We start from the raw sequence: 144,179 nt of genomic DNA, 5'->3' as shown, positions 1-144,179 counted from the left end.
TCCTCGGAAACCCTAGGCAGTTCTACTCTGTCCTATACAGTCGCTATGAGTTGGAATTGACTTGACGGCAACAGGTTTGGTTTTTTGGTTTACCAGAGCACTCAGGAGGGGACACCTAAGCCAGACATAGCAGTCAGGGAAGACTTCCTAGAGGCAGTGCCATCCATGCTGGGACCTGAAGGTTGAGTAGAAGTTCCCTAAGTAAAGGCAGGGAGGAGCGAAGATGGTATTCTTGGCAGAGAGAATAGTATGCACAAAATCCAGGCATCAAGAGAACACAGTCAGCTCATGCTGGGCCTTTAAAATTTGTTAAGAACTTTAAACTTCATTCTTTGTGCAGTAAGAACCATTTCTTTTCTGGAAAAATGAAGAAAGCCTATAGAATTTGAATTTCTCCCTATCCCTGGCTCACAGAGTCCTCTTACCTCATACAGTACATACAAGAATAAAGCAACCTACTCTTCAGAGAGTGAAACAATGTTATTTTTTAATTTTTTGTTTTCTTCACAGGCAAGAGTTGCCTGCTCCACATGTCCCTGATCTCCCTTTTTCTTCTGTGAGTGAAGAAATTTATTGCATTGTAATTACTCCTAAGCTGGGCCTTTGGGCAGAGCTTTGCCACCTGCAGGAGTGGGTCTAGGAATGCCAAACCTCTTTCTAGGGCCGAAGTCCTTGAAGGAAGAGACAGTGGCCACTCTCAGGGTGGGTTCTAGGGGCCTCATGCATCAGCATCCCCTGGGGCACTTGTTAATGATGCAGGTCCCCAAACCCACTCCATCCGCATCCGGTAGGCGGACAGCCTGGAATGAGCACCAACACCCCAGGTGACCTATGCACTCACTCAGGTTAGAGACAATGGGTGCAGTGGTCAAGGGCACAGGTCTGGGGTCAGTCTCCTCCTATGGCACCACGAATGAGCGTCGCTGTGTGCTAATACAACTGTATTTATAGACATTGGAATTTCGTGTCACTTTCACATATCATAAAATATATTCTTTTTTTGCGACAGAGAACCCCTGAGGGAGAAGGAGAGCAGTGGGATGCAGACCCCAAAATCTCATAAAAAGACCAGACTGAATGGTCTGACTGAGACTAGTAGGATCCCGGAGGTCATGGCCCCCAGACCTTCTGTTAGCCCAAGACAGGAACTATTCTCAAAGCCAACTCTTCAGACAGGGATTGGACTGGACGGACGATGGGATAGAAAATGATACTGGGGAAGAATGAGCTTCTTGGATCAAGTAGACACATCAGACAATGTTGGCATCTCCTGTCTGAAGGGGAGATGAGGGGGCAGAGGAGGTCAGAAGCTGGCCAAATGGACAAGAAAAGAGAGAATAGAGGGAAGGAGAGTGCTGTCTCATTAGGGAGAGAGCAATTAGGAGTATATAGCAAGGTGTTTATAACTTTTTGTACGAGAGTCTGACTTAATTTGTAAACTTTCACTTAAAGCACAATTAAAATAAAAAAAATTATTTTTTTAAATTGTTTTTTCAGCTATTAAAAAAATCTACACACCATTCTTAGCTCACTGGCTGTACCAAAACTGGCGGTGGGCAGATTTGTCCTGTGGGCTGCAGTTTTCTGACCCCTGGTCTACGCATATAAAAAAACGAGTATGCAGTACGTTCTTTTTTACATGAATGGAAACATGCTCTATGCATTATTCTGTACCTTGATTTCCTCATTTTGTGGTATGTCTTCGAGATAGCGCTATATCAGTCCATACCGAACGTCCTTGTTATTTTTACCTGAGACGTAGTATTATACTTTATTCCACACAAGTACATTTTACTGTCATTTGTTTAACCAGCACTTATTGACAGGTATTTAAGTTATTTCTAACTTTTTTTTATTATAAACAATATTTCATTTAATCTTATATATTGTGTTTATGCTTAACCAAATACGTTGTTCTGAAACTTGCTTTTTTCATTTATATATCTTGGTGTTTTTTTCCATGGTATTATATATTTGTTGTTGTTAGGTGCTGTTGAGTTTATTTTGATTCGTAGTGACCCCATGTGAAAGAGTAGAGCTGCCCCATAGGGTCTTCTAGGCTGTAAAACAAGAGGAGATCAACAGGTCTTTCTCCCACAAAGCGGCTGATGCATACAAACCACCAACCTTTTGGTTAGCAGCCAAGCGCTTAACCTTTGTGCCGCCAGGGTTACCTTCATTACACGTAGATCTCTATTCTTGTTAAATGTTGTGATAGTTAAGGTTGTTTGTCACCTTGGCTGGCCCATGATTCTCAGTGCTTTGGCAGTTATGTAATGACATAGCTTGGCAGTTACATAATGATGTAGTTTGGCATTCATGTAATGATGTAATTTGGCAGTTATGTAATGATGTAGTCATCCTCCATGATGTAATCTGATGTGATCAACAAATCAGTTATAAGGGGAGTTTCCTCAGGGGTGTGGCCTGCATCCAATATAATATGAATATCTGGCAAAACTCGTTTGCTTACTCTGCATACTCCCTCTGGCTCATCATCATCTGACCTTCGGTTCTTGGGACTTTAACCAGCAGCCTGCCATCTTACCTGCCAACCTCGGGATTCATCAGCCTCCAAATATATATATATATATATATATACATATATAAATATATATAATTTTTATATACACACACTGGTTTTGCTTCTCTAGAGAACCCAGCCTATGATATTTGGTACCAAAAGTGGTTCTAGAGAAACAAAATTGTAAGGATGCATTTTCTAAATTGGTTCCCAATTCTGACTAGTCTTAAAGACACTGATGATTCTGCCTCTAGTAGTAAAGAGGGTGCTGCTAATCCATGGCATGAGTTGGCAATATTAATACACAAAATATCACACCAATAGGTCATGTATTGATAAGAAGCAGGGATCTAGGTGATTGCATGTTTCATACTGTTCTACAAATTCATCATAATGAGAAGTGTAAGGAAGCTTGTTGGTTGGTCCTACTTTCGCTATACAAAGTAGTGAAAGAAAGAGATGAACTCAGGGCTTCAGATTCACGGTTCAAGCACCACATGAAAGACCTCAAAGTGGCCACCTGTGGCCTGAAAGAAAGCCTAATTTCTTGTAGTAACAGAGCTTATATTGCTGAAAACCAAGCCCAGAGTCTTATTGTAAGAGTGGCTTAATTAAAACACCAGTTGAATTCCCAACTTCAAATGAAGTCTGAAGTTAAAGTGAGGTCATTGATTTGGAAGAAATGGGATGCTGAAACTTGGGATGGGGACATATGGGCAGATAATCAGGAGTCTGAGACACTGAGCCTCTAAATTTTGTTGAATCACTCATGCCAACAGAACTAGCCCCTTTATTCCCATCTGAAGAGATCACTCCATCTTTGTCTACTAAGCCACTCTTCCCAGTAAAACCGTTATCCTTTCCACCCCTATCTGATGATATTAACTCAGCTGTGCCTGAAGAGTCTTTGTGTGAAATATCTTTCATCTGAGGGAGATGCCTTATAAGACATTGCTGAATATTCCCAGGACCCACCCCCATCACCAACTTTTGCTTCTAGACCTATAACTAGACTTAAGTTCCAGCAAACCTCAAAAGGCAAAGTACAAAGTGTAACCCAGAGGAGGTATGCTACCCTACAAAAGAACGGCTTGAACTTCTCTACTATGTACAAAGAGAAACCTGGGGAATATTTGTGGGAACAGCTATGGTGCAAGGAACATAAACTTGGATCAGTCTGAGTTTATTGATATGGCACCAGTAAGCATAGATTCTTCATTCAATGCTTGAGCGGTTAGGAAAGGATCTAATAGTTTATTTGCTTGGTTTCCTGAAATATGGATTACATGTTGGCCTACACTAAATCAAGTTGAAGTACCAGACCTGCCTTGGTATACTGTAGAAGGAGGTATACGAAAGGCTTAGGGAAATTGACATGTGGATTGATCAGGATAGAACCACAGACCCACACATGGAGTACCGAAAGAACACACCTTTTACCAAAATGATGAGGAACATATTTGTTAAGGGAGCCCCAGCATCCTTGAAGACGTCTGTGATTGTTTTATGTAAGTCAGTTTGAGAGTGGGAACTGCCCTAACTGAATTAAGACACCTAACTACAATGGAACTGATTAGATCCAATAGTGGTAGGGGCCGAGTGGCAGCACTCAATCAACAAAAACAAGGTGGGCATGGTTACTGTAATGGACAGCAGACTCAAAGCAATAAGCAGAATAGAATAGTCTGACTCCTACGGACTTATGGTGTTGGCTACTTAGTCATGGGGTTCCTAGGAGTGAAAAAGTTGGAAAATCTACTAAATATTTACTTGATTTCTACAAGTGGAAGAATACTAGATCAAGAGAACAGCAGTCTAACTCCAATCTCCAGAACAGAGAGTCACAGCCTCTCAATCAATTCCCATACTTGAGCCAGTTTACAAACACACGACCCCTTGAATGAGGGCTGGGTCCCCTTGAGGAGGGACCCCACTACACTGCCAAAAATTTACACTGTGAATTTTTCTCCCAGCCTTCCCCAAAAGGATCTATGGCCTTTTACAAGAGTGAGTGTTCATTGGGGAAAAGGAAATGATCAGACTTTTGAGGGATTCCTGGATACTGGCTCTGAACTGACATTAATTCCAAACCCAACCCCCAGTGCCATCGAGTCGATTCTGACTCAACGACCCCAAAATGTCACTGTGGCTCACCAGTCAGGGTATGGGCGTATAGAGGTCAGGTTATTAATTGAGTCTTACCTCAGATTAGGCTTACAGTGGGTCCAGGGATCCTCAAATCCATTCTGTAGTGACTTCCCCTGTTCTAGAACGCATAATTGGGATGGATATACTCAAAAATTGGAAGAAAGCCCCCACATTGGATTCCTGACAAGTGGACTAAGTGCTATTATGGTAGGATAAGCCAAGTAGAATCCATTAGAATTTCCCCTCCCAGGAAAATAGCAAAACAAAAGCAATACCACAATCCTGGAGGAATTGCAGAGATTACTGCCACCATCAAGGACTTGAAGGATGCAGGGGTGGTGATTCCCACCACATTACTATTCAATTTACCTATTTAGCCTGCGCAAAAAACAGATGGATCTTAGAGAATGACAGTGGATTATTGTAAACTTAACCAGGAGGTGATTCCAATTGCAGCTGCTGTTTCAGATGTGGTTTTACTGCTCGAGAAAATTAACACATCTCCTGGTACCTGGTAGGCAGGTATTGATCTTGCCCATGCCTTTATCTTGATTCTGGTTTCAAAGTAACACAAAAGCAGTTTGCCTTCAGCTGGCAAGGCCAGCAATACACTTTCACTGTCCTATGACAGAGGTATATCAACATTCCAGCCCTACGTCATAATTTAGTCCACAGGGAGCTTGATTGCCTTTGCTGTCCACAAGACATCACACTGGTCCATTACATTGATGGCATAAGGCTGATTGGCCCTAGTAAGGAATAAGTATCAATATCTCTATACTTATTGGTAAGACATTTGCATGCTATCAAACTCATTGCTGTCAAGTCAATTCTAACCCATAGTGACCTATAGGACAGAGTAGAACTGCCCCGTAGGGTTTCCGAGGAGTGGCTGGTGGATTCAAACTGCAGACTTTCTGGTTAGCAGCTGAACACTTAACCACTGTGCCAACAGGGCTCCCAATTTGCTTGCTAGAGGGTAGGACATTAATCCAGCAAAAATTCAGGCACCTGCTACCTCAATAAAATTTCTAGGGCTCCAATTGTTGGGACAGGTGGAGATATTCCTTCTGAAGTAAAGGATAATTTGTTACATCTGGTCCCTCCTACAACTGAAATGGAGGTTCAATGCTTGCTGGGCCTATTTGGACTTTGGAGACAACATATCCCTCATTTGGGTGTGCTACTCTGCACTATTAAGTGACTCAAAAAGCTGCTAGTTTTGAGTGAGGCCTAGAAGAAGAGAAGGCTCTGCAACAGGCTCAGGCTACTGTGCAAGCCATTCTGCCACTTATGTCATATGATCTGGCTAATCCAATGGTCCTTGAGTTGTCAGTGACAAATAGAGATGCTGTATGGAGTCTTTGGCAGGCCCCTATAGTTAATCACGGCTCAGACCCTTAGTATTTTGGAGTAAAGCCCTACCATCCTCTGCAGATAACTACTCTCCTTTTGAGAAACAGTTTTTGGCTTATTACTGGGCCTTAGTAGAGACTGAACACTTAACCATGGTTCACCATGTCACCATGAAGCCTGAGCTGCCTATCATGAAGTGGGTATTGTTTGACACAGAGTCATAAAGCAGGACATGCACAGCAGCACTTGATCATACATGAGTTCAGGCATGAGCAGAACCTGAAGGCACAAGTAAGTTTCATGAAGAAGTGTCCCAAATGCCCATGGCCTCTACTCTTGTCACATTACCTGCCCTCTCCCGGTTTGTACCTATGGCCTCATGGGGAGTTCCTTATGATCAGTTGACTAAGGAAAAGTCATGCCTGGTTTACAGATGGTTCTGCCCGATATGCAATCACCACTTGAAAGTGGGCAGTGGCAGCACTACAGCCCCATTCTTTGATCTCCCTGAAGGACAGTGGTGAAGGGAAATCCTCCCAATGGGCAGAAATTTGAGTAGTGCACCTGGATATTCACTTTGCTTGGAAGAACAAATGGCCAGATGTGCAATTGTATACCACTTCTTGGGCTCTGGCCAATGGTTCAGCTAAATGGAACATGATTGGAAAATTGGTGACAAGGAGGTATAGGGAAGAGGTATGTGGATAGACCTCTCTGAATGGGACAAAGAAGTGAAAATATTTGTGTCTCATGTGAATGCTCATCAAAGGGTTACCTTGGCAGAGGAGGATTTTAGCAATCAAGTGGATAGCATGATGCGTTCTGTGGAAACCAGTCATCCTCTTTCCCAGCCACTCCCATCATTGTGCAATGGGCTCATGAACAAAGTGGCCACGGTATCAACATGAACTTCCACTCACAAAGGCCAATTTGGCTACAGCCACTGCTGAATGCCTAACCTTCCAGCAGCAGAGAACAACACTGAGTCCCCAGTACGGCACCATTCCACGAGGTGATCAGCCAGCATCCTGGTGGCAGGTAGATTACATTGGACCGCTTCCATCAAGGAAAGGACAATGTTTCATTCTTAGTGAATTAGATGCTTACTCTGGATATGGATTTGCCTTTCCTGCATTCAGTGCCTCTGCTAAATCTACTGTCCATGGACTGAAAAAATGCCTTATTCACTGTCATGGTATCCCACACTGTCCCTTAGATTAGGGGACTCACTTCACACCAAATGAAGTGCGGCAATGGGCCCATGCTCGTGGAATTCACTGAAGCAGCTGGCTTGATAGAATGAGGGGATGGCCTTCTAAAGACACAATTATGGCCCCATGTAAGTGGCAAGACTTTGCAGGGCTGGAGCAATGTTTTCCAGGAGGCTGTATATGTTCTAAACCAGTGCCTAATATATGGTTCTGTTTCTCCCATAGCCAGGATTCACAATTCCAGGTATCAAGGGATGGAGATGGAAGTGGCACCACTCACTGTTGCTCCTAGTGACCCACTCACAAAAGGTTTGCTTCCTGTTCCCACAACCGTATGCTCTATGGACCTAGAGATCTTAGTTCCAAGGGAAGGAATGCTTCCACCTGGAGACACATGGATTCCATTAAGCTGGGAGTCAAGAATGTCACCCATCCACTTTGGGCTCCTCATGCCTTTGAATCAACAGGTAAAAAAAGGGAGTTACCATATTAGCTGGTGTGATTGACTCTGACTTCCAAGGGGAAATTGGGATGTGTTGCATAATAGAGGTAAAAAAAAGAGAATGTTTGAAATACAGGAGATCCCTTGAGGCATCTCTTAGTAGTACCGTGCCCTGTGATTAAAGTGGATGGAAAACTACAGCAATCCAATTCCAACTTAACTACTGATGGCCCAAGCCCTTCAGGAATGAAGGTTTGTTCACCCCACCAGGCAAAGAAACATGACCAGCTGAGGTGTCTTGCTGATGGTAAAGGAAATACAAAATGGGTGGTGGAAGAAAGTAGTTCTAAATACCAGCTACAATAACGTGATCAGTTGCAGAAAGGAGGAGTGTAATTGTTAGGAGCATTTCTTCCTTGTATGTGTGCTTCAAATACTTTTGTTTTCTTTACTTACAAACTATGAGATGTAAATGGGCCTAATGTGTTTTTACATAAGTCAGTTATATCATGTTAGGCACAAGTATGACTTTGCATTTGTCTTTATTTAGAGATTGTGTGTATGGTTTAAGACGTGTACAGGTGCCAAGTTGACAAGGGGTGGTCCATGGTGGTTAAGGTTGTGTGTCAACTTGGCTGGCCCGTGATTCTCAGTGGTTTGACAGTTATGTAAGGATGTAATTTGGCAATTATATAATGATGTAGTTTGGCATTTATGTAATGATGTAATTTGGCAGTTATGTAATGATGTAGTCATCCTCCTTGATGTGATCAGCCAATCAGTTGTAAGGGGAGTTTCCTCAGGGGTGTGGCCTGCACCCTATATATATATATATATATATATATATATATATATATATATATATATATATATATATATATATATATATATATATATATATATATATATATATATATATATATATATATATATATGGATGTTCTGGCAAAGCTTGCTTGCTCTGGATCTTGCATCTGGTTCATCACTACCCAATCTCTGGTTCTTGGGACTTGAGCCAGAGGCCTGCTGTCTGACTTGACAATCCTGAGTTTGTCAGCCCCTACAGCAATGTGAGTGAGGAGAAACCACCAGCCTGACTCCTGACCCACAGACTTGGGAACTGCCAGCCTCTGCAAATACATGAGCCATTTCCTTGAGATTAATCTCTCTGTGTGTGTGTGTGTGTGTGTGTGTGTATACTTCACTGTTTTTGCTTCCCTACAGAGCCCAGCCTAAGACAAATGATGTGTAATATACCAGGGCATGAATATACCCAGTTTGGCCATTCCCTAATTATGGCTATCTTGGCTGTTCCCAACTTTTTACCAGTACAAACAATATACCCATGAATGTTCTTTTCTGTGCTTTCTTGTGCAAGAAAAAGCATTTTTTTTTAAGTTGTGCTGACTTCCTCTATATCGTGTGTCTTCTTTCCCTTCACCAAAGTTGACGCTTGTTCGCTGTCTAGATAGTGATTTCCTCTCCTCCTCCCTCCCCACCCTCACAGCCATCAATGAATGTTTTCTTCTGTGTGTAAACCTTTTCTTGAATTCTTAAAATAGTGGTCTCATACAATATTTGTCCTTTTGTGACTGACTTATTTCACTCAGCGTAATGCCCTCCGGATTCATCCAAGAAAGGGTTTCTTGGACATAGTCTTTTGGAATTTCTGTATTAAAAAAATATGCACATTCAGAAATTTTTTAAATAGTACAAAGTTTCACCCTCTGGAAAAAACGATACCGATTTACACTCTGTCAGATCTGAGAGTGGTCATTTCACTGCAACCTGGCCATCTCTGGTTGTTAACCTTTTCATTGGTGCCAAAAAGCATCTCATTTTAATTTGCCTGTCTCTGATCACTGTGAGGTTGAGTACAGTCTATATCCCGATCTGTGGCTCTCCTTGGCACTAGGGTGCTGCCCCTTCATCCCTCTGTTTTCCGGCACAGAGCTGAGTGCATTGCCAAAACCAAACCAAAGCTGTTGCCATCAAGTCTGTTCTGACTCATGGCAGCCCCACATGTTACAGTGTATAACTGCTCCATAGGATTTTCTTGGCTGTAACCTTTACAGAAACAGATTGCCAGGCCTTTCTTCTGTGGCATCACTGGTGGATTTGAACTATCAACTTGCAGGTAGTAGCTGAGTACAAACCACTTGTACCACCCAGGGACCTTGAATGCGTTGCAGGTACTAATAAATGTTGATAGAATCAGGGTACAGTGATTTTTGCTGTCCTACATGATAAAAATACGTTGTGAGGCCCTGTAAAATTCTAATGTCTTCCTTGTCCTTCAAGATCTAATTGTGAATGCTAGAGCTTCTGTCTGAACTGTTCCTGGTTAGGCTGAAACACGGAAGTGTTTCAAAACAGGTCCTAGGATCCTGGGAAGCAGGTTCTGCTGGGAACTTCCAGATACCATCATACAAACTGAATTGAACAAAAGACCTTAGGGGTCAGTCAAAGCTATCCCATTGTACAGGTGGGAAGGCTGAGGCCCTAGCCAGGGAAATGACTTGCTCCAGGTCACACAGCTAATTAGGAGTGAAGCTGTGAGTGTGGCTCAGGTGCTGATTCCCAGCCAGTGCTCTTTCCTCAAAATGTGGAATCAGAAGATTTTCCTCCAAACCCCTCCCTCAGCCCCTCCACCTCTAACTAGAGACCACGATCTTTCCCAGAAAGCAGGGGTTAAGTGCCCTGCTTCATGAACCAGACACTCCCAGATTCAAAGCCCAGCTCTGCCACTGAGGTCTCATTGCTTAACTCTTTGTTCCTCAGAGTCTTCCGAAATATCCTTAACATTTAATATTCCTACCTCACAGGATCATATTCATATTTCATATTACCTACTTTACAGAGATATGTCAGGTTTAAATGAACTAAACACATTGCCTGACGTGTAGTAAGCATTCAATAAATCCTCGCTATTATTTTTGCTCTTCAGTTTTTCTCTTCTTGGGTGAATCAGCTGTGAGGATGTAAAGATTAATTTATCACAGGATAGGAAATTCCAGGTTCAGACTCCATGCAGTTGGGTGAATTACATATCCGCAGCTTCATTACTTAATTTGGCTTGGCTTGAGTTGCTGTCTTCCAAGTTACTCACTTAATAAACAGCCATTCTCAGCAGAGGGACTGTTTACCTCCTTGTTTATCTCCACTTCAGCTGAGAACAAGAGTACTTTTGAGCTCAGTGGTTCTTTCAACCTTGGCTGCCCGTAAGAATCACTTGAGGAATATTTCAAAAAAACAAGTCAGCAACTAGCCCCATTCCCAGCCTCTTATCCTGGTAAAATTGGTAGGGAGTGAGGCCTAGGCGTCTTAAACGCTCCCCGAACTGGTTGCCTTTGAGTCCATCATGACTAATGGCAACCCCAAGCGTCTCTAGGGTATGGCAGGTATGACACGTGCCCCAGGTGCCATTTGAGGGGGGGGCGCAAATTAGCAGTTTCTATTCACCATCACCATCGCAGTTTCCATCACTAGCTGTGAGACATCATTCAGCTATTTGAAACTAAATGCCACAGGCGCTATTTTTCGTAGCTAAACCTCTGATATCTGTGTCAGAGTAGACCCGTGCTCTGTCAGGTTTTCAATGGCTGATTTTTCAGTAGTAGATCACCAGGCCTTTCTTCCAAGGCACCTCTGGGTGAACTCAAACTGCCAACCTTTGAGTTAGCAGCCAAGCGCTTTAACTGTGTGCACCACCCAGTGACTTCAAAAGCTCCCCAAGTGATTCTAGTTGAAGTTAAGGGCAAGAACCACTGGTTTGCATCAGTGGTTTTCAAACTTGAATGTGTATCAGAATAAACTGGAGTGCTGGGCTCCTTTGATTCAGGTCTGGAGCGGAGCCTAAGAATTTGCGTTTCTAACAAGCTCCCAGGTGATGCTGATGCCACAGGGAACACACTTTGATAACCACTGATCTAGATGAATCTGAGTGTTTTCCTCCCCAACCCCTTTCCCGCTCTGGTAACAGCTCCTGACTTACCTTCGGGAAACCACTCTTCCTCAACTCTCAAGCCGTAAGGTTTGAATGATACTCTCCTTACTTCCTAGCTTCAGGGGCGGGAGTCTGACCCAAGTCTGGCCAATCAACAGAATATATACCCTGGCTACAGTGAGTGATTAGTCCAGCAAAGGTCATGTCACTCAATACAGACCAATGAACATCAGCCCTGAGACTTTTGCTGGAATGAGGTGCTAAGCTGGTAGGATGTAAGCCTGGAGCTACTAGTGACCATCTTGCCTTTGCATGAGAAGAACCTACCTGCCTGAGAATAAAGCAGGTTAAGGAAAGCAGAAAAGAGACTGAGAGAGACCACATCTTGATGACAGCCCTTTAGCCCCTGGATCCAGCCAAACCTGAATCTAGCACCAAGTTTTTCAGTTACATGAGCCATTAAAATCCCTTTTGTTCCTAAGCCAGTTTGAGGAGGTGTTTTTTGTCATGAGCATCCCAAAGAGTGCAGACTAAATGGGATATCTAAAGTCCCTTCTCACCCAGAAAGCATGATTCCAGCTTCTCTCCTGGTTGCTAATTCCATCAGGCAATCAAGCAGCGGAACTCTTAGAGGTCACTTATTCCCTTTGCCACTTTGTTCATGTGAGAAGATTAGGTGTCAAAAAGAGGTGAGGACTTGCCTTGAGTCATGCATACAACAAAGCCAACCAGGATATCAGCCTTTGGCTCTGTGAATAAGTACACCCAGACCTGTGGGGTGATAACAGCCAGCAGTGCAGTACCAAAGCTGACCAGGTCTCCTTCTCAAGGGCACCCACTGCACAGAGAGGAGATCATTTCTTCAGTATGAAAAAGGGCTTTATTGCTCTTTTCTCAATGTCTCAAGTTTTATATATATATATGTAATTTTACTGTGGTAAAATGTATATAACAAAAAATTTGCCGTTTTAACCATTTTTAAGTGTGCCATTATTATTAAATGCTACATAGTGTGCCAGAGCTTGGATAGAGCTATTCCCTAACAATGGCTATCTCAGCAGTTCTCAACGTTTCACCAGTACAAACAATACACCAATGAATGAGACCTTAATTACATTCCCAATATTGTACAACCATTGTTGTTTTTAGGTGCTGTCAAGTGGATTTTGACTCATAGCAATGCCATGCGACAAAGTAGAACTGCTCCATAGGGTTTTCTTGGCTGGAATCTTTAGGGGAGCAGATCACCAGGTCTTTCTCCCACAGAACCACTGATGGGTTCCAACCACCAACCTTCCAGTTAGCAGCTGAGCACTTAAGTGTTGCATCATCAAATTGCCTTGTGCAACCATTATCACTATTTCCAAAAATAGTTCAACACCCCAAACAGAAACTTAGTACCCTTAAGCAGTAACTCCTCATTTCCTCTTTCCCCAGCTCCTGATAATCACTATAAACTTTTATGCCCTTGTATTTGCCTATTCTAGATATTTCATATAAGTGGGATTATGCAATATTTATATTTTTGGGTCTGATTTATTTCACTTTGCATAGTGTTTTCAAGGTGAACCCATGTCATAGTAGATGTCAGAACTTCGTTTCTCTATACGGCTGAGTGATATTCCATTGTATTCTAATTTCGATAAAGCCCAATTTTTCTGTTTTTTGTTGTTGCTAGTGCTTTTGGTGTCTTATCTAAGAATCCATTATCAAAAATAAGATCTTGTAGTTTCACCCTTATGTTTTCTGCTAAGAGTTTTTGGATTTTAGTTCTTATATTTAGATCATTGTTACATTTTAAGTTAATTTTCTTATATGGTGTAAGGTATGGTTTCAAACTTCATTCTTTTGAACATGGAGATCCACTGGTCCCAGCACCATTTGTTGAAGAGACTTCTTTCTCCATTGAATGGTCTTGGCACCCTTGTTAAAAATCAGTTGTTCATAGATTATGGGTTTGTTTCTGAACTTTCAACTCTATTCCACTGGTTTATATTCTATCCTTATACTAAAAAAAAAAAAAAAAAAAAAATACCACACTATTTTGATTACTGTAGCTTTATAGTATGTTTTGAACTCAGGATGTGGGATGTCGCAGTTTTTTAAATTGTACTTAATTAAACACACACACAAACATTTTTGCTCTTTTCAATCATAAATGGAATATACAGACAAGGCAAAAAAGAGAAATTGTTTTTTTCCCCAGGGAACAGGGATGACCAAAAAGAAGAAAATAATACCCTCTGGTAATTTTACTATCCTGAACTAACACTGCCAATGTTTTGGGAGCATGTTCTTTTTGTTTGTTTGTTTTATGAAGATTTATATCAGGGAAGGTGGAGATTTACCCTGGAGGACCCAAACTATCCTCCTGGGGAACAAATTAAAGAAAGTCTTGGAATTGAGAATAGAGAGAGATCTTCCATTCTTGGGAGTTGTATCAGTCAGAAACCTTGATGAAAGCATCAGAAACTAAAGAGAAGGAGAATTTTTGGAAGGGCAACTGAAGCTTATACAATTGGTGAAAGACTGGAAGACCTGGCTGGGTCAGCAGGAACTAAGGAAGCTCTGAAGGGCCAAGAAGCAGCGAACGAGAAATGCAGCCATTGCTTTTAACAGGTACAAAAGTCAGCATACTAGCACTGGCCCGTACATAACTGCTGCTGCCACAAAGAGAATGGCCAGAACATAAGCACTTGTCCTTGCCAGAGTCAAAGTCCTGGGAAGGAGCGTTTTAGATCATGTGTGCATCCATCCCCCCCGACCAGGAGGTGAGAAGAGGAAGGATCTGACGCCTTTGACTTCAGTTGGAGGAGGCCAGCGGTAGGAGGCAAGAGCCAAGAATTATCCTTGCCCCCAGAGAGCAAGAGGCAATTTCCCATTTTGAAATTGGGATGCTTTTAGGAGGGGTGCTTTTAGAATATTGTAGCATCTCAAGCCAAGAGTTATTCACTACTGCAGTCCAGAGAGAGCAAGAGTTTGGGGACTACTATGTCTAGGGACAGTTTGTAGCTGAGTCTGGAATCTGGTCTCAACCCAGATACCGTAGAGCTCTGTCTTAGTTATCTAGTGCTGCTGTAACAGAAATACCACAAGTAGATGCCCTTAACAGAAATTTATTCTGTCACAGTTTAGGAGGCTAGAAGTCTGAATTCAGAGCATCAGCAGCTCTGGGGGAATGCTTTCTCTCTCTGTCGGTTCTGGGGAAAGGTCTTTGTCACCAATCTTCTACTTGTCTAGGACCTTCATAGTGCAGGGACCCTGGGTCCAAAGGATGTGCTCCACTCCCAGTGCTTCTTTCTTGGTGGCATGAGGTCCCTCTCCTCACTGCTCACTTCTCTCTTTTGTGTCTCAAAAGAGATTGACTGAAGACACAACCTAATCCTGTAGATTGTGCCCTTCCTCATTAGCATAACTGCCTCTAATCCTAACTCTAACATGACAGAGAATTTACAACACATAGGATAAATAGATCACAAAATGGAGGACAACCGCACAATACTGGGAATCATGGCCTACCCAAGTTAACACACAGTTTTGGAGGACACAGTTCAATCCATAATACACTATTATGCCTAGAGAAAGAAAGCAATTTTGCGTGTGTGTGTTTATGTGTGTGTATGTGAATGTATTTAGATCTGGCAATCCCTATATGATACAAACAGTTAATGCACTTGGCTCCTAAGCAAAAGGTTGGTAGTTTGAGTCTACCCAGAGGTGCCTTGGAAGAAAGCCCTGGTGATCTATTTCTGAAAAATTAGCCATGGAAAACCCTGTGGATCACCATGAATCAGTTGACTTGAGAGCAATTGGTTTTATATATATATTTGTGTGTCTGTATTTATACATATATAAAAACCCATTGCCATTGAGATGATTCCAACCCATAGTGACCCTATAGGATAGAGTACAACTGCCCCATAGTTTCCAAGGGGCGCCAAGTGGATTTGAGCTGCTGTCCTTCTGGTTAGCAGCTGTAGCGCTTAACCACTATGCCGCCAGGGTTTATATATATATATACACCAAACCTACTGCTGTGTAGTCAATCCCGACTCATAGTGACCCTACAGGGTTTCCAAGGCTGTAAATCTCTATGGAAGCAGACTGCCATATCTTTGCCCTGCAGAGCTGCTGGTGGTTTTGAACCACCAACCTTTCGGTTAGCAGTCAATTGCTTTAACCACTGCCTCACCAGGGCTCATATATATTTAAAACCAAACCCACTGCCGTCGAGTTGATTCCAACTCATAGCGACCCTATAGAACAGAGTAGAACTGCCCCATAGAGTTTCCAAGGAGCGCCTGGCAGATCTGAACTGCCAACCTCTTGGTTTGCAGTCGTAGCACTTAACCACTATGCCGCCAGGGTTTCATATATATATATACACATATATATATGCACACATATATACATACACATATATATATACACATATATATATACACATATATATACACATATATATACACACACACATATATATATATATATACACACATACATATGAAACCCTCATGGCGCAGCGGTTAGGAGCTTGGCTGCTAACCAAAAGTTTGGCAGTTTGAATCCACCAGGTGCTCCTTGGAAACTATGGGGCAGTTCTACTCTGTCCTATAGGGTTGCTATGAGTTGGAATCTACTCAATGGCAGTGGGTTTGGTTTTCTTTTTTGATATATATACTTATATATACACACATACACATACATATACATACCTATATACATGTATATACATATATATACACACACACACACACACATATATATATATATCTCTGTAACACTGGGAGTCCAGGCCCATGCTTTATGGAGTGGTCATAGCTGTGTGAGAGACATCTTTTTCCTTCCCCAAGCCCTCCTGAGAAACAGCTGCAGAAGAAGCCAAAGGGAATGGGCCTTGATCAATAAAGTGGTTTCTTCAGGGAGTAGGGACTACACCTGGGGCTGGGCCTGCAGTTATTGCAGACAGTGTGTTTCCAGCTCCTGGAATTGTGGCAGTAGAGGAGGACTGCGTACAGGCAACCAGGTTGCCTGGTTTCAACAGTGCCCTTTGTGGCAGCCCCAGAAACTGCAGGATATCTAAGTGGTCAAGTTTCCTAGATATTTCAGGCAGTGGGAACTAGAACTGCCCCTTTGGCCTAAGTCACTGCCCTGAGAGTTACCCTGGGAGGGAGGACCCTAAGTAAAAAAGATAGTGATTCTCAGGAGAGGTGGAATGGGAACTCAAGTTGTCAAATTTTAGTAATAAAAATCATGTGGCATATCCCAAAGGGTACTGATGCTGGCTACACTCCACCTATATGTCCTTGTATCCATCTCACAGTTTTCCATCATGTTTGACCATGAGGCTATCAGGTACCTGTTTGTCCATTGCCTTGCTCAAATTCAGACATACTATTCCCTTCCCGAGGAGGGTGCGATTGTTAAGATTTTGTGTCAACTTGGTTGGACCATGATTCTCAGTCGTTTCACAGTTATGTTGTAGTTTGGCAGCTATGTAATGATGTAATCACGTCCATAATGAGATCTGATATAATGTAATTACCTCCATGGTGAGATCTGCTATGAGCATCAAATCAGTTGAAAGGGATTTTCTGTGGGGGTGTGGCCTACATCCAGTATATGTGGAATTACTGGCAAAGCTCTCGGGCTTTTGTTCACTCTGGATCCTGCATCTGACTATCCTGCCATCTGACCTTGGTTCTTGGACTTGAGCTAGCAGCTTACCTGCTGATCTTAGGATTTGTCAGCCTCCGCAGCCTGTGACCTAGTGGCCTGCCACCCTACCTGCCAATTTTGGGTTCATCAGCCCTGTGGCTACATCAGTCAGGAGAAGCCTCCTGACCCATGGACTTGGGACTTTCCAGCCTTTACAATGTGTGAGCCATTTCCTTGATATAAGTCTCTCTCTCTCCTCTCTCTTTCTCTCTCTATGTATGCATTTCACTGGTTTTGCTTCTCTAGAGAACCCAGCCTAAGACATCTGGACATCTGGTACTGAAAGTGATTCTAGAGAAAATTGTAAGGATGAATTTGCTGAATTGGTTCCCAAGTCTGGTTAGTTGTAAAGGATGTTGATGACTCTGCTTCCAGTAGTCAAGAGAGCACTGCTAATCCATGGGGTGAGGAGGCAATAGAAACACACAAAATATCATCACCAATACCTCAGGTATTGGTAAGAGGCAACACTCTAGATGATTGCATGTTTGATACCTTTCTACAATTTCTTCATAATGAGAAGTATAAGGAAGCTGGTTGGTTGGTCCTACTTTCACTAGACAAAGTGGTGAAAAAGAGATGAGCTCAAGGCTTCAGAGTCACAGCTCAAGTGCTGCTTAAATGACCTCAAAGTTGCCACTTGCAACTTGAAAGAAAGACATTTCTTGTAGTAACAGCTGATATTGCCAAAAACCAAACCCAGAATCTTATTGTAAGAGTGGCTGAATTACAATGCCAGTTGAATTCCCAACCTCAAATTGTGTCTGAAGTTAAAGTGAGAGCATTGATTGGGATGAAATGAGATCCTGAAACTTGGGATGGGGACATATGGCAGAAAATCAGGAAGCTGGGTACACTGAGTGCCTAAATTCCATTGAAACACCAACAGAACCAGCCCCCCTCAACTCCCTTCTGAAGAGATTATCCCATTTTTGTCTGCTAAGCTATCTTCCCCAGTAAAACCATTAGCCCTTCCAACCTCATCTGACGATATTAACCCAGCTGTGTCTGAAGAGCCTTTCTCTGAGTCATCCCCTGGGGAAGCATCTGAGTCATTCCTGGGGTATCACCTGAGGCATGTGCCTTACAAGTTGTTGTTGAATGTTCTCAGCACACATTCCCGTCATCCATTTTTGTTTCTAGACCTATAACTAGACTCAAGTCCCAGCAAGCTCCAAAAAGGTAAAACAAAAAGCATGACCCAGCAGGAGGTACACTACACTCCAAAAGAACTGCTTGAGTTTTCTAATATGTACAAACTGAAACCTGGGGAATGTGTGTGGAAACGGCTATTAAGGGTGTGGATAATGACGCAAGGAACATAAAGTTGGACCAATTTGAATTTATTGATATGAGCCTACAGTGAACAAATACTTCATTCAGTGTTTCAGCTCAATAGGTTAAGGAAGGATCTAACAGCTTATTTGCTTGGCTTGCTGAAGCATGGATTATGACGTGGCCTACACTAAATCAAGTTGAAGCACAGACCTGCCTTGGTATACTGTAGAAGAAGGTATCCAAAGACTTAGGGACATTGGCATGTTAGAGTGGAATTATCAGGTTAGACCACAGACCCACACATGGAGTACCCAGAGGACACACATATTACCACAAATGTGAGGAACAAATTTGTGAAGGGAGCCCCAGCATCCTAGAAGACTGCTGTGATTGCTATTTTACGTAAATCAGATTTGAGAGTAGGAACTGCCCTAACTGAGTTAAGACAACTGAGTACAATGAGGCTGACTTGACCCTGTGGTGGTAGGGGCCAAATGACAGCACTCAGTCAACAAAGACAAGGCATGAGTACTGTAATGGACAGCACAGTCAAAGCAGTAATTGGCATAGTCTGACCCTGTGAATTTATGGCATTGGCTACATAGTCATGGTATCGCTGGGAGTGAAACAGATGAGAAATCTACTAAATATTTACTTGATCTGTACAAGCAGAAAAATTCTAGGTCTAACATGAATTTCCAGAATAGAGATCTCCTCAGTCAATTCCCAGGCTTGAGCTAGTTTACAGACACACAACCCCTTGAATGAAGGGGAGGGTGGGTTCCCTTGAGGAAGGACCCCACTGCACTGCCAAGAATTTACACTATGAGTCTTTCTCCCAGCCATCCCCAAAAAGACCTACAGCCTTTTACAAAAGCTACTGTTCATAGGGAAAAGGAAATCATCAGACTTGGCATTTCAGGGATTACTGGATACTGGCTCTGAACAGACACTAATTTGAAAGACTCAAAATGCCACTGTGGCTCACCAGTAAGAGAAGGAGCATATGGAGGTCAGGTTATTAATCAAGTCTTACCTCAGTTTCAGCTCACAGTGGGTCCAGTGGCTCCCAGAACCCATTCTATAGTGATTTCCCCAGTTCCAGAATGCATGACTGTTTTAGGTATACTCTGAACTGGCAGAAACCCCACACTGGATCCTTTACAAGTGTAGTAAGGGCTATTATGATACAAAAAGACAAGTAGAAGCCATTAGAATTGCCCCTACCTAGGAAAATAGTAAACCAAAAGTAATACTGCATTCTTGGAGGGATTGCAGAGATTACTGTCACCATCAAAGACTTAAAGGATGCAGGCGTGCTGATTCCCACCATGGCCCCATTCAACTCACCTATTTGGCCTGCGTAAAAAAAAAAAAACAGATGGATCTTGGAGAATGACAGTGGATTATCAAAACCTTAACCAGGTGGTGACTCCAATTGCAGCTGCTGTTCCAGATGTGGTTTTATTGCTTGAGAAAATTAATACATCTCCTGGTACCTGGTATGCAGCTATTGATCTTGCCTGTTCCTTTTTCCTATACCTGTTTTGAAGGACCACCAGAAACAGTTTGCCTTCAGCTGGCAAGGACAGCAATACACCTCCACTGTCCTACTTCAGCGGGATATTGTCTCGCCAGCCGTATGACATAATTTAGTTCCAAGGGACTTTGATCACCTTTCCCTTCCACAAGGCATCACACTGGTCCATCACATTGATGACATTATGCTGATTTGACCTAGCAAAGAAGAAGTGTCAATGACTCTGGACTTATTGGTAAAAGATTTGAAGCTAGAGGATGGGAAATTAACCTGACAAAAATTCAGGCGCCTTTCACATCAGTGAAATTTCTAGGGGTCCATTAGTGTGGGATGTGTTGAAATATTTCTTCTAAAGTGAAGGATAAGTTATTGCACCTGGCCACTCCCACAACTAAAAAAGGAAGAATAATGCCTGGTGGACCACTTTGGAGTTTGGAGGCAACATCTTCCTCATTTAGGTGTGCTACTACAGACTATTTATCAAGTAACTTGAAAAACTGCTAGTTTTGAGTGGGGCCCAGAACAAGAGAAGGCTCTGCAATAGGTTCAGGCTGCTCTGCCACTTGGGCCATATGATCTGGCTGATCCAATGGTGTTTGAAGTGGCAGTGGCAGATAGAGATGCTGTTCGGAGTCTTTGGTGGACTCCTATGGTTAATCACAGCATAGAACCTTAGTATTTTGGAGTAAAACCATGCCATCTTCTTCAGATAACTATTCTGCTTTCGAGAAACAGCTTTTGGCTTATTAGTGGGCCTTAGTAGAGACTGAACACTTAGCTATGGACCAAAAAGTCACCACGCAGCCTGAACTGCCCATCATGAAGTGGGTGTTGTCTGACCCACAGAGTCATAAAGTAGGACATGCACCGCAGCACTCGATCATTAAACGGGGTAGTATACACGAGATTGGGTCTGAGCAGGACCTGAAGGCACAAGTAAGTTGCATGAGGAAGTGGCCCAAATGCCCATAGTCTCCACTCCTGTCACATTATCTGTCCTCTCCCAGTCTGTGCCTATGGCCACATGGGGGAGTTTCTTACGATCAGTGGACTGAAGAATAGAAAGCTCGTGCCTGGTTTACATATGGTTCTGTGCAATATGCAGGCACCACTTGAAAGTGGACAGCAGCAAAACTATAGCCATTTGCTGGGACTTCCCTGAAGGACAGTGTGAAGGGAAATCTTCCCAATGTGTGGAACTTTGAGCAGTGCCCCTAGCAGTTCACTTTGCTTGGAAGGAGAAATGACCAGATGTGCAATTGTATACTGATTCATGGTCTGTAGCCAATGATTTAGCTGGATAGTCAGGGACTTGGAAGGAACACGATTGGCAAATTGGTGATGAGGAAATATGGGGAAAAGGTATATGGATAGACCTCTCTGAATGGGACAAAGAAGTGAAGATATTTGTGTCTCATGTGAATGCTTACCAAAGGGTGATCTTGGCAGAGGAGGGTTTTAGCAATCAAGTGGATAGGATGACATGTTCTGTTGAAACAAGTCATCCTCTTTCCCAGCCACTCTTATCATTGCCCCATGGGCTCAAGAACAAAGTGGCCATGGTGACAGGGATGGAGATTATGCATGGGTTCAGCAACATGGACTTCCACTTGCCAAGGCCAACTTTGCTACAGCCACTACTGAATGCCTAATCTGCCAGCAGCAGAGACACCACTGAGTCCCCAACATGGCACCATTCCACAAAGTGATCAGCCAGCAACATGGTGACAGGAAGATTACACTGGACAACTTCCATCAACTAAAGGGCAATGTTTCATTCTTATTGGGTTAGACACTCTGGATACGTATTTGCCTTCCCTGCAGGTAATTCTTCTTTTAAAACTACTATCCGTGAACTTATAGAATGCCTTATCCACTGTCATGGTATCCCAAACAGCATAGCCTCGGATCAAGGGACTCGCTTCACAGCAAATGAAGTGTGGCGAGGGCCCATGCTTGTGGAATTCACTGGTCTTATCATGTACCCCTTCATCCTGAGGCAGTTGGCTTAATCGAATGATGGAATGGCCTTCTAAAGACACAATTACTGCAACAGCTAGGTGGCAATACTTTGCAGGGTTGGGGCAATGTTCTCCAGGAGGCTGTATATACTCTAAACCAGCATCTAATACATGGTGCTGTTTCTCCCATAGCCAAGATTCATGGTCCAGCAATCAAAGTGTGGAAATGGAAGTGGCATCACTTACTATTACCCCTGATGACCCATCACAAAATGTTTGCTTCCTGTCCCTACAACCCTATTCTCTGTAGGTCTAGAGGTCTTAGTTCCAAAGGGAGGAATGCCCCCACCAGGAGACACAACACTGATTCCACTGAACTGGAAGTTAATGAATGCCACTTGGTCACTTTGGGCTTCTCGTGCCTCTAGAGCAACAGGCAAAGAAGGGAGTTACTGTATGGGCAGGTGTGATTAATCCTGATTGCCAAGCAGAAATTGGATTGCTATTGCATAATGGAGGTAAAGAAGAGTATGTCTGGAATACAGGATCTCCCTTAGGACCTCTCTTAATACTACCATGTCCTGTGATCAAAGTCAATGGAAAACTACAGCAACCCAATTCTGACATGACTACTAATGACCCAGATCCTTCAGGAATGAAGGTTTGGGTCACCACCCCAGGCAAAGTACCATAACCAGCTGAGGCACTTGCTGAGGGTAAGGGGAATATGGAAAGTGTGGTGGAAAAAGGTAGTTCTAAACACCAGCTATGACCCTGAGACCAGTTGCAGAAATGAGGATTTTGTTATGAGTGGTACTTCCTTGTATGTGTGCATCAAATATTTTTGTTTTCTTCACTTATAAGATGTAAACCGTGCTAATGCATTTTTGGTTGTTCACGTGTTAGTTGTTATCCTGTTAGGTGCAAGAATGACTCTATAATTGTCTTTATGTAGAGACTATTTATGGTTTAAGGAGATGTGTACAGAGGCCAAGTTGACAAGGGGTTGACTGTGATGGTAAAGGTTGTGTGTCTACTTGACTGGGGCATGATTCTCAGTGGTTTGGCAGTTATGTAATGATGTAGTTTGGCAGCTATGTAATGATGTAATCACCACCATGATGAGATCTGCTATGAGCGGCCAATCCATTGAAAGGGTGTGGCCTGCATCCAATATATGTGGACTTTCTGGCAATCTCGTGGGCTTTTGTTCACTCTGGATCCTGCAACTGGCTTGCTCACCATCTGACCTCCACTTCCTAGGACTTGAGCTAGCAGTTTACCTGCCAATCTTGGTATTCGTCAGCCTCTGTAGCCCTTGAGCCAGCCGCCATGTTACCTGCCGATCTTCAGTTCATTAGCCCTGAAGCTACATCAGTCAGGAGAAGCCTCTAGCTTGACCCACAGACTTGGGACTTTCCAGCCTCTATAACTGCGAGAGCCATTTTCTTGACATTAATCTCTCTCTTTCTCTTTCTCTCTCTCTCTCTATGGAAACCCTGGTGGTATAGTGGTTAAGAGCTACAGCTGCTAACCAAAAGGTTGGCAGTTCAAATCCACCAGGCACTCCTTGGAAATCCTATGGGGCAGTTCTACTCTGTCCTTTAGGGTCACTATGAGTCAGAATTGACTTGATGGCAATGGATTTGGTTTGGTTTTGGTTTATGTATATACATACATATATATTCTTCACTGGTTTGCTTCTCTAGAGAACCCAGCCTAAGGCAGAGGGAATCAAGGGGCTCATTTATTGAAGGGTAGAGAGAAAACGAAACCCTGGTCTTCAGTGTCCCCTTTGTTTCCAGTGATGGTTTGTAGGAGACATGTTGCACTGAGAGTCAAGAGTCTTGATCCTTGGTCCCAGCTTGGCCATGACTTTCTGTGCAATCTGGAACCAGTTCCTGGATCTCTCTGAGCCCCACAACCCTCCTGATGCAAATAGCCTCTGCCCTGACCATCTCAGGGAACCATTTATTAGTTTGAATTAAGTTATGATTGTGAAAATTTAGAAAAGACAGAATAAACAAATAATGATTAATAATGAGTAACTTGGGGAGATTTTCTGGTGCAATCTTGGCATTTCTGTGTCTGCAGAGTTGGGGAATGAGGTAATGGGGCTCTAGTTCAGAAAAACAGCTGATACGGAATCTCTTTCTCTGTGTGCATATACGCTTGTGTGTCTGCATCTCTCTCTGACTCCATGTTTCTTTTCGTCTCCTTCTGTCTGTCTGTCGTTCTGTCTCTTCTCCTACCAATCTGCTCTCTCTCTGTTTCTCCTCTTCCTCATCCCTCCCCCCGCCCCACACACACCTCCAGAGTTAGCCAGGCCACAGCTGATGTGTTTTCACATGTGGCAGCTCAGGGCCCTTTTAGATGAGGTCTGCCCTTCACTAATGACTGTGGTTGGCAAGATCAGACCTAGTGAAGACAGCCTCTGGGTTTTCTGGGCCTCTGGCTCCAGGCACTAATGCAGAGCATTTCAGTCCCTCTCAAGTTCCAGGAGGGTGTAAAAATGGGACCACAGTCACAGATCAGGGCAGAGAGGCCCCAGGCTGCTGCACGGAGATCCTGAGAGCATGGTGGGTTTCTGCCAGGGCTCAGTGACTGATGGCTTCAGGCCAGGTTAGACAGCTCTGATGTCCCAGCTCAGCCCAGCTTCCTGCCTAGCCACCGGCCTCCTCCAGCTGTCCTGCTGCTGCAGCTTCTGGGGTGGAGACAAACCTGGGTGCAAATCCTGACTCCCCCACCTACTCACTGTGCAAGTCATTAACCTCTTCAAATCTGTTTCTTCATCTGGAAAACAGAGAAGGTCAGAGGCTGAGTTATAAAGATCAAGTTGAGCAGCAGTGTAGCGTACAGCAGTGGTCAGCAAACGGAGGCCTTCGGGCCAAATATGGCTCACCATATTTTTGTACAACCTGCATGCTGAAAAATAGTTTTTCCATTTTTAAAAGCAAAAGAACAATATTTCACGGCATCAAAAATAATATGGAATTCAAGTTTCACTGTTCATAAATAAAGTTTTATTGGCACACCGTCATGTCCATTCATTTATACAATTGTGGCTGTTTTTGCACTCTAGCAGCAGGGTTGAGTTGTGACGAAGACTGTATGTGGCCCTCAATATCTAAAATAGGTACTACCTGGCCCTTTATAGAAAAAAAGTTTGGCTGACCCCTGGCGTAGAGGTTTAAGAATGCAAACTACCTGAGTTTAAATCTCTATTCTATCACTTACTTGTTTTGTAACCTTGAGAAAGTCATTTATTCTATAGGTGCCTCACTTCCCTCTTCTGTAAAACAGGGATGACAGTGGTTGTTATGGGTTGTTTTGCAGACTAAGTGAATTAATATTTATAAAGGAGTGGGACCGATACAGGCACACAGTGAGGTTACATAAAACAATAAGTAGGACCATGCCTGTGAATTTGGTTTGGCCACTGGAGCAAAGTCAGAAGAAACGGTAGTTTTGTTTCTGGCATCTTCCTGGGCAACGTTATTTTTGTTACACACTCGAATGAAGACCTAAAACGTAAGCTAGTGGAATGTGCTGAGGGTGTGCAGGTGGTAGGAAAGTAAGTGTAGAACAACGGAATCGGATGCCCAGAGACTCTGTCAGGAGCAGCGCACCGACTATACCAGATGACAATTCATAAACCCAAGTATGGCTGGTTACTCTACTGAGATGTTAATATGTGTTTTGCTGCTTCTTCTGCAATCAAAGAAGCAAAAAGAATGAGAGCTAGTTTCTCCTCTCCTCCTTGACTACCCCACCTCCCCAAGAGGAACAGCAGATTTTTGATTCATGGAGTCTTGAAAAGAAGTGGAAGATGGGTGGTTCTCCCCAGGTGGAAGAGAAGTTGGAAGCTTTGTGATGCCCAGGGAGACTTGACTCAGTGACAGCATGTGTGAGGTCCATTCAAATGCAAAGCATAATGTGCTGCCGCCCAAGTGAGTGCAATCTCAGACTGCATTAATAGAGATATGTTGTGTACAAAGAGGGAGATGTTGTCCTTCCTTCTACTCTGGCTGGGAGGGATGTGGGCACACTTTGTATAATCCCTTGACTTTATCCTCAGTTGCATTGGGTCCTTCCCCACCGTCATCAGCACTGGCCCTCAGGAGCAGTTGATAAATGCCAGCAGCTCCTGTTTTCCAACAGTCACAATTAGACAGAAATCACCAGATTCTCCACTGGCCAAAGTGTGCCTGGGGGGTGAGCCCTGCAGCAGGTCAAGAATTCTACTTTATCAGCAGCTACAAAAACATGAACCTGACCCCTGGGGGCAAAGTTTAGCCTCTTTGTCAACTCCTGGAATCATCTGACCTCAGTAGGCCCTGTGTCCCCCAGTGGTCTCAGAGACTGGATGGCCCATCTCAGAGTTATCAAGGCCCCCTGCCGCATGACTCCAGCCTAATTTCCCAATCTCATCTCCCATTATTCCCCTTTACACATATACATCCCAGCCAAAGAATAGCACAGTTCAGCTTTTTCAAAAATACATGCTATATTGGCTGTCTTTTGGGTGCAAGGAGCAGAACGCCAACTCAGACTGGCTTGAACAAGAAAGGGAAGCTTATTGGCTCATGTGACTGAAAAGTACAATGTTGTCTGGCATCAGACCCAGTTTAGGGTCTCTCTGTCTCCATCTCTTGGCTCTGTGTGTTAGCTTAATTCTCAGACCTGCTTTCCCCCTGGAAGCTGCAAAACGGTTGCTGAAGGCTCCAGACTCTAACCTTGCAGCTCAGCAAAATCCACTGCCATTAAGTCGGTTCCAACTCATAGCTACCCTATAGGACAGAGTAGAACTGCCTCATAGAGTTTCCAAGGAGCGCCTGGTAGATTTGTCCAAGAGTTTGAGGCCAAGGCCTAGGAATTGACTCTCATTGAACAGGCTGGGGCTAGTGTCCATCCCAAAGCAAGCCCTATGGCCAGAGACATTGAACATAGTGACTGACTTGACCTAAGTCACATGCCCCAGGATGGAGGGGAGGAGATCCCATAAAAGTTGGGGGGGGGGTGTCACGAGGGTCAGTGTTGCTTACACCACATGGCTTAAGAGTAGAGGAGGGTGAGTCCTACAAGGATTCCGTAATTAGAAGTAGGAGAAAAAAGTGTTGGGCAAGCAACGACACATGCCCACTTCCATACCTCTGGAGCCTGGGCCCAGAATCAGGGAGGGAGACCTAGGTTGTTGGAAACATCATGTGGCAGACACTACACAACAACTTTCATTCCTCTCCTTCCTTCTTGGAGAGCCCTGTACTGTTCAGGTGTCCACTCAGCCCCAGCCTGAAAGGTGAATCATGATTGGTCCAAGGCCATCATGATGCTCCCACTCCCCTGGCCAACGATCAGACTAAGTATGGACATGTGATGCAGTTCTGACCAATGATTTGCTGGGGGCTTTTGGGTATCTTCACCAATACCAGGGAACACATAAGAAGAAACAGACCATCCCCTATGCTGGAAATTATCATGTCTATAGCCATCTCGTAACCAAGAAGACAGCCATCTAAGGACCAGTTGACATGCTGAGGAGGGTGGAGCAGGGAAATGGAAAGAGCCTGAGCCCTTGTTTATGACACTGAGTCACTGAATTAACCAATCCCTGTAGTCATCCTCCTCCAGGGCTTCTTGTAATGTTGTTTTGTTAGGTGCCATCAAGTCAGTTCCGACTCACAGTGGCCCTATGTACAACAGAATGAAACGCTGCCCGGTCCTGCACCATCCTCACAATCCTTATGCTTGAGCCCATTGTTGCAGCCCCTGCGTTAATCCATCTCATTGAGGGTCTTCCTCTTTTTCGCTGACTCTACACTTTACCAAGCATGATGTCCTTCTCCAGGGACTGGTCTCTCCTGATAAAATGTCCAAAGTACATGAGATGAAGTCTCACCATCCTCTCTTCTAAGGAGCATTCCGGCTGTACTTCTTCCAAGACAGATTTGTTTGTTGTTTTGGCAGTCTTGTACTGTGGTATAATAAATTTTTCTTATTGTTTAGGCCAATTACATTGGAATTTTCTCTTACTTGTAGCCATAAGCACACTGACTGATTCAAACAGGCTTTGCTTATTGAGAGAAACTCTGAGGAGAGAAGACATCTTCAGAGCCAGCTGTTGAGGCTCCAGGCTCCATTTTGGGCTTTAATTAGTGAGGAAGTGTGGACTGGTAGAAAGAGAATGAGCTTCACAGCCTGATAGCCTGAATTCATCACTTACTAGATATGTGCTTTTGAATAAATTCCTTTACTTCTCTAAGCCTCAGTTTCCTCATCTGTAAAATGGGAAGAATAACCTATACTTCACTGGGTTGTTGTGAGGATTGAGACCATGTGTAGAGTGCCTGACAGCAATAATGGCCACTTACAGGATTTTATCTGTACATCACTGGACCAGGATCTCAGTGATGTAAAATACAGATTCCCTGGCCCCATCCATGGAGATCATGATCCAATAGGTCTGAGGCAGGGTCTGTAGATTAGGGCTCTCTCAGTTGCAAGCAACTCCAACGGGCTGAAGCAAAAAATGGAATTTAACATGCAGAAATTGTTGAATTGGAGCATGTTCTACTGTGTATATTTTCCACAAGAACAAAAAATAAAATAATTTTTTTTTTTTTTTTTAAATGGAAGGTATTGGCTCTTGTATCTGAATGGCCCAGGGGGATAAACTTCAGGCGTGGCAGGGTCCAGGTGCTTACATGTATCACTAAGTATATCGGTTTGTCTGTCTCTCTCTCACTCTTTGTCATGACTTGCTTCTGTGCTGGCTTCATTCTTAACCAGCAACTTCAACCCAGTTGCTAATAGCCACCAGCCTAGGGCCTCCCAGAAAAGAGTGTATCCTTACAGCTCTGACAAACATCCCGGGGCCGCCTCTTCAGCCCAGCTTTGGCCCTCTGACTGATCACTCTGTCTGTGATTGACTAGGTCTGGGGAACATGTTTGCCCCTGGAGTTTCACCCCACAAACCACATGGGTTGGGTATAGAGCAGGGAGGGCTCTTTAAAGGAACATGGGAAGCTATCTTCAGCGGAAAAGGAAATGGGTACTAAGCAGGCAAAAACGCTACAGAGTTCAGCATCGTGCTTCTTACCAAGTCACCCAGTTAATTCTGATTTACAGGCTGGTTTGGGAATGGCTGCTAGATGTTAAGTGCCATCGAGTCGATTCTGACTCATAGCAACTCCATGTGACAGAGTAGAACTGCTCCACAGGGTTTTCTAGGCTGTGATCTTCACAGAAGTAGATCGCAAAGTCTTTTTTCCACGGAGTTACTGGGTGGGTTCAAACCACCAGCCACTCAATTAGCAGCTGAGCACAAGACCACTGGTTTTAGAACTTATTGGAGCCACAAAATTCCTTTCTTCGTAGGAAATTTTAAACAGAAGCAAATAAAAAAGGCCAAAAAAAAAAAAAAAAAATGGGCCTGTGCTATTGGGAGGAAGGATTTGGGGGCCTCCCATCACCGCCCCCCCTCCCAAGTGCCTGATTCCATTGCTCTCCAAGGTCCTTTCGGCTCTGGTTCTCCAACTGTGCACTTGGTGAGGTGGGGGGTGGAGGTCTCAAATAGCTCACTGACTGCTGCCCCCCCAGGTCCCAGCCTCCACCCCCTTCAAAGGAGTAAACAGGAATAAGAGGGGCTGACGGCTAGCTTAGAAGGTGCGTCAGACATGCCACATTGGATACTTCTGGCTCTGAAAGCCCATCCTGGCCGAAGGCCAAATGCAGCATGGGCTCTGCAAAGCCGCTGGGCCCCGGGGCTGCGTGGGTGTTGATGACCCGCTTGTCTGCCAGTGACGAAGGGGATGGCAGCAGCTCTGCCTCCGTTGTAGTGCAGGGAGATGCTACAGGGACGCACTGGCTGGGGAGATGTGGCAGAGGATGAAGTCAATTTCACACTTTATTAGTCAGTTCGGGGCCAATTGAGGCCATCCTGAAACTGGGCTGAGGCCTCCACTCTCCCTCCTCCCTTCACCAGCCTTTCTCACCTAAACATCTTCCTGTTGAAGGAGCAGGTTTTTTATTTTTTTCACTGCTCAAAGCCCCATGGCATTCAAAGAAGGAGTTGGGATCCCTTTTATTCTGCAAGAGAATGCTGCAGTCTGAGAGGCCTGCTGACAGAACGAGAAGTGAGCAAATTGGGTGGGCCTGTGACAATGCTGTTCACTTGTTCATTTTTTCATGCATCCATCATCCATCCAACAGATAGGTATTGGAAGCCTATTATGTGCCAGCAAACTGATCTTGGTGTTAAATCTTAAAAAAACATAATGTCCTCATGGAACCCTCACTCTTTCACTTGTTTAGCATCTACCGTGTACCAGACAGGCTCTGGGAATGCAGTGTGAACATGCCAGATGTGGTCCCACCCCTCCTGGAGCTGGCTCGATGAGAGAGATCCTCAAGTAAAAAAGCAATTTCATCAGAGAAGGAGAAGGATCTGAGTAGAGATACACTCAGGAAGAGCAGCTGAACTAAGCAAGGAAGGCTTCCTGGAGGAAGTGACATGCCATTAAGACTTGAAGGATGACTTACCGGGTGTGGGGGAGCAAAGTGGGGAAGAGTGTTTCACACATATGGAAGAGCATGTGCAGAGGTCAGAGAGGGCAATGCGAAGATTCAACTCAGTCAAAGCACAGAGTTCAAGGAGGGGAAGGGATAAGCAAGTGATCATGAAGCCAGGTGACCTCGAAGTCACAGATGCCACGGAAAGAGTGACATGGTCAGATCTGTGTTTCTGAAAGCTGCCCTGGCATTGCCCATATAAAGGGGGATGGGAGGAGGAACAGAAGGCAGGAGGCCCGTTAGGACATTGTTGTGGGATCTCAGGTGATGGCTCATGGAGCTCCATATGGGGGTGTTTGTTGGCAGTGGGAATGGCAAAAAGTCAGTGTCTTTGGGAGTTCTGATGATGTCATGCTCTGTGGGAGCTCTCTGAAGGCCAGGCATTTGGGTACAGTGGGTAGAGACTGAACTGGGAATCAGAGGAAGGTGGGTCCAGGATCTGCTCTGTTCTTGATAGCTGAGTGGCTATCAAAGGGGGAAGGTGGTACAGGATGCAGTGGGAAGGGAGGCAGGGGCCAGATCACATGAGACTTTTTAGGTTACAATAAAGCATTTGGATTTTGTTCAGTTTTAATGAGAAGAGTGACTTCCTCTAATTTACTCCTCTGAAGCATTAGTCTGACTGCTCTCTGGAGAGTGGACTGGGGGTGAAGGACAAGGGCGGGAACAAAGCGACCAGCCAGGCGCTACTGCAGTAGTCCAGGTGAGTGATGATGGAGGCTTCATCTAGAGTGGAGGCAGGAGAGATGGAGAGAGTGGACTGATTTTGGACAGGTTTTGGCAGTAAAGTTGACTGGCCTTGCTGAAGGATTGAGTGTGAAGCACTGAGAGAAAGAGAGGAATCAGGAATGAATCCCAAGTTTTTTCATGAACAATTGAGTGGATGGTGGTATCATTTACAAAGAAAGAAAGATGAGGAGTAATGCCTTGGGGTTGCAGCAGCGATGGAAGGAATAGAAAAATCAAGAGTTCTCTTTGGCCTTAACATGAGCAAATGGATATCAAGCACTTATCATGGAGTCTAGCAAAAAGAAGAATCTTCATATGAAAGTCTTCTCTTACCAGATCTCACTAAAAACTCCTCACCTGATGCTGACCTGCTTCTACCGTGGGGCCCTTCCTAATGCTTATGACTGTTCTGGACAAGGGCCCAGAGCTCAGGGCAGGAAATAGTCTGTCTCTAGAAGCAAGGCCAGACCTGTCCAGATGTGAGTAGAGAAGACCTCCTGAAGGGAAGGACCCAACTCTTTCCTCTGAGATTCACCTTCTGCTTCTCTCCTACTCATGTGGCCTCCTCTACCCGACTCCATGGTCATCAGGGACTACTAAGACAGGCTGAATTTCCAAAAGAACTTTATTCCCTATTGAGGAGCCAGAACAAGCTAGCAGCCATGGAGCCTCTAAGCAGCACAAGTCTAGACGTGTTTTCAATGTCCAGGTTCTGACTCTGAAATCCCAACACTCTGGCCCCAGACTCTTCACCAGGCTTCCCTGCCCCTGGGCTCCCTACCTGTCTCTCCAGTCACCATTTTGTCTTCCCAAAATCCATCCCCACAAGAATCAATTTAATGGCCCCTCTTGCCCAGAACCAAGATGACAAAATGTTTCATTTCTTTAAAAAAAGAAAAAGTTGAATTTCTTGTGCCAACCTCAGTCAGTTGTTGAGCCTGCCTGGAGGACTGTGTTGAGAAGGATCATTGATGGCACTTTAGACACTTCATTCAGGAGTGGTGATCAGCCATCAAAGCTCTGGGCACAGAGAGGGGTTCTGGTTTCACTTTGGGTATTTCCTGACTCTCTACCTTACAGGGGGATGAAGAAGTGAGGCAGAATCTTGGGGGAGGAATTGAGATGATTAAATATTCAGTTTTATTTAAAATAATATATTACATGCATGTTGTAATACATTGAGAAAATTAAAAAGTATATTATGTTCACAATACAAACTGCAGAAAATAAATCTGGACACAGTATTTTGGACTGGTATCTGTGGGGGATACATGACTCCTAAGGGGAAGTATTATACTTTAGAATCTCTGGCCTAGGAAGTGGGGATGAGGGGACATGAAGGGGATGGATGTTGAGATTTTTCCAATTGTCAAAGGGGGTGAGTACATGTGAACATCCTGTGTATGCGTGTGTGAGAGAGACTGTGCTTGTATTTTTATTTTATAGTTGCTGTTCTGACCCATAGCTTTTTTATGGGGGGGGGGGGCTGGATAAAAAAGAATTGAAAATGAAAACATTTAGAAATTTAGGGGGAAAAAGTAGGGGGAAGGTGTGCTCACAAAACACCAACCACATCAGCAAGGCTATCTACAACTGCACTGTCAGCAGATTGTGAAAGCTTTGTGAGAGACTGAAGTAATTCAGGATGGCCGATTCTAATCACTAGAGAGTATTTGAGGACATGGTAACAGTGATGTTCACAGAGGAACAACCTTTAGCCTCTTAAGACATACACTTGCTTTCAGTTTTGAAAGAGTTCACGCAGTGAGGGGGTGTTTTTCTGAGCGTTTCAGTTGGTGAAGAGTCAAGAACACAGTCATAAGGAGAAAAGCTGAAAGCACGGGGAGTGTTAGCCCAGAGAGGCAAGGACTCAGGCACAGCGTTGCTGCCTGTAAAGTTTGGAAGGGATACTGGGGAAAGAGGGAGCAAAAGTGGCTTGAGTGACCAAGGATCTATCATTTATTAGTCACTTACAGGTACCAGGTACAGTGCTAAATGCTTGCTCATTTTATCCTGTTTACATATCCCAACAACCTTTTGAAGCAGGACTATTTCCTGGTTTCCCACAAAGAGGAAAGCGAGGTTTTAGAGAGATTAAGTAACTTGTTTAAAGGAGGTCACATAGTAAGTGTTGAGACTGGATTTGAACCCATGTGTTTGCATGTGAAGTCTGGACTTCTAACAACTGAAGCCGCTGCTGAGGCTTCCGCCTCTCGACCAGAGATCCCCCACCCCCGCCCACAGCCCGCCAAGCCAGCCTCCTTCTCCCCCACCCCCTTGCAGCCCACCAAGCCTTGGTTTCTCACTGCAGCTTGGCCTGACCGCGCCACAGGCCCTAACCGCGGTTTGAATTTGGCGCAGATATCCCACACATGCGCAAAGCAATATCTAGGCGCATGTGCACAACCTTCAAGAACCGAGGCTCCCAACTTGGCCCCTGACCTGAACTTCACTGGAAGGAAGATGTTCTCTGGCACACAGCTGCATCGGAGCCCATTTGTAAAGCGAAAGTTCCCTTCCTTTTTAAATGACTCAGCACCTGGATCTCCAAATATGGACATGGGAGGGATCAGGGTGTTGGATATTGGCCGCCAATACTGCCCCCTAGGAACTGGAGGGCATAAAATCTCCAAGCTCCCCTGGGGCTGAGAGCACATGGTCTTTTGGCTGCTAGGCTCCAATTGCTCCTTGTTTGCGCAAGCAATAAATTTGCATTTTCTGTTTCCCTTGCAACTGTGGCATGACATCCATCTTATTTCGATCGGCTAATAGGACAAGTTAAGAAACCTCATTCCATTACACAACCACCCTGCCAGTTCCAACTCCCTCTTTATCCCACAGGTCCCCTCCCAAGTCAAACCTCACCTTGGCCCATAGGACCAATTCTTTCCTCGAATGGGAGGGTTTTAAGCAGCTCTAGGAGCCTGGGTGACACAAGCAGTTTGCAATTCACAGCTAACAAAGGCTAGAGACTCAAACCCATCCAGAGGCTTCATGGAAGAGAAAGTCCTGATGATCTACCTCCATAAAGATTACAGCCAAGAAAAACCTATGGAGCAGTTCTACTCTGTAACACATGGGTTCGCCATGAATTCGGGGCTGACTTGATGGCAGCTAACAATATCAGGCCAGCCCCCAGGGCTCAGCATGAAATCCCCTGAACTGCTGACTGGGCTGGAACCTCGTGCCCAATCCTCAATCCTGCCTCCTGCCATGTTCTCCAGCTCCTTAATGTGCCTGATCCCTAAGATCCCACAGTTTTATACTAGGACTCTGACCCAAAGACCAAGATCTTCTTGCTGCTCTCTGACCTGGATTTGATCCCTGTCCTGTCTGGACACTGGGAGCTGCTGCCCTCAAGTGCCCCCGCAGGGCTCCAGTTGCCTTCTGGATATGGCTACCTTCCCCACATCCCTGGGGAGTGGGCCCCAGGGCCACCACACCCTCCCAACTTTACAACTCCTTCACCTGACTCAGCCTCCTCCTAACTTGGCAGCTGGACTGTGTCTTCAGCCCTGGATCTGCCCCAAGAGAGAGGTCTGGGATTCCATCCCAATGGCTCCAACAGCTTGTCTTATGATATGCCTGTAGGATGAAACCCACAGTGGCTGGCTGCTGTTGAGATAAGCGGGATTTTTTTTTTGTTTGGTTGGTTGGTTTGGTTTGGTTTTAGCTTGCTGTTCTGAAAGCCTCCTATGTGCCAAGCTCTGTGTTAAGCATGTACAGTGAATTCCCTCATATAACCCTCAAACAGCCCTGTGAGTTTTCAATAGCAGCTGAGGTTATTGCTATTAATCTGCTGATCTAGTCCCAGGCCAGAGGCTCTGCTGACGTCCCCAGAAGCCCTGATACCCCAGATTCAAGACAAGCAGCCACTTCCCTGGCCAGGAACTTTACCCCCACTTCCTGTCCCCCTGACCCAGGCCTCACTGCCCCTTCTGAGCCAGGGTCAGACTCAGGTGCTTGCCAAGGCACTGCAGATGGAAGATGGTGCCTGGTCCCCCGCCCCCAGGGTTACAGGGTCTGGTCCTTATCCAAGGCCTGGCTCTGCTCTCACAGTGGCTAGTGGCTCTCCTCCTGGCCGTCTACTCTGGGGCCTGCAGGAACAGCCTCAGCTGGCCAAGACTGCGGGAAGCTCAGCAGACTCCCATAGCTACTGACCCTGGAGCCTGACTCACTCACTGTCTGGGGATGAAGACGCTTCCAAGAGCTCCATGTTGAGAAGGCTGGACAGTCCCCTGACCCTGGGAAGTGCAGAGAGACCTGGTGAGAATCCCTAATCTTCCAAGAGGTCTGGGCAGCCTGAGACGCAGAGGTACCTGGGTCCCATCGTGCCACTAGCCAACCCTTTCTGCACCCCTGGCTGCTATTGGTTTATTAGTCAGGAAATGGAAACCACTCTCTGCATTTTGAGCAGAAGGAATTTAATATAGGGAGGAGGTTACACCAGTGAAAGAAGATCTAAGAAACACCACAGAGATTAGCAACAGCAAAAAGACACTACAACCCCAAGAGAGGAGGAACTCAGGGGAGAGACAGTGTAACTGGCATCCAGGATCTGGGCCATCTGACAGAAATGGAAACATAGCCAGTCCTGTCCAACAGGACCTGGGAGCATAAGGGCTGGGGAGCTGTCCAGTGAGAGCTGGAACCAAGCTTGAGACCTAGCCACTGACAGAGATGCTCCCTGAATCAGTGAGAGGGAGGCAAATACCTTGGCTTTTCCCTTCCTCCCACCTGCCAGTGCCTTCCATTGGCCGAACCTACCAAGAAACCAGAGAGCAAAGAAGCCTGGGAAATAGAGTCCCCAGCAATACAGAGCAGAGCAGGACAGGGAATGAATGTGAGAACAAACAAGCAAATAACCAATCTCTGGAGATTCGAGCTGCTCAGGAGGGGTAGCTCTGACTCCAGTCTGCCCAGGGTCCAGGGCTCTGCCAAACCTGCCACCATTGTTTAGAGCTCTGTTCCCATTCACGGCCCCATGGATGCCCAGACCCTGATGGGGCAGGCAGGCCCGAGATGGGGATCCCAGAAGTACCCTGAGAAGTTCTGGAAACATGGGGGCTGCCTGAGACCATATATACCTTACTGAACAGTAGTAGTTGATGCTCCTAGGCCAGCCATAAGTCAAAGTCCAGGAGGACAAACTGCAAGGGACCCTAAGCCTATGTCCAGAGAAACTGCTCCAGTAGTATCAAGAGTGCCTGATGAAAGCCTGATTATCTGCCCACCTTGTCTGAGTGCAGTGGACCGTGGAAAGCCCTATAGCTGGAGGGAGGCAAGAGAGGATCTAGGGCGCTGTGTCCGTGAGCATTGCCCTGGATGGGAAACCTGCCCACCCTGACCTGACTGGCAGCACATAGGATGGCAGATGAGGGAGAGGCACCGGAATACCTTTGGGGCGTGACAAGAGGGCAGCAGCCTCTGAGGAAAGAGCTGTGCCCAAACCCAGCCAGTTCCTAAGGAGCCTGGACCTCTACCTAGGGAACTGGGCTAGGCTTTGTCACCACTCCACGCACAGGGAGACAGACAGGCCCTGCAAACCTTCCTCCAAACTTCATGCCATCTCTCCTGAAGTCCCTGTAATAATGATAACTATGTTTATTGAGCACTAAGTATGAGCAAGAGTCTCCAGGTGGTGCAAATGGTTAACGCACTCGGCTGCTAACTGAAAGGTGAGAGGTTGAGTCCACTCAGAGATGTCCACGAAGAAAGGCCTGGTGATCACTTCCAAAATATCAGCCATTGAAAACCCTGTGGAGCACCGTTCTGCACTGACATAGGGCCACCGTGGTAGGAATTGATGGGACGGCAACTGATTTTTGTTCTCTTTTTAGAGTATGAACCAGGTTCTGTGCTAGGTGATTTATACCAGGATTTTATTTAATCCTCAGAAGAAACCTTGTGACATAGATACTACAGGGACCCTCACTGGTGGGCCAGAAAAATATGGCCAACGATAATGAAATCTGAAAACAGTAATAATAACATAAAAGGAAACAATATTCCCCTTAGATATAAAGACAGAAAACTAACACCCAGTGGAGTGCTGAGTAAACTGGGGACACGTAAAGGCATTTCACAGGAAGTATAAAGATTGGAAACTGATTCTCCAGAGGAAATGCCCAGCTGGAGCAGTCAACCCACACTGAAGCAGAAGATGCAAAGACGGGGCCTGTTTTGAACCACAGTCTCTACACAGGAGATTTCACATAAAAAAATAAAATAAAAAACCCTAGTTTCTGGTTTCTCTTGAAAAATCAGAATATCTGGCACTACTAAGTTCGTACTCTGATGTGTCTACAATTGGTTGGAGCCAAGAAGCTGTGGTTCCTTTAGACGGAGTGTGCATGCTCTGGGCCACCACAGTCCTCACCACTCCCTAGTGTCTCTCGCCTGGACTTTTCTCTCATTTGCGTTACTTGCGTAGCACCATGGGCATTTCTGTTTGATCCCAATGGTACCTCCCACCCCAACTCTCAGGTGTTTGGTGCCCTCTGCTGCCACCTGGTAGTCACAGTTCACACGTCTTATAATTGCACGTTGGTGATGCTACCATATGATCTATCACCATTTGCACTGGTTATCTCATTTAATCCTCTCACCCACCCTGTGCGAACAGGAATTGCCATACCTATTTTACAGATGATCAAATAGGAAAGAAAGTTGGGCTCAGAAATTACCAATAAAAAGATGCATGGAATCCAGCTCTTTCCTGACTCCCAGCTTGTGACATTTTAGGTTCTGCCCTACCACAACAGGCCCTAAAATGACATCATGCTTGCAGTTACATCCTGGTGGTGTGAGCTCAGGGACCCCTTGAGACAAGCTAGAGTTCTACAGTGAGTACTTTGGGGGCTAAGTGGGGCCCTCATCAAACTTCTTCACATAAGGAATCCATAAGTAAGTTTGCTTCTTGCTTATGGTCAAGTAGGCCTTGAACTTAGGTTTTCTAAGGCCAATCACTGGCTACTTTTCACACCACTATGGAAAAAAGTCCTGGTGATCTACTGTCAAAAACCCAGCCTCTGAAAACCCTATGGATCACAGTTCTATGCTAACACACACAGGGTCACCATGAGTTGGAGGTGATTCGCAGAAACTGCTTTTATATATACATATGTGTGTGTGTGTGTACACACACATATATATGTATATCATGTTGTTGTGTACTGTTGAGTCAATTTTGACTCATAGTAACCTCATATGACAGAATAGAACCGCCCCATAGGGTTTCCTAGGATGTAATCTTTATGGAAGCAGATCACCAGGTCTTCTCTCCATTGAGCAGCTGGTGGATTTGAACCACTGACTTTTTGGTTAATAGCTGAGCCACCCGGGCTCTCTCTCTCTCTCTACATATATGCATATATTAAGGAATTGGCTCATACAATTGTGGGGGGCTGGCAAGTCCAATATCCATAGGCCAGGTGACAGGCTGGAGACTCTTGCCGCTCGTGTCCCAAAATCCATACGTCAGGTGTTGGGAAGAGTGAAAAGTTCTAGCAACATGTCCATTTATAATAGTCCTGAGACAGAATACACCCTAGGGAAAACTCCCTTTTTGCTTGTAGAGCTTCAAATGATTGGTTGAGGCTCATCCACATTATGGACGGTAATCTGCTTTTGTTGTTATTGTTGATTGTCATGGAGTTGATTCTGACTTATGGTGACACCATGTGTTACAGGGTAGAACTGCTCCATAGGGTTTTCTTGGCTGTAACCTGTACAGAAGCAGATCAAAATGTTCAGTAATGGTAGCTGGAGAACATCCAGTTCTTCTGGTCTCATGGCAAGGGAGGCAGTTGTTCATGGAGGCATTAGCCACACATTCCATATCCTCCTTCTATTCCTCACTCTCCTTCCTTTGTTGCTCCAGGAGACTAGAGACCAATTGTCATGCCTTGGATGGTCGCTTGCAAGCTTTTAAGACTCCAAGCACTATGCAATGAACTAGGAGGTAGAACAGAAGCACTAAACACGTTATTAGGTCAATTAACTGGGATGTCCTGTGAAACCATGACCTTAAACCTCCAAACCAAGGAATCGAATCCCATGAGGTTTTTGGTTGTACATAAGTTGTCTCAGCAGCTACTCTTTTTTTTTTTTTTTTGTCGTTGTAAATATATCTATCACATAACTTTTGCCAATTCAACTTATTTTAAGTGTACGACTTATTGACACCAATTGAAATAATTGGCTGTGCAACCCTACCCTTAATCAATGCAATTTTTCCATCACCATTTTCCACTCTCTCTTCCACCCTCCTTCCTGCCCCTCGTACAAAACCAAAAAACCAAACCAGTGCCGTCGAGTCGATTCCGACCCATAGCAAACCTTTAGGACAGAGTAGAACTTCCCCAAAGAGTTTCCAAGGAGTGCCTGGCGGATTTGAACTGCCGACACTTTGGTTAGCAGCCATAGCACTTGCCCACTATGCTACCAGGTAATAAACTTTGGTCTCTATACATTTATCTTTTCTTGTCTTTTCATATAAGTGAGGTCATACAATGTTTGTCCTTTTGTGATTGACTTAGTTCACTCGCATAATGTCCTCCGGCTCCATCCATATTGTGGCGTGTATCAAGACTGCATTTCTCCTACTGGCTGAGTAGTGCTCCGTTATATGCATGGACCACATTCTGTTTATCCATTCATTTGTAGACAGACATTTGAGCTGTTTCCACATTTGGGCTATTGTGAATAGTGCTGCAACGAACATTGGCGTACAAGTCTCTGGGTCTCTGCTTTCAAGTCTTCTGGGTATATACTTGATAGTTCCATTTTTAGTTTTTTGAGGAACTGCCACACAGTTTTCCACAATGGCTGTACAATTTTGCATTCCCACCAGCAATGGGTAAGAGTTCCAATTTCCCCACATCCTTGCCAACATTCGTTATTTATTTTTTATCTTAGCCATCCTAGCGGGAGTGAAATGGTATCTCATTGTGGTTTTGATTTGCATTTCTCTAATGACTAATGATGCTGAGCATTTTTTCATATGTTTGGTGGCCATTTGAATGTCCATTTTGGTGAAATGTCTAGTTAAGTATTTTTTCCATTTTATGATTTGATTATTTGTCTTTTTGTTGTTAAGTTGTCAAAGCTTTAAAACATATACAGCTACAGTAATCAAAACAGTCTGGTACTGGTATAGCAATAGACACACAGACCAAGGAAATAGAATTGGGAGTCTGGAAATAAACCCACACATCTATGGTCAACTGATTTTTGACAAGGGTGCTAAGTTCAGTTGATGGGGAAAGAAAAATCTCTTCAATAAATGATGTTGGGAAAACTGGATTTCCACATGCAAAAAAATGAAATAGGATCCATGCCTCACACCATACACAAAAACAAATTCAAAATGGATGAAGGCCCTAAATGTGCAAACTAAAACTATAAAACTCTTAGAAGAAAACACCGGGGCAATGCTGTAGGGCCTAGCTTTTAACAACAGATTATCTAACAACAAAAACACAAACAGCAAAAGACTAAATAAATACATGAGACCTCAGAAAAATTAAAAACTTTTGTTCATCAAAAGTCTTGACCAAAAAAGTGAAAAGGCAAGCTACCGACTGGGAGAGTATCCTTGGAAACCAAATGTTATAAATTGAATTGTGTCCCCCGCAAAATGTGCGTCAACTTGACTAGGCCACCATTCCCAGTATTCTGTGATTGTCCACTATTTTGTCATCTGATGTGATTTTCTTATGTGTTGTAAATCCTACCTCTATGATGTTAAGGAGGCAGGATTCAATCTGTCAGATTAGGTTGTATCATGAGCCAATCTCTTTTGAGATATGGAAGAGACAGGAGAGCAGAGAGACTGAAGGACCTCCTACCACAAAGAAACTAGTGCCAGGTGCAGAGGGCATCCTTTGGACCCAGGGTCCCTGCGCTGAGGAGCTCCTAGACCAGGGGAAGATTGATGAAAAGGAATTTCCTCCAGAGCCAACAGAGAGCAAAAGCCTTCCCCTCGAGCTGGTGCCCTGAATTCAGGTTTCCAGCCTCCCAGACTGTGAGAGTATAAACTTCTGTTTGTTAATGCCATCCACTTGTGGTATTTCTATTACAACGGCAATAGATAATTAAGATACCATACATCTGATAAGAATCTAATAACCAAAATATATATAAAACTTGGATAACTTAACAAAAAGACAAACAGCACATAGAGTTTTCTTTGGCTGATATTTTCAGAAGTAGATTGCTGGGCCTTTCTTCCTAGTCTGTCTCGGTCTGGAAGCTCCACTGAAACCTGTTCAGCATCACAGAACACTCAAGCCTCCACCAACAGACGAGTGATAGCTACACTCGAGGCACATTGGCAGGGAATGGAAGCCGGGTCTCCCACATGGAAGGTGAGAATTCTACCACTGAACTGCCACTGCGCCTATCCTAACACTTACACTATGGGAAACTGATTGTTGCCTTGTCTGTCTCCCCCTGAAAGAACAGGGACCCGATCTGTCTCATTTCTCACTGTTCCCCAGCAGGAAAGGCCCGCTCCTGGAGGCATCAAGGGTATGCAGTAGACACTTGTTAAGTGAAAGCATGAATGAACAAGGTGCCATTTATATACATAGCAAGTGTTCAGTGAGTAAATGGAACACCGAGGCATCCAACTATCCAACTGTTAGAGCCATACAAATTCCAGAAACATTTTCATCTTTGAAGTTCTTTATTCCTAGCAGTTCACATCAGTTACTCACTGAGCAAGTGCTCATCATATTAACCAAGGATTCATTCATCTTTCCTTTGATGTTATAATCTTGTCTTCACATCCAAAACTGCATTGGGGCCCAAAGGGTTAAAGAGGTCTCACTCCATTGCAAAGAGCAAGGGACACCCTTGTGAATCAGTCTTCAACTTCTGGAAGTCCTGTTTGGTTCATAGGCAAATACCTTCACAAGTTTAGCGTGTGGCAGCCCAACAGTGAAATAAATAAGACACAGTACAGTGGTTCTAGGCATCTGGGGGAAAAAGGGCACATTACACAGAGTTCCCTGGAGAAAATTCTGGCCATTCTCCATCTTCTCAATACGCATTTTCTCACCCTTCAGTGACTTTTAATCTCATCCCCTAGCCTATGAGAAACCATAGCCCATGTGTTACTGAGTACATTTTTATTTTCCGTTCATGAGATAGACTTGGTTCCAAGTATATTTCTGTTCTCTTTCTTATACGTACAAGAACATCCAATTTTCACTCTGGTCCCTTTTAATGGCACTTAATAAATATACATTCTGGGACCTGACAGAATAGGCTGTCCCAATTCAAACTGCCTCTAAAGCTGCCTGTCCAGAAAAGGCCTTTCGAAACATCTAGTACAAAGCTCAAATGGGGCACACGCGAGCTTATGGCTCATGGCTGTCTCTGAGCTCGGGACTATCTCTTCTGCCCCTGCGTCTCTAGGGCAGAGGTTCATACCCCTGACCACACATTGGAAACCCCTGGGGACCCTTCTGAATTCCTACAGCTTGGGCCACACCCCAGACCATTACATCAGGATCTCTGGGGGGGCAGGGGGATCCTGGCCCAGTCACCTGCTCCCCTGGTGAGCAGCCCAGTTGAGGACCACAGAGATAGAGGCCATCACCATGCCAGCACACAGTAGGCTCTTGGTATTTGTGGACCCACAAATGGGTCTCCTATTTTATTATCTGCTCCACTACACTTCCTATTTTTATAAGAAATCTGAGCAGGAAAGAGAAAGGAAAATGAAACAAGAGCGTCTTGTAAAGCGAGTTTGGAGCTGGGGAAGGGATTGTGGGACTGGGTTTCTCTTGCATTATGCTGAGTCTTCATGCTTTAACAAGCCCAGAGGAGGAACGTTATTGTCTGTCTGACACAGACATGTATATAATTCCTGAGAGCCCTTCAAAAGCCAGAGCTAACAGCTTTAGGCACTGCAGTTATAATAACACAGAGAAAGCCTTGGAAACAAATCTAAACTGCCACCTGTTTTTACATACGCTGTAACGTGGGTTGGTTTCAAACTTTGTAATTTGTATTAAGATCACATGGGATCACCTTTTCTCCCTTCTGTGGATCTTGCCATGACTCTGAGCCCAAAGCAACAACCTAGAGATGAGGACCCACCAGTGGCTACACCTGAAAGTGCCCCAATGAGTTGTTCTTCCTTGAACAGGAACTGTTTTGAGGGGCTTCAATTTCCAGGTTCAAAAAAGAGATGGACAACAGGTTTGATCTCACCGAGTTCAGGAGATGGGCTACGTGGAATAACGTATTGAGAAGGATCCTGAGGTAGAACCAGGGTTTATGGGAAAGGACGCCATATTGATTAATAACGTCTGCTGTGGGCATGGGAATACGGGTGACAGCATAAATGCTTCTGTTTGCCAGCCTGGGCCAGCTGGTGGCTGGGGCCATCCTGAGACCACTGCTGGTGCCACCTGCTACCAATAGTAATTGACAGTGATATCACATTTCACAATTTACAAGGGGCCTCACATCCTTAGCCTCAAGCCATTCTCACCGCAGCCCTGGGAGTTAGGACTTTATGGATGGTAAAACTGAGGTTGTGTCATATGTCTAAGGCCCCACAGCCAAGGCTATCATGTTCACTGCTGTCTCCAGGCCCTCATTGGCCTCCTGGAACCATCCAGGATTCCCCCTGACTCCCCTTCTACCTGGAATCAGGAAACCAAGGCATTACTTAACCTCCCCCACCCACTACACCTTTAATTACCTGCTTCTCAGAGCTTCCTTTATGATTTGCATGCTGCTTGGTCCCCTAGTCCAGAGAACACAGCTACAGTGTTTATAACTGCTGCCAACAGCCTCACACACGCCACCTAACACACCCTGAAAATCCCTTCTTCCCTGGAACAGCCTCTGCATTTGCCCACACACATTCCAGAACTGTGACTTGAACATACTCCCTCCCAAGGTCCAGCCAAGAGTCTCCTGGGAGCCCTGCCACTGCATTGACAAATCCCTGGAGAGGGCCCTGGGGTTCATGACCGAGACAACTCAGCTCCCAGCATGCAGGAATCATAGGTGGCTGCTCAGCTATGGTGTCTCCTGACACCACATCTAGGAGGTAGTTCTCTACTTCTCCTGCAGCCACACAGCAGACAGGTAACATTCACCTGGGTGACCCACTCGCATGGACAGGCCTGAATGGGGCTCAGGTAAGACTGGCCAGAAGTTGTAGGCACATCTGGCCAATCAGCTGTGACCTGCCGTCCAGGGTATGGTGATCCCAAGTTGCAACCACTTCTTTTTGCAGACATGAGTGGTCCTGGCTGGAGCCCTGGGAATGCCATAAAGCCTTTCATGCCCATCCATGCCAGGCATTCTGGAAGGCCCACCCACCTCCTGTGGCGGCCTTCTGGGTGCCCTTCACCCCACCCTAGCCCGATCTCCTCTTCCACCCCTGCCTTTTCTTTGCTTCCTTTCCCTCCCGGGTCACAGCCTCTGAGCCTCCTCATCCCTGTGGCAATGTGGGCTCCAAGGCAGCATCTAAGAGGGTAGTCTCCAGCCCCACAGAGCGGGGCTTGGGGCCCGGGCCAGGAAGCTGGAGGGCACGTAGCCTCTCTGTCCATTCACATCCACAAGACTCCATTCCGGGTTCCCCTTCTTGTCCTGGGCCTCCAGGACAGTCACCGGCTGGCCTGGCAGCAGACTTACTTCATGGCTGCTTCTGGCCACAAAGGGGTACACTGCCACCACCTGAAACACACGGGCAACAAATGAGACAGAGCGAGCAGACGGACAAACCCAACCCAGAGAGGCTGTTTGTCCTGTTCCCCTTCCCTGACTGTGGTCCCCCCACTGCTGGCCATCCATCACCTCCCAAGTTCATCCTTTGTGCTGAAGACAAGGACTACTTATGCTACCACTGTGGCTAATACTAACTATGTGGCAGGATTGTTCTAGTGCTTTACCTGGTTTGGATTTTCACAACAATGCTGTAATTCTATTTGCCCCATTTTTCAGATAAGGGAATTGAGACTCAGAGAAATCAAGGAACTGATCCAAAATCACACAACAGAACTAGAACATGGACCTAGGCCTATCTGACCTCAGGATGGGTGCCCTCAATCCATTGCTGCCATCTCAGTGGCAGAGGACTCACACTGTTTCCCTCCCCAGATAAGGGTTCCACCTGCCCAGGCCAGTTTCTCAGCTTGGGGAGAGGTAGGGGTTGGGTGACTTGGTTACTGTTTAGGGAAAGGCATTGAACTGAAGAAATAATTGGAGCAGTGGTCATATATTAGGCTAATATAGAATGTCTCTGGGCCTCAGTTTCATCATCTGCAAAATGGAAGTAATGCTATTCTCCACCCGGGTAGTCGTACGAATTGAATGAATAAAAGCATGTGAAAGGCTTCACATAGTGCCTGGTACATAGCAAGGGCTCAGTAAACGCAGGCTGCTTTTATTATTTTTATCATTTACTGTTACTACTACTAGCATAAGCCTCAGGAACAATAAGGAACTAGGAGGGGTTAAGATGGCGCTATGAACAAAGAAGAGGCAGCTGTTGTGTTTGGGTAGATGGACAGCTGTGCCAAGCTGAGAGGTGAAGGCACAGGAGCTTCTGCCGCACCCCTGGGTGATGCTGCAGCTCACGGGACCCCAGGGCACTGCACCCTGGTCTGAAGGTGGGCCCCGACTCTCCCCCTTGGCTCTGCATTTTCCCTGTTCCACTGACGGGCAAAGGCAGGACAGAGCAGCACGCACTCCAGCACCCACAGCACCCAGAGCAGGCAGCCGAGAGGTGACCTGGGTCTTACTTCCCAGGGACACCCCCCCACTGGCTGGAGCTGGATGGCAGGGGCAACCTAATTCCCCTCCCTGGAGAGGTGGCCATGACCTCTGGTGGGATATCGTGTGTCTCTGCTAAAAGGTTGGGAATGCCCAGCAGGATACAGCTCAGAGAACCTTCCAGGGGGTGTGGCACACACTGGCCAGGGCTTCTGTGGGCATCCACGCAGACCCCAACAGCAGGCACTCCAGGCTTCTCAGCCACCTGGCCTGAAGCATCCCATAGCAGCCAGTCCTCGCTGCCTCCGGCTCCAGTCTGAGTCATTTCTGCTGCTCCTCCGTCACCTCTGAAGCGCCTCACTTACTGAAGGCTGTGGTCTTTGATCTTTATTAGTAAGTGCTTCAAGTCCTCTTCATTTTCAGCAAGCCAGGTTGTTTCATCTGCATAATGCAGGTTGTTAACGAGTCTTCCTCCAATCCTGATGCCCCGTTCTTCTTCATATAGTCCAGCTTCTCGGATTATTTGTTCAGCATACAGATTAAACAGGTATGGTGAAAGAATACAACCCTGACACACACCTTTCCTAACTTTAAACCAATCAGTATCCCCTTGTTCTGTCCAAACAACTGCCTCTTGATCTATGTAAAGGTTCCTCATGAGCACAATTAAGTGTTCTCTCACTTAGCATCATGTTTTCAAGTTTCATCCACGTTGTGGTATTTATCAGTACTTCATCCCTTTTAATGGCCAAATAATATGACATCAGAGTCCCTGGGTGGTGCAAAAAAGGTTAATGCGCTCAGCTGTTAACAGAAGGGTTGGAGGTTCACGTTCACCCAGAGGTTCCTTGGAAGAAAGGCCTGGCCATCTACTTCAAAAAAATCAGCTATTGAAAATCCTACGGAGCACGGTTCTGCTCTGACACACATGGGGTCGCCATGAATTGGGATCGCCTTGATGGCAACTGGTTTTTCAATACTCCATTGTGTGGCTATACCACATTCTGTTTATCCATTCACCAGTTGATGGACATTTGGGTTGCTTCCACTTTTTGGCTATGGTGCATAGTGCTGCTATGAACAACCACGTACAAGTTTCTCATTGTTTTTAAGGTGAAGATGAATATCCTGGCCATGGCCACGAGGCCTTGTCAGCCTGGCCCTTCCCCTCTCCAGCAGCATCTTGCTCCATGCTGCCCCTTGCCCTTCCCCAGCCACACTGGCTTCCGTCTGTTCCTCACACAGCCCTTGTCCTTCCTGCCACTGGGCCTTTACATGTGCTGTGCACACTCTCCAGAAAGCTCTTCCCATCTTCATCCCAGTACGGCCCTTTATCAAATTAATTCCTATGCACGCGTATCTGAGAAGCAGCATCATTCTGAGAAAAACTCATGAGCCTCTCCTACTGGGGCTGTAGCACTTATTGTTGCTATGACTTGGCAATTATTCATGTGATTATTTTATTAATCACTGTGTTCCCCGGAACCAGAATTATAAATTTGAGGAAGGCAAGGACCATGAGTTATTTTTTCTCATCATTATATGGAGTCCTGGTGGCACAGTGGTTAAGAGCTACTAACCATCATTATGTTACTCATCTAGTACAGTGCCTGGCCAATATTAAATGGATGAATGAATGAATGAACACATGAATGAATAAATAAAGGAATCCCACTTGCCCTGCTGGTTAGGGGAGGAAGTGTGAGGGGTTAGCTCTTTATTGTTGGTGCACCAAGGGAAACCACATTGAAACCTGCACCAGGACTCATTTCTCATGGTCCCACCCTGGTCAAGAAGCCCTGCTAGTGTAAAGGCTAAGCACTCAGCTGCTAACTGAAAAGTCAGTGGTTTGAACCTACCAGCCACTCTACAGAAGAAAAGACCTGGCAACCTGCTCCGGTAAAGATTACATCCTTGGAAACCCTACAGGGCAGTTCTACTCTGTCCTGTAGGGTCCCTGTGAGTCACAATCAACTCGATGGCACACAACACCACCACCACCACCCCTGGTCAGGACACTGGTCCTCCAGATAGGAAGACTGTATACCTGACAGAGGAGGAAAATCAAAGCCCCGGTACAAGGGGCCATGGGAGTCACACCCCACCCCTCCCAGACTCACCTGGGTCATGCTTAGGACAGAAGCAACTGGGACCGGGGTGGGCTCTGGTGTTAGATGTCGGGAACCCTCTTGTGGCCCTGCCTGCCCCTTGAGCTCCTCCTCACTGGGGGCGACGTGGTACAGCTCCAGTTTCCCAGCTGGCACGTACCCTCGATGTCCTAAGGGACATGCAGAACGTTATTCTGCTGTGAGTTGTCTTCCCCATCCCTTTCAGTGGCAGAGGCAGTCAACGGATGCCAATACTGCCAACACAGCTTCTCAGCACCAAAGAGGACCTGGAAAGGGCATCTAGGAACCTCTCAAACTATCCACCTTCCCTGCACCTACCGTTTCTAGTTTCTGCTTGCACACCCCCAGTGACAGGGGGCTCATTTCCTGTGAAGGCAGCCCGCTCCGCTCTGAACAGCTCTGACAGAGATGGAATGCTCCCCCTTGGACTAGTGTGAAAGTGGCTTTCCTGGTGCTGGTGCCACTGGCGCCCATTCTCCTCTAGTGGTCACTCAGAGTAAAGCCCTTCCCCTCCCTGGGACAAACTTTCCCTCTCCAAGCGTCCTCAGATTCTAATGTAGCAACTACTAGTGTTGTTCTGGTTGCTGTCCTTAGCAATGGTTATCTGAGAGCTCGTTAGGAGGTGCTCTGATTTAAGTATCTAGTCTTCATATCAACTCTTAAGGGTAGTATTGTCATCACCATTTCATGGATGAACCAAGAGGTGAGAGAGGCCCCGTAACTTCCCCAAGAGCGTGCAGTTAGTAGAGTGATAGGACTGGGATTTAAACCCAGTCCCTTGACCCCAGAGGCCTTGCCTTGAATGCCCCATTTCATTATTTCCCCAACTTGACTCATGAGAGTTCCCTTTTGTGATTTCTGCCTGATTTATCCTGTTTAATTAATTTTTAATGGATCCACTTTTTAAAACTTAGTCATGTACTATTTAATAATATGAATAAAATTATTGGTTTGTGGGCTGGTTATGTATTTTTTTCTAATACACGTTAAAATACCTAAGTAACGATTATAATAAAAACTGTCTATAGAGGGGAAATGAGTCCCTGAGTTGTACAAAGGAGCCCCTGAGTGGCACAGGTAGGCACTGGGCTACCACTGAAAGGTTGATGGTTCAAACCCACCCAGAGACACCTTGGATGAGAGGTCTGTTAATCTGCTTCTGAAAGGTCACAGGCATGAAAACCCTATGGAAGGCAGTTCTACTCTGAAACACGTGGAGTCCCCATGAGTCAGAAATGACTTGATGACAACTGGTTTGGTTTTTGGTTTGGGTGGTGCAAATGGTTAACATGCTTGCTGCTAACCGAAAAGTTGGAGGCTGGAGTCCACCCAGAGGGACCTTGGAAGAAAGGTCTAGTGATCTACTTCCAAAAAATTGAAAACCCTATGGAGCACAGCTCTACTCTGACTCACATGGGGTCACCCCAAGCTGGAGTTGAAGACAGCAGCTCGTTTGGTTTTTGGTTTATAGGAGGGAAAACTGTCCACGGATCCTGTAACAATAATTCTGGGTAAACCTCATTTCATGGGTCACATGCTCCACTTTGAAAGACATTCCGCTAGGCCTCACAAGCATCCTCTCCCGGGTTCAGGGTGCCACCATGCCTCCAGGCCTGCCACATTGGTGCACCTGAGCAACAGCGCACCCCAAGGGCATGGCCAGCACACAATGGCAGGGTAATCACCTCCCTCATTCTGAACATCAGACTTCTACTAATATAGCCATGACTCAAGTATCCCTTCTCTGTGCATATCTCCTCCGTCTTTCAGGGTAATGCTGAATTTCTCTCCTATGTCTCTTCATTTTTTTTTTTTTTTTATATGTCTCTTCATAATAGTCTGTGCGGTCTCCAAAGCAGGGTCCTCGTCTTATTTGCACAGAGCCCAACACCCAGAAGGTGCTTGATAATGAATGCTGCAGTGAAAGACTGAGTTTCTCTTTTTGAAATTTCATGCACCGCTGAATCATGCTAAGCCCCATGCCGTGCCCCAAGCCCTGAGTCTGTCACGTGGGCTCATCTACATCCTGGACTTGCACAGCCAGATTCTGGCCCACAAGAGTACCCATGTCCCCCCACTGGCTGCTGCTGAGTAGTTTCCCAGAGGGAACGGAAGGGTCCACCAAGTCCCACACATACCCCCAGTGTCCACCAGCCAGCGGCCACTGTTGCCTTTGGTGTCCTTGTTTTGAAGGAGGGCCACAATTTGGCCCCGAGGCAGTGTCAGGTCCAAAGTCCCAGTCCCACTGATGCTGCTGGTGACCTGGAACAGCTTCCCGGGGCCATATTTGCTCAGGAGGGCCTGCACCTGGTGTTCAGCCCCCGGGAGGAGTGGCTGGGGAGGGGAAGGACAGAAATAGACACAAGTGCTCAGGTTATCATGCCAAAGACAGTGCCGATGTTTGTTCATGTACTGAGAACTAGGAGTCCTGGGCCTGGTCCTACCTCTGCAGTTGATGGGCTGTGTGACCCTGAGCAAGGGCCCATCCTGATCCGGGCAACACTAGTAGATGGTTGGATCAGATGAGAAATACATGCTCTTAGTATCTGTTATAGGGGGGCCTTGGTGGTACAATGGTTAAGTGCTCAGCTGTTAACTGAAAGGTTGGGAGTTTGAACCCACCTGCCACTCCAAAGGAGAAAAGACCCGGCAATAAAAATTACAGCCTAGGAAACCCTATGGGGCAGTTCTATTCTGTCCTATAGGGTTGCTCTGAGTTGGAATCGACTCAACAGCACACATGGAAAGGTGTGCATCAGGGTTGTATCCTTTCACTATACTCACTCAAACTGTATGCTTAGCAAATAATCTGAGGAGCTGGACTACGTGAAGAAGAACGTGGCATCAGGATTAGAGGGCTCATTAACAACCTGTGATATGCAGATGATACAACCTTGCATGCTGAAAGCGAAGAGGATTTGAAGCACTTACTGATGAAGATCAAAGACCACAGCCTTCAGTATGGATTATACCTCAACATAAAGAAAACAAAAATTCTCACAACTGAACCAATAAACTGAAGTTGTCAAGGATTTTATTTTACTTCAATCCACAGTCAACACCCATGGAAGCAGTAGTCAAGAAATCAAATGACGTATCACGTTGAGCAAATCTGCTGCAAAAGATCTCTTTAAAGTGTTAAAAAGCAAAGATGTCACTTCAAGGACTAAGGTGCATTTGACTGAAGCCATGGTATTTTCAATCTCTTCATATGCATGCAAAAGCTAGACAATGAATAAGGAAGACCAAAGGAGAATCGATGCCTTTAAACTATGGTGCTGGCAAAGAATATTGAATATACCATGGATTGCTAAAAGAACAAATAAATTTGTCTTGGAAGAAATACAGCCAGAATGCGTCTTAGAAGTGAGGGTGGCAAGACTTCATTACGCATTCTTTGGACATGTTATCAGGAAGGACCAGTCCCTGGAGAAGGACAGACATCATGCTTGGTGTCATGGATTGAATCGTGTCCCCCCAAAGTATGTGTCAACTTGGTTAGGCCATGATTCCCAATATTGTGTGGTTGTCCTCCATTTTGTGACTGAAATCATTTTCCTATGTGTTGTAAATCCTAATATCTGCCTGTAGTTAGTGAGGCAAAATTACATTATGTTAAAGAGGATTAGGGTGTGATGTAACACCCTTACCCAGATCACATCCCTGATCCAATGTAAAAGGAGTTTCCCTGGGGTATGGCCTGCACAGCCTTTTATCTCTCAAGAGATAAAAGGAAAGGGAAGTGAGCTGAGAGTGGGAGACCTCATACCGCCAAGAAAGTAGTACTGGGAGCAGAGCGCATCTTTGAACCCAGGGTTCCTGCGAGAGAAGCTCCTAGACCTGGGGAAAATTGATGATAAGGACCGTCCTCCAGAGCAGACGGAGAGAGAAAGCTTTCCCCCCGGAGCTAATGCCCTAAATTTGGACTTGTAGCCTACTAGACTACTAGGCTGTGAGAGAAACATTTCTCTTTGTTAAAGCCATCAACTTGTGGTATTTCTGTCTTAGATAAATAAGACACTTGGTAGAGGGTCAGTGAAAAGAGGAAGACCCTCAATGAGATGGACTGACACAGTGGCCACAGCAATGGACTCAAACATTGCAACAATTGTGAGGATGGTGCAGGACTGGGCAGTGTTTCGTTCTGTTGTACATGAGGTCGCTGCGGGTTGGAACCGACTTGACAGCACCTAACAACAACAATACCATAATATATGTTGCTCTATATGGTTATCTCTGAGTAAGTAAATGTTGGGTGTGGGGTGTTAGGCAGAGGTGCCCTTCAGGGACATCCGGGCAGGGACTCTGACATTTCCCCTAACCCAACGTGAACACCAAGTCAGTATCAAGAACCAGGAGAACTTAATGTCTCTAAAGAGGCCCTTAAACAGAATTGCAGAGGCTGTTGGGGAGGGTTTTTTCCAGAACTTAAGTATTCCCTGAATATAAAGTCCAGTGGAGAGCAAACATTCGCATTTTCTCTCAAGTCTGGCAGGCCCCTACCTGTGCAGAGAACAGCAGTGCCCTCTGGAGGAACCCCAGAGGAAGGCATGTAAAGATATCAGGGCTGCTCCTGTCCCTCACTTCTGCTGGGTTCTGTGTTGTTGTTGTTGTTAGGTGCCACCGAGTCAATTTCAACTGGTAGTGACTCCATTTGGCATAGTAGAACTGTCCCATAGGGCTTCCTTGGCTGTAATCTTTCACAAGAGCAGATTGCCAGGTCTTTCTCTCACGAAGCCACTGGGTGGGTTCGAACTGCCAATCTTTCGGTTAATAGCCAAGAGCTTAACCATTAGCGCCACCAGGGTTCTGTACCCGTAGCTGGACAGGTCAGGAATTTACAGGAGGTGTCTGGTGTGGGGGAGGGGGCAGCAGCAGTGTGGTGTGTGTCTCTTCTCACAAATTCTCAACCCACCTGCAACACACACTGGCATTATGGATGTTGCCATTTGTTTCTTCTTTTTGTTTTTCTGTTTTCTAATTTTCTATAATAAGCATAGATTCCTTTTAAAATAAGATCGCCATGGATTGAATTGTGTCCCACCAAAATATGTGTCAACTTGGTTAGGCCATGATTTGCCATATTGTGTGATTGTCTACCATTTTGTCATTTGATGAGATTTCCCTATGTGTTGTAAATCCTGTCACTATGATGTAATGAGATGGATTAGTGGCAGTTATACTGATGAGACTTACAAGATTAGATAGTGTCTTAAGCCAACCTCTTGAGCTATAAAAGCGAGAAGCAAGCAGAAAGACAATGGGGCCCTCATGCCACCACAAAAGCAGAGCCAGGTGTAGAACATGTCCTTGGACTGGGAGTCCCTGTGCTGAGAAGCTCCTTGGCCAGGGGAAGATTGATGACAAGGGCCTTCCTCCAGAGCCAACAGAAAGAGAAAGCCTTCCCCTGGAGCTGATGCCCTGAATTTGGACTTGAAGCCTACTAGACTGTGAGAGAATAAATTTCTGTTATGGCAGCACTAGATGACTAAGACAAAGATGAATGTTACTTCGGTTGTTTAAGAAAGAGAGAGAAGGTTTTCATGCTGTATCTGGGTGGCTGTGCTATTCTTCATTTTCTGCACCCTTCTCCTTCCCCAAGTCACAGGGCACATGACACACCCCTGACGAGACCTCTGCTAGGCAATAGTTCTCAGTGTGGGCTGGGAGGCGGGTACCATTGTGGACCAAAATGGAGTCAGCCTCTTCTGCGTGGAGTGGACATTGGTCCCTGATTGTCTTTACATTCTCTGCACTCTGGCCAGGTGCAAAGGCCACCTTTCTCTGGACAGCTCTGCTGGGCTCCTCTCCTTGTATGTCTTGTCTCTCCTTCCCCTTCACCCTTCTGGGGAATCTTGGGCTCTCTCCTGGCCCTTCACTTCACGCATGTGTATCTCACCTCCCAGCTTCCTCAAATCCAGATTTTGGCGGATTCTGGAAATGCTTTCTCTCTATAGCTACTTCAGTTACTTTTAAAATATATACTACCTTGGTGCACCCTACAAGTGGACTAAGGTACTTTTTTCTCACATTTTAGAGAAAAATACTTAAAAAAAAAAAAAGAACATTTGGCCAGCCAAAGCTTTTTAAACCATTGAAGAGTTGAAATACTGTCCTTTGCAATTTAAAAATGCCATACCAAAAAAAAAAAAAAACTTAATGACTTCTTTTTCAAATTTCTTATTTTTCTGGTATTTGAAGCAGGCTCAGTTAAAAGATGGTGAGGAAACAGGATAAATTCTGATGAAAAATAGAGGATGTTCTAGGTTTTGGGATGTAAATGTCACTTGACCTTTATTATAAAGTTACTTGATATAAAAATGTTTGGCTTTTCTTATTCATGGCCCAAGAGTTCTGTTCTGTTCCTATACTTATTGGCTATGAAGGGTATATATGTACGAGAGTGTGCATCCCCAACTGCCCCTCCTTACTCCCAGCTCACAGTGAGAAATGAGAGGAGGAAAGAGAAAAAAAAAATTTCCATGGTGTTATGGACTGAATTGTGTCCCCCCACGATATGTGTTAGAATCCTAACCCCTGTACTTGAGGGTGTAATTCCATTTGGGAAGGGGGTTTTCTTTGTTACATTAATGAGGCCACATCAGTGTAGGTTGTGTGCTAAGCCAATCGCTTTTGAGATATAAAAGAGCAGATTAGGCACAGAAGCAAGGAAGCACAGATGGGGGAAGATAGATGCCACACCACATGAAGGTCACCAAGGAACCCAGGAACAAAAGCTGAAAAGAGACAAGACCTTCCCCCAGAGCCCACAGAGAAAGACAGCTGCCTTCTACGGCTGGTGCCCTGAATCCAGACTTCTAGCCTACTGAACTGTGAGAAAATAAATTTCTGTTCCTTACAGCCACTTGTGGTATTTCCCTTATAGGAGCACTGGGAAGCTAAGACACAAGGCTAACAGGAAACCCTGGAAAAAGAAAAGGGAAAGGAAAGAGGGGATTGAACCTCACCCCAGTGGCAGTAAAGGATTAAGCAGTCTTTCGGGGGCAGACACTTACTTGTATGGTGGGAGGTGGCAGCACTTTCTCGAAGCTCTTTCGGAAGGAGTGAAGCTGGTTACTGGCCTGGCCTAGCATGTCTTCCATTAGCTTCCTGAAGTCAGGCTCAGAGACATGGTGGTGGGGCAGCTGGGATGGGGACAGACACTGTCAACAGAGCATTCTTCAGAAGGAAGGGGACAAAAACCCTGGAAGCACACATACTAGCCCCAGGAGTGTTAAAACACCCTTTGTTCTCACAGTCACCTGTTGTTTTTGCCTGCCTACTGCCCCACTTGCCTTCAAGAAAGTGTCCCTTGACTCAGACAGATACTTGTACGGGAATGTTCATTGCAGCATCATTCACAACAGCTAAAAAAATGCAAACAACTTAAATGCCCATCGACAGATGAGTGGATAAATAAAGTGTGGTATACATGTACAATGGGCCATTACTCAGCACTAAAGAGGAGAAATGAAGGCCTGATAACATGCTATGACCTAGATGAACCTTGAAAACATTATGCTGAGTGAAATAAGTCAGTCACAAAAGTACAATATTGTATGATCCTACTTATATGAAATATCTAGAATAGATAAGTGTTGTTACGGATTGAATTCTATCCCCCCAAAACGTGTGCCAACTTGGCTAAGCCATGGTTGCCAGTATTGTGTGGTTGTCCATCGTTTTGTGACCTGAAGTAATTTTCCTATGTGTTGTAAATCCTAATCTCTGCCTGTGGTTAATTAGGCCATACTAGGTTATGTTTAAGAGGATTAGGTTAGGATGCAACACCCTTACTAAGGTCACAGCCCTGATCTGATGTAAGGGGAGTTTCCTGGAGTGTGGCCTGCATCACCTTTTATCTTGTGAGAGATAAAAGGAGAGAGAAGTAAGCAGAGGGATAGGGACCTCCTACCACCAAGAATGAAGAGCTGAGAGTGCAGCACGTCCTTTGGACTTAGGGTCCTTGTGCTGAGAAGCTCTTAAAAAAAAATTAGACCAGAGGAAAATTGATGACAAGGACCTTCCCCAGAGCAGACAGAGAGAGAAAGCCTTCCCCTGGAGCTGGTGCCCTGAATTTGGACTTCTAGCCTCCTAGGCTGTGAGAGAATAAACTTCTGTTCGTTAAAGCCATCTACTTGTGGTATTTCTGTTATTGCAGCACTAGATAACTAAGACAAGAGTATAGGGATCAAAGCTGATCAGTGGTTACCAGAGGCAGGAGGAAGGGAGAAAGGAGGAGTCATTGTTTGGAAAGCAGTATCTATTAATGGTGATGGAAAACCTGGCAATGGGTATGGGTAATGGTTGCCCATCATGACTAATATAATCACTGAATTGTACATGTAAAAAATATTGAATTGGCAAATTTTAAGCTATATATATTTCTACCACTACAATTAAAAAAAAAAAGTGCCCTCTATGGGGACCTGTGGGGGTCCTCTATGGTGGTATCCTGCAGGTGCTCCAGCCACAGGACAGGGGTCATGGCATCCCTTCCTCCTGTCCGCAGTGGTTGGGCCAAGGATAGACAAAGGACCCAAGGCTTGTCCAGAGCCTCCCATCAGATTTAGTACGTGAAGGCTGCGAGTGAGAGGGTCACTCTTCCTTTGGATGATGAGTCATGAAGGAGCTGTCAGTAGCCATCTCTCCCATCACGCGGAAAAAAGCCTGCCTGCGAATAAAGCAAACCCAGAGAGGCAAACAGAGCCAGGAGATGGAGTGGAAGTCCAAGCCCTGACAACATGTACTAAATGTAGCTGTGCCGCAGGTTTGATTTCCTCTGGGTCTCCCAGTCAATAAATTCTCCTTTATGCTTAAGCTCGTGTGCTTTCGGTTTCTGTTATGTGTGACTCATGGAGTTCTGAATAAGGCTCGGTCCTGAGACCCTGACTCTGTGAAGAAGCTCCTGCATTCTCATCAGACAACCTAGGCCCGAGTGAGACCCCACAGCTAACAGAGACGAGCCCTCTCTGCTTGTCACCAGACTCATTAGTTTGTCACCAAACTCAAACGCTGCTGGATGTGACATCAAGCCTTCCTATCCCCAGGATACAGACAGATTGGGGTTTCTACCACAGAGGCTTTTCCCAGGCTCTACAGGGACTGGCCCAGGTGAATGGGCATGGGGCACAGACGAGGCAGGCTGGCATCAATCCCTGACAGGCCCCAACATCCTATATTACAGGATCAAACAGGAAATGGGGTCTGAATTCCCTCATTTTCTGCTTTTGTAAAGCTGACCTCTCCCTCCTGGCATCCTATAACACTTCCCAGCCCTGCACATCCCAGCCTAAGTATAACAGGTCTTGTAGCCCTGGAGAGAAAACTAGAGGGCCGGAAGAGGGTGAAAAGATCGCCTAATTAGATTTTCCCTTCTGCCTTCCCGAAAGATGTTGTTAGCTGCTGTCACATCGATTCTAACTCACGGCAATCTCACGTGTGCGGAGTAGAACTGCTCCATAGCGTTTTCAAGGCTGTGACCTTTTGGAAGCAGATCACCAGGTCTGTCTTCCGAGGCACCTCACTTTGGGTTCAAATCACCAAACCTTTAGCTAGTAGTCGAGTGCTTAACTATTTGTACCACTCAGGGGCTCCTTGGCAAAGGTAAATGCTTCTCTTTTCAGGATGGTTCAGGTCTAATTCAATTCAAAATGCGTCTGAGACAGAACTCTGTACTAAGTGCTGTTGAAGGCCAAGAGGAAAAGTCACAGTGCCAGCCCTCCTCAAGGAGCAGAAACTCCTTCATCAGTCAGCCAAGCAGGAGGCAGGCTCTGGGAATTGCTCAAGAGAAGGATATCATAAGGGCTGCTGTATTGAAGACAGGGAGACGGACTCGTCCTTCAGGGAGGGGAATTCTGAGGGCCTCAAGGAGACTCAGTCATCTATCATATACTTGGAGGACTCCTACTCTGTGCCAGACACTGTGAAAGGCGGTTGGGGGTGGGGTGGACGATGGAAAGGGACATTCCAAGCAGAAGGAGGACCTGTGTGAAGGGAACATGGGCACACTCAGACTGGTTACCCTGGAGGGAAGGGGCTGCAGGCTAGAGTGGGGCTCCAGGGTGGGAAGATGGGGGTGAATTTTAGAGAAATATTCATGCAAAGAACTGGATGGGGAAAGCTAAGACAGTTAAGAGGCAGCATGAAGGACAGGAAATAGATAGAGGTGCCCTCTAGGGTGCGGTATGAAGAGTATTTAAATTGCTCCTGAGGTCAGACCTATAGGTCACTCAGGGCTGATGGTGGCATCAGAGAAAGAGAGGGAGAGAGAAAGATCTGGAAGCAGTCGGGTAGTCTTTCTTAGCTCAACCTCCATCTTCAGAATTCCAAAATCAACGTTTGTACTTGAAGGTTTGTCCAAACCTCTTTGCAGTCTGCCTATGCTTTCAGTCAACAGTGCCCCTAGAGCAGCAGCTGTGAGCACTGTGGTTCAGAGGCCACGCCTTGGAGTTGAACCACTGGGGCTCAGATCCTACAATTAGCTGTGTAGCCTGTGGCAAGCTACTTAACCTCCCTGTGCCTTGGCTCTTATATTGTTGAAATGAGGATAATAATAATAATGTCTACTTTGCAAGCCTGCAGTGAGGATTAAATGAGATAATGCATGGATGGTGCTCTAAACAGGTAAAGATGAAGCACTCAGGAGGAGCTGGCTGCTAGGAGTAGTAACAGTAGGAGTAACATCAGGTTGAGACATTTATTCCTGACTGTGTATAAGGGACCTTCTGTCTCTGTTACCAACTTCTATATACTCCAGGGATTGGCCCCAGGTCTGCTGTTGTCCCACATTCTCTGCTTCTGAGTCCCAGAGTCTAGGAAGAGTCTGGAGCTCCAGTGCTATCCTTGCTTCATGGTCTGTCTCCATTTAGGAGAGGAGAATAGGCGTGAGGCAGATCCAGAAGGCCCCTGCTGCCTCCTTCTTGGCACCTGACGGCCTGTTTGGAAAGCCCAATCTCGCTCCATTGCAGCCTCTGCAAACAGCCAGCAGAAGAGGCCGCAAGGCCTTGACTGACCATTATCCGGAGGCACCCCAGGACCAGAGGCCTTACCTGGGCCAAGGTGCCCTCTGCCTTCTGCAGCACTTGCTTTGCAAGGTCCTGCTGTAGAGCCACGAACGTGCGCAGGATCTGGCCCAGCCACTGCATGGTCAGCTGGTTAAACTGCGGGAGCTCAGCCACTAGCAGAGAGTTGAGAGCCTGGTACGTGTGCCGGGCCGCCTCCTCCTCATAGGTCACACTGCCCACCTCCAGCAGCTTCTCTTCCACTCGCTCAAAGTCCAGCAGTTTATCCAGACGTTTCTTGATCAGGTTCTGAGGGCCAGCAAGTGCTTTGGCCAGGCTGCACAACGGCCGCCATACCAGGCCTTCCAGCCGCTGCTTCTGTGGGGAGAGGTGAGGTTGGGAACCTCAAAAGAAGGAGGCAGCAGGTGGGGGCTAGGAGAAATGGCTACGGAGGCAGGCAGGCCTGGGTTCCAGTCCCACCCCCACGAACTAGCTGTGACCTTTAGCATGTTATCTAACCTCTCTATGCCTCAATCTTCCCATCTGAAAAATGGGAACAATGCATGTAAAATGAGCTTAGTAGAGTGCCTGGCAGAGTGTGCATTCAATACGTGCCAATTCTTAGTGTCATTATTGTGCAAAGAGTATAGAATGGTGGTCAAGAGCATAGTCTTTGGGGCTCAGATCCCAGCCTGCCATTGACCATCAATATAATCCGGGAGGTTACCCTCTCTGAGCCTCAAGCCCTTATCTGAAGAATGGGCTATTAATAGTTTCTACCCCATAAGCCTTGTTGTGAGGACTAAATGAGCTAAAGAATATGAAGGGCTTAGCACAGTGTCTGGCAGATAGTGAGGCTCAATAAAAGTTAAAACCAGTTGCCGTCGAGTTGATTCTGACTCATGGTGACCCTGTACATGTCAGAGAAGAACTGTGCTCCATAGGGTTTTCGATGGCTGATTTTTCAGAAGTAGATTGCCAGGCCTTTCTTCCAAGGCACCTCTGGGTAGACTCAAACCTCTATCCTGTGTTTAGTAACCAAGCTCATTAACAATTTGTGCCAACCAGGGACTTTCGATAAACATTAGCTGGGGTTATTTTGATCAGTAAAATGCACTAGTAATGATCTCTGCCCTGACAACTACCGAGGGCAGCTGTGGATATGACAATCATGTAAGGTACATGCCTTCTAAATATTATTCTTGTAGGCTCTGCCACCTGCCTAACAAAGAAAGGGAAACAGACGTCCCACTTACAAACTCCAGGAAGGCCGTGAGCTGAAGCTCTTTTGCCAAGTGGCAGTACTGTGCCACAGGGCCCTCGGGGATGTCCAGATTGTATTCGTGTGGCTTGAAGCGGAGGAAAGCCTGGTCCCGGGCAAATGAGAGACATTCAGTCACAGCCTGTCATTACCCATGAATCCCCCCTCACCATTCTATCCAGTGGTTGTCCAGTCTCTCTGCACACCTACAGGGACGCATACAGCCGATTCTATCCTTGAACAATTTAGATTAGAAAGCTCTGCCTTGGACTAAGCCAAAATCTTTCTCCCTATTCCAGTGCTTCCCAAACCTCACACACTTGCCTACCACCTTTGTGGTTTTTGACATACCCATATCCATATCCCATGTGTTTTATTAATATTTAAGTTCCTATTTAAGTTAAAAAAAATTATTTATATGTACGTGTGTGTGTATTGTTTTTGTTCTTGCCATTCATTGAGTCAATTCAGACTTATAGCAACCCTATATGACAGAGCAGAACTGCCCCATAGAATTTCCTAGGCTTACGGGAACAGATCACCAGGTCTCTTCTCCTGCAGAGCTGCTGTGTGGGTTCAAACTAATGACCTCTCTCTCTCCCCCTCCATCCCTACCCTCCCTCTCTTTATATATTATTCAGCCATAAAAAGGAATGAAGTTCTAATGCCATGCTACGATGTATAAACCTTGAAAACATATGCTAAGTGAAAGGAAAGCAAAAACAAACTCACTGTTGTCCAAGTAGATTTTGACTCATAGTGACCATATAGGACAGAGTAGAACTGCCTCATAGGGTTTCAAGGCTGTAAAATTTATGGAAGCAGACTGGCACATCTTTCTCCTTCAAACCACCGACTTTTTGGTTAGCAGTTGAGAGCTTTAACCACTGTGCCACCAGGGCTCCTTAAGTGAAAGAAGCCAGACACAAAAGGACAAATGTTGTATAATCCCACTTATATGGAAAATCTAGACTAGGCAAGTGCATAGAGGCAAGTTTTTTCGTGGTTACCATGGGTAGCAGAGGGGCGGGGAATGGATGCAGAGTTTCTGTATGGGGCCATGAAGAAGTTTTGGAAACAAATAGTGATGATGGCCGCACAACGTTGTGAATTTAATTAGTGCTTAGAAATGGTTAAAATGGCAAATTTTATGTTATATACATTTTACCACAATAAAAAATAAAAGGAAATAAAGAATGGGAGTTCTAACTGGGGAGAGGGGAGGGAAACACCCTTACGATGACACCACAAAAGGAAAGCCAATAGTAATTGCCATAAAGACAAAACAGTGTTATTAAATTCTGCCTGGATATCTTGCCTGCTGAAGACTCCTAGCCTCAGGCAAGACATAGCAGCAAAAGAGGCTATTCCTTGACTCCAGCTAAGAATTAAAAGAGGAAATCATTTTCTCACTGTGTGACTCCATGTTGTTGAACACTGTGCCTCTGAACGGTCATGTAAGTCCTGCCTCTAGGGAAGCAGAGCCCTAATGCTTCTAAATATTTGTCCTATTCTGCAAAGCCAGACTTACCACTCGGGCCCTTCGGGTTTATCTCTCAAAGCCCAATACCTGCAGGCCCTGCCATTTTTTTTCATGACCTGGTTCTGAGTGTTCCCCTCTTGGTCAGGAGCCATAATGGGATCTCAGCTGCCCGGGTCCTTCCTCTGGGGGCCCAGGGAGGAGCATGATCAAGCAGCGGGATCTGACCCATACAGGGGAGGGTGGAACAACGACCTCCTTCCTATACACTCCCATGAATGCCACCCAAGATCCCACTTCCCAAAGATGCCATTGTCATCTCTGAGCTGGTTTGCACAAACGTACATGGCTGAGAACAAAACCACAGAAAGGGGACAGAGTGTATGGAATAAGTCAGCATCAATGACAGGAATGAGGGGGAGATTTTGGCATAAATGATGTGCAGGACAGACGTGCCAGCTGAGGGCCTGTGGGCTGACCTCAGTTTATACAGGTATATTTTCTTGGGCCTGTAGAACATTTACATTTTCATTTAATTAGTTGCTCATATTTACAAATTAGGACGTTTCACTTAAAGTCTGAATTTCCAGGTTGTATTTTTTTTCCTTAAATTTAGAAGAGCTGGCCATACTAGGCCCACATTTCCACAGAGCGACAATCCACCAGAACAGAGCAGTGTCTGCCACTTTAGATTTACTCATTTGTTCATTCATCCAAATTTCAAATATTATTATATGGTTAACGCTACTGGAAAAGTCTCATCGACGGCCTACTGCCTTGTGTACCTGCATCCTTGACTCAATCATATCACCTGCCTGGCACCCGAATTTGTGACCTGTGCTCTAGGTGCTGTCTTGCAGCGCCCTCTGGAGGGCGCTGACCCCAGTGAATTTCAGCACTCCCCAGTTGGAACTCTGCCCCGAGAGCTCAGTGATCTAATGTCTTAGGGTCCAAGGAGGAGTTGCCAGCCGATGACCTCATCTTACTGAAGGGCCTCATCTATTTGGTTCCTGTAGCTGGCGTCTTTGTCAGTTTGTCTGATGGGCCCCACATGCCTCCTGTCCAGAGAACCCAGACCCCAGACCCCGCCCATCATTACCTCTGCAGATCCTCACCTCCAGGTTATCCAGGTAGGCAGCCACGTTGTTCTTCAGCTCGGTCACACACAGCGACACCCAGTGGAACCTCTCTTCCAAGTCATCAAATTCCTTGTCTTCCGTCTGAAAGTGGGTAGTTATACATGTGAGGGCAGAGAAGATCCACAAGGGGGCAGTGTCGTTCCACAGACACGCCCATCAGAGCCCCCTCCTCCAGTCTCAAAGCTGAGTGGGAGAGTTAAGAGGCAGGATTTAAAAAAAAAAAAACCCATTGCCACTGAGTTGATTCCAACTCACAGTGACCCTGTAGCAGCCCTGTAGTCTTGGGAACCCTATGCGGCAGTTCTACCCCGTCCTTTAGGGTTGTTATGAGTCATAATCGACTCCATGGCAATGGATTTTTGCCTCCCCCTACCACCACCGCCCCGTTTAGGGCCCCACGCCTATGCTCACTCTGGGCACGAGCCCTGCCTCCTGCTTCAGCAGCTGGCTCAGCCGGGTGGTTTTCTTGGAGAAGCTGTGTGTGTTGATGCGGGCCAGTCGCTCTCGCAGGGTCAGCTGCTCCACCCTTGTGTACTTGGAAGCTGTGCAACAGAGAAGGAGGAGAGCATGGTGGCCAAAGCCCACCCAGGACAGCAAGCATCCCTGACACAGCTGCCTATGTACCTGCTCCGGCCCTCTGCCCTACCATGATAACATCCAATTAGAATGGGGAGTCTCATAGTAAAAGCACAGGGTTAGGAGTCCACACACCGAGTTTGAGTCCCAGCTGACATGCTTCCCATCTGCTTCACTTTGGCAAGCCACCACAGCCTGGGGCTCAGTTTCCTCATCTGTAAAATGAGGCTAGCCACCTTGCAGGGTTGCTGGGAGGATCCCATAAGATGATGGGTCTGAATGTACTTTCTAAAAGACAGGGACCCAGGTAAAGAGTGATTTGCCTGAAGCCCCTCAGCCAGTGTTAGCCGGACCAGGCTGGGAACTTCACTTTCCAACTCCTAGTTCAGTGCTTTCTACTCATCTGTCAACCTGGATGGAGCAGCAAGTGGAGGAAATTCAAAGCCACCACATGTACGGTGTGGTGGTGAAGAAAGACTACAGGCCTGAGTTTGAAACCTGGCTGTCACTTAGCAGCTCCATGACATGGAGCAAACGACTTGAGCTCTTATTTTACCTGGCTTCAAAATGGGGCTACAGTGCCAACCTCAGAGGGCTGTTACAAGGATCAAACAAGATAATGAAAGAAAAAATATGGCATAATTAAACCCCGTTAATTAGCCTTTAATAAATGTGAGCTAAATTATCATTATTATATTGTCTCAGTTGTGCAAGTGAGGCTCTCTATACTTGGGACTGCTTCATTTTCCAAACCGTTCTGTTTCTCCCCCTCCCCAGCATTCATTTCATTTCTCCTCTATAGTATGGCAGCCTTGTGGTTTGGATGGACTTGATCTCACTTGGCTCAAGGGGTGGGTGCTGACTGATACAATCCAATCCATATAATCCCATCCCCCTGACCACAATGATTGGTTAAAAGAAGGACACATAACCCAGGCCTAAGCCAATCAACACATGCATGACATTTTCCTAACCATGGTGACTGGTGAGGGTGAACATATGACTCAAGCATACAGTCCTATCAGAGTGAAGCTCAGATTTAATTTTGATGACTAAGGGGAGAGTGTGTGGCGTGTAGATGTGTCTTGGAACAGAAATAGCTATTATGATGAGGGAAGTCAGCCTGAAGATGAAGCTGACACATAGAAAGAACCAGAGCCTAGGGAATTATAGGGAAATGGAGTCGGCACTCTGATCAACCCCTACCTAAGGCCCACGTTACCTGTGGACTTGTGGTTATACAAGCCACCACATTCCCTCTATGGGGGAAGCCAGTTTGAGATGAGTTTCTGTAATTGGAATTATCACTTGGACGTCCTGAAACGTCCAAGTCCTTACCTACTTCCTTGCGCATCTTGTACTCATTGATGTTGGCGTTCACGTCCTGGAGGGCAGAGGTAGCCCTCTGAAGGACAGGGTAGGCGCTGGCATCAGGGGCTGTGTTCTCCAGGATTTTCTGCAGCAGCAAGGGGTATTTGGTAATCCTCTGCAGAGGGGTTACCAGTAAGAAACCGAGGCCTGAAGCTCGAGCTTGTGGCCTGAGGGAGAAGGCTGGTGTTAGTAGGTAAAGCCCATTCTTTGAGGCACAAGGGGCCTGGGTTTTACTCCCAGCTCAACCATATAACTCACTGTGTGATCTCAGGCAAGTCACCCTCCCTCTGTGGTCATTAGTTTTCTCATCTGTAATTTGAGAGGTCTAAATGTTATATGGAGCCCTGGTGGTGCTAGTGGCTAAGAATTCAGGTTGCTAATGAAAAGGTCAGCAGTTCAAATCCACCAGCCATTTCCTGGAAACCCTATGGGGCATTTCTACTCTGTCCTATTGGGTCACTATGAGTTGGAATCAACTCGATGGCAATTTTTTTTTTTTTTTTTTTAACATTAGATGGCTACCTGGGTGGTATAAACATTAAGTGCTCAACTACTAACTGAAAGGTTGGAGGTTCGAGTCTACTCAGAGATGCCTTGGAAGAAAGGTCTGGCTGTCTAGAAAGGCTACAGCCATTGAAAACCCTATGGAGCACAGTGCTACTCTGACACACATGGGGTCACTGTGAGTTGGAATCAACTTAATGGCAAAAACTTGATGGTTTTGGTTTGTGTGTTTAGATATCAGATGGGGGGACACTGGTAGGTCAGTGTAGAATTCTCTCTTTCCATGAAGATTTAGGTTCGATTCCTGGCCAGCGCACCTCATGTCCAGCCACCACCTGTCTGTCAGTGGAGGCTTGTGTGTTGCTATGATGCTGAACAGGTTTCAGTGCAGCTTCCAGACTAAGACCGACTAGGAAGAAAAGCCAGGCAATATACTTCCGATAATCAGCCAATGAAAGCCCTAGGGACCAACCACAACGGTCAACCGTTACACTGTGCATGGGGTCACCCTGAGTCAGAGGCTGACTAGATAGCAGCAGCAACAGATGTTAGATGCGCACTGTCAGTACACACCTTACCCCTTTTCTGGGCCTTGGTTCCTTCTCTGTACCAAATCCAAGGGTCTGTTCTCTGCCCTCAGCTTATTCAACATTTCAACAGCAGACACAGCTGACCACTCCTCTTTCTTAAAACACTTCTCCTTTTGGTCCCTGAGATGCCCTCCAGCCCGCTTCCCCTCACACTCCCCAGACCGCTCCCTCGGCTTTCTCTGCTGGCCTCTCTCCAAGGCCCCGGAGCGCCTGAGGCCTCGTCTCCTTCCCCTCTCCACTCACTCTCTTAGTGACTTCACTCAGTCTCAGGCTTTAAACACATCCCAAACCCAGACTCCACCTTTAGCTTCTGGTCAGAGCTCCAGGCTCAAATATTCAACTAGGTATTGGCATCTCCACTTGGATACATCCCACACACAACTCTACATGTTGTGCATCCATACAACATTTCATTTAAAGAGGTAGCTCTGATGCTTTAAAGAAAAAAAAAAGTTTAAAAAATCACAGAAACTTTCTTTTTAGAGATGCATTTAAAGGATTTACAGGCAAAATGTCATAATATTGGTAATTTCTTTAAATAAACCAAACCAAACCCAGTGCCATCAAGACAATTCCGATTCATAGCAACCATACAGGACAGAGTAGAATTGCCCCATAGAGTTTCCAAGGAGCACCTGGCAGATTCGAACTGCCTACCCTTTGGTTAGCAGCTGTAGCACTTAACCACTACGCCACCAGGGTTTCCTTCCTTTAAATAGTTTAGCTTAAAAACAGATGAAGCTAGCATAACAAAATGCCAACACTTGTTAATTTTAGGTGATGAGTGTGTGAGTGTTCGTTACGTTATTCTATCTTTCTATAGGCTTAATATTTTTCATTAAAATAAGCTAAAAAAAAAAAAAAAAAGCCAATGGTGGTGAGGTCCCTTCCAGGTACACCATTTGAAGCACTGATAACTATTTCTAGTCCCCTTTTTGATGATGCCTGGAATTTGCAGAGAGTCCCCCAGGTCAATGGCATCAGGAAAAAGGCTCCGCTAGTCTGTCCTTGGTGACGACTTGTAACCCTCAGGTCGGCCTTCCAAGAATCCCACGAGGGTCTGTTGAATGTCTAGGTATGCCTTCTCCAAGAAGACTCACAAACACTGCTCCAGATATTCTCTGGCCCTTCTTCTTTATCCTCTTATTCTTCTTCCGAAGGAAAAATCTCCAGACCAAATGTCCCGGGAAGATCAGCCATGAGGCCAAGAATAGACAGAGCAGGTGTAGCCCCCTCAGAGCTGCAGGAGGTGGGGACGAAAGGCGGCAGTGAGCATCAGGATTTCCTGGCAGGGTTTCCTGGCAGGATTACCTGGCAGGATTACCTGGCAGGACATGCCTATGCTGACGCCAACTCATGATGACCCCATGCATGTCAGAGTAGAGCCATGCCCCACTGGGTTTTCAGTGGCTGATTTTTCAGAAGTCGATTGCCAGGTGGTTCCTTCAAGTGCCTCAGAATGGACTCAAATCTCTAACCTTTCAGTTAGCAGCCGAGTGCTTGAACCATTTACACCAGCCAGGGGCTCCCCTTAAAAAACGAACGCTCAAGATCGTGTGCTCACACTTTGTCTGTCTGTAAATACATAGAAGAACATTTGGAAGGAAAATGTTAACTACTGAAGGAAGGGTGGGGAAATGGGAAATTGAGGGGGTAGGCTTACTTTTTACTTTATACACTTGTGTATTGTTTGAATTTTCTTTTTTTTTTTTCCTTCAGTGAGCATGTATTACTTTTATATTTAAAACAAACAAAAATAGCCAATAAACTGTAAACTTTCACCTAAAGCACAATTAAAAAAAAAAAAAAATAGCCAACAGGGAAAAACAGGTTATTTGCCTTCTCCAAACGCTGCTGCTTCAGCCGCCATTCTGGAATTGCAGGTGCTTTGCACAGAATTGATCCTTCTCTGCAGGCGGCCTCTTCCACCCCTTATACCATTGGGACAGTCCTTCCTAAGGCAGAGTTCCTGCTGGGTGGGGTGCCAGGGCCAAGCCTTTGATCCTTGGCCCTCTGGTCAGATGCACTACCTAAGGGACAAGATAAACACCCCACCCACTCACCACCCAAATAAAGGGTGGGAGCAGCATGCACTTTGGAATCACAAAGAAATCTAATTGAACGTTGTCTTTTCTCCTAAGCTTCCAGTCAGCCAAGCTCTGACAGAACCCCAGGATCATAAACACAAGAAAGCCAGGATGACAGTCGCAAGAGGGCGGAGCTCAAAAGCCATGCTGACGGGAAGTGTGTCCTTTCTGGAGCAGAGGTAGACCAGGTTCTCACCGGGGCATTCTGGAAACAGATAGACTAGGAGGTGCTACAGGCATCCAGAGGGCAGGAGCCAGGGTGATCCTGTGAGGACAGTCCTGCACTGCGGAGAACTGTTCCCCGGCTCAGGAACCTCTCTGAACACTCAGAGACGGAATGAATGCCTTAAAATATGCTGCAATTTCAAGCACGGAGAGGGGTTTTTCAGACACTTGAACTCCATCCAGTTGCATGTTGTAACATTGGGAATTATTAAGACACCACACTTACAAATAAGACCCAGGCCATTTGCAAGAATATCATACTTCCTCGCGGTATGTAATGTTATCACTACTTCAATTATGTTACTTCCTTCTTTCTCTTATCACATACAGTGAAGTCAGGTTTGTTATCATTTACTAAAAAAAAAAAAAATTGTCAGTCAAGTCAGTTTCTACTCATAGTAACCCTATAGGACAGAGTAGAGCTGCCCCATAGAGTTTCCAAGGAGCGCCTGGTGGATTCAAACTGCTGACTTTTTGGTTAGCAGCTGTGCTCTTAACCACTGTGCCACCAGGGCTCTTTGTTACCATCACTAGTTGTCATTCTAGGTTCCACACATTCTCTGCTTTTTCATTGTTCCGTACTTCTTGTATAGAATGGCTTCTGACTCTTCTTTCCTTGAATCCAAACTTATTTATTATAAGTACTGCAAGCATCTTACTGCTTCATGTCTCCTAGTACAGTTGTGCCCAAGCATGCACACACTAAATATATACCATTTATTATAAACTACTCTTCTTTTATTTTTCCTTTATATAGGAATTGGACCATTATATTGATTTTTTCAGTTAGGTATATAAGGTTTTATACATATACACACATATGTACATAAGTATCATGTACATATTTGTACACACACATACGTAGGTATATAGATTGGGGTCTATCTCAGAATAATACATATATTTAATATTTGTTATAAAAGGGGGACACTGGGACAAATAAAGAGTCACTGGGTGGTGCAAATGGTTAACACACTTGGCTGCTAACAGAAAGGTTAGTGGTTCGAGTCCACCATGAGGCAACTCAGAAGAAAGATCTAGTGATCTAGGAGAGGGGGGCTCAGGCATTGAAAAAGCTATGGGGTACAGTTCTACTCTGACACACATGGAGTAGTCATGAGTCAGGATGGACTCAAAGGCAATTGGTTTGAGTTTGGATTTCAGAGCTCAGAACTGACAAGGTTGAATTTTACCTCTGCTTTCGTTAAAAAATCCCTGGTGGCACAGTGACTAAGAGCTGGGCTGCTAATCAAAAGGTCGGCAGTTTGAATCCACTAGCTGCTCCTTGGAAGCCCTGTGGGGCAGTTCTGTCCTATAGTGTTGCTATGAGTTAGAATCAACTCAAAAGCAACGAGTTTGGTTTTTTAAAGAGGGAGCCACGGTGGCTGCTAAGCAAAAGATTGGCAGTTTGAATTCACCAGCTGCTCCTTGGAAACCCTATGGGGCAGTTCTACTCAGTTCTTCTACTCAACAGGTTTTTGTTGTTGGTGTTGGTTAAAGAAAATTCCTCACTCTTGTGTGTTCTGGAGAAGGTTTACTGTAAACAAATGATCAAGACTACTTAATGATCTACTCTGTTTAAATAACTTTAGAAAAGATGTTTCCCTTCCTGATCTCCCTGTAACCTTCCTTACTCAGTCCAACCCTTGTCTCTCTTCCACCCCCACCCCCCCACCCCACAGCACCCAACCCTAGTCTCCACCCACCCTCAGGATTCCAGTGGCCTAAGAAAGGAAACATTCTGAACAGAACAGCCCTGATCACAACCTTAGTGGATCACTTGCCCATCCCAGTGTTAATCCCCCTAACTTTCTTTTAAAAACTCTCCCACCTGTTTTGGTGGAGCTGGAGCTCGAACTTAGTTCTGTTGTCCCCTTCCCCCAACACAGTGCTCCTTCCCCCTTCCCTTCCCACTTCTTTTTGAATAAAGGTCATTTTGGGGGGAGCCTGTTCTAACATTATCTGGTGTAATGTTTTGTTTTTGACAGAACCACCGTGTCTCGGAAAATGTAATCCCTGTCTAGCCAAGATAACTCCAATCACGAGGATTTATTGTTACTTTGTGCAATGAGGTTATGTCCCCACGAGGTGCTATCATTGCTCCCACTTTACATATAAGGAAAGTAGGTGCTAAGACGTGAAATGGCTCTCCCAAGGTGAGTGAGAGGCGAGCCAGATCCACAGCCCACGGGAAAGCCTAGGCTAGCTGGGAAAGACCAGAGTGCAGAGGACATGGCAAAGGGCAGCCTCTGTGCCAGGCAGGGTTCTCAGACATAGTGCTTCTAAAAGTCTGAACTAGATGCCAGCACATACAAGTTTTCTGGCTACTCTTGAAAAATCAGAGGATCTGGCTGCGCAGACCAACCATCCTACATGGCAACTGAGGCAGACGGCTTGCAAAAAATGGCTCTGATTATTCCCCTCCCTATATCCACATCCCTTTGAATGTGACTTTGGAGCTCCTCCCACCAAGAGGTGAACTCTATTTCTTCACTTGAGTATGGGCTGGAGCCCTAGTGGCACCGTAGTTAAGAGCTACAGCTGCTCATCAAAAGGTTGGCAGTTTGAATCCACCAGCCACTCCTTGGTAACCCTATGGGGCACTTCTGCTCTGTCCTATAAGGTCGCTATGAGTCGGAATTGACTCGACAGCAATGGGTTTGGGGTCTGGGCTAGCTTTATGACTTGATTTGAGTGACAGCATGCCAGTTCCCAGCTGGGGTCCCCAAAGGTCTTGGCATGCTTCCTCTCTCTCAACACTGTGACCACCATGTGAACAAGCTATCCTGATGGAAAATGAGCGACCATGTCACCAGAGTTGCGTCAGTTTGTGTCCCAGATACATGAGAATCTAGCCAAGATCAGTAAAACTGATCTGCAGTTGATCTCAGTCACGTGAGGGATCTCAGCCAGGGCCAGAAGAATTATTTGGTAGACTCCGGCTAAATTACTAACATGTAGAAGTATAAGCAAAATAAATGCTTGTTTTAAACCACTATGTTTTGAAGTGGTCTGTTATGTAGCAAAACTACTTTATATAGCAACAATCAGCTGCGGCTGGACTGTATCTACGCTCTTTAAACAGGATATGTGCTCTCTAGTTTGCCACAGTCTCCACCATTCCCTACTGACCCACATTTGGCAGCATGCTTCCCTCATTTCTGTTACTTGTCTGACTCCTGTGGAAATGGGTTTAGTGACCCGTGCAAAAGCTTAATATAGTAAGATCTATTAAGGGATTTTTTTTTTTTTTTTTATTAAGGGATGAACCAAAAAGGGAAATGAGTGTATTTTCTTTGGAGACAGGATGGGGCACTGGGTTAGTACATGGGTACTTGAAAAAGAGGATTGAGAGATAAATGAAAGCTAAAGAAGAGAAAGATGGGAATTAGCAGGAGGTACCACATGGTACAATCTCATTTTCAAAGACCTAATTTTTTTTAAGTCTACACTGTTTTTCTCTTGGGTGTAAAGTAAGATACAAGTAACAACCTCTGATCTTCCTACATTACTGTGATTTCTAAAAAATGATCATCTATCTCCCTTTAGTGGGCTTGTTCTGGGGAAAATATAAGTCCTTTGGAACAGAAGAGCAGCAAAACTAGTCACAGAAAATGAGACACAAATGACCCTTACACATACAAAAAGATGCTCAACTTCAATCATAATAAGATAAATGTGAAATTAAACCATTTGGAGACACAATTTTCAACTATCACAGTGACAAATACCCTAAAGTCTGATAACCTACTCTGTTGGTGAGGCTGTGGGGAAAGGGACACTGTCAAACATTGCTAGTGGGGATATAAACTGTCATAACCTTTACAGAGGGAAAGTTTTCAGTGTTCATCAGAATTACCACCAATGCATATTTCCTTTGGCCTAGCAATTCCATTTTTGGAAACTTACCTTACAGATACACTTGTACATGGGTGAAATGATACATGCTCGTGAACAGTCATTGTAGCACTATATGTATTACCAAAAGAACAGAAACAAACCAAATGCCCATCAGTGGGAGCTGGTTAAATAATCTGTGGAACAGCTACATGGTGGCAGAGCATGCAGCTGTTAAAAGGCTCATGTAGAGCAAAGTGGGAGGCCTCACACTACCTGATTTTGGAACCTATTACGCTGCCACAGTAGTCAAAACAGCCTGGTACTGGCACAACAACAGATACATTGACCAATGGAACAGAATTGAGAATCCAGACATAAATCCATCCATGTATGAGCAGCTGGTATTTGACAAAGGCCCAAAGTTAGTTAAATGGGGAAAAGACAGTCTCTTTAACAAATGGTGCTGACATAACTGGATATCCATTTGCAAAAAAATGAAACAAGACCCATACCTTACTCCATGCACAAAAAAGAGCTCAAAATGGATCAAAGACCTGAATATAAAATCTAAAACGATAAAGATCATGGAAGAAAAAATAGGGACAATGCTAGGAGCCCTAATACATGGCATAAACAGTATACAAAACATTATAAAAAATGTAGAAGAAAAACTAGATAACTGGGAGCTCCTAAAAATCAAACACCTATGCTCATCCAGAGACTTCACCAAAAGAGTAAAAAGATTATCTATGGACTGGGAAAAAGTTTTTAGCTATTACATTTCCCATCAGCATCCGATCTCTAAAATCTACATGATACTGCAAACACTCAAGAACAAAAAGACAAATAACCCAATTAAAAGATGGGCAAAGGACATGTACAGACACTTCACTAAAGAAGACATTCAGGTAGCTAAAGATACATGAGGAAATGTTCACGATCATTAGCCATTAAAGAAGTGCAAATCAAAACTACAATGAGATTCTATCTCACTCCAACAAGGCTGGCATTAATTAAAAAAAACACAAAATAATAAATGTTGGAGAGGTTGTGGAGAGACTGGAACACTTATACACAGCTAGTGGGAAAGTAAAATGGTACAACCACTTTGGAAATCAATTTGGCAATTCCTTTAAAAGCTAGAAATAGAGCTGCCATACAATCCAGGATTCCCACTCCTTGGAATATATCCTAGAGAAATAAGAGCCTTTACACAAACAGATATATGCACGCCCATGTTCATTGCAGCACTGTTTACAATAACAAAAAGATGGAAGCAACCAAGGTACCCATCAATGGAAAAATGGATAAATAAATTATGGTATATTTACACAATGGAATACTACGCATCGATAAAGAACAGTGATGAATCTGTGAACCATTTCATAACATGGAGGAATCTGGAAGGTATTATGGTGAGTGAAAGTAGTCTGTTGCAAAAGGACAAATACTGTATACGAAGTTCCACTATCGCAAGAACTTGAGAAAGAGTTTAAGCAGAGAAGAAAATATTCTTTGATGGTTATGAAGAGTGGGAAGGGAGGGAGGGTAAGGGGTATTCACTAATTAGGTAGTAGACAAGAACTATTTTAGGTGAAAGGAAAGACAACACACAATACAGGAGAGGTCAGCACAACTGGACTAAACCAAAAGCAAAGAAGCTTCCTGAATAAACTGAATGGTTCCAAGTCCAGCATAGCAGGGGCGGGGGTTTGGGGACCATTGTTTCAGGGGACATCTAGGTCAATTGTCATAATAAAATCTATTAACATTCTGCATTCCACTTTGGAGAGTGGCGTCTGGGGTCTTAAACTCTAGCAAGTGGCCATCTAAGATGCAACCATTGGTATCAATCCACCTGGAGCAAAGGAGAATGAAGAACACCAAAGACACAAGGTAATTATGAGCCCAAGAGACAGAAAGGGCCACATAAACCAGAGACTACATCAGCCTGAGACTGGAAGAACTAGATGGTGCCTGGCTATATCCGAAGACTGCCCTGACAGGGAACATAACAGAGAACCCCTGAGGGAGCAGGAGAGCGGTGGGATGCAGACCTCAAATTCTTGTAAAAAACCAGACTTAATGGTCTGACTGAGACTAGAAGGACCCTGGAGGCCATGGTCCCCAGACCTTCTGTTAGCCCAAGACAGGAACCATTCCCAAAGCCAACTCTTCAGACACGGATTGGACTGGAGAGATGAGATAGAAAATATGGGCAGCTCCTGTCTGGAGGGGAGATGAGATGGCAGAGGGGGTCAGAAGCTGGCCAAATGGATGCGAAAATAGAGAGTGGAGAGGAGTGTGCTATCTCATTAGGGGGAGAGCAAATAGGAGTATATAGCAACATGTATATAAATTTTAGTATGAGAGACTGACTTGATTTGTAAACTTTCACTTAAAGCACAAGAAAAAAAAATTTTTTAAAAGGATCACGTATGTATAAGAAGCTCTAGTGGCACAGTGGTTAAGCACTTGGCTGCTAACCAAAAGGTTGATGGTCCTAACTGACTAGACGCTCTGCAAGAGAGAGATGTGGCAGTCTGCTTCCGTAAAGATTACAGCCTTGGAAACCCTATGGGGCAGTTCTACTCTGTCCTATAGGGTCACTATGAGTCAGAATGGGCTTGATGGCAGCAGGCTTGGTTTGCTTCTTTTGGCTGTATGTACATATATATTGAAATGGAAAGACCTCCAAGATGTATTGTAAGTGAAAAAAGAAACAAAGAAAAAACAAGATACAAACTTTCACTAAAAAGGCAAGAAAATAGGAGTATATGTATTTGCTTATATATACACAAAGAAATCCTGCAAAGATACATAAGAAGTTCAAAAGTTGTTCCCTTACCTTTAGGGATATGAAGGTAGTAATTGGGTGAATGAAGGGACAGGGCAGGGAAGATTTTTTTATAGTATAATTTTTTATATTTTTAAGTTTTTGAACCATGTGATGTTACCCACTCAAAAATTTAAATTAAAAAATACTTTTTTTCCCTACATCTGCCTCCCTGAAGCTTCTACCCTCTGGTGCCGGCTCTGGGCTGTCTGATCATTTTCCACATGGCAGGACTTCAACCATCTGGAGAGAAGGCTCCCCAGGTGATACATACCTGTTTCCCTCCACTGTTGCTTGCAACACATGGTTCCCACCAGCTCTTTGCACTTCCCTGTGATAATCATAAGCTGGTCACCAAATGTTTCTGCTTTCCCACCTTCTGAACACATGGGAGAAGAGCACTCCCTCACCTTCTGGTGGTTGGATGAAGCCATGTGATTAGTCTTGTCTAACAAAGTAGTGATGGATATCATTTCTGGGCTGAAGTACGTTAATTACAAGCCTAAGACTTTCTAGAGCTCTTTTCCCTTTCCACAGTGACTGGCAATATTCCAGATAGTAGTTGGAAAGCAGAGCCCCAAGTCAACCTGCAGTGAGCATAGAGAATAAGGAAGATAGAAACCTTTGTTGTTTTAAGCTATTGAGAGTTAGGAGTTGTTTGTCTCTGCAGCATAACCTGACTGATACAGGTATTAGTATTGACACACTCTTAGAGCAATGTGAGCAGCACTAAGTAGGGGTTAGACTTGAGGTCAATGGTGGTCATTCTACTCACACCACTGCCTCAATGATGCCCTGGATCTCCCGCTGCAGTTCTGGGTCCTTCCGGTACGTTTCCACCAGCAGCAAGGCCTGGTCACAGCTGGCACAGTAGACCTTATAGACTCGCTCCAACTCCTCTTGGAATTCCAAGAATACGTTACCTGGCAGTGAAAAAATAAGTTACCTATTAAGGGTGAGGAGGGCCCCCATTTTCCTTGGGGCATACCCATATGTACCCCTGCTTAAAACAGGGAAGCAATAAGTACAGCAGGTAAGCACTCCAGCTCTGGAGTCAGACTACCTGGCTTAACCCGTTGTGTGACCCTGGGCAAGTGACCTCACCTTTCTGAGCCTCAGTTTTCTCATCTGAGTTCCAGAAAGTTGCTGTAAGGACTAAGTAGCAGGAGATGTAAAGCTCTGGCTGGCACACTGTAAGTGCTTTAATAAATTATACCTACAATTACAGTATTAATACTGATAATACTCACAGTTACACAGTGCTTTAGAGTTTACAAAACATGCTCGCTACCACTGGCCTATTTTACCTTTAAAATTACTGTATGTGGCAAGTACAGCTACAGAGCCTCAGTTTACCAAGACACACTGCACCATAGTACAGGTGGTTAAAGAGTGGGGACTTTGCAACTGGAGAGAGCTAGGGTCAGACCTCCAGTCCACCCTTTCCCAGGGGTGTAACCTGGGGATGAGTATTTGACCCCTCTGATTTTCCATTTTCTCATCTACAGAATGGGAATAACAACAGCGTTGTTTGTGAGGATTAAATAAAATTATGCATGTAAAGCACCTGACACAAAATTCATTCATTCATTCACCAAATATCTACAGAGAGTTTACTTTCTGACTACGTAACGGGCACTATTCTAAACTCTGTGAACAAAATCAAGCCGCTGCCTCATGGGGCTTATATTCTGGGGGCGGGGGAACATCAATAAATAAACAATAGATAGATGGATGGATGGATTGGAACTGAGATACCAGTACGAATTCATAGTTTTAAATACACATACTGATGGATAGAAAGAAATATAGATATGTACGTGCACATGTTCGTATACATGCATATACTTCCTAGCTCTGTCAGCTGACAGGGCCTAGGGGCAATGACACCCCAGTAACAATGAGCACATCTAGCACCTAAAAGTTGGTTTCTAAATACATACTATTCTCCAAAAATAGGGACAAGAAATGGCTGATTCCGGTGTCAGGACAGAAAAAATATAAGATGAGCCTGGACCATCTGGCACTGCCAAAAAGCAAAGAGGTGCTCAAAAATTGATGGGGGCATATTGAAAGGACACAGGACCTAACCTGAAGGAGCTCCCAATGGCAAACGCAAGAAAATGATGAGAGTACTAGATCAGAACTCATAGAATAAAGTAAATATCCACAAGTCCATATTGATATAAATAAATAATTGAATAAAGAAATAAATGGCGGACAAAGGGCAGCTGACCCTTTTAGAAGAATTCCAATTAACAAACATAGACGAAATTAAGAGAAACAGAAAACCACCATGAGAACACCTGTAATAGTTGTTGCAGGCAAGAACCATTGATGGATGCTAAAATTAGTGGATGAAAGTTTGAGAAGAAATAGGACATATGTATATCAAAGTTTCCCTCCACAAGATAGTTGGTAATTACAAAGGGAAAAATAATAAATTTACAGTGGAAAACCTAGCAGATATTACCTTGGCTACGTGTTCAAAGATGACATTACCAAAAAAACCAAACCTGTTGTCATCATGTAGATTCCAGCTCATAGCTACTCTATAGGGTAGAGTAGAATTGCCCCATAGGGTTTCCATGGAGCACCTGGTAGATTCCAACTGCCAACCTTTTGGTTTGCAGCTGAGGTCTTAACCACTGTGCCACCAGGGCTCCAAGATAACATTACTGTAAGTAAAAAGACATAGAGGCACCATGTGCCCCCGATGTGAGGTGCTGTGAAGGACACAACACTGATTCTTTCTAAAAATGCATAACCTTAATTTAAAAATGAGAGAAAATCAGAAGAACACAAATGGAGGGATCACCTACAAAATAACTGGCCTGGACTCTTCAGAGCATCACGGTCATGAAGGACAAAGACTGAAGAACTGTCACAGATTCAAGAAGAGTAAGCTCACGTGAAGCAACAGCTAAGTGCTCAACTGCTAGCCAAAAGGTTGGCGGTTTGAACCTTCCCAACAGCTCTGTGGGAGAAAGACCTGGCAATCTGCTCCCATAAAGATTACAGCCTAGGCATCTTCCCAGGGCTTCTCAGAGTCCCCTCCACATGCTGGAAAGCTGCTCTTAAAGACAGGCCTTGATTCGCGGAATTGCATAGCTGGAGGTTGGGAAAGTGCCTGATTAATTCATCTTATCCATCCCCCTGTCTCCTGCTTTACAGACTTCCTCCTCCTGCTTTTACAGTCCCTCTCACTAGCCTATTTAAGGGTCTAGTGCATCCTAGGTGGAAGTTCTTCCTCTGGTCTCACTGCCTTTCATTTCTGCAATGTAAGCCAACTTGGACCTGTCATGGATTGAACTGCGTCCCCCAAATACATGTGTGTTAATTTGGCTGGGCCATGGTTCCCAGTACTGTGTGGTTGTCCACCATTTTGTTAATTGATGTGATTTTCCTATGTGTTGTAAATCCTATCACTATGATGTTAATGAGATAGATTAGCAGCAGTTATGTTAATGAGATCTACAAGATTAGATTGTGTCTTAAACCAATCTTTTTTGAGATATAAAAGATGAAGTAAGCAGACAGACAGGGGGGCGTCATATCCCCAAGAAAGCAGTGCCATGAGCAGAGCACACCCTTTGGACCCAGGGTTCCTGCACAGAGAAGCTCCTAGTCCAGGGGAAGGTTGATGACAAGGACTTTCCTCCAGAGCCTACAGAGAAAGTCTTCCCCTGGAGCTGATGCCCTGAATTTGGACTTCTAGCCTACCAGACCGTAAAAGAATAAACTTCTATTGTTAAAGCTAAAAAAAAAAGATTACCGCCTAGGAAACCCTATGGGGCAGTTCTACTCTCTCCCGTAGGGTCACTATGAGTCAAAATCGACTCAAGAGCGTATAACAACAACAACAACAAGGTCACATGATAACAAAATGAAATGTGGAATCCTGGATTGGACCCTAGATGGAAAAAGGATAGTAAAAGGAAAACTGGCAAAATTTGCATAAAGTCAGTAGAGTAGTTAACAGTATCGCATTAATGTTAATTTCCCGGATTCGACCATTATACCATGGGTATGTAAGATGCTAAAATTGGAGAAACTGGGTAAAGGGTATATGGGAACTTGTGTTATTTTTGCAAATTTTCAGTAAGTCTAAAATTATCTTAAAATAAAGTTCTAAAAAATCAGCACTATATTATTGAATTAGATAAACTAAGGAGGGAAAAGTGGAAACGGAAGGAGTATTACAAGGCTATTACAAATACTGAGGCAAGATCTTCTACCATCTAGGGAGGAAGGCATGGGGGGAAGAGAAAGGCATTAAGCACAGCTGGACAAGTGAGGAGCCATGGGCCAAAGGAAGTCCAGATGACCCTATTGCCTGCTTAAGCCAGGAGCTGGACCTCTGACCTGAACCAGACACCCTCGTGATACATCAGATTGTGCCTTGATGTGGTTCAGCTCTCAGAAAAGAAGACCCCCCACTACAAGATTACCACCCCAGGACCGAACCCAGTTCAGCCAGTCCTCAAAGATAACTCAAGGAAGAGGAGTGCCCCAGAACAAGGGAGAGCACGATCAGGAAAGATCAACCTTAAAATGCAGCTAAGGAGAACCTGTATGATAGGGAAGAGATCAGCCAACTGCAGAGAAGACCTTCCCTAGGAGATGGCGTAGGAGTGGCCATGAAATGTAGGGTGGTTCCCACATTCTCCTCAAAATGAGTGAGTCCTCAGGAATGTAACTGATGTGAAAGAAACTGTATCATAACCAGTCTGGCCTGGGGCACTGGTGTTTTCGGTAACAGAAGGGTGGAGGAAAGCAAACTCCCCAAGAGCAGAGTTGCCCAAAGAGATAAATGCCTGGGGCACCAAAAGAAAGGCTCTAGTCCTTCTAGAAGGAGCCTTGAGGGCACAGTGGTTGAAGGGCTTGCCTTCAATCAAAAGGTCTGTGGTTCGAACTCACTAGCTGATCCGAGAAAGAAAGATGTGACAATCTGCTTCCATAAAGATGTACAGCCTTGGAAACCCTATGGGGCAGTTCTACTCTGTCCTATAGGTCACTATGAGTCAGAATTGGCTCAACAGCAGTGGGTTCAGTTTCTTGGTTAGTCCTTGTAGAGTCACAGATTAGTAAAGAAGGTACTGCCAACATCAAAAGGACATTCTACCTCTAGCCGGAATTAGTCAGAAAAGAGAGAAAGAGAAGCAAGATGGTTAAGAGCTAGGGCTCTAGGGCCCAAAGAACTGTATTCAAATTCTAGCTCTGCCTAGTCAAGCTGTGTGACCTTGGGCAAGTTACTTAACTGATCTGATTCTCGGGTTTTTTTTAAATAAATGAAAATAATCATAATAATAACAAGTAATGGCCCTGGAGCCCTGGTGGCACAGTGGTTAGGAGTTTGGCTGCTAACCAAAAGGTTGACATTTCAAATCCACCAGCGACTCCTTGGAAACCCTATGGGGCAGTTCTACTTGTCCTATAGGGTTGCTATGAGTGATGTGGTGAGAAAGAAAAGGGCTACTCCATGCCAGGTACTCGGCGCCATGACTAGCCCAGAGGATGGGTATTATTATCATGCTCGTTTATATATATATATATATATAGTGCTTTTTAGGTGAAAGTTTACTGCTCAAGTTAGTTTCTCATATAAAAATTTATACACACATTGTTATGTGACCCTAGTTGCTATCCCTATAATATGATCGAACATCCCTCCTCTCCACCACAGATTTTCCATGTCCATTCAGCCAGCTCCTATCCCTTTCTGCCTTCTCATCTCGCCTCCGGACAGGAATTTCCCATTTAGTCTCGTTTATCTATTTGAACTAAGAAGCACACTCTTCAGGAGTATCATTTCATGTCTTATAGTCCAGGCTATTCTTTGTCTGAAGAGTTAGCTTCAGGGATGGCTTTAGTTCTGGTTTAACAGACAGTCCAGGGGCCATGTCTTCTGGGGTTCCTCCAGTCTCAGTCAGACCATTAAGTCTTATCTTCTTACTAGAATTTGAGTTCTGCACCCCACTTTTCTCCTGCTCCATCAGGGACTCTCTGCTGAGTTTCCTGTCAGGGCAGTTATTGGTGGTAGCTGGGCACCATCTAGTTCTTCTGGCCTCAGACTGATGGAGTCTCTGGTTTATATCATGCTCATTTTAAAGAGGTAGAAACTGAGGCTCAGAGATGTGAAGTAACTTGTGGGTGGTGGAGCCTTGTCCGTTGTACTCCAAAGCCCCTGCTCTAATCACTAGACTCTACTGCCCAAGTATAGTAGTCACCAGCCACATGTGACTACTGAGCACTTGAAATATGGCATGTTTAAATTGAGAGGTGCATGGAAACCGTGGTGGTATAGTGGTTAAGAGCTATGGCTGCTAATAAAAAGGCTAGCAGTTTGAATCCACCTGGTGCTCCTTGGAAACTCTATGGGGCAGTTCTGCTCTGTCCTACAGGGTCACTATAAGTCAGAATTGCCTCAACGGCAATGGGATAGGTTTTGTTTTCGGTAAATGTAAAAGACACAGCGGATTTCAAAGACTTAGTACAAGAAAAAGTAAAATATCTCATAATTAATCATTTTTATATTGATTACATGTTGAACTATTATTTGGAATATATTGGGTTAAATAAAATATATCATTAAAATTTCACCTCCTTTAATTTGTTTACTGTGGCTACTTAAAATTTTTAAATTACATTTGTGGCTCACATAATTTATAGGTATATATTTTTTTCTTATGACTTTTTTTTTTCCTTAATTGTGCTTTAGGTGAAAGTTTACAAAGCAAATTAGTTTCTCATCAAACAATTAATACACATATTGTTTTGTGACATTGGTTGCCAAACCCGCAACCTGTCAACACTCTCCCCTTCTTGACCGTGGGCTCCTCATTTCCATTCATCCAGCTTTTCTGCCCCTTCCTGCCTTGTCGTCCTTGCCCCTGGGCTGGTGTGTCCATTTAGTCTCAGATACATGGTTGAGCTATGTGTATTACTGTTTGTTTTATGGGCCTGTCTAATCTTTGGCTGAAAGGTGAACCTCAGGAGGTGACTTTAGTACTGAGTTAAAAGGGTATCCGGGGGCCATACTCTTGGGGTTTCTCCAGTCTCCGTCAGACTAGTAAGTTTGGTCTTTTTTTGTGAGTTAGAATTTTGTTTTACATTTTTGTCCAGCTCTGTCTGGGATCCTCTATTTTGATCCCTGTCAGATCAGTCACGGTGGTAGCTGGGCACCATCTAGTTGTGCTGGACTCAGTCTGGTGAAGGCTGTGGTAGCTGTGTTCCATCAGACCTTTGGACTAATTTTTCCCTTGTGTCTTTGGTTTTCTTCATTCTCCCTTGCTCCAGACGGAGTAGGACCAGGAGACATAGCTTAGATGGCACCTCACAAGCTTTTAAGACCCCAGATGCTACTCACAAAAGTAGGATGTAAAACATTTTCCTTATAAACTATGTTATGCCAATTGAGCTAAATGTGCTCTGAGACATGGCCCCCAGCCCTCAGCCCCGTCACATGATATTTCTATTGGACCGTCCTGCCCTAGACCATGGTGTCTTCTGGGGATGTGAGCCGGTGCAGGGACTCCTGTGTACATCCAAGTTGTGTTTGGAATCAATCATAAGGAAAGGGAACCCAACTTGTTTGGGAGAGAATAGTTTGTGAAACACTGTCTTGCCCGTGTTCCAAAATTGTTTTATTTATCTATTTCTTTTAACTTTTTGTTGTGCTTTAGATGAAAGTTTACAGAGCAAAATTGTTTCCCATTCAAAAATTTACACACAAATTGTTCTGTGACATCAAAATTGTCTTAAAATTCTGTGGCCACCAGATTAGGAAAGGGGCCTTCATTTTCTAGCAAGGCCTGAGCGGCTGGGAGAGTGCAAGTGGCATGGAGAGAGAGCTGGCAGGAGCCAGAGTAGCCCCGACTCCCGCACATAGTTGCCCCAAGGAGAAGAAAAGCCATTTGGTTTCTTGTGCCTCTTTTCTGGCTAAACGCAAGGGGCAGAGGATGAGGAGGCTATTTTCTGGACTCTCCAAAGGCCAGGGAATAATAGGGTTGCCAGGTTTAGGGGAAAAAAATACAGGACACCCAGTTAAATCTGAATTTCAGATAAACGATGAATCATTTTTTGGTATTAAGTATGCCCCAAATGTTGCATGGATATACTTACACTAAAAAATGTTCATTGTTTATCTGAAATTCAATTTTAATTGGGCCTCTTGTATTTTTTCTGGCAACCCTACCAGGGAAGCAATGAAGGCAGTGACTGCAGATGTTACCAGGTATGCTCAGGAGACAAAGTGGCATCGTGACTCTTTTCAGGTCAAGGAGGAAGGCAGAGAGACAAGCAAGGACTCTTAACAAGGAGCCATGTCAAATATTGAACCCACAGCAAATGAAGAGCCTGACTTCTGTTAAATGAAATAAAAATGGAGTCCTGTGGTTGATAAAATGGCATCAATGCCTCTAAGACTTGCTTTTACAGCAACTGAAGCCTGGCTTTCCCATGAATCAGGCCACCGTTGTTAACCAACTCTTTGGTTTTCACTCTGGCAACATCGCTTACACCCTCGCTGACCGAAGGAATCCTGACAGCCAATCAGATATAAGCTTATTTTGCGTCTGAGTTTTGTCAGTATAAGCCAATCTCAGCTGATACTCAGTGGGGTACCTTTCCCCATGTGGTTTGGTGCTACCCAATTCTCAAATCTTCTGCCTGAATAAACCTCACCTAATAGATTTTTCTTTTTTTTTTTTTTATAGATTAATTTTACTATTGACTCAGTTTTTTTGACATTTCAAAGTCCTCTGACCCTTAGAAAGCCTTCAGCCTGAGGTCATCTGAATTTCCACTCAAATAAGTGGTAATTATTAACACAAACAAGAAAAAAAATGATCAAAGGTATGAACATCTCCTCAGGCATATTTTAAAAATTTTATTCTTTAATTTTGTATTCACCTATCATTTACAAGGGACGGTATCTCATTTGTATTGCTATTTTAATAAAGAACTGTGTTTTCAAAGGAAAAATAATACATAATACACGGGCTTTAATCTCACTATTCTACTATGTAGAAGCAATTCAGTGTGACAGGACAGAGCACCGGCCGGCTGCCTGAGTTCAAATCCTGGCTCTGCCACTAGCGGTGTGACCTTGAGCAAGTTACTTCCTCTGTCTGAGCCTCAGTCTCCCCAGTTGTAAATGAGAGAACAGTATCTACCTTCAGGGTTGTTGTGAGAACTAAATGAATACATGTAGATTAGAGCAGTGTCTAGTATTTAGTGAACACTCAGAAAGTGGGTTTTTTGTTTGTATATCGTTTTTTTTAATTCCCATCATCGTTCATGTTCAGGAAAGGATGGAAGATTAGTCATGTAAAGGCCAGAGGACTGGCCACTGCACTGGATACCCGGACCCCCTACTCCTCTCTGCCATTGCATTGGGCTAAATAAGATATACCATTAAAATTAATTAAAACTTAACGTTACAACACCAGTCGTAGTTGTTGCAGGTAAGAACCTGATACCCCTTACCCTCATCCTCTGACTCCAGTGAAAACCCTTGACCCTGGACATTTTGTCAAGTGGCCCCAGGCAGCGTATTGGAAGTGACTAAAAGAGACAGGTATGAGGTTTACCCTCCCTCCCTTCTTCTTATGCCCCACCCACCCACCCTCTGCTGATCCTAACCATTCCAGGATAAGGAAACTACCTGTATCCCTCACCTGGGCAACGTAAAGCGCCCAATGGGTCTCTCTGCTTCCACTCTCTCCATCGCTCACAATCCATTCTCCATGATAGCCAAAGAGATCTTTTAAAAACATAAGTCAGAACGTATCACTCCCCTGCTCAAAACTATCCAATACTTCTTATCACACCTGGAATAAAATCCAAACTCCTTACCATGGCCTGTAAGTCTGCAACGTCTGGTCTGCCTCTTCTATCTTATCCTCTATCACTCACTCTGCTTGATCCACATCAACCTGCTTTCTATCTTTCAAACCTTCTAGACTCATCCCTGCCTCGGGGCCTTTGCACAGCTATTCTCTCTACTCTTTCTCCAGATCTCCTCATGGCTGGCTCTTCCCTAATATTCAGGTCTCAGCTCAAATGTCCCGTCCTCAAGAAGTTACTACAACTGTTTTTGTTTTCTTCAAATTACAAGTTACTACCTAAAATTCTCATTTATCTGTTTATTTTCCATCTCTCTTGCTAACATGTCACCCCAGCACACAGCACAGTGACTGGCACACTCATGAATGAAAGAATGAATGTAAGAGAAACTCAGACTAAAGACTCAACTGTGCCACTAACCAATTGTGTGACCATGAGGATATCTTTCTGGGCCTCAGTCTCTTCATCTATGAAGTGATAGGGTTGGACTAGATATATTTGAGAGCCCTGCTGGCTCTGACATGCTGTGTTTCAAGGATTCTGAAAACAGACTCCCATTGAGCTGCATTTCTCTGGAATCCTGGAGACAGTTCAGCAGTGGCCACATGCTGAGGACAATCCTTGGGAATCTAGGCTGCACTCCCTAGGTCTTTTGCTTACCAATTAGGCGCACTTGTTCCTCTTCTGTAGAGGCCGTCTCCTGCAGGTCGTGAAGAAATCTGCTGTTCACCTGGATGATATCATCGATGTTTGAGAACAGGACATCCAGATCTCCCTGAGGCAGCTGGAAGGAACAAAGAGGCCATGGGAGGTGGTTGGGAGTTCTGTGGAGTAACTTAATCTGCAGGCACTAGAGACTAGTCCAGATCTCTCACACTATCAGGGCCCCACGCTTGGGAAGACTTACTGTCCCAATGCAAAGTTTGCAAGAGATTTTCAAATTTTATGAATTAGACATGGTCATTACTCTACAAGAAGAAAGGAAGAGATTGACTACACGGCATGGAAGGAAAGCTGGATTGGGGTTTTATCCTAGGTCGGCTGCCAATGAGCATTTTTCTTCTCTCAGTTTCCCCATCTGTCAAGTAGGGGTAGGAAGTCGGACTTCTTTCCAGCTCTGAATACTTGGCACCTACTGGCTTTACAATGAGATGCATACTAAGCTCCAGTACTATTTACTAGGCTATACAACTGTTAAAAGGTTGCAGGACATCTATATGCAAGGGCTTGGAAGGATGTCTTGGGTGTACCTTCAAGTGGAAAAAGCTAGCTATAGAACAATATTTACAGTTTGCTCTTATTTTTTTTTCTTATTTTTGCTAAAATAAATAACATTTTTTTTAATGTCTAGAGAGAGAAATCTTAATCTCTTGAGAGTGAGATAAGAGAAGATTTTCACCTTTCATGTTAACTACTTTAGTATCTCATTAATTCAAGAAACATTCACTAAATGCCATTATTTATGAGTCAGGAACTGGGAGATATTGAACTACATGTAGTCCTTGTCTTTGTGAAGCTTATATGCTAGAGGATGCTTGAAATCTTCTATGGGGAGCCTTTATTATTTCTGAAATCAGGAAAAACTATACATATAAGATAAATAGAAAAAGAGAACCCCGTCATAGTGACAATTTCTCTGTCACCATCCCCCATTTGAGACAATTAAAATGTGGGTCAGTTTAAGCAGTCTTTTCTAAACTTGATAAAGGGCTTTTACCCATTATCTCACTTAATTCTCTGAGGTGATTATTCCTCTCCTCATTTAGCAGATGTATAAACTCCAAGGCATCAAAGGTGTTGTTGAAGGTTGTATGGCCAAAAAATGGAATTAGAGGTAGTCCCTGACTTACGACATATTCCAGTGACAACGAGCCGCACTTATGGCTGTCCCTTTTTTGTTTGTTTGTTTGTTTTACATCTTATCATTAGTAATATGTACTACATACAACGTTGCAGTTCATAATTTGCTGATGTTATCATTCTCAGATGTTCACTCATCGACCAATAAAGATGGGACATAAAGATACTGATAATAAAAGGTAATAATAATGAAAACTAAAAAAAAAAAAAGAGATATTGGACTTACGTCAGAGCCAATTACAATGGAGTAGTCAGGAACTGAATCTCATAGTAAATCAGGGACTACCTGTACTGGGGTTTAATCCAGGTCTATCAGGCTTCACACCCACCGTGCCTTCTCCTCCATCAAGCCTAGCCCTAGAACTGCCATGAAATCTCAGAAGCCAGGACCACGCTGACCCCTGTAAAGACCTCTGTGTGTGGCACCACTCAAGTACCTGCTGGAGGCGGTTCCTGATGTCGTAGGCATAGAGCTGGAGCATGTGCAAGTAGGAGACCTCAGTGTCCACAAGCTCCTGGATGGCCAGCCTCTGATGGAGCAGCAATCTGTCCTCAGACACCCGACCTTCCCCATCTGGACTCCCTGTCCTGGAGGACGGCTCATCAGCAACTCTATCAGCCATGTCAGCAGGTTCTAGGACAGTCAAAAACATCCCAACTCATTTCCGGGAGCTCTGTTGGGGCATGTTGTCTCTAAAAAGACAATGATTCATCAAACGCCCTAAAAACATCCTTAGCTGCATACAGAGTCAAGATGAACTGTTGACGAGCGTCTGCGGGCAACAGTCGAACAATATTAAACTGTAAAAAACAGCTCAGATAACTGTTGACATTTTAAATTCATTTCCCAGAATTCAGACAATGTGCTTGCCTGGCTTTTCTGCTATTTTCCCCCAGCTCTTGGCCCAGATTTCTTTACCTGCTCAGCTGAGTGTCTCTCCCAGTGATTCCCTTCTCTCTACTCCCACAGCCACTGCCTCCATTCAGGCTGTATTACCCATCACCTGGGCTATTTCAACAGCCTCCTGGGTCATCTTTCCAAATCCAAACCCCTCTCCCTCCTGCCACGACTTGCTCTCATTGTCCTGGACATTCTTCCAGCTTAAATTTCCTGAAACAAGGCTTATGAACATGTTACTCCCTGCTGTGAGACATTTAAGAGCTCCCTGTTCCAACCTCATTTTCCCCTTCACAGACACTGTACTCCAGTGACAGTTAGAAGCTTTTCTCCATAAATGCATCCTCATTGCCTGCCTCCCTGCTTTTGCGATCTGCTGCTCCCCCTCCTGTGTCCCTATCCCTCAACATTCAGCTTCTCTAAGGCCTTTCTCCTGATCCTCCCAGACAGGTGTACTTTTCTTCTCTGAAGCTCCCACAATCCCTTCATCTCTAAATGTAAAAAGTATACAGGGTGGTGTTATGGATAGGATGACCTGAAAAACCTTCCTACTACAAAACACCTAGAAATGCTAGATCAGCTATTAACTTTAACTGCATGGCAGAGCTTGCAAGAGAGTAAAGGAAATCGCCAGGGTCCAAAAATAAAGACAGAACTGAAAGCCAGAGCAAGGAGCAGCTGAGCTGACATGGCAAAGGCCCAAAGTAGAGAGTGCAGGTGGAGAAGAGGGCATTGCCAATCTCAGCAAACCAGGGACTTGGGCATCAGTGCCCATGTAGGAACAAGAGACAGGCTCCATCATAGAACTGGGACCCACAAGGACTTCAGTGAAACGGCAGATCAGGAAAAAAATATCCACCCACCCATCCACACAGAAGGTGACATCCATCTTGCCTAGGGTCTCAGGTAAGGAAAAAAGTCTCCTCTGAAAATTCATAACACCAGGCCTGCATTCACTAGGTTTTAGGTTCAAGTTTATATTACATATAAAGTCTAAGTAGTCAAAGCTAAGAAATTAACACAAAAAGGAGTACTGAACTAATGCATGCTGGGTACCCACAGAACAAATGAAATGTCTCCAGAGGGACACATTCTTAACCTAAGTCACATGGTATTCCAACAATAACCTTCTTCTGAAGATGAGTTTAAAATCCAAAATTATAAAATACATGAAAAGAATTCCATTGTAAGTGAATATTATGGATTGAATTGTGTTCCCTAAAATATGTGTTGGAATCCTACTCCCTATACCTGCAGATGTTATCTAATCTAATGTAATGTAATCACCTCCCATAATGCAATCTAATGTAATGTAATCAATCAGCTGAGGTCATACCAGTGCTGGGTGATCTTAAACCTAATCACTTCTGAGTTACAGGAACAGCACCAAAGACTCAGAGAAGCAAGCAAACACAGGGGAAGACAGATGCCATGTTAGGATAGCCAAGGATGAAGGAAGACCTGGGATTACCAACAAAGAACATAGTCAAAACTCTGATTTGGACTTTTAGCCTTCAGAACTGTAAGGAAATAAATGTCTGTTCTTTAAAGCCACACACTTGTATTCGTTACAGCAGCACGAAGTAACTAAGACAGTGAGCATCAGTTGAAACAAAGGGCAGGATTAGGCCCCAAGAACATCACATAATCAAACCATGCTCTGTTTCTTTAAATTGATGGACTTTAAAATATTGTTTGAGATATTGTTTCAGAAATACAATTGATTTTTGAATACCGATCCCCAGCAAAATTGAGGAACTCTCACATTTTCTTACATTTAGTGTTTAATTTATATCAAAACTAAAAAATACCCAAAAACAAACCCACTGCTATCCAGTCAATTTCAACTCATAGCGACCCTATAGGACAGAGCAGAACTGCCCTATAGCGTTTCCAAGGCTATAATCCTTACAGAAGTGGGCTGCCACATCTTTCTCCAGAACAGCAGATGGGTTCAAACAGGTGACCCTTCGGTTAGCAGTCAAATGCTTAACCACCATGCCCCTGGGGCGCCATCAAAGCTATACAAACATATAATTTAAAATGATAGATAGTTCTACATCTGTTATGAAAAACACAGATAATTATACAATGTTTGTTATGAAAAACAGCCTGTCCTTTTTCCTTTTCTTCCTGCCATGGCCACTACCAGGTAATTCCTTCGGTCATTTTTAGCTGATTATTTTAGTATTTACCCCCATGTCTTTAAATAGCATGGATGTGTCGCTACTTCTTGAGTTTTCAATTTAAGCATTTTCTTTGATTTTTCACTGTAGAAGATGAGGATTTAGCTCTTTTTTATTCCACTTCCGCCACACATGTATACCCTGCCCATTATCCTATGCTATAAAGCCCTTGCTGCTCAGTCATTTTCAACTCACAGCAAACCTACAGGACAGAGTAGAACTGCCCCATAGGGTTTCCGTGGAGCATCTGGTGGATTCGAACTGCCAACCTTGTGGTTAGGAGCCGAACACTTAACCGTTGTGCCACCAGGGAACCTCAATATAGCTATATAAAAAAAAATACGTAATGCTAATTAGATCATTTACACTATTATGTCTGTGTAAATTTTATTTATAACTGAATCATGTAGAAAACTATGATTACATTTATCTTTTCTGCACAATTTTTAATGAAAATTATTATAACAGTGGCTTTGTTTTTTTTGTTTGTTGTTTTCAATGTGTTATGTATGTAATTATCCCTAATTAAATACCAGATTCTCTACCAATTGAATAAATGCTCTCTTGACATTCTGAAGTGCTTAAGCCCAGACGTGTGCCGTCTGCCTGGAGCCAGTAGTCAATCACAGGATTTTCCTTCACCTCTTCCAGGGATTCTCTTGGACCCTGTCCCATGTTAGATCTCCAGTTTCCTATATCCCGTGTCTTCCTCTTTCTTGAATTACTACTTTGTTTTGATGGAGCACATTCTCCAATAATTTCCTGACAATAGGAACATATGAGGTAAACTTCAAGGTCTACAATTTCTCCTCAACGTGGTTAAGTATAGGTTTCTTTTCTATTTGTCCTGCTTGGGACTTCTTGGATCTATGAATTCATAACTTTTATAAATTCTGGACAATTCTTAGTCTCATCTCTTCAAATATTGTCTCTCCCTTACTCTATTATTGCCTCCTCAAGCTTGTATTCGATACACGGACCTTCTTATTTCCAGAAAATCTTGGATGGCTCTTGATGGAATTATGTTGAGTGGAGGGAAAAAGCCATTCCCAGAAGGTTATATACTGTATGATTCCATTTACATAACATTCTTGAAATAACAAAATTATAGAGATGGAGAGGAAACCCTGGTTGGAATTGACTTGACGGCACTGGGTCTGGGTAGAGATAGAGAACAGATCAGTGGCTTCCAGGGGCTAGGGAATGTTATTTTTGGCCAAGGGGGGTGGGGGTGTTGTGGCTTTAAGAGGCAGCACAAGAGAGATCTTTGTGGTAAAGGGATAGTTCTCTAAATTCAGTGAGGTGGTGGTTACACAAAACTACACATGTGATAGAACAATCATACACTTTAGGCCATTGTCAGTTTTCTCGTTTTGACATTGTGCTGTATTTAAATAGGATGTAACCACTAGAGAAAATGGAGATTGACTAAGGGTGACAGTTACACAGCTTGACTAAAGTAGCTGTTATCACTAAGCTGTACACCAGGAAAAAAATGGGGAGGAGTGAGAATGGCAAATAAAGTATTTGATATAATTTTACAATTACAACAGCAACCAAAAAATAATAAATAAATAAGGCTGTGCCTGTTGATACTACTTTAGGTACAACTAAACACTTAGCTTTCTTGGTTTGAAAGTTTAAAGTTGCGGCTTCATGGGTCTACAAGTCAGTTGGTCTAAAGTTATTTTTTATAGTTTCTGTTCCACCTCTGAATTTGATGAGCAGCGCCTGGGATCTTAAAAGTTTGTGAGTGGCCACCCAAGATACAACAATTGATCTCTATTTGCCTGGAACAGCAGAGGAAGAAGGAGACTCAGGAATCGAAGGAGATGGACTATAGGTTTAATTGCCTCCATGAACTACTATCTCCTCTGCCATGAGACCAGAAGAAATGGATGGTTCCTGGCTACCGTTACTGAATGTGTTCATCAATGACCCAATAGATGGATCCTGATCAAAAGGAGGAAAATTGGAGAACAGAACTTGAAATTCATGTGGAAACCAGACTTCCTGAATCCATTGAGAATAGGGGAACCCCTCAACCTTTTGCCCAGGGATAATCTTTAAACCTTGATCTGAAAGTATCCTCTGAAGCCATCATTAAACTAAACAGTATTAAAAAAAAAAAAAAAAGTATAGGTGAGTTAAAAAAGAATGTTTGCCTTGAATATCACATGCTTATAAAGATCTATATGACCTCAAAATGACAATAGTTCAACTAAAGCATAGCTCAGAACTTCAAGGGGCAGAGCAGAGAGTCTATATTAATGGTGATGTAACAATATGGGTAGAGACAGTGAGAAATGTGACACTTGTGAAGTATATAACCAATGTCATTGAACCGCACAGGCAGGAATTGTAAATGGATGTATGTTTAGTTGTGTATATTGTCACCTAAAACAAAAGCAAAAGAAAAAGATCTAGTCACTGGAGGAACTGCATGACGAGTACACAGGCCCTTTCTGCACTATCCTTGCTACTTCCCTGGATCTATAATTATTTCAAATCAAAAAATTAAAAAACAAACAAAAAAATGTTAAATAGCTTACATGAACAACGGAACATACAGAGCCCACCTATATTTTCCACCTCTTGGGTGTATCGGTAACATACCACGGGCAGTATATGTTGCTGGCAGGCAGGGACCTGTATAACTGCTTGAAGCTGAAGAAATGAGTGTGTGTCGCCAATTACTGATTTTACAGGGTATTGTATGAGGTGGTGCTGAATCGATTTTTTTTTTAGGTAAAATATGGATCTTGAAAAATTTTGGGTGTGACCCATATGTCTCTCTGTACTCTGGGGGTACAATTAGTGAGACACATATGTCCCTCTGGACTCTGAGGGGAGGATTTTGGGGATGGGGCCAGAAAAAAAATCTGTATTACCCACCAAAAATTCAGACACACTTCAACGATTCGGCATGCACTCCATTAATGAAAAAACATTATATAAACAAAAAATAAAAAGAAAAAATTAATTCATTCATGAAAGGGTTAAGTTATTGACTATCTTTGCAACACTCCCAGAGAGATGCAGATTAAAAGCCTGGGAGAGCAGTCTGAGTCACTTGGCTCCATTTCCTGGCCTGGAACGGTAAGGAGGCTTGTCTCAGAAAACACCCTCAGGGATAATTGGCTGTAGGTAAGGTCAATCAGGCACTGCGCAACACTGGAAAAAGGATTTACACCATCCAGTCCATGCTCAGCTCTAAGAACTCTTTGATGCCATGTGGCAGGCAAATGACAACTAGAATCTGTCTAGCACATAGTTGTTGTTAAGTGCCATTGGGTCGGTTTCGACTCATAGAGACCCTATGTTCAACAGAACAAAACACTGCCCAGTCCTGCCCATCCTCACAATCCTTGGTAAGTTTGAACCCATTGTTGCAGCCACGGTGTCAATCCATCTCACTGAGGGTCTTCCTTTTTCACTGACCCTCTACTAAACCTGCTGTCCTTCTCCAGGGACTGGTCCCTCCTGATAACATGTCCAAAGTGAGAGGAAGTCTCGCCATCCTCACTTCCTAGGAGCACTCTGTCTGTACTTCTTCCAAGACAGGCTTGTTTGTTCTTCTAGCAGTCCATGGTATATTCAACATTCTTTGCCAACACCAGAATTCAAAGGCATCAATTCTTCCTCAGTCTTCCTTATTCACTGTCCAACTTTCGCATGCACATGAGGCAATTGAATATATCATGGCTTAGGTCAGGGGCACCTTAGTCCTCAAAGCGACATCTTCACCTTTTAACACTTTGTTGCTGTTGTTAGGTGCCAACAAGCCGTTTCCGGCTCGTAGAAACCCTGTATATGAAACACTGCCCAGTCCTGCGCTATTCTCACAGTCGTTGCTATAATGCTTTAAAGAGCCTTTTGGCAGCAGTTTTGCCCTACGCAATATGTCATTTGATTTCTTGACTGCTGCTTCCATGGGACTTGATTGTGGATCCAAGTAAAATTAAATCCTTGACAACTTCAATATTTTCTTCATTTATCATGATGTTGCTTATTGCTCCAGTTGTAAGAATTTTTGTTTTCTTTATGTTGAGGTGTAATCCGTACTGAAGGTGGTAGTCTTTGATCTTCATCAGTAAGTGCTTCAAGTCCTCTTTGCTTTCAGCAAGCAAGGTTATGTCATCTGTAAATAGCAGGTTGTTAATGAGTCTTCCTCCAATCCTGATGCCACGTTCTTCTTCATGTAGTCCAACTTCTCTGATTATTTGCTCAGCATACATATTGAATAAGTATGGTAAAAGGATACAAGCCTGATACACACTTTTCCTGATTTTAAACCATGCAGTATCCCCTTGTTCTGTTCGAACAGCTGCGTCTTGGCCTATGTACAGGTTCCTTATGAACACAACTAACTGTTCTTGAATTCCCATTCTTTGAAATGTTATCCATAATTTGTTATGATCCACACAGTTGAATGCCTTTGCATAGTCAATAAAACACCAGTAAACATCTTTCTGATCTTCTCAATAACAGTAAACTCTCAATAACAGTAGCTGTTGTTTTTGCTACTATTATAGTCAGACTGGGAAGGGTAGCATTACCATTGATCGGATGGGTGAAGAAATAGTCTAATGACACTTGGCTGATCTAGATGCCCCCAATCATATTTAAGTAGATGGTATTAAAAAAAAAAAAAGGTATTAGTGATAAATAATAAGAGCTGTGCACCACAGCCAGCCTGAAAATGCAGCTAACACTGAAAAAATGGAGCTGAGAGATGGAGAGAGAGACTGAGCCCTGATAACATTAGTTGTTCCAGCCATGATGGAGTCCAGTTCCCTTTGGCTTTTTTTTTTTTCATTTACAAGAGTCAATAAATTTTCACTCCCTTCCCCACCACCCCGTGGCCTAAGCCACTGAGTTGGGTTTCTGACATTTGATTAAACAGATGGTGTCAGCCCTTGGAAAAGGAAACAGGGATCACTTGGAGCCAGCACAAGTTACCTAAAGAACAGGTCATGCCAGACTATTCTCATTCCCTTACTGCATGTTGACAAATCAGCAGATCAAAGGAATGCTGTAGTCTAGTGGCCTAGCCAGCTGATGGAAGTCTACAGTGACATAAGGAATAAGATGGGGCAATGGAGGCTCAAGGTTGGGGGGGGTAGTATCTTAGTCTGGGTTCTCTAGAGTAGCAAAACCAGTGGAGTGTGAATATATATATATATATACATACATACACACACACACAGACAGAGAGAGAGATTGATTTACTTCAAGGAGATGGCCAGCAAGTTCCAAATCCATATTATTAGGCTACAGGCTAGAGATTACTGCTGGCTCACAGGATTGAGGAGGCTAGCGAATCCAAATCTGCAGATCAAGTGGCAGGCTGAAGACTTCTGTAGGCTTAGGTCCCAGGAACCAGGAAGTCAGGCAATGAGAAGAGTGTAAGGTAGAGAGAACTAGCTTTGCCAGAACATCCATTTATATACTGGAAGCAGGTCATATCCCCCAAGGACACTTCCCTTTCAACTGACTGGCTGATGACATCAGATCACATGATGGAAGCCAATTATATTACATTACGAAAAAGCAACCAGTCCAGTGTCTGCCAAGCTACTGAGAATCAAAGCATAGCCAAGTTGACATATAACATTAATCATCACAGGGGGTTGGGAGAGGCAGTGATCGGACAGTAATATGGACTAAAAACTGTCAAAATCACCAACTTGGAAGAGTGTTGATCAGTGTCAACCTCTCAGCTATACCCTCTTTCATTAATGATGTCTATTAATTCTTTTGAAGCCCCGTTGACTCAGTGGTTAAGAGCTGGGCTACTAATTCTTTTGGTGCTTTCCATCTCTAAGGCAACTGAGTCTGATCTACCACCAGCTTTCTACTGGACTACTGCAGCAACCTCCTTCCTAACTGTGTGCACAGGAGCCAAAGTGGAGCAGTCTTTTCTAAAAATGTTTTATTTATCAGGAGCTCTGGTGCCACAGTGGTTAAGACCTTGGCTGCTAACCAAAAGGTCTATAGCTAGAATTCACCAGCCACTCCTTGGAAACTCTATAGGGCAGTTAAAATTTACACAACATAAAATTCACCATTTTAAAGCATACAATTCAGTGACATTTAGCATATTCATAATGTTGTGCAACCATCACATCTACCTAGTTCCAAGACATTTCATCACCCCAGAAGGAAACCCTGTACACCTATGAAGCAATAGGTGCGCTTTTTGTGTGTGTGCGTGGTGAAGTAGATACAACAAAACATTCATCATTTCAACCATTTTTACGCACACAATTGAGTGACATTAGCTACATTCAGCATGTTGTAGAACCATCATCATCATCCTTTTCCATTTTTTTTAAATCACACTTAACAGAAACTTAACCAAAATCAAACCCGTTGTTGTCTGATTCCAACTCATAGCAACCCTATAGGACAGAGTAGAGCTGCCAAGGCTGGAAATCTTTATGGAAGCAGACTACCACATTCTTCTCACGTGGAGTAGCTGCCGGGTTCAAACCGCCAAACTTTTGGTTAGTAACAAAGAGCTTTAACCACTGCACCACGAGGGCTCCTTAACTGAAACTCAGTACCCCTTAAAAAATATCCTCATAGCCCCCTTCCACCTGTCCCTGTTATTGTTGCTAGCTGCCGTCAAGACAGTTTCAACTCATAGCAACCTTATGTACAACAGAATGAAATACTGCTCTATCTGGCACCATCCTCACAATCCTTGCTCACAATCCTTGCTCACAATCCTTGCCATGTTTGAGCCCATAGTTGCAGCCACTGTGTCAATCCATCTCATCAAAGGTCTTCCTCTTTTTCGCTGACCTTCTACTTTACCAACCATGGTATCCTTCTCCAGGGACTGATCCCTCCTGATAACATGTCCAAAGTATATAAGATGAAGTCTTGTCATCCTCTCTTCTGAGGAGCATTCTGGCTGTACTTCTTCCAAGAGAGGATTGTTTGTTCTTCTGACAGTCCATAGTATATTCAATATTCTTTGCCAACACCAGAATTCAAAGGCATCAATTCTTCTTTGGTCTTCCTTATCCATTGTCCAGCTTTTTACATGCATATATGAGGTGACTAAAAATACCATGGCTTGGGTCAGGCGCACTTTAATCCTCAAAGTGACATCTTTGCTTTTTAATACTTTGTAGTTCTCTGGCAGTAGATCTGCCCAATGCAATACTTTGTTTGATTTCTGGACCACTCCTTCCATGGGCATTGACTGTGGATCCAAGTAAAATTAAATCCTTGACAACTTCAATATTTTCTTCATTTATCATGATGTTGCTTATTGGTCCACTTGTGAGGATTTTTGTTTTCTTTATGTTGAGGTGTAATCCATACTGAAGGTGGTAGTCTTTGATCTTTATCAATAAGTGCTTCAAGTCTTCTTCACTTTCAGCAAGTGAGGTTTTGTCATCTACATGTGGCAGGCTGTTAATGAGTCTTCCTCCAATTCTGATGCCGTGTTCTTCTTCATCTAGTCCAGCTTCTCTGATTATTTGCTCAGCATACAGATTGAATAAGTCTGGTGAAAGGATACAGCCCTGATGCATACCTTTTTTTATTTTAAACCATGCAGTAGCCCCTTGTTCTGTTTGAACAACTGCCTCTTAGGCTATGCACAGGGTCCTCATGACCACAATTAAATGTCCTGGAATTCCCATTCTTGGCAATGTTATCCATAATTTGTTATGATCCACACAGTTGAATGCCTTTGCATAGTCAATAAAACACTGGTAAACATCTTTCTGGTATTCTCTACTTTCAGCCAAGATTCATCTGAAATCAGCAATGATATCCCTTGTTCTATGTCCTCTTCTGAATCCAGCTTGAATTTCTGACAGTTTCCTGTGGATGTACTGCTGCAACCATTTTTGAATGATCTTCAGCAAAATTTTGCTTGTGTGTGATATTAATGATATTTTTCAATAATTTCTGCAGTCTTTTGGATCACTTTTCTTTGGAATTGGGACAAATATGGATCTTTTTCAGTTGGTTGACCAGGTAGCTGTCTTCCAAATTTCTTGGTGTAGACAAGCAAGTGTTCCAATGTTGCATCCTTTTGTTGAAACATCTTAATGAGTATTCCGTCAATTCCTGGAGCCTTGTTTTTTGCCAATGCCTTCAGTGCAGTTTGGACTTCTTCCTTCAATACCATTGGTTCTTGATCATATGCTACCTCCTGAAAGGTTGAACACCAACCAATTCTTTTTGGTACAGTGACTGTGTATTCCTTTCATCTTCTTTTGATGCTTCCAATGTCGTTCAGTATTTCGTCCATGGAATCCTTCAATATTGCAACTGGAAGCTTGAATTTTTTTTTCATTCCACAAATATTTATTGAGCAACTACTATGTGTCCAGCACTATTTCAAACACTGCGAAGACAACGGCAAACAAAACAGGGATAGCTGTCTTTATGGAGCTTACACTCTAGTAGTTAGAAACCAAAAACAAATAGTAAATTCAATGGTGGAAGGTGCTAGAGAGAAAATTAAAGAAGAGGGTAAGGAATATTGGGTATTGTAATTTTAGATAGAGTGCTGTCTTAGGCTGGGTTCTCTAGAGATGCAAAACCAGTAAAGTGTATAAATATAGAGAGAGAGATTTATATCAAGGAAATGGCTCATGCAGTTGTAGAAGCTGGAACAACCCAAGTCCGTGGGTCAGGATAGAAGCTTCTCCTGATGCACATAGCCACAGGGGCTGGCGAACCCAAGATCGCTAGGTTGGAGAGCAGGGCTCTTGTTCACAGGCTCTGAAGATCCACAAATCCCAAAGATCGGCAGACAGGACCGCAGGTAAGCTGCTAGCTCAAGTGCCAAGAACTGGAGATCAGATGAACAGGAGCCAGCTGCAGAATCCAGAAGGAGCAATAGCCCCCAAACCTTGTCAGAATATCCACTTATATTCAATGCAGGCCACACTGCTGAGGAAACTCCCTTTCCACTGATTGGCTTACTCACAGCAGATCCCATCATGGAGGTGATCACATAACATCAAATCTCATCATAAAAGTGATCACAGCATTATACGACTATCAAATCACTGAGAATCATAGCACAGCCAAGCTGACATACAACCGTAACCATTACAGGTACCCATTCACAAATTCATTTATTCATTCATTCAATAACAATTTGTTGAGTGCACACAAACATTTGCCAGATAGCTTACTTTTTTATTGGTACGATAAATAATATTTCTGTAAATATCATCCTACTTAGAACTTTTGTCTCATTACTAAATATTTTCATGGAATGAATTCCTAGAAGTGGAACTATGTGGACAGAGGCAGAAATGTAGTACCATAGCCAAATTCATTTCCAGAAAGGCTGTAACAATTGATACTGACACTAACATATGAGTGTCTGTTTCAATGTATCTTCACCAGCAATGAGGCTTCTGCTTAATTAAAACTTCTGTCATTTGGGTAGGAGAAAAAAATATATCAAATCAGTATTAGTTTCCTATGGCTGCAGAACAAATCACCACAAATTCAGCAGCTTAAAACAACACACACTTATATCTCACAGTTTTCACGGGCCAAGAATCCTTGCATGACTAACCTGCATCCTCTATTATCTAGGTGTCAACTGGGCTGCATTCCTATCTAGAGTCTTATTATTATTGTGCTTTAAGTGAGAGTTTACAGTTCAGCTAATTTCTCATACAAAAATTTATGCACACATTGTTATGTGACCCTAGTTGCTCTCGCAATAATGTGACAGCACACTCCTCCTTTCCACCCCGGATTTCCCATGTCCATTCAACCAGCTCCTGTCCCTTTCTGCCTTCTCATCTTGCCTCTGGACAGGAGCTGCCCACTGAATCTCATGTATCTACTTGAGCTAAGAAGCACCCTTTTCACAAGTATCATTTTATGTCTTATAGTCCAATCTATTCTTTGTCTGAAGAATTAGCTTTGGGAATGGTTTCAGTTCTGGGCTAACAGAGAGTCCGGGGGCCATGTCTTCTGGGGTCCCTCCAGTCTCAGTCAGACCATTAAGTCTTGTCTTTTTAGTAGAATTTGAGTTCTGCACCCCACTTTTTTCCTGCTCTGTCAGGGACTCTCCGATGTGTTCCCTGTCAGGGCAGTCATTGGTGGTAGCTGGGTACCATCTAGTTCTTCTGGTGTCAGGCTGATGGAGTCTCTGGTTTATGTGGCCCTTCCTGTCTCTTGGGCTAATATTTTCCTTGTGTCCTTGGTGTTCTTCATTCTCCTTTGCTCCAGGCAGGTTGGGATCAATTGATGCATCTTAGATGGCTGCTTGCTAGCTGGGCTTGAATTTTTCTTCAGTTCTTTTAGCTTGAGAAATGCCGAGCATGTTCTGCCCTTTTGGTTTTCTAACTCCAAGTCTTTGCACATTTCATTATAATACTTTACTTTGACTTCTTGAGCTGCCCTTTGAAACATTTTGTGCAGCTCTTTTACTTCATCATTTCTTCTACTCACTGTAGCTACTCTACATTCAAGAGCAAGTTTCAGAGTTTCTTCTGACATCCAATTGTTTTTTTGTTTTTCTTTTCTGTCTTTTAAATGACCTTTTACTTTCTTCATACATGATGTCCTCCCACAATTCATCTGGTCTTTGGTCATTAGTGTTCAACACCTCAAATTGATTCTTGAGACGCTGTCTAAATTCAGGTAGGATATGCTGAAGGTGGTACTTTGGCCCTCGTGGTCTTGTTCTAATTTTCTTCAGCTTCAACTTGAACTTGCATATGACCAATTGATGATCTGTTCCGCAGTCAGGCTCTGGCTTTGTTCTAACTGATAATATTGCATTTCCCCATGTCTTAGTTATCCAGTGCTGCTATAACAGAAATATCACAAGTGGATGCTTTTAACAAAGAGAAATTTATTTTCTCACAGTCCAGTAGACTAGAAGTCCTAATTCAGGGCGTCAGCTCCAGGGAAAGGCTTTCTCTCTGTCTGTTGGCTCTGGAGGAAGGTCCTTTTCATCAATCTTTGTCTGGGCTAGGAGCTTCTCCACACAGGAACTGCGGGTCCAAAGAACACGCTCTGCTTCCAGCACTGCCTTCTTGGTGGTATGAGGTACCCAACTCACTGCTTGCCTCCCTTGCCTTTTATCTCTCATAAGATAAAAGGTGGTGCAGGCCACACCACTGGGAAACTCCCTTTACACTGGATTAGAGATGTGACCTGAGCAAGGGTGTTACATTCCACCCCAATCCTTTTTAACCACAAGCAGAGATTATGATTTAAAACACATAGAAAAATCACAAAATGGAGGACAACCACACAATACTGGGAATCATGGCCTAATCAAGTTGACACATATTTTGGGGGGACACAATTCAATCCATGACACTCTATCATGTAGCTAATTTGATTTCTGTGTATTCCACTTGGCAAGGTACACATGTATAGTCACTGTTTATGTTGTTGAAAAGAGGTATTTCCGCTGAATATATCATTGGTCTTGCAAAATTCTATCATGCAATCTGTGGCATCATTTCTATCATCAAGGCCATATTTTCTAGTTACTGATCCTTCTTCTTTGTTTCCAACTTTCACATTCTAATCTCCAGTACTTATCAAGGTACTTCTTTAATTAACAGTAAACTTTGGTCTATGTGCCTTAGCTATCTGGTGCCCCTGTAACACAAATATCACATGTGGTGGTTTTAAAGAAGAGAAACTTATTTTTCACAGTTCTGAAGGCTAGAAGCCCAAATCAGGGTCTGGGCTGTGTCAGTTCCTTCCTTCCTAGCCTGGGTTTCCCTTGGTTTTATCTATCTTCCCCAGTATGTGCTTGTTTCTGTACCTAATCTGGTCTTTTATAATTCAGAAGTGATTAGGTATAGGACACACCCTATACTGATATGGTTCCATTAACATCAAAAAAGGAAACTTTGTTCTCAAATGGGATCACACCCACAAATACAGAGATTAAGATTCCAGCATATGCATCAATTGGTCTCAAGCCACCTGGATCAAAGGATAATGAAGAACACCAAGGACACAAGGTAATTATGAGCCCAAGAGACAGAAAGGGCCACATAAACCAGAGACTACATCAGCCTGAGACCAGAAGAACTAGATGGTGCCTGGCTACAACCAATGACTGCCCTAACAGGGAACACAACAGAGAACCCCTGAGGGAGCAGGAGAGCAGTGGGATGCAGACACCAAATTCTTGTAAAAAGACCAGACTTAATGGTCTGATTGAGACTAGAAGGACCCCCGTGGTCTTGGCCCTCAGACCTTCTGTTAGCCCAAGACAGGAACCATTCCCAAAGCCAACTCTTCAGGCAGGGATTGGACTAGACAAGGGGTTGGAGAGGGATGCTGGTGAGGAGTGAGCTTCTTGGATCAGGTGGACACTTGAAACTATGTTGGCATCTCCTGGCTAGAGGGTAAATGAGAGGGTAGAGGGGGTTAGAAGCTAGTGGAATGGACATGAATAGAGAGAGCGGAGGAAAGGAGCAGGCTGTCTCATTAGGGGGAGAGCAACTGGGAGTATGTAGCAAGGTGTATATAAGCTTTTGTGTGAGAGACTGACTTGATTTGTAAACTTCCAATTAAAGCACAATAAAAATAAAATAAAAGATTCCAGCATATATTTTGGGGGGACATAATTCAATCCATAAAACTATGCATTTGCCTATTCTGGATATTTCATATAAGTGGGATTATACAATACTTGTCCTTTTGTGTCTGGTTTATTTCATTAAAGAAGCCCTGGTGGCACAGTGGTTAAGTACTCAGCTGCTAACTGAAAAGTCAGCAGTTCAAACTCACCAGTCACTCAGTGGAAGAAAAATGCAGCATTCTGCTTCTGCAGAGATTACAGCCTTGAAAATTATATGGGGCAGTTCTAATCTGACCTATAGGGTTGCTATGAGTTGGAATCGTCTGGATGGCAATGGGTTTATTTCATTCAGTATAATGTTTTCAAGATTCTTCAATGTTATAGCATGTATTCTCTTTACGGCTGAATAATATTCCATTGTATGTGTAGACCAACCACATTTCATTCATCTGTTGATGGACACTTGGGTTGTTCCCATGTTTGGCTATTGTGAATAATGCTGCAATGAACACTGGTGTACAAGTATCTGTTTGAGTCTCTGCTTTCAGCTCTTTTGGGTATATAATTAGGAGTGGAATTGCTGGATCAGATGGTAATTCTATGTTTAACTTTTTGAGGAACTGTCATACTGTTTTTCACAGCAGGAGCGCCATTTTACAATCCCAGCAGCAATGGGTAAGGGTTCCAATTTCTCACATCCTCGCAAACAATTGTTGTTTTCCATTTTTCTGATAATAGCCATCCTAGTGGGGGTAAAGTAGTATTCATCATGTGGTCTTTTAAAAACACAAAAGTGATCATTTTACTTCTCTGCTTACAACTCAGACAAGTCTTCCCTGACCCTCATTCCCTTTCCAAAGAGTCTCTTCTCTCTCCATCCATAATTATTTTGCTTTTCAATTTATTTTATTATTTACTGGTTCCGTTAATAGAGTGTAAGCTCCATGAAGGCAAGGATCATGTCTTTTTTATTCATCAATGTATTACTAGCGTCTACTTTAGATCTGGCACATAGTAGATGCTCAGTTCATTAAATTAGTAAGTGAATGATGTGGATGAACACTGACAGAATAAAGATCAAATTGCCAATGACATTGTAAATGGAGTAGACTAATGTGATCATATACAACTCTTGGGTTTTTCTTGAAAGCCACCAAAAAGTTTTAGGTGGGGTAAGGCATAGCTACTCCCTGAAAACCTCAGCTTCAGGTTATAATGAAAGCAAGTCTCTGACCAAATTCTGTGTCACACAGTCATTTCTTAAACTTGGTAGCAAATAGGCACAACACAATCCATACAAGTGGTTCTGTAAGCCCGATGAAGTCCCAGCTCTCTGTCCTTGTAGGGGTTCTAAATACAGTAGGCATGAAAGTCACACTTGAGGCAGACGTGACAATATTCCAGAAGCAGCACCTTGTACCCTTATAGATGGCACCAGGCAACCAGAATGCTTAGAACTAATGGCTGCTCTACAAGACTATGCCTAAGGTATAAGCTATAGCGCTTGCTAGATTCTCATGCTCTGTTCATGCAAGGATTATCTTTAAACTATTTTTGTTCATCTAGGAGCCCTGGTGGTGCAACAGTTAAGCGCTCAGGGCTAACTGAAAGGCTGGCAGTTCAAAACCACCAGTGGTACTATGGGAGAAAATTATGGCAGTCTGCTTCCGTGAAGATTACAGCCTTGGAAACCCTATGGGGCAGTTCTACCCTGTGACAGTGTACTCCTTTCATCTTCTTTTGATGCTTCCAGTGTCATTCAAGATTTTGCCCATAGAATCCTTCGATATTGCAACTGGAGGCTTGAATTTTTTTTTCATTCAACAAATATTTATTGAGCAACTACTATGTGCCAGGCACTGTTTTAAACACTGGGAAGACAACAGCAAACAAAACAGGGATAGCTGCCTTTGAGGAGCTTATATTCTAGTAGTGAGAGACCAAAAACAAATGGTAAGTTCAATGGTGAGAGGTGCTAGGGAGAAAATTAAAGAAGAGGGTAAGGAATATTGGGTATTGTAATTTTAGATGGAGTGCTGCCTTAGGCTGGATTCTCTAGAGATGCAAACCAGTAAAGTGTATAAATATTTATAGAGATTTATACCAAGGAAATGGCTCACGCGGCTATATAAGCTGGAACATCCCGAGTCTGTGGGGTAAAGAATTTAACTGTATCAAAGAATTGGTCTTTGTCCTTGGTCCCTGAGAGACAACCTCTAAAAACCTTAGAATTTCCCCAGTAATGGAAATGTCTTTGATGAGGCTTCCAAACCACACCCCAGAGTTTATGCTAATGAGCTGCCTCTTGAGTAGGGGCTGGCCGGGCCAGAAAGACCTCCAAGTAATGTCTGCTTATCACAGGTGTGAGTGTGGGGGGGAGAGCATGATTCAATCAATCATGCCTACTTAATATGACTCCAATAAAGGCTCTGGACACAGAAGCTCCATGGGCTTCCTTATTGGCGAAAGACACTGAAGCTCACGGGAGGGTAGTACATCCCCTTCTGGGACATGGAAGCTCCATGTTGGGAATACTCGCAGACCGCACCCTATGTATCTCTTCAATTGTATCCTTTTTGTTATAATAAAACTGCAGTTGTAAGTATAGCACATTCAAGCAAATTAACAAACCCAAAGGTGTCTCAAGAAAAGACAACTTTCAGTGCAGTCAGCAGGACAGTGGCATAATATGCTGAGCATGCTATCTATTTTTAATCCGGATTTCTAGACTAACAGCTATGTTTTTGAGAAAACGTGTTTTTCTTTGGTGGTCAAAACCAGGATATGAAACCATATGCCCCGAGAGGTCTTAACCAAGTGAACATCTGCACCCTCATAATAAACATACTTGGGGTGCTGTTGCCAATAAGATATTTTTCCTAAGACAGACACAGAAAATACGTGTAAGCATCTTGTGACCATGATCTAAACATCCTGTGAAACTCTCTGTAATTACTAACTCTACTATTAATAATCAGTAACCAATCTGAATGTGTGATTGCAATAGTCATTGATTTTCCTGTAATTGCCCTCCCTAGAGTTTCATTCCCCTTTTTACTGCATAAGAATATTTGTATAACGAAACTGCCCCAGGACTACCTGGCTCCATTTTCAATGGGATATGTATGTAGCTCCCCAACTGCAATTGTTTTAAATCCTTAATAAACCTCTGTTTTAACCTGAAACAGCTGTCAAGTTTTTCTCTACAACAAAGGGATTGTGGGAGTCAGCAGGTCATAAGGGGGTGGATCTGAGCACAGCTAGTATCCTGAAGGAGTAGTGGGAAACCCCCAAATTTGTAGTCAGCAGGTCAGAAGTGAGGTGAGAGCTGGGGGCTCCCAAGCTTGCAACTGGCACCTGAGGTCTTGGGCAGATTTGGCAGTCTAGAGGACTGTGCCATTTAATCTGTGTGGTCTGACCTAGCTCCAGGCGGTTAAGGTCAGAGGAAGAAGTGCTGCTGTGCAGCTGGTATCAGAAGTAGAACAGAGAGGAACAGACTTGATAATAGGTTAATATTGGATTTGATTGTCCCTTACAGTTTGGTGTCAGGAAGGTGGAAATAGATTTGGTTTTTCACCAATTACAAAAGAGGCTCTTTCTCAGAAATGTATAAAGAAAGACTTAACAGGCTCCAGCCACACAACCCTCACCCAACACACATGCAGAGTTTATGGTGCTGCTGTGGTGTCAGTGGTTCGAATCCACTAGCTGCTGTGTGGGTGAAAGATGGGGCAGTTTGCTTCTGTAAAGATTACAGCCTTGGAAACCTTATAGGAGAGTTCTACTCTGCCCTATAGGGTCACTATGAGTCTGAATGACTTGATGCCAATGGGTTTGTTTAGGTTTTACGGTGCATAAAAATGACCAGGAGCACTTACTAAGCATGCAAATTCTTGGCCCCACTCTTAAAGATTCTGATTCAGTAGCGCAGGGATGGGGCATGTTAGCAAACCCCTAGGTGATTCTGGTGCAAGCAGTCTGTAGATCATTCCTTGAGAAATGCTGCTCTTAACTTTGCCCTATTGAGGAATGGTTGAAAGAATGAAGGCTGTAGGTCTGAGGGAAAAACATGGAAGGAATGTACTGGCTGCCTTCAAAAAGGAAAGAGGCTTTGCCTGAGGACAGCAAGTCTACTTGTTCTATGGTGTTGTGCAGAAGCTCCCAAAGTTTGGAATTATAAGGTCAAATTAGGAAAAGGCTCTCTAACAGAACTATTGTAAAACAAAATTTGGCCACAGAGCCAGGAAGGAAAGGCACTTGCCAAAGTCATCATGCCTGCAGACAGGACTTTTCTGGGTTGAGAACTAGCTGGTTGGGGGTAAGGTGGAGAGATGGCAAGAGACATCCCAGACACACACACATACTTGCTCACCTGGATGGAAAACGTCCCTTTATACATACAGAGAAGGAATGTAACCCACTAGACAGGCGGTGTCTTAACCTAAATTAAATAGCAGCTATTTGCTCCAAGCCATATGTCCCTGGCTCTATTTACGAGGTCCAAAAAGGTAGAGAAAGGAGACAATATAGTACTTTTTAAGAGCGGTTCTTTTTATATATATAAATAGGTCTGCTCTTTGCTCTGTCCTGACAATTTTGGATCCATAGATTTAAAGTCCTTAAGCCTGTCAATAAACAATAGGCTCTGAACAGTCAAGACTGACAAATGCTATTTTGCTTCAGTTACAACACCCAAAGACACACATCCTACCCTCATTAGCTAAATAAAAAGCCATTGATTTGATCTAGAGCGGAATCAAATGAGGCCCTGTTTACCACAGCAATCGCTGATCCAAGGGGGATGTGAGCCAACCACAGCAACCCCCCCTACCCCGGCAGAAGCTCAGTTGAGCCGCCATTGCTAGGCAAGACTGGGTGTTACCCAGGTCCGGATCTACGTCCTCCTCTTTCCCTCTCATTTCAAAACAAACTTTAGAGGTACTGGCTCCATTTGAAAATGGCAAGTGAGGCCCAATAGACACTCCTTGTTAGAATGCCTGGTAGTCTGCTAGCTTCCACTTTCAGCAGTTGACCTGGGGTCAAATACTGAGTGTGATGTTACTGCACCGTATTTAGGTTACTATCACCAAGGTATGTACTGTTGTTTGTAAGTCATAATAGAGTTGACTTTATATTTACATGGCTATAATTTTTTTTTTTTTTTGGACTGGTCATCACCCTTTCCAAATTGGCACAGCTGTGATTCACTGGGTTCGATTCATCAACACTTTTATTGAGTGTCTAACTATGTGCAAGGCACTGGGCTTTATGAAGATTCTTATTTAACTCGGACAATAACCTGAAGGTCAAAGCAGACAATTTCAGCTCCATTTTATAAATAAGAACTGGACCTTGGAGAGGTTAAATGACTAAGATTGCCCAGCTAGGTAGGACACCGTCTGGACTCTCAGCAGGTACTTCTTCATCAGCTACCCAGAAACCCAGTGCCGTGGAGTCGATTCCGACTCATGGCGACCCTATGCTACCTCCCATTAAAGAGGCAAATAAAGCGCTCTAACCCACCCAGCCTGAGCCCCAGCATCCAGTCATCCCTTACAGCAGGAATTCTTCTTTCTAATCTGAAATCGACTCGACGGCACTAGGTTTTTTGGTAGGTAATACTGGGTAATCTGAAATTGCACAAGGTTTTGTATGAACCACTCTGTGAGGACTGGACCCAGGTTGCTAAGGGGTCAGTGACCCCTAGAAGGTTAGGAACCAGGGTCTGGCAGCCAGGCTGTCAGTTTCTCCATTCCCCTTTAAGTTTCGGGGCTCACAGTACAGGGAGTACTGTAGAGAGAGCCTGCTGTTCTGGCTTTTCTAGTCCCAGGTTTGGCACTAATTTTCTGAGGATGCTTAGCAGAGTCACCTCACCTTATGAACCGCAGATTTCTGTCCTCTTTTCCCCTAACCTTGGCCATCTATTCATAATTATGTTTTCCTTGGCAAGGATTCTTCACCATTGTTTGGAATTTTCCATTGTTTTACTGTATTTATTTTTATTAAAAGTCACCCCAAATCCCATCTGAAAGCAAGCATGAATACAGAGAATAATCATTTCTTCTAGGTCAGCTAACCTCCTTGGGCCTCAGTTTCCCACCTGTAAAACGACTCGGTTGAGTCATATGGATCAGGTTGTTTGCATTCCAGTAAGGCTCAAAACACAAAGCTAACTAACTACCAAGCAGCCTGGAACCCGAGAGTTGTCCCTGGCCTCGCTCGCGGTATCCTGCCTTCCTCTCCCCCACCTGCCTGTTCTGATCCGACCAGCAGCTGTTTCCTGCACCCCTCCCTGGCCTCTCCAGCTTGGGCCGGGCCCCAGTCAGCCCTGCTGACTCACCGCGTGCGCTAAGTGCCGGCGCTCACGCACGAAATCGGCCGCCCGGGTGACAGCGCAGCCAGAACAGGAGGGGCGTCCGGCCCCTAGCTCCCGGGACCCGCGCGCGCGCCGGGGGCCTCCGCACTGCTCCTGGCGGCAGTGCCCACCGAGGGCGCGAACGCGGCTCTGCCCACGCCACTGCGTGCGTGCGCCGGGAGGGGGCGACCCGGCTTCGTGCCTTTGTTAATTGTCTTTCTAGAACCGGGCTGTTTTCCCGGCCAGAGCTGGGCGGCTGCAGCAAGAACCGTGCCCTGGCCGGCTGCCAGCTCAAAGCTTTGCAGGCGGGGTTTTAGCGCCACGCCCCGGGGCACACCCACCCACACCTTTTCTTTAAGTCAGCTCTCCAGACACCCCGAAAACAGGAGCCAGCACTTAGGCCACCCAGGGGGAATGTTGTCCCCTGTATCACTGTAAATCTGTTCTTCTCACTGAATCACCAAACTTTCGGCCTGAGCTTTGATTTAATTATAGGTGTCGGCAGCCCCAGCCTCCTTGGTTCTTGTCTCCACTCCCCTGGGGGCTCCCTGATCGACCTAAGACAAATCTGCCTGTGTCCCTGTCCCCCACTCTTCTTTTCTATGACGTGAAAGTGTTCATCCCTACTCTCGCTCAGCTGTAGACAAGACACTGTTCTAAGCACCGGGATTCAACAGTCAACCCACAAATGCCCAGACCTCTCTTGCCACTATTGCCCTAGACCTTACACACATAATTTTAAGTGTGATAATTACTACGAAAAGTACAAGAACTTTCACATCAGGGCAACTAAGCGTTGTTTGTAGGGATAGGAATAGACTAGGTTAACTCTAAGTCTCCCCCTTCCCCTTACATTTATTCTTATTCTCATTATTGTTGCTATTATAGGGTGCAGTTGAGTCAATTTCCCACTCACAGTGATCCCATGTGACAAAGTAGAACTGGCCCATGGGGTTTTCTGGGCTGGAATCTTTACCAGAGCAGATCACCAAGTCTTTCTTGTGCAGAGGTGAGGGTAGGTCCCAACTGTCAACCTTTCTGTTAGCAGCCAAGGGCTTAACCGTTGCACCATCAGGGCTCCTTATTCTCATTATTAGGCCTTATTAGTAGTAGCAGTATTAATGGAGTCCCTGAGTAAAACAGTTAACATGCTTGGCTGCTAACCCAAAAGGCTGGAGGTTTAAATCCACTTAGTGGGGCCACCTAAGAAAGACCTGGCCATCTACTCCTGAAAAATCAGCCATTTAAAAATCCTGTGGAGCACAGTTCTACTCTAACACGCTTGGGGTCACCACGCATCAGAATCGACTCCACAGCAGCTAAAGCAATGGTAGTATTGCTTACTACATGCTAGGTACTATACTAAATAAGCATTGCACTTATATTGTCTCATCCACAACTTCTCTAAGACATAGGTATGATTATTATTTTAGAGCCAGAAACTGAGGCTAGAGAGATGGAGTAACTTGCCGTGGTCATTCAGCTACTACTGGACAAAACCAATATTCAAATTGCGGCTGTCTGAGGCCTCAGGGTGCTTAATCACTACTCTATACCTATAAAAATGTGGGAACCAGAATGGTGTCATGTATTGAATGAAACAGATGAGAACAATTGAAGGGGGAGGGCGGAGATAAGGTTAGCCTGTAGAAGAGAAAAGCAAGGAAAAGTTGAGAGCTTTCTTAAAGAGCTGTCCTATGGGAAAGCAGGTGAAGACCAAGCCGGCATGAGCTCAGAGGTCACTGGGATGGACGAGGGAAAGCTGTAGGGAGACACATTACAATTCAAGGTAAGGATGAACTTTTTCAACAATCAGAGCATTTCAAAAATGACATAGGTTGCCTGAAGAGTGAGTATCCTGTCACTAAAAGTGGGCCTATTAGGACAAAGCCTTTTGGGGGATGCTTCAAAGAGTCATGCAAATGTTAAAGACTGAGTTAGGTTATCTCTAAGATGCCTAGCAACTCTGAGATTTTTATCTGCTCTAACACTGATAGCATGGTAAAGTCACCAAGCGTGTGAAGAGCTGACCCAAAACCCAAGCCTGACTCCTAGATCTGTGGCCGATTTGTTTTTGTGGGGAGCATCTCATGAGTGCTCAACACCTCAGTTTGTGCTCCTGGAAAGTGTGTGTTTTCTAACTCCAGGTCTTTGCACATGTCACAATGCTTTACTTTGTCTTCTCGAGCCACTCTTTGAAATCTTCTGCTCACCTCTTTTACTGCATCATTTATTCCATTCACTTTAGCTATTCTACTTTCAAGAGCAAGATTCAGAGTCTCTTCTGACATCCGTTTTGGTCTTTTCTTTCTTTCCTATCTTTTTAATGACCTTTTGCTTTCTTTGTATATGATGTTCTTGACGTCATCCTACAACTCTTCTGGTCTTCAGTCATTAGAAAACCAAAAGGGAAGAACACGCTCAGCATTTCTCAAGCTGAAAGACCTGAAGAAAAAATTCAAGCCTCGAGTTGCAATATTCAAGGATTCTATGAGGAAAATATTGAATGACACTTAGAAGCATCAAAAGAAGATGAAAGGAATACACAGTCACTGTACCAAAAAGAATTGGTTGATGTTCAACAATTTCAGGAAGTAGCATATGACCAAGAACCAATGGTATTGAAGGAAGAAGTCCAAGCTGCAGTGAAGGCATTGGTGAAAAACAACTGCAATGCTGGAAGCGCCCATTCATGTATGCCAAAAAATTTGGAAGACAGCTACCTGGTCAACCAGCTGAAAGAGAATCATATCTATTCCCCTTCCAAAGAAAGGTGATCCAACAGAATTCAGAAATTATCGAACAATATCATTAAAATCACAAGCAAGTAAAATTTTCCTGAAGATAATTCAAAAACGGTTACAGGAGTACATCAGCAGAAATTCAGCCCAGATTCAGAAGAGGACACGGAATGAGGGATATCATTGCTAATGTAAGATGGATCTTGGCTGAAACCCAAGAATACCAGAATGATGTTTACCTGTGTTTTATTGACTATGCAAAGGCATTCGACTGTGTGGATCATAACAAATTATGGATAACACTGCAAAGAATGGGAATTCCAGAACACTTAACTGTGCTCATGAGGAACCTGTACATAGACCAAGAGGCAGTTGTTCAAACAGAACAAGGGGATACTGCATGGTTTAAAATTAGGAAAGGTGTGCACAGGGGTTGTATCCTTTCACTGTACTTATTCAATCTGTATAAATCAAACCAATTGCTGTCAAGTCAAATCTGATTCGTAGTGACTCTATAGGACAGAATAATATTGCCCCACAGAGTTTCCAAGGCTGCAAATCCTTACGGAAGCAGACTACCACATCTTTCTCCTGCGGAGCGCAAGATGTGTTCGAATGCTGAGCAAATAACCCAGGAGCTGGACTATATGAAGGACGCTGCATTAAGACTGGAGGAAGACTCGTTAACAACCTGCCGTATGCAGATGACACAACCTCACTTGCTGAAAGCAAAGAAGACTTGCAGCACTTACTGATGAAGATCAAAGACTACCGCCTTCAGTATAGATTACACCTCAACATAAAGAGAACAAAAATCCTCACAACTCGACCAAGAAGCAACATCATGATAAACAGAGAAAAGATTGAAGTTGTCAAGCATTTCATTTTACTTGGAACCACAATCAACCCCCATGGAAGCAGCAGTGAAGAAATCAAAAGACGTATTGCATTGGGCAAATTTGCTGCCAAAGACCTCTTAAAAGTGTTGAAAAGCAAAGATGTCACTTTGAGGACTAAGGTGTGCCTGACCCAAGCCATGGTATTTTGAGTCACATCATATGCATGTGAAAGCTGGACAATGAATCAGGAAGACCAAAGAATTGATGCCTTTGAATTTTGGTGTTGGCAAAGAATATTGAATATACCATAGACCGTCAGAAGAACAAACAAATCTGTCTTGGAAGAAGTATAACCAGAATGCTCCTTAGAAGGGAGGATGACAAGACTTCATCTCACATACTTTGGGCATGTTATCCGGAGGGACCAGTCCCTGGAGAAGGATATCATGCTTGGTAAGGCAGAGGAGCAGCAAAAAAGAGGAAGACTGATGAGATTGATTGACACAGTGGGTACATCAATGGCTCAATTATAGCAAGGATTGTGAGAATGGCTCAGGACCAGGCAGTATTTTGCTTTGTTGTACATTGGGTAGCTGTGAGTGGGAACCAACTCAGTGGCACCTAACAACAGCGACAACAAAGTGTGTGTGTCTCTCCAGTTCCCTCCTCTCCCCCGCCCCAGGTGTGTGGAATCATCTTTTTTCCCTGTTTACTTTACACTATATCTTAGTCTTCTCGTGCTGCTGTAGCAGAAATACCACAAATGGGTAGCTTTAACTCAGAAGAAAGGCCTAGCAATATGCTTCCAAATATTCACAGCTTTGAAAACCCTATGGAGCCCAGTTCTACTCTGCAACACATGAGGTTGTCATGAGTTGGGATTGACTCAATGGCAGTGAGTTTTTGCTTTTGGGTGGCTTTAAAGAATAGAGATTTATTTTCTCACAGTTCAGGAGAATGTAGGTCTTTCTTGGTCTATTTCAACTTCTAGTAGCCTGTAATCCTTGGACTTCCTGGGCTTATATATTGATCTGCCTGCCTTGTAACCACATAGCATCTGTCGTCCCCTGCATCTCCATGGGTCTCTATGTCTGTTCTTTACATAATTCAGAAGTGATTAGGTTTAGGATCCACCCTACACTGGTATGACCTCAACTGATTGATTTAACTGATTGATTATATTACATTACATTGCATTGTAGAAAGTGATTACATTCCATTCCATTAATTACATCCACAGGTATACAATCCATTGCCTTCAGAGTCAATTCTGACTCATGTTGACCCTATGTGTTACAGAGTAGAACTGCTCCATAGGGATTTCTTGGCTGTAATCTTTAGGGTCGTTACGAGTCAGAATCGACTCGACAGCACTGGGTTTTTGGGTAATCTTTAGGGAAGCAGATTGTGAGGCTTTTCTCTTGTGGTGCTGCTGGGTAGGTTCAAACCACCAGTGTTTAGGTTAGCAGCCAATCACAAACCACTTGCGACACCCACAGGTATAAGGGTAGGAATTCCAAAACATATTTTGTTGTTGTTGGGTGTCCTCAAGTCGATTCCAACTCATAGCAACCCTATAGGACAGAGTAGAACTGCCCCATAGGGTTTCCTAGGCTGTAGTCTTTATGGGAGATGATCTCCTAGTCTTTTCTCCCACAGAGTGACTGGTGGGTTCAGACCACCCACCTTTCGGTTAACAGCTGACTGCTTTAACCATTGAGCCACAAGGGCTCCTTAAAATATATTTTAGGGGGGACACAATTCAACCTATAACACACTAATGTGTGGCCTTCGTTCTTGCTCATGTTGAGTATTCTGTTTTGAGATACAAGTGTCAACACCCTGGGCAATTGCAGCACTATGGGGGAGCAGATTTAATGGGGCAGAAGTCTTTATTTGGTAATTTAAGGAGAAGGAGATAAGCTGGATAATATTTTTATTTGAAACTGATGTTTCTTTGAATTAAATTTAGGGCTCTAGATTATCTTGAATTAAATTTCTAATGCACTGGCATTAATTCTTTCATCCCTCATCCTAGTCAGAAATATTTTGATGAGCAGCAATCTACTTGTCAACTTTAGAACAGGCTTTTTTTTTTTTTTTCAGTCCTCTGGAGAGCTACTTCTTTGTTTTTGACTGGAAACCCCTAACAAAGGAATCCAATTGTATTTTGGAATCGATTTCTAGGATATATGCAAAAAAAAAAATACTAATGTCCCCACCGACACTAATCCAGAGATAAAAAACGTTTCCCTTCTTCTAACTTCAACACAGTGATCAATTTTTTAAATTTAATCTATTTTTTGAAACTAAACTATATTTGCCTGGTTCAAAATTCAAAAGTATACAAGCCAGGATTATGGCTTATTGATCTTTGTACTCTCTCAGTGCCTGGCACAATGCCTTGGAGGTAGTAGGTGCTGTATAACTGTTTGTTTAATAGGTGTATGAATGAGCGTGAATGAAGAAATTGTGAGAGGCAGAGACAAAGATGGTTTAGGGTGGGGCAGCAGACTTTTGAGAGCCACAAGACAATAGCTACTTTCCCTGATGTTTCTTCTTCTTCTTCTTTTTTTTTGCTTGAAGTACCTGAGCCTTAAAGGGATTCCAGGATAAAACTCCCAGACTAATTGCAAAATTGACCAGGAGTTTATCCTTGGTTGGTTTTATTCAGAGATCTATACTAAAAGCAGTGGCATCAGACTCTTTTGGGTTGAGCTTGACCTAAAGACTATGTACTAAGCCAGAATCTTAGAGTACAAGCAACAAAAACTGACTGTAGTTAACTGAAGCAGAAAAGAAATTTACTGAAAGTATTGGGAAGCACAAAGAATCCATGGAAAGGCTGAAGAACCAGTCTAGGAAAACAGGCAGGTGCCAAAAGATGCGAGGTGGCCAGACCCACAGAGGAAACCAAGACATAGGAAGTCCATTGGCAATGTCACTGGCCCTGCGACTTGGGCCCTGACCCTGGGGACTGGATGCCGTAGCTGACCCAGCTGCCATCACTGCCACCAGATACTGAATGCTACCATTACTGGAGAAATTTTGCACATTCCTTGCTTCACGTCGCTTCTATCTGCAGAATCACAATCCAGGAGGGATAATCCCATCAGCCAAGCTTGGGACCCAGGCTGTCAGCAATCAAGGAGGCCCTTGGACTCCCACGGGTGAGAGGCAGGGCCCTGCTTCACACAATGGCCTGTTTCTCAGGCTTATAAAGGCAGCTGAGAATACGCAACCAGGAAGATGATAAGTATCCACAGATGCAGTCATCCTCTAATAATTTGTAGGCCAAAACCGGAAAGAATTTAGTGCATGTATAAAGTGCTTAATACAGCACCTAGGCTCAACTCCCAAAACCAGAAAAAGTGGCTTTTATATTTCTTATGCAGTTTTTTAAAATTTTAGCTAAGACAGTGATAGCTAAACAGCATGATGAACATAACTGATGTCACTGAGCTGTGCATGTGAAGATTATTGAAATATAATGTTTATATATATAATATATTTATCACACAAAAATCAGCTAATCAGAGACTTTTTCTACAGTCCCAATAATTCCTTCCCATGCCTTCACTTTTCCTTCTTACTGGAATTACTTACAATTGCAGAGTCAGGCAGCCAAAAGGCAAAGCCAATGCTGTCGAGTCAATTCTGACTCATAGCTACCCTATAGGATGGAGTGGAACTGCCCCATTGGGTTTCCAAGCAGTGCCTGATGGATTTGAACTGCTGACCTTTTGGTTAGCAGCCATAGCACTTAACCACTACACCACTAGGGTTTCCAGTCAGGCAGCGGGAGGAGAAAAAGAAAGGTAAATTGTACCACCTGTGTACTTAGCATCACAACGGGGCAGTGGCATGAGCTGAGGAAATCCAATTAGTTTTCCGATAAAAAGCAAAAACAAAAAATCCTGCCTCCTTCTTTCAGAGTGTTGGTCTTGGGATCATATCTACCTTTACATTCAACTTTGTGAAATCTACCACTGTAATTTCTCCAGTAATAATGAGAATAGTTATCACTTATAGAATGCTTGCTACACGCCAGAAATTTTTCATAAATTATTTCTTATCCTGACAATCACCCCATATAACAGACAGTATTTGCATTTTACAGATAAGGAAACTGAGGCTCATGAAGATAACATAACCAAGATTACATACCTCACAGGGAACTCGGGTTGGAAGTCAGGTCTGCTGCTACACCATGTGAGTGCTCTTTCCAAAGATTACCCAACAGCATTTTATTCTTTAATGTCCTCTAAGTCAAAAAAAAAAAATTTTTTTAAGTCTGGGATGTAAATCTTGCAAATTATTTCTTCTATCGTCTAAAATATTAAATTTTCAGAAAGACAGGGAAAAAAGTATTAGTTATCATGTCTTCAGCAGAATTAAACTTTTATCACATAATAGGATAGTTTAGTATCCTCATTACTAATGTATAACAATTTTCCTGCTTATTGGGCCCATATTACAAGCCAGGCACTCTTTTAGGCAGCCCTAGAAGATAAGTGAAGGAGTCCGGGGGCGCAGTGGTTACGCACTCAGCTGCGAGCCAAAAGTTTCTAACTCATCAGCCAATCCTCGGGAGAAAGTGTGGCAATCTGCTTCCATAAAGATTTACAGCTTTGGACATCCTGTGGGGAAGTTCTACTTTGTCCTGTAAGATCACTATGAGTCAGAATCAACGGCAAACGGGTTTGGTTTTAGAAGATAAGCATTACCATCTTCTTTTTACAAATGGGGCACCTGAGATGGAGAGAAATTCGAAAAGTCCCTAGGTGGCGCAAACGGTTTGCACTGGACTACTGTTGTAGAGTAACGACACGGAATCTGCTTAAAATCGAAAATAAGAGATTTGTTGAAAACAGAAAGGCAGCTTGAGCCGTGGGCAGGTCAAATCTCACAAAGTGAGCACTAACACTCTGGGGAACCGCAGTTACAAAAGCATAATTATAGGGTTAAACCTGGAACTTGGACACAGTATTCTGATTGGTGGGTGAGCGATTAGGGGGCAAGACATCTTGAAGTGAGGCTTTTGCTAGGATTAGTCCACAGAGTACAAGTGTATAGAGGGGATTGGGTACAGTGCTTAATTGCAGAGGTGCTGCTGACCCTGGGGTTTCACAGGGTGGACACAAGGTGATTACAGAATAGATTTTCCGAAAACAGATTGTTCAGATAACCAGCTTAAGGCAACTATTTTCCGAGGATAAAAGGTTTTGATAACCATTTGAGCAATGATTCCCCGGGGAGCATTCTGCCAACATTCGTTTAGCTTAAGCACAGAGAAAGACACTTCTTTAGCTGCACGATTAAGCTCGTACAAAGGTTAACTGTTGCTAGGGTGAAGGCAGAAGTACTAAAATGGAGTTCGCCCCGAGCCTAAGCCAGCGGCTTCAGATGCACCGAAACCAAAGAAAAACTCGTTGCCATCCAGTCAATTCTGACTCATAGTGACCCTATAGGACGTAGTAGAACTGCCCCAGAGAGTTTCTAGGGAACGCCTGGTGAATTCAAACTACTGACCTTTTAGTTAGCAGCCATAGCATTTAAGCACTATGCCACCAGGGTTTCCATTCAGATACACCAGCCACCTCAATTTTAAAAGCCGTTGTACACTATTAACCTAAAGATTGGCAGTTCAAATCGAGAGGCACCATGGAAGAAAGGCCTGGCAATATGCTGCCATTAAGATTACAGCCATGGAAACCCTATGGAGCAGTTCTACTCTGTAACACGTGGGGTCTCCATGAGTCAGAATCAACTCCACTGCAATTCAGAGACTGGCCAGTGGCCTCACTGGTAAGAAGTAGCAGAGCTGGGACTGGAACCTAGGCAGCATGATTCCAAAGCCTGCATTCCTCCCAGTATATCATACCATTCTGGGCCAATTTTACAATGCGTGTTAAAAAAAACACCAATTAATATCTCTTCTGTTTGGGGATTTTCTTTCTCTTCCTTGCTACCAACAGCTTCCATCCAGGTTCCTGGCTCTTCTCAGGTATAACCCTCTTTACAGAGAGAGCTGCCCTCTCTTCCCTTCTAGGAAGACTTTCTTGGTTTTCTGGCTCAGTCTTCCCACAGATGAGACTACAACTTTCCCACACAAACTCAGCCCTGAGCTCTGGAACAGTCCCCTTCTTAATCTGTGAAAACATATGGAAATTTACCTGTGAAGGTCAGGGAGTTCTCTCTCAAGTCTTCTTTACTGTAACTCCTGCACTGACTACGTGCCCCAGTTCTAGCAATTGGCTTTAGTCCATCACCACTGTGATTTTTTTTTTAGCCAAGTTTGGGGGAACTTGTTTTGCTTTGACCTTTAACCCTTGTAGTTGTCAGTACTCCTCTGGTTGCAGTGACAGCAATCCAACTCCTCCAGAAACTACAATGCCCAGTACAAGAAAAGACCACCTCTGCCTGTGTGTCTCTCCAAAGAGCTGACTTTTTTTTTGTTTTCTTTTGAAAAAAAAAAAAAAGGAAAGGTAATTCTTCCAAAAGCCCTGCAGCTGATTTTCCTCCTATCTCACGAACCCAGAAGAGCATCAAAGGTCCATACACTGGCTGGCCTGAGGAAGTAGGCTAGTGCTTGCCCGAGGCTGGGGTAGGAATAGGGATTAAAGGCAAATCTGTTCAGGGTAATGGAAATATCCTATAACTGGAGAGCGATGATGGTTTGCACAGTTCTGTCAATTTACTAAAAATTATTGAATCGTGCAGTTAAAATGGTTGAATTTTATGGCATGCAATCTATACCTCAATAAACTTGTTTAAAAAAGAAGAAAGAATTAGGGGAAGGGGAGAAAAACGTATCCATGCTTAGAGATGTATTTTCCCCCAAACCGTATATGCTGTATCCCAACATGACTGTCTTTGGATTCCATATGTTATATGATCTGATTTGGACCATCATATACACATTCCATCACGATATTGATGATATTTCTAGGGGAATGTCATTAGAGTTGACAACTCTATGAAATGTAGTCAAGTAAAAAAAAAAGAAAGGGAAAAACAAACGTTACAACTATACTTTTGCCATTGTATAGTAAAACGACAATCAGGCTAAACGCTGAGTTCCAAGGAGCTGCTTTTCAGGGGATTCATGAAAGAATGAAACAAAATAAAATACCATCTAGACCACTGTCTATATTTTTATTTAAATAAATAAATACTCTGGCTGAGATTTCTAGTTGTCACTCAAAATCCGATCTCTATTTTTTACAACTATAAACCAGTTGCTGTTAATTCCATTCCAACTCATGGTGACCCCATGCATGTCAGTGTAGAACTGTGCTCCACAGGATTTTCGATGGCTGATTTTTTGGAAGTAGATCTCTAGGCCTTTCTTCTGAGGATCCTCTGGGTGGAGTCAAACCTCCAACCTTCTGGTTAGCAGCCAAACATGTTAATGGTTTGCACCACCCAGGGACACCTTTCATAATGATAAACTCACTGCCGTCAAGTTGATCCCAACTCGTAGCAACTCTATAGGACAGAGTACAACTGCCCTATAGGGTTTCCAAGGAGTAACTGGTAGATTTGAACTGCTGACCTTTTGGTTAGCAGCCAAACACTTAACCACTGCTCCACCATAGTTAAAAAAAAAAACAAAAACCAAACCTTTTGCCATCAAGTTGATTCCAACTTATAGTGACCCTATAGGGCAGAGCAGAACTGCCCCATAGAGTTTCCAAGGGGCGCCTGGTGGATTTGAACTCCGACCTTTTGGTTAGCAGCTGTAGCACAATGCCACCAGGGTTTCCAACATAATAATAGGTGCCCCAAATTTTAGTTGGCCTCATAGCTGTTCAGAGTAAAGAAGACATTTGCTTTGCTTTTGTCTTATGCCTTATTGTTGTCAGTACCCCTTTGGTTGCAGTGACAGAAATCCAACTCATCCAGAAACTAGGTGTTGGGAGTAGCTATATGACTAAGTTCTGGCTAATGGATGTGAGCAGAAGTGAGGTGTGCAACTTCAAAGGAAGGCGGCATTGTCAGTTCTGTTAATACAAGCCATTCTATCAGGTCTGTAGTAGTTTTAATTTACATATCCCTGACGACTTGTGGTGTCAAGCACTTTTCCATGTGCTTCTTTACCATTTGTGTATCTTCCTGGGTGACTTGTCTGTTCCAGTGTTTTGCTCCTTTCTAAAAATTGGCTGATCTTTTTATTCTTGTGTTGAATCAAGAGGGCGTGGCAAAAGAATACAGGAGCCAGAAGGACACAGGAACAAGCTTGAAGGGGCTTCCGGTTGCCAAATCTGAGACAATAATTGTTAAAATAAATAATGATAACAGGTTATAACCCACTGAGTAAAGTAAAAACCTGTGAGTCCATACTGATATAAGTAACTGGGTGAATAAAGAAATAAATGGAGAAGAATGGGAAGCTCTTCCTTACAGTAAAATTCCAACTAATAAATATAGAAGGATGTATTTATAGCAACTTCAGTGGTTACTGCAGTGAGTTTGGTATGGAACAGAATATTTATACATAGTCTCAAAATATCTCACAACTTCCTTATTAATTACAAAGAGAGAAATGGTAGCTTTGCAGTGGAGTAACCTTGGCATGCCACCTTCACCAAAAGGTAACATCACTAATACCGAAACAAACTGGCTTCATGTGATTCCTGATATGAAGCTGAGGAAAGGACACAATATTACTTCAGGTGTATTCCTGCCAAAATGTATAACCTAAATCTAATCAAGTAGAAACATAAGACAAGCCCAAACTGAAGCACATTTTGTAAAAAACTGGCCTGTAGTTGTCAAAAATGTCAGGGTGAACAAACACAAAGACATACTGAAGATTCCAGACTGAAGAAAACTGAAAAGATAAAAAATAATGCAGCATTTGATCCTGAATTGGATCCTGGTCTGGGGCAAAATAGCTATGAAAGACTTTATTGGGACAATTGATGAAATTTGAATATGGGCTATGGATTAGATAATAGTATCAATGTTAAATTTTCTGATTTTGATAACCCTACTGTGGTTATGAATGAGCCCTGGTGGTACAGTGGTTATGTGCTTGGCTGCTAATGGAGAGGTTAGAACCTGCCATGGGAGAAAGATGTGTCAGTCTGCCTCTGTAAAGAAAGCCTTGGAAACCCTATGGGGCAGTTCTACTCTGTTCTATAGGGTTGCTATAAGTCGCAATCAACTCAATGACAGAGGATGTCCTGCTCTTAAGAAATATACACTGAAGCATTTAAGAGTGAAGGGACATGAAAAAATTCAGTTGCTGTCAAGTCAATTCTGACTCATAATGACGCCAGTGGCTGACTGTTTGGAAGTAAATTGCCAGGACCTTCTTCCGACATGCCTCTGTTGGTGGACTTGAACCTCTAACCTTTCAGTTAGCAACTGAGCACTTTAGCCATTTGCCTTACCAAGGACTCCAAAGGGCCACGAAATATATAGAATCATAAATGGAAGGAGATGCAGGTCTCAATGAGACAATGATCTGTTAGATTGATAAAAAAAAAACCTACAAGAATCAACTAGGGAATACATTGGTCCTTGTAGTGTACTGGAAGGGCAGTGGACTTCAAATTCATGTCCTGGCTCCTTCACTTTCTACCTGTGTGACTTTGGACAAGATACCTAGCCTAGGCTTAGTTTCTCCATCTGTGTGAAGTGGGCATAAAAATCTTTACCAATCTCCCAAGGTTGATAGGCAACAAATGAAATCACCTATGAGAAAGAATTTTGTATACATTAGAATGCTGCAAAATGGTGATAATAATAATAATACCCATCCCATAGGCTTATTGTGAAGGGTCAATAAATTTATACTAATTGTGAGACCATAGACAAAATAGTTTCATACGCTGTAAAGTAGGACCATAAGACCAGACTTACTGATCCAACAGAGACTGGAGAAACCCTGAGAGTATGGCCCCCGGACACCCTTTTAGCTCAGTAATGAAGTCACTCCTGAAGTTTACCCTGCAGCTAGAGATTAGACAGGCCCATAAAACAAAACAAGACTAAATGGGTACGCCAGCCCAGGGGTAAGGACGAGAAGGCAGGAAGGGACAGGAAAGCTGGCAATAGGGAACCTAAGGTTGAGAAGGGGAGAGTGTTAACACACAGAGTAGGCAACCAATGTCACAAAACAATGTTTATATCAATTGTTTAATGAGAAACTAGTTTACTCTGTAAACCTTCATTTAAAGTACAATAAATTTTTTTTTTTTTTGAAAAAAAGGTAAGACCAGATCTTGCAATAAGATGTTCTCGCCAAGTCAAGACCACCATGTTGTTATTGTCAGTTGCTGTCAAGTCAGCTTCAACCCCTGGCAACCCCATGTACAACAGGATGAAACGTTGCCAGGTCCTGTACCATCTTCACAATCTTTGTCTGCTTAAGTCCATTTTTCCAGCCACTGTGTATTTCGAGTGTCTTCCCACCTAGGGGGTTCATCTTTCAGTACTATATTGGACAATATTCTGTTGTGATCCATAGGGTTTCCGTTGGCTAATTTTTGGAAGAGATTGCCAGGCCTTTCTTCCTAGCCTGTCTTAGTCTAGAAGTTAGGCCGAAACCTATTCACAGCAGATGATCCTACTGGTATTTAAAATACCAGCGGCATATCTTCCGGTATCATAGCAACACACAAGTCATGACAGCACAACAAACTGACAGATGGATGGTGGAAGATCACCATAAAAGACCCGATTTGGTCAATATTGTAGCCTCAATCTACACTGTAAACCTCATAAGGAAAGAGGGTATCTCTCTTTTGCTCTTCATTGCCACCACAGCACACAGTACAGTGACTGGTCCAAAGTGGTATTCAATAAATAGGTCTAGTGCTCCACTGCAAATCATGGCCTCAAGAGAATGCGTAATGGCTACCCTCCCAGGTGGTTACCTGAACAATAAAGTGTATTTCAATTTCTCTTAGCAGCCAGTTTGTTTTTGTCATTCATAAATGTATAGTGGATAGGGCACACACCTGGGAGTCTGGAAAACTGATTCAGCCATGGTTTTGACTCTGCCTCTGTGTCTATGCCTATCATTCTTTCAGTCCACAAATATTTTCTGAATACATATCCCCCGATGTGTTAGTGCTGCAGATACAATGCAGATACAACTATAAACAGGACTTGCTCTCTGCCCTCGTAGCTCATGGTCTACTGGGAAAGAAAAACCAGTCAAGGTGATTACAGTACAGTGTGATAGCACTGTATTTGAAGGACAGGGTGGTTTGTGAGTACATAAAAGGCCCTTTTTACTTGTCCTGACTTGGTCTTTTTTATTTACCTTTTTCTAAAAGCATCACCGGTTTGTTTGCTCAAGCTCCTGACACTTTCCTGGCCCCTCAAATGTTATTGGCCCCAGCCCCTTCCTGGCCATTTAACACTTCACTGCTCAGAGCCAACCAGGTAATTCTCCAGACCATTCATGATGCTAGGCCACAAAAGGCTGGCTGGAGTAACAATGAATGATCATACCCATTAGATGGCAGCATTGTACAAAAAAAAAACCCACTGCCGTCCCGTGAGTCCCACTCGTAGCGACCCTGTAGGACAGAGTAGACCATAGGATTTCCAAGCCTGTAAATCTTTACAGAAGCAGAATGCCACATCTTTCTCCCATGGAGCAGATGATGGGTTTGAACCGCTGACCTTTTGATTAGCAGCCAAGCGCTTTAATCACTGTGCCTCCAGGGCTCCTTGAAGCATTGTATAATCATCGAAAACTATACTGCGTCATGGGCTCTTGACCATATCGTTTTTGGCATCTTCTATTTGTGATCTATTAAGTGGATGTCTGTTTTTATATCTTCAATTAATCTTGAAATAAATGAGCAGTTTCCTTTCTGGATGTTTTGCAGTCCAGAGATGCATATACTGGAGAAATGAAAAATCAGGTTCCTTGGAGAAAGAAAAATCTAAGTTCAAGTAAGGACGTGCTCTGATTCACTTAGTGAACTTGGGAAAGTTAACTAAGATCTCTAAGCCTCAGTTTCCCTTTCTAAAAATTTAAAACAATAAAATTACTTTCCTCATGAGATCTTTTTTGTGACATAAAGGGGAGAATAATCATTTAATGACTCGACGGCACTGGGTGGACTAGGTTATATAAATATCTGAAGGATTTTGCAGGGAAAATATTAAACAGCGCAGAAAGCATCAAAAGAAGATGGAAGGAATACACAGTCATTATACCAGAAAGAATTCATTGATGTTCAACCATTTCAGGAGGTAAGATATGATCCAGAGCCAATGGTACGGAAAGAAGTCCAAGCTGCACTGAAGGCATTGAGGAAAAACAAGGCTCCAGGAACTGACAGAATAACAACTGAGATGTTTCAACAAACAGATGCAGTGCTAGAGATGCTCAATTGTCTATGCCAAGAGATTTGGAAGACAGCAACCTGGCCAACTGACTGGAAGAGACGCATATTTATGCCTATTCCCAAGGAAGGTGATCAACCATATTTGGAAATTATGGAACAATATCATCAATATCATATGCAAGCAAAATTTTGCTGAAGATGATTCAGAAGTGGCTACAGCAGTATATCGACAGGGAACTGCCAGAAATTCAAGGTGGTTTCAGAAGAGGGCGTGGAACCAGGGATATCATTGCTAATGTCAGATGGATTCTGGCTGAAAGCAGAGAATACCAGAAAGGTGTTTACCTGTGTTTTATTGACTGTGCAAAGGCATTCTACTGTGTGGATCATAACAAATTATGGATAATATTGCAGAGAATGGGAATTCCGGAACACTTAATTGTGCTCATGAGGAATCTGTATATGAATCAAGAGGCAGTCACTCAAACAGAACAAGGGGATACTGCATGGTTTAAAGTCAGGAAAGGTGTGTGTCAGGGTTGTATCCTTTCACCATACCTATTCAATCTGTATGCTGAGCAAATAATCTGAGAAGCTGGACTATATGAAAAAGAATGGGGCATCAGGATTGGAGGAAAACTCATTAACAACCTACATTATGCAGATGACACAAACTTGCTTGCTGAAAGTGAAGAGACTTGAAGCAATTACTGACGAAGACCAAAGACCACAGCTTTCAGTATGGTTTACACCTCAACATAAAGAAAACAAAAATCCTCACAACTGGACCAATAAGCAACATTATGAAAAACGGAGAAAAGATTGAGGTTGCCAAGGATTTCATTTTACCTGGATCCACAATCAACACCCATAGAAGCAGCAGTCAAGAAATCAAAAGACGCATTGCATTAGGCAAATTGGCTGCAAAAGACCTCTCTAAAGTGTTGAAAACCAAAGTTGTCACTTTGAGGACTAAGGTGCGCCTGACCCAAGCCGTGGTGTTTTCTATCACCTCATATGCATCCAAAAGCTGGACAATGAGTAAGAAGAATTGGTGCCTTTGAATTGTGGTGTTGGGGAAGAATACTGAATACACCATGAACTGCTAAAAGAATGAACAAATCTGACTTGGAAGAAGTACAACCAGAATGCTCTTTAGAAACAAGGATGGCGAGACTATGTCTCACATACTTTGGACCTGTTATCAGAAGGGATCAGTCACTGGAGAAAGACATTATGCTTGGTAAAGTAGAGGGTCAGCAAAAAAGAGCAAGGCCGTAAACCAGATGGATTGATACAGTGGCTGCAACAATGGGTACAAGCATAGCAAAAATTGTGAAGATGGCACAGGACCGGACAGTGTTTCGTTCTGTTGTACAATAGGGTCGCTATGAGTCAAAATCAACTGGATGGCACCTAACAACAACAGCATATAAATATCAAACGTTATTGTTACCTTAGTGTGGAAAAATCGACTGGAGTAGATGCCACGTGAAAACTCAGTATCTTCAGGCTGATCAGAAGAAAGGTTCTGAGGCCTTTAGAATAGCCTAGAAAACTTTATTTCCTGTGACACATCTAGTAGCTTGTCTTAGTTATCTAGCACTGCTATAACAGAAATACCACAAGTGATGGCTTTAAGAGAAGTTTATTCGCTCACAGTCTAGAAGGCTAGAAGTCTGAATTCAGGGCGCCAGCTCCAGAGGAAGGGTTTCTCTCTCTGTAGGCTCTGGAGGAGGTCCTCGTCATCAATCATCCCCTGTTCCAGGAGCTTAGCACAGGGACCCAGGATCCCAAGGACACACTATTCTCCTGACTCTTGGTGGTGTGAGGTCCCCCAGTCTCTCTACTTGCTTCTCTCTTTTATATCTCAAAAGAGATTGACTTAAAACAAAACCAAATCTTGTAGATTGAGTCCTGCCTTATTAACATAACTGCCTCTAATCCTGCCTCATTGACATCACAGAGGCAGGATTTACAACACGTAGGAAAATCACATCAGATGACAAAATGGTGGACAATGCCATAATACTGGGAATCATGGCCTAGCCAAGGGACACAATTCAATCCATGACAAAGCCTGTGTTGGTGACCTTGTCAAAAGGATCCCTGTCTGCATAAAGAGATCAGTTGTGGTAGTGTCACAGTTGTTCTTATTTTTCTTATTTTTGGCTTTGGACAATAACTGCGAAGTTCCTATTTCAGCTGACAACCTGTTTCCCTCTACCAGGAAGTTAGAGAAAGTCACCTTTGGCTTGAATTCCCTAATAATAACAGCAGCAAGGTATATTTACATGAGGTTATGGCTTAAAACAAAGTCCTTTTACATATCCTGTTTCAACTAGGCAGGAGCTATGGCAATTAATAATAAAGTGCAGGACAACAATATACAGGCTAAGAAGAGTGATAGAATTGAAGTTCTAAGCAACAAAAGAAAATATAGAAACATAAGAGTTCCAGATAGGTTAGAGGAGGCTAGAAGGTGAGTAGAAAGGAACTTCTGTCTATCATTTGCCTGGGCTAGAGAACACAGAAAGGAAACAGTTCTAGGAGTTCAGGTCAGGTTCAGAGTCTGATGAGAGGTAGGGAGGATATGGAAAATCTGCTAGATGGCAAAGATTTAAATCAGTCAGTTGGCTTTAGAATTTGACCCGAGTGGAAGTAGTAGAAATTGACAGTGATGAGGAAGATGTGAGCAGCATTGTCTGAGAAGGCTGGCTGGTGGGGACAGGTGGATAGAGGTGGACAGACTGAGACCAGGTAGCAGGAATCAAGGAACCAGGTAAGGAGTCAGTGACTGCTGCATTTGAGATTCAGACATGGAGGAAATGGGCATCTGTCCTCAAAAATGGGAGTGCAGACACAGGGCACCAGAGCTGGAAGTCAGAATACACATCGTGATTGAGCACCAATAAGCAGAACTTAGACCCTGAGAGATGGACTGAGTTGCTGACAGGCTGGGTGAACAAGCTGGATATGGAATGCCTTAAGTCAACTGTAGGCCTGTTGAGGTAATAATTACTAATATGCTTTCTATCCAGATCTAGAACAGGCACCAGGGTCTGGACAGAACATGTTGCCTGTCGGGGTAAAGAGGCATACGTACATCAAAGAATAGTGGTATACGTGTGTCGGGGGGAGGAGTGTTTATTCCCAAAAGCTGGTAATTTTGGTAACTCACCACATCTCTCCAGAGCATAAACTTCTTCACACATAAGCTGGATAGAACAATAGCTGCGTTATCTACCTCCTACACTGGTCATGGGGCCCTGGTGGTGCAGTGGTTAAGAGCTCGGCTGCTAACCAAAAGGTTGGCAGTTCGAATACACCAGCTGCTCATTGGAAACCCTGTGGGGCAGTTCTACTCTATCCTATAGGGCCTCTATGAGTCAGACTTGGTTTGGTTTTTAACACTGGTCATAAAAGAACCCTGGTGGTGCAGTGGTTTATAGTTTTCGACTGCTAACTGAAAGGTTCCAACCCACCAGGCTGCTCTATGGGTAGTCTGCTTCCATAAAGATGTACAGCCTTGGAAGCTCTGTAAAAAAAAAAAAACCAAACCAAACCCGTTGCCATTGAGTTGATTCCGACTCATAGCCACCCTGTAGAGGCAATAATACTATTCTGTCCTGTAGGGTCACTATGAGTCGAAATCCACTTGACGGCAATGGGTTTGGTTTGGTTTACACTGGTCATGAAGAGCACGAGGCGGTACATTACGAAATACTTCATAAGCTGTAAAAAACAAAACCCAAACCAGTGCCATCAAGTCGGTTCCAACTCATAGCGACCCTATAGAACAGAGTAGAACTGCCCCAGAGGCTGGTGGCTTCAACCTGCTGAGCTTTTGGTTAGCAGCCGAGCTCTTAAGCCACTGTGCTACCAGGGCTCATTAGCTGTAAAGGGCTACATAAATATAATTTGACTTTTTATGCTTTGTGGATTAGGGCCCTACAATTCAGGCTTCTTCTTTTTTTTGCTCCATCAGGGCCCTGGCTCTGTTCAGGACAAAAAGTCTTTTTGCCACAGTGTTGGGTTTAGCCAGGATCAAATGGAGCAGTCATTCCACTTTCTGTGATAAGCATCAGTGTTTCCTGGCATTGGCACGGGGAGCTGAGAATTAACAGGATGTGTTCTTAGGGCCGGCTTTCCCCGGGAATGGCAACTCAAGCATCTTCCAAATTTAGTCTCACAAAGAAGAGTAGATTACTATAGTGAGTAATAATGAGTCACAGGGGACAGTTTCATGCCCTTACTAATGAACAATGCGGAGAAGGAAAAGGACTGAGAAAAGAAAGGGACATAGAAATTGCAGAAACTCCACAACACTAATAAAATTCTTCCCGATGAAAACAGCTAACAAAAGTATCCCAAAAGCCATCATGATGGTGCATTTCCAGGAATTGCTGGTTTGTACAATTAAAATAGAAATGTAAAAATATGATTTGATTTCTAAATACTGTTAGGTCAGACTCACCAGAACAAGACAATATGGATGGGGTAGGGGCCTGCAGGGGGAAATGGCAGTGCTTTGTCTTTATAAAGTGCTTGTCCACTCCTGGGCTTAGTGAGGTTTTCAGTGAGTAGATGGAACATCAGTGATACAAATTTCCTCTCTGTCAGGGCATATCTCTGGCATTTTATATATTACACTGCAGAACATTCATTGCAGACAAACAAGCTAAAGCCTCGGGCATTATTTCAAAGTAACCCTGGGAGGTAGGAATGGGGCTGGTGGAAACAGTGTAAGAGGACAAGAAACAAGCTCTGCTTGGCTGATTTTCACTGTTGAGCCTCCTTCCTTGCCAAGAATCAGACTGTGTTGAAGAGTAAAAATCATTACATGCTTTCTCTCATTGAAGATTTAAGCAAGGATTTTTAGACTCAAAGGGACCTAACAGAGGTTAACCCTGGTCTGGGTTATTTTTTCTCCTCCCCTACTTCCAAGGAAAGTAGTCATACCTAAAACTAAGATAAAACTATTGCCTCTTTTAAACATTTTTAAAAGGAAGCTACTTTCTAGCCTCATCTGTCACCGTGTTTCGCTGTTAAGTGAATCTGATTTTCCTGACAGTTAAACTGCCCATCAGAATCTTACCTGAATGTTACAAAAAAAAAAAAACAACCCACTTTCTTCAAGTTGATTCCGACTCTTAGTGACTGCCAGGTAGAATTTCTAAGGAGCACCTGGCAGATTTGAACTGCAGACCTTTTGGTTAGCAGCTGTAGCACTTAACCACTACGCCACCAGGGTTTCCTACCTGAATGTTAAGAAGCTGTAAAAGAAAGAGAGTATGCTCATTTCCTCCTTCCACTTCAAAATACAGGAGTCAATTTCAATAAAGAGCATAGTATTTTTAAAGCTAGAAAAAATCCTTAGGATCTGACTGCTCTTTTAGACTATTACAAGGTTGAAGCCCACAACTAAAATTCAGATGTCCTGACTATAGGATACATTTCTTTCCGCCCCTTATCTCTTGAACACCCAAATAAAAGGACAATTTGGCTTCTCCTCCTGTACTCTAAGCAAATTTTGAAGAATAAATTTCTACCAGTCTTTGAAATACTTTCCATGGGCTTTCGATTAAAGTGCCCTCTCTGTACTCAAAAAGAAGATGGGAGCGTTTTACTCCTATGGCCTGAAAAGGGCACTTTTTTATTGTGAAAATAATAAAAACTGAATGAATTGAAGCATAAGGTTGATTCTGAGCAGTTACTCTATGTGCATAGAGGGAGACCATTTTGATTCCAGAAAGAGCAATGGCTGCAAGTAAACCAGGTGCGCTGAGGCTTATAAACAGAAGAGGCGGAACTACAGAAGATCAACCCTGGGCTAATCTTAACATGACTGAATCCTGCCCTCCCCCTTTTACTGAGATCAACTGATAGGATACTTTTTCAAATTCAAATTTAATAAGCCTAGCGTCCAACAGGAAGGAAAAGCAGAAAAGATTAGCAATTTGGGGTGAAAGAAAAGCCCAAGGCGGGATTAGTTTTTGTCAGGAATTTCTCTACGGTAAATATTTGGCTCCATGGGTAAGAAAACTTTAAAATCAAAGTAAGATGTCTGTTATTACTTTTTCTATTTGACACATTTTATAGTTTGAGTACACCAAAATGCATAACTTGAGCATTTAAAAGACTTCTGTAGTAAGGCCTGTGTTAATCTCATTTTTGGAACACTGACAGATTGAATTCTTTCCCATCTCTGAGGCCCGGCACATTTATTTCTGTGGACATACACAAGACTCAAGCTTATGCAAAACATGAGAGGTTTAAACATATGACATTATTCTTTTTTTCATACTTGGTTAACTATATTCTTGATTTCAAATGTTCTTTGACCTTCATTCTCTTAAAGGAAACTCATCTCTGCCCCCCCCCCGCCCCCTTCAACTAAATATGTGTAGAACGCAATTGCTTCACTAACGGCCAACAAAGGTCTTGGAGCTGTGTCCACAAGAGACACATGTGCCTGTTCTTGCAAAACCACAAACATGCAAAAATCTTGATTTTTGAAATGGGGGGAGGGGATTAAGGGAATTGCAAAGAAAAGATCTCTTCTAACTGAATTTACAACAATACTATGGTCAGCAAAGAAAACTCAACAACCTGAGGATAGAATGAAAGAATTAGGATTTAAATGTGTAAAGATAAATTTAAGAATGAAAAGACCAGATAGTTCATTGTTTTCATTATCTAGTATGCTGTAACAGCCACAAGTGGATGGCTTTAATGAAGAGAAATTTATTCTCTCACAGCCCAGGAGGCTAGAAGTCTGAATTCAGGGTGCCAGCTCCAGGGGAAGGCTTTTTCTCTGTAGGCTCTGGAGGAAGTTCCTGTCCTCATTCTTTCCCGGTCAAGGAGCTTCTCAGGGCAGGGACCCTGGGTCCAAAGGACACACTATTCTCCTGGCTCTTGTTTCCTGGTGGTATGAGGTCCCCATGTCTCTCTGCTCCGTTCTCCCTTTTGTATCTCAAAAGAGATTGGCTTAAAAATCAGCCCAATCTTGTAGATTGAGTCCTGCCTCATTAACATAACTGCCTCCAATCTGGCCTCATGTTAACATCGTAGAGGTAGGATTTACAGCACATAGGATAATCGTATTAGATGACAAAATGGTGAACAATCACACAATACTGGGAATCACGACCTAGCCAAGTTGACATATATTTTGGGGGGACACAATTCAATCCATGACACCCATAAATATGGGTGTAATCATCACAAACTGCACCAAAACAGAGTTGGAAGTTACCTTTGAGACTTAAGTGGGTTTTAGACCAGTAGCATATCTAGAAATATATCCTAAACAGTTAATTTTGGATGCCAGGATATATTTAGCTACAGAAACATTCATTACAGCATTGTTTATACCAGTAAAAGCTTGGAATACTGAACAATTGCAATTGATTAAATGAACAGAAAAAAGACTGGACATTAATATAGCAAAATGTTAACATTTGGCAATTATTTAGGTGGACACTGAGAGATTTTTATTTTCTTTTTTCTTATCTATCTACGTTTTCTAAATTTTCCAAATGAATATTTGTCACTTGTATAAGGAAAATTACAGTAAACATTGTATATGATTTTAAAAACATTATTAGGTAGTAAACATATGGAACTTACCAATTTTTTAAATCTAAAAGCCACATGGAAACCCTGGTGGCATAGTGGCTAAGTACTATGGCTACTAATTAGGAGGCCGGCAGTTTGAATCTGCCCCAGGAGCTCCTTGGAAACTATGGGGCAGTTCTACCCTGTCTTATAGGGTCGCTATGAGTCAGAATTGACTCGACGGCAGTGGGTTTGGTTTGGTTTTTAGAAGCCATGTGGGTCAAAAGCATAAATAAGTTTAAAGAATAAAACAGATTCAAATAAATTTATGATTAATGACTCCATACAAAGTAAATTAGAATGTTTTGGGCAATGTCTCAAATGTGTTTGAAGTTGCTGTCATAGAGGGCAAATGGAATACACAGGAATTAAATTGACTGCATTGGTGGAAAAGCTCAATATCATCAGTCAGAACAAGGCCAGGGGCCAGCTGTGGAACAGACCATCAACTGTTCGTATGCAAGTTGCAGCTGAGGAAAATTAGAACATGTCTACAGGAGCCAAAGTATGACCTTGAGTATATTCCACCTGAATTTAGAAACCATCTCAAGAATAGATTTGACCTCTTGAACACTAACAACCAAAGACCAGACTGACATTAAGGACAGCATCCATGAAGAAAGCAAGAGGTCATTAAAAAGACAGGAAAGAAAGAAAAGACCAAAATGGATGTCAGAAGAGATTCTGAAACTCACTCTTGAATGTGGAATAGCTAAAGGAAAAGGAAGAAATGATGAACCTGAACAGAAGATTTCAAAGGGCAGCTCAAGAAGACAAAGTAAAGTATTATAATGAAATGTGCAAAGACCTGGAGTTAGAAACTGTTGTAAGGGGAAAAAAAAGTCACAAAATTTAGTAAAGCAAAAACAAAGTTTTATTCGGCATATATTCAAAGAGGCAAAAGTGGGAAGCTGACAAGCATGCTGCCACAGCCATGTCTGCCTGAATCCGGAGAATATTACAGAATAGGCAAGGATGGGAACACCAACAAGCACGCTGCCATGGCCATGTCTGTCCAGGTCTAAAGAAAAGCTACAGAGTCATCGGTATATATTAACATTACAAATGGGCAAAACCATCGAAAGCTTCACCTTCTCATAGATGGGCTAGAAATTGTGATCTTACATTTTGAACTGCCTTTCTTAACGATCACTGGTACAGGTTTCAGTAATGACAGTCAGGAGGGTCTTCATTGGTCCAACAAATTTTCTAGTCACTAAATACTAATAGAAAAAGACAAGAGTGGGAAGTCTTCTGTGTTTCGGCTTATGTGAAAGCTTCCCTAAAAGATATTTTCCAAGGTTATTCTATCTATTGTCTTTATCTCAGGGCCCAGTTAACGTGTCCTTGTGAGTCCTTTTGAGCCCTTGTGAGCCCAGCTCCAGCTGGGTCATATTCTCTATGCTCAAGGACAGGGAATAATGACTCCAATATTACTTCCTAAATCAAAACCCAAAAGGGAAGAACCTGCTCAGCATTTCTCAAGCTGAAAGAACTGAAGAAAAAATTCAAGCCTCGAGTTGCAGTATGGAAGGATTCTACGGGAAAAATATTAAATGACACAGGAAGCATCAAAATAAGATAGAAGAAATATACAGAGCCACTATACCAAAAAGAACAGGTGAACATTCAACCATTTTAGGAGGTAACATGATCAGGAACTAAAGGTACTGAAGGAAGGGGTCCAAGCTGCACTGAAGGCATTGAGGAAAAACAAAGCTCCAGGAATTGATGGGATACCAATTGAGATGTTTCAACAAATGGTGCAGCTCTGGAGGTGCTCACTTGTCTATGCCAGGAAATTTGGAAGACAGCTTCCTGGCCAACTGACTGGAAGAGATGCATATTTATGCCTATTCCCAAGGAACGTGATCAATTAATTTCCTAATGCAGAAATTATAGAACAATATCATTAATGTCACACACAAGTAAAATTTTGCTGAAGATTATTCAAAAGCAGCTGCAGCAGTACATCTACAGGCAACTGCCAGAAAGTCAAGCTGAATTCAAAGAGAACATGGAACCAGGGATATCACTGCTGATGTCAGATGGATGTTGCTGAAAGCAGAGAATACCAGAAAGATGTTCACCTGTGTTTTACTGACTTGCAAAGGCATTCAACTGTGTAGATCATAACAAATTATGGATAACATTTTGAAGAATAGGAATTTCAAAACACTTATTTGTGCTCATGAGGAACCTGTACATAGATTAAAAGGCAGTTCTTAGAACAGAACAAGGGTATATTCCATGGTTTAAAGTCAAGAAAGGTGTTCTTCAGGATTGTATCCTTTCACCATACTTATTCAATATGTATGCTGAACAAATAATTCAAGAAGCTGGACTATATGAAGAAGAATGTGGTATCAGGATTGGAGGAAGATCCATTAACAACCTGCATTATGCAGATGATACAACCTTGCTTGCTGAGAGTGAAGAGGGCTTGAAGCACTTACTGGTGAAGATCAAAGACCACAGCCTTCAGTATGGATTACACCTCAACATAAAGAAAATGAAAATTCTCACAATAAGCAACATCATGATAAACGGAGAAAAGATTGAAGTTGTCAAGGATTTCATTTTACTTGGATCCACAACCAACATTCAAGGAAGCAGCAGTCAATAAATCAAAGGACACATTGCACTGGGCAAATTTGCTGCAAAAGACCTCTTCGGACTAGCAGAATCCCGGCGGTCATGGTGTCCAAACCTTCTGTTGGCCCAGGACAGGAACCATTCCCGAAGACAACTCATCAGACATGGAAGGGACTGGACAATGGGTTGGAGAGAGATGCTGATGAAGAGTGAGCTACTTGTATCAGGTGGACACTTAAGACTGTATTGGCATCTTCTGTCTGGAGGGGAGATGGGAGGGTAGAGAGGGTTAGAAACTGGCAAAACAGTCACGAAAGGAGAGACAGGAAGGAGGGAGCGGGCTGACTCATTAGGGTCATCAGGGGGAGAGTAAATGGGAGTACGTAGTAAGGTGTATATAAGTTTATATGTGACAAACTGACTTGATTTGTAAGCTTTCACTTAAAGCACAGCAAAAATTATTTAAAAAAAAAAAAAAGACCCCTTCAAAGAGTTAAAAAGCAAAGTTGTCACATTGAAGACTAAGATGCACCTGATCCAAGCCAGGATGTTTTCAATCGCCTCATTGCATGCGAAAGCTGGACAATGAATAAGGAAGACCAAAGAAGAACTGAAGCCATTGAATCGTGCTGTTGGCAAAGAATATTGAATATACTATTATCATGGATTGAATTATGTCCCCCCCAAAATGTGTTTATCAATTAGGCTGGGCCATGATTCCAGTATTGTGTGATTTTCCTATGTGTTGTAAATCCTGCCTCTATGTTAACGAGGGAGAATGGGCGGCAGTTGTGTTAGTGAGGCAGGACTCAATCTACAGGATTAGATTGTGTCTTGAGGCAATCTCTTGAGATATAAAAGGTAGAAGCAAGCAGAGAGACAGGGGGACCTCATACCACCAAGAAAGCAGTGCCGGCAGCAAAGCGTGTCCTTTGGGCCCAGGGTCCCTGCGCCTGAGAAGCTCCTCAACCAGAGGAAGATTGATGAGAACGCCAACAGAGAAAGAAAGCCTTCCCCCGGAACTGACACCTTGAATTTGGGCTTTTAGCCTACCTTACTTACTGTGAGAAAATAAACTTCTCTTTCTTAAAGCCATCCACTTGTGTTATTTCTGTTATGGCAGCACTAGATGACTAAGACAACCATGGGCTGCCAAAAGAACGAACAAATCTGTCTTGGAGGAAGTACAAACAGAATGTTCCTTAGAAGCAAGGATGGTGAGACCCTGTCTCACATACTTTGGACATGTTATCAGGAGGGATCAATCCCTGGAGAAGGACATCATGCTTGGTAAGGTAGAATGTCAGCAAACAAAAGAAGATCTTCAATGAGACGGATTGACAAAGTGGCTGCAACAATGGGCTGAAGCATAACAATGATTGTGAAGGTGGTGCAGGACTGGTCAGTGTTTCATTCTGTTGTATATAGGGTTGCTAGGAGTCACCTAACAACACACCTAACAACAACAACAACATCTAACTTGATGGCACCTAACAACAACAACAATATCATAAAGGCCACAGTGGTTACGCATTTGGCTTCTAACTAAAAGGTCTGCAGTTCAAATCTGCCAGCATGATCCTTGGAAACATTATGAGGCAGTTCTACTCCGTCCTATAGTGTTGCTGTGAGTCGGAATTGACTTGACAGCAATGGATTTGGTGGGTTTTTTTTTTTTTATATCTTAGAGGCAGTAATCCACTTTCACAAAATCCTATCATATCACTGTCAAACACCGCAAAACAGGTGAATGGATTATCACTCTGACCCAGTAGGGCATTTCTGTTTTTTCACCAAGGTGTTTTTTTCCTTTCTTTCTTGTACTTTAGATGAAGGTTTACAAAACAAACTAGCTTCTCATTATACATTTTGTGACTTTGCTTGCCAACCTCAAGACATGTCAATACTCTCCCCTTCTCGTTACCTTGGGTTCCCCATTCCCAGCTTTCCTGTTCTCCCCTGCCTTCTCATTCTTGCCCCTGGGCTGATGTACCCAGTTAGTCTCATTTTGTTTTGTGGGCCTGTCTAATCTTTGGCTGCAGGGTGAACCTCAGGAGTGACTTCATTACTGAGCTAAAAGGGTGTCTGGGGGGACATACTCTTGGGGTTCCTCTAGTCTCTGTCAGACCAGTAAGTCTGTTTGTGTGTGTGTGTGTGTGAGTTACAATTTTGTCCTGCATTTTTCTCCAGCCCTGTTCAGGACCCTCTATTGTGATCCCTGTCAGAGCAGTCGGTGGTGGCCAGGCACGATCTAGTTGTGCTGGACTCAGGCTGGTAGAAGCTATGGTACTTGTGGTCCATTAGTCCTTTGAACTAATCTTTCCCAGTAGGGCATTTCTGATGTGCTGATGCTTTCAATCACCCTACTAATTCACTTATCTAATACTTACTGTTAAAAGGCTTTATGTCAATTAAACAACAACCAAAACCAATTGCTGATGAGTAGATTCCATCTCATGTTGACCCCATGTGTGTCAGAGTACAACTGTGCTCCATGGGGTTTTCAGTGGCTGATTTTTCAGAAATAGATCCCCAGGTGCCTCTGGGTGGATCTGAACCTCCAGCCTTTTGGTCAGCAGCAAGTGAGTTAACTGTTTGCACCATCTAAACCCATTGCCGTCGTAGTGACCCTACAGGACTGAGTAGAACTGCCCCATAGAGTTTCTAAGGAGCACCTGGTGTATACAAACTGCCAGACATTTTGGTTAGCAGCCATAGCACTTAACCACTATGCCACCAGGGTTTCCTTGCACCACTTAAGGGCTCTTAAAACAACAATACCTGAGTGGTGTTTGACATATACTAACGGAATCTGTTTTACTACTTATTTTACCAAATAACTCTTGAGGTGGGCAGGCCTGGGGTTTTTGTTTTCCTCTTCTCAGAATTCATCTATACTTCTTGTGCTTGTCCTTATCACTTCACTCAAGACGCGCTTGGTTACCAGAGACCTTTTCTTGGGTAAACACTGTAGCTAAAAAAATTTTTTTAAATCCAATTCATCTCAACCCCTATGAACATAAACATAACCACTCAGGCATGATTGCTCCAATTTCATCCTACCCTTTCATTTTCTGCTTCTTTTGGCTATGTAGTTGGGGTTCTAGTTCTATCTTTGCTACTACAATTTGTATGCTCTTGGGCAAGCCACTTTGTCTTATTGGGGCACAATTTATATGTGTGAAAGCACTATATAAATTGTAAAGCATTAAAAAATACAATTATTAAATTAGATGATCTGTAAATTTCCTTTAAAGTGTAACATTTTTATTCTATACCTTTGATTACACTTTTAGTATAATTTCAATCACTTGACCCAGGCACCAGAAATTGCATCTTGGTACGTTTTAGAAGACTCCCATTATACCAAAGCTTCTCCTGATTCAATGAGTAGAGAATGATTTGTAACTTTAAAACAGCAACGCCATAAGCAGGTAATACTTCAGTTGCTTAGGTTGAAAATTACTGCAAATGATATGTCATAGAGTAAAGTCACTGAGTCTGTTTAAAGTAAAAGCAAAAAAGATTTATTGAGGAATAGAGCAATTTGAGAATCAGGGCTGCACAGAGCAACAAGGCAGTTACAAAGTGCTCCCACCAGTCAGAGGCTGCACAAGGCTTAAATAATAAAATATCAGGAACAAACAGTAAAAAATATCCTGACTGGCTAGCTAGAGTAAGTTTTCTGATTGGCTATTTTTGGAAAATTGTTAAGGACACGCCCAGGCAAGTTCTTTGTGTAAGAAGGACATGCCCAGTTCTTTGTGTAAGACCTTTCTGCATACTAGTTAATACACTTTTAACCACATTCTCTCTGAGGGCAAGCTGCTGCCCCTCCCTTCTTTACCCACCAACAGTATGGGTCACTATCTAGGAAAAAAAACAGAGCCTAGGACAAAATAGAGTCTGAGTCAGGCCTTGTGTAAGCCATTTTAGTCATACCATGCATCCCAGATTTTAGAGTACCATTACACATTGCCTCCTTCTGATCATGAATTTCCATAGAAATTCTTTGACCACTATTATAAGAGTATCTTCGTCTGCACAGTCTTCGTAATACCTTTCTTTAGATGGCTTCTTCATCTGGTAAGCTTTTTTATTTTTTATACTTTAGATGAAAGTTTACAGCTCAAGTTAATCTCGCCTACAAAATTTTATACACATATTGTCATGTGATACTAGTTGCAATTCCTACAATGTTTCAGCACATTTCCACTTTCCATCCCGGGTTTCTCATGTCCATCCAACCAGCTCCTCTCCCTTCCTGCCTTCTCATCCTGCCTCCAGACAGGAGCTATCCCTTTGGTCTCATGTATCTACTTGAACTAGTAAGCACACTATTCACAAGTTTTATTTTATGTTTTATAGTCCAGTATAATCTTTGTCTGAAGAGTGGTCTTCGGGAATGGTTTTAGTTCTACGTTAACATAGCATCCTGGGGCCTTGGCTTCCGGGGTTCCTCCAGTCTCATTTAGAACATTAAGTCTGGTCTTCCTACGTGAACTTGAGTTCTGTTCCACACTTTTCTCCTGGTCTGTCATGAACTCTCTGTTGTGTTGCCTGTCAGGGCAGTCATTGGTGGTGATTTAGGAAATAATATTGGAGTCATTATTCCCCGTCCTTGAGCATAGAGAGTGTGACCTAGCTGAAACTGGCCCCACAAGGACTCACAAGGACATATCAACTGGGCCCTGAGGTATAAAGACAATAGATAGAATAATCTTGGGAAATATCTCTTAGGGAACTTTTCACATAAGCCAGAACACAAAAGACTTCCCACTCTTATCATTTTCTATTAGCATTTAGTGGTTAGAAAATTTGGTGGACCAGTGAAGACCCCCCCTGACTGTCGTTACTGAAATCTATACCAATGATTGTTGAGAAAAACAATTCAAAATGTAGGCTCACAGTTTCTAGACAATCTGTGAAGAGGTGAAGCTTTCAATGGTTTTGCCCATTTTGTAATGTTAATGTATGCTGATGACTCTAAATTTCTTTGGACTCAGGCAGACATGGCTGTGGCAGCATGCTTGTCTGTTTTCCCATTCTTGCCTATTCTGTAATAATCTTTGGACTCAGGCAGACATTAGCTCTGGCAGCATGCTTGTCTACTTCTCAACTTTTGCCTTTTTGAATATGCTGAATAAAACTTTGTTTTTGCTTTACTAAACTGTGTGATGTTTTTTCACCTACAACAGTGGTAGCTGGGCACCATCTAGTTCTTCTGGCCTCAGGCTGATGGAGTCTCTGATTTATGTGGCCCTTTTGTCTTTTGTGCTAATATTTTCCTTATGTCTTTGGTGTTCTTCATTCTCCTTTGCTCCAAGTGGGTTGGGATCAATTGATGTATCTTAGAGGGCCACTTGTAAGCTTTTAAGACCTCAGATGCCACTCACCAAAGTGGGATGCAGAACATTTCCTTAATGAACTTTGTTATGCCGATTGACTTACATGTACCCCAAAACCACGGTCACTGGACTCCAGCCCCAGCTACTCTGTTCTTCAACGTGTTTAGTTGTATCCAGGAAACTGCTTAGCTTTTGGTTTAGTCCAGTTGTGCTGACATCGCCTGTATTCTGTGTTGTCCTTCCCTTCACCCAGGATGGTTCTGGTAAGCTTTTAAGACCCCAGATGCTACTTGTCAAGAGGTAGTCTGGCACCATCTGGTTTCCTTAATTTTTACCATGCCATAGCTTGGACACTCTGCTTCTGTGATTTTTAAATTGAGTGAGGCCACAATGGAGGACCTACTTGATTTTCCAAAAGGCTGACTCAAGGAATAATGTTAATCTCATCTGAGACTTCAGTTTCCTCAAGATACAAAATTTTCTGCATAGCAAGGGGGTGACAGTTTGATTACAAATATTAGACAGGCATTTCATATAACATTTAATAAGATCTATAATAATTATTTCAGCATTCAGGATAATTAATCCAGTTTGTAATATGGAGCATAACCAGGAACCAATGCCATTTGGTAATCTACTAAAAAAGTCTAAAAAGTTTAGTATAGGAGAAATTGAATGTAGCCAAGTAGCTTTCTGACAAATCTTGCTAATATATTGTCCTACTTTAAGCAAGGTATTTTACCAGGTGCAGCAGGAGGTACTAGCAATGGCACAGACTCTCCCTTGTTGGGCCAGAAGGAAATTAAGAGTTATTCTATTATCAAGGGATTCTAAAAACTTCTGTTGGGCTGCTATGCCTTCTGTAATATTATCAATAATTTAACCCATTGTAGTAGATAAATTATGAATAAGTCTTTCAAGTTGGGAATGGCAAAGTTGAGTAAGGGTGCTCAAGAGTGCTCAGAGGAATGCTCATCCCATCCATGTTATCAGCTATTGGATTACTTTGTGGCATACAGCCTCTCTTATTCTGAGAGAGTATTTTAAATCACCAGTTCAGTGTTTGTTTTCATTGTAAGTGTAGATATTGAAGGGGATCCCTAAAGTCCCTAAGGTACATTGACCCATTATGTTTCAACCATCTAAACAAGGTAAAGCCCAGGCATAAGGGCGGGAACAGAACTAATAAACAAATCTGTGGTCAAGAAGGATTTTCATACAGCATTGTCTTAAAGAACAATTAAAATAACTACTGATTTACCCTAAACATAGTTCCTACTCTGATCTTTTGAATCTGTTTCCTGAAACAGACTGAATCCTTCAAAACAGCACAATGACCCAGGGCAATGGCCTGTGTGGGTTGCCCCAACTTTCAGGAAAGCTAGAAATTTGGACAACAAGGAGGTAGAACAGAAACAGTAATATTATTAGGCCAATTGTCTGAAATAACCCACAAAACCATGATCCTAAAGTCTTTGTATATTTAGGAAACAAGATCCATGAGGTGTTTGTTCACACACAAGTAGTGTCAGTAACTGCTTTTAATATGCCTCAGCAGTAACTGATATTCTGCAAAAACCTCACATGGCATATTAGTATAAACACAGGAATGTTCACAAACTGTTCCTTGAGAGACTAACAGGTAATCTAATGTCATTCTATTTTGTCTTCCAGTTAGAGAGTTATAATATCTAAACTGATTTAAAGCCTGATTATTTCCTTTAATGCAAGAATCACCTATTTCAGTAACTAAAAGTACTATACTGACTGTCTTAGGCTGGGTTCTCTAGATAAGCAAAACCAGCAAAGAGCATAAATACATAGAGCGAATTATATCAAGGAAATGGCTTGCATGGTTGTAGAAGCTGGAACATCCCAAGTTCGTGGGTCAGGCTTCTCCTGATGCACGTAACCCCAGGCAGGTTGGAGAGCAGAGCTCTTATTCACACGCTGTGAAGATTGACAAATCCCAAAGATCAGCAGGTAAGATAGCAGGTAAGCTGCTAGCTCAAGTTCCAAGAACCGGAGATCAGAAGAACAGGAGCCAGTTGCAGGACCCAGAATGAGTAAATGCCCACAAGCCTTGCCAGAATATTCACTTATATTCAATGAAGGCCACTTGCCCAAGGAAATTCCCTTTCGACTGATTGGCTACTCACAGAAGATCCCATCATGGAGGTTGTCTTAGTCATCTAGTGCTGCTATAACAGAAATACTACAAGTGAATGGCTTTACAAAGAGAAATTTATTTTCTCACAGTCTAGTAGGCTAGAAGTCCAAATTTAGGGCATCAGCTCCACAAGAAGGCTTTCTCTCTGTGTCAGCTCTGGAGGAAGGTCCTTCTTGTCAATCTTCCCCTGGACTAGGAGATTCTCTGCACAGGAACCCTGGGTCCAAAGGATGCACTGTGCTCCCGGTGCTTCTTTCTCGGTGGTATGAGGTCCCTGACTCTCTGCTTGCTTCCCTTTCCTTTTATCTCTTGTAAGATAAAAGGTGGTCCAGGCCACAGCCCATGGAAAGTCCCTTTACATTGGATCAGGGATGTGGCCTGAGCAAGGGTGTAACATCCCACCCTAATCCTCTTTAACCACAGGCAGAGATTATGATTTATAACACATAGGAAAATCACAAAATGCAGGACAACCACACATGGCCTAACCAAGTTGACACATATTTTGGGGGGACACAATTCAATCCATTACAGAGGTGAGGGTATAATATCAAATCTCATCATGGAAGTGATCATACTATCATATGATGATCAAATCACTGAGGATCATGGTCCAGCTAGGCTGACAAACAACCTTAACCATTACACTGACTATAAAATATTTTATGGTTAAGAGATTTCTCATCTCCTAATTCTTTTTTCTAATGCTTTTAAGATTTCTTTTCTGGTCTCAATTTTATATTTTCCTCATATTTCTCATTTTTCCTCTTGGTTAATTGATTATATATCCAAACCTGCAGGTAAAATAACAAACTGGTTAGTTAGATAATTTGAGAAAGGAGAAAAAAACAGTTTCTTATATTCAGAAAACAGAACATTAAAACATCAGCAATAGTCCCACATAAAACCCATAGTAATCCTTACTCCACTCAATCCTATATAGTTCATTTCTGTCCCATTCTATCTGGGATCAGCCGTTGTCTGTGAAACCCACCTGCTTCTACACAAGAATTCTGGAAATCTTGATTCAGTCTGGTGGGATCCACATTCAAAATACCACAGTCCTTCTCGTAAGTCCAATGTGTCCATTTTTTTTTGTTGGAATATTTTGGTCAAGCATTTCAGCAAGTCAGCAAAGCAAAAGCTTATCTGCAGATGACAAAACTTAATCCGGCCATGATTAACTTGTATAAATAATACTTTAAAGAGTGAAAGACCTAAACAAGACCCATATCTTACACCATGCACAAAAATGAACTCAAAATGGATCAAAGACCTAAATATAAAATCTAAAACAATAAAGATCATGGAAGAAAAAATAGAGACAACGTTAGAAGCCCTAACACATGGCATAAACGGTATACGAAACATTACTAACAACGCAGAAGAAAAACTAGGTAACTGGGAACTCCTAAAAATCAAACACCTATGCTCATCCAAAGACTTCACCAAAGAGTAAAAAGACTACCTACAGACTGGGAAAAAGTTTTTAGCTGTGACATTTCCGATCAGTGCCTGATCTCTAAAATCTACATGATACGGCAAAAACTCAATTACAAAAAGACAAATAGCCCAGTTTAGAAATCTCTCAAAGTCTTTGCAATAAGCAGACTTGATTCGAGAGGGGTTACC

At 43.5% G+C, this 144,179-nt stretch overlaps 1 protein-coding gene across 3 annotated transcripts; it reads right to left on the bottom strand.

The window, feature by feature from the left end:
• Positions 1-33,726: 33,726 nt before the first annotated feature.
• Positions 33,727-109,182, bottom strand: ARHGEF37 (Rho guanine nucleotide exchange factor 37). 3 transcript variants are annotated; one of them, XM_049874048.1, is made up of 13 exons: positions 108,900-109,182; positions 87,357-87,553; positions 85,720-85,843; positions 75,986-76,133; positions 65,096-65,295; positions 63,593-63,723; positions 63,158-63,262; positions 60,558-60,668; positions 59,350-59,679; positions 55,315-55,443; positions 50,437-50,632; positions 48,290-48,447; positions 33,727-39,151 (listed from the first exon to the last, which is right to left on the bottom strand). In XM_049874048.1, the coding sequence occupies exons 2-13, from the start codon at positions 87,540-87,542 to the stop codon at positions 39,110-39,112; spliced, it is 1,860 nt and encodes a 619-aa protein (XP_049730005.1). In that variant the 5' UTR covers positions 87,543-87,553; positions 108,900-109,182; the 3' UTR covers positions 33,727-39,109. The 3 variants fall into 3 exon arrangements, with proteins under 3 accessions (XP_049730005.1, XP_049730003.1, XP_049730004.1); XM_049874046.1 differs by lacking the exon at positions 33,727-39,151 and adding an exon at positions 40,498-45,131; XM_049874047.1 differs by lacking the exons at positions 33,727-39,151; positions 55,315-55,443 and adding an exon at positions 40,498-45,131.
• Positions 109,183-144,179: the final 34,997 nt, after the last annotated feature.

Source organism: Elephas maximus, chromosome 2 (assembly GCF_024166365.1).
Source record: "Elephas maximus indicus isolate mEleMax1 chromosome 2, mEleMax1 primary haplotype, whole genome shotgun sequence".
Taxonomy (NCBI): domain Eukaryota; kingdom Metazoa; phylum Chordata; class Mammalia; order Proboscidea; family Elephantidae; genus Elephas; species Elephas maximus.
This window is presented reverse-complemented; position numbering and strand designations above follow the sequence as displayed.

What these genes read in the sequence shown, in the direction of transcription:
- ARHGEF37 (XM_049874046.1), bottom strand. Translation starts at nt 87,542, where the DNA reads ATGGCTGATAGAGTTGCTGATGAGCCGTCCTCCAGGACAGGGAGTCCA. An exon ending in TGCCACCTCCCACCATACAA is followed by an intron (nt 50,633 to 55,314) that starts GTAAGTGTCTGC and finishes TCCCCTCCCCAG; the next exon opens with CCACTCCTCCCGGGGGCTGA. An exon ending in CTGTCCTAAGCATGACCCAG is followed by an intron (nt 45,132 to 48,289) that starts GTGAGTCTGGGA and finishes CGTGTGTTTCAG; the next exon opens with GTGGTGGCAGTGTACCCCTT.